Source organism: Planococcus citri, chromosome 2 (assembly GCF_950023065.1).
Source record: "Planococcus citri chromosome 2, ihPlaCitr1.1, whole genome shotgun sequence".
In the NCBI taxonomy this organism is placed as follows: domain Eukaryota; kingdom Metazoa; phylum Arthropoda; class Insecta; order Hemiptera; family Pseudococcidae; genus Planococcus; species Planococcus citri.
This window is the reverse complement of record NC_088678.1, coordinates 68,553,793-68,681,109: the sequence shown is the minus strand read 5'-3', so window position 1 is coordinate 68,681,109 and position 127,317 is coordinate 68,553,793. Positions and strand designations below refer to the sequence as shown.

Below are 127,317 nucleotides of genomic sequence, written 5' to 3'. Positions count from 1 at the left end.
TTTTTCAGTTCAACATTTGAGCATCCGAGGATTTTCCATTTTCCAAAAAAAATCCAATATGAGTAAGGGAATGGAAAAAACTGGTTCTTTAAGAGGATTAAAAAAATAGACGATTGTTTCAGATGTTCAATTGGGTCATCGAGCTTTATTAGTTAGTCAATCAAAATCTCAGTTCAGCGCACGAAACTGATGAGTTTACTAGAATTTTCTATTCAAAAATTAATTCGAATCGAAAAACAATCAAATGCAGGCAGTTGCAGGTGCTTAAGTAAATAATGCCTGCGTATTAAGCACTTGTGTACGTCTTCCAGAAAAAACCTGATAAACATTAAGTAGACGTAGTGCACTCATAAAAACACTCGTAGGACAATTTCTGAGAATTCGACGAAAATAAAGTTAGGTAGCAAAAAATAACGAATATACGCCCTACAAAAAAACATATCTCACATAATCATCGTTTATCGAAATATCGACGATGTTCCAGGATGTACAGCTGTCTAACACACACACAAAAAAAAATGAAAAAACAACGAAAAAAAAAATGAGTGCGAAACCGACTACCGAGCGTTGGTCATGTATCACGTACGCACTACCACAAACACACTTCATCACAGGCGCCTAGAAGTCGCTTCGGAGACATTGATCCCTTCCCTTCCCCTCACTTCATCTGCATTCTAAACATTTTATATATCTACATAATACCTATTTAATTTGTAACGTACATACCTACAAAACAATAACAAACTTGAATTTTCAATTTACCTTTTCTCTTGGACGAATAAAGGGTGCCGTTTGATTTCCAAAATTAGCCATAAGCACTTCTCTACGTATCTTTGACTCAACTCGACGTGGCTGAAGATTACTGGAAATATTTTCAAATAGGTGATTTTCAGTTCTTCATCCATCAGCGAATGTATCCGAATTAAAGGCAACAGCTCGATTAACATCAGAATTGCCGACTCTTTGGTAAAAATCAAATCCTTCAGGAATTCTAAAAATATGAAATATTTATTAAAATTAATTATCGGTTAATGGAGAGCAGAAGGATTAAAATTTACGCAGGTAAAAAACACACTCATCACCTGGGCTATTGGCTTGGAATTTTTTCGATAAATTCACTGAAATAAGAACGAAATACATGTATGTTTTAATTTTTAAAAAAATGAAATAAAATTAGCTTATTTTATTTTCATTTCTAAATTTTAAGAATAAATTACGCTCGGCTGATCGATGGTACCTACGTAAAAATTGAATCAAGTGCAAAATCTCATACCGATGAATTTTAAATCACTATAGTGATTTTTTTCTGGTTCAAATTCGGAATATTCATCCACCTTGTTTAATTTATTTAGAAAATTTAAGCATAAAGCAAAATTCATACTGGTGAAAAGCTCGAAATAATTTTAAATCGCCAGTGATTTTTTTTCCGGCTCAAATTTGAAATATTCATCGTCCTTGTCGAATTTATTGACAAATTTCGGCACAATTAAAATGGACCAACAAATGTATTAGGTCAACTGTATTTTTTATTTAATTTAACAATAAGTTATAGGTTGAAATAATTATCCAAAATTTTCATAAAAATGTCATTTGACGGAAGATAAGCTTACAGACTGGAGAATGGAGGAAACATTTAATCAATTTTTTACGAAACATTAATCCAAAAAATACCAACGAAATTTTCAAAAAAAAAATTGAAAAATAAAAAATGATAAGTATTTACGAATTAATTGTTAATTTAAATTTTACACTCGAAATTTGGCAATTAATTTAATTTAATTTAATCAAACTTACTATTGGAAACCATAGTCTTGGATGTCAGTTGTCACATTTATTGGACGTCTTGAAATTTGGAACACGTAACTACATTAAATCAATTTAAAAATTAAATTTTAAAACCATATTAAAAATTACCAACTTAAAACTCGACACCTTTAGCGGAACTTTAACACCAACTACCAAGTAATCACCAACGAACTGATTTGGCGATGATTGGCATTGGCATACTTCTGCTACTGTTCTCGTTCTCGAGGAACGAAAGGGATATGGAGTGGTTGAGGAAAAGGGGTTGATTGTAGAGGAACTCGAGAACGTCAGCTGTCGAAAACGTACCTAAACTGTGAACATCCAACATCATGCAGAAGAGCTGTTGTAATCAGATAGATGGACAAGGAAAAGGATTGTCTTATTGTCTTCAAATTTTCCGATTGGGCTAAATTTTGCAAATATCATAGCATGCAATAAAAGTACAAATTCAATGGCGCAAACCGTATTCAAATCGGTCCATTAAAACATTTTTAGGGCTCATTAAAATGGTCTATGTTGATTGTTGATTTGTTCACTTCGCGAGCAAAGTGCGATGACATTGTATATGAATGACGTCAGTTTTGTCCATTCTTCCTCTTCGTCTTCGGTTCATCTGCGAAAATTTCTCAACGACACTCGACAGTGAGCGACTATCTTGTTTGAGGCTTTGTCAAGAAAATCTGTAGGTAGTCGGAATTTTTCAAGAGTTAAGGAGATGAAAATTCATTATTTAAAGTGTTCATTTGACATAGCATTGGCATTTTCAGGACCCAACAAACTCAACTGATCTTTTACATGAAGATATGGTACGAGTCTAAAATGCTAGAAAAGACGAATTTTTGATTTTCTCAATAAAAGGACAGAGTAGAGTCTATAATAAGCCTCATCATTTTCCAAAATGGCAAATGGCTCGAGCTCCCAAATTTTTTACAGGTCAGTGCCGAGCACTCTCCTCCTGGAAAAAAACACCACGCACTATTTCTGACCTTGAGAAAGATTTGAGAGCTGGGAAGTTGTAAATTTACAAAAATGTTTACTCAATTTGTCAATTCCAAACTTCCAAAATACTTTTAAAATTTTAGAGTTGGAAAAAATTGATCGTAACAAAATTTGTTCATTTTTAGGCAGGGCCGTACCAAAGGGAGCAAGGGGAGCTTCCCCCCAGCCGTCTGGATAATGGAAAAAGTTGGAAAATTGACGATTCTTTTTCTTTCGTTAGTTAGCAAAAAAGTCCTATTTGAAAAAAGTGAAAATTTTGAAAATTTCGAATTGAATTCCAACATGAATACTTAGTTGCCAACTTGATTTTTAAATACAAACTAAAAACTCTTCAATTCATCACACTAGAAAAATCGTTTTTATACCTTTCAAAATAGGTACTAATTTTCAAGAGCTTTTGCTCTCGCTTTACTCGGTCCCGCTTGCCTTTTTTTTTACTTTTTAATTTTTCAAAAAAAAAAAATCATCCGAATTCTATTGTTTTTATGCTTCTTGGAATACCGATTCGAGAACTCGTTTGTTTTTGTTTTTAATTTTGGATTTTTCAAAAAAAAAAAATCATCATTTGAACTTCAAAATTTTGAATAAAAATTATAAACTTTTTATAAATAGGTAACTCATCACACAAAAAAAAACATCGTAAGTATTTTATATTCTCAAAATAAGCTTTTGCCCTCGCGTCGTTCAAGCCAGTTTGTTTTTCTTTTTCAATTTTGAATTTCTCAAAAAAATTAATCACGATTCGAATTTTGGCCGTTTTATTAAAAAAATTAGTAGGTATATTTTTTCCCAAATGTTCAAATTTTCCATTAAATTTTGGTATATTTTTTATTTTTATTAAACTTGTCATGTTGAAAAATAGAACCTTAAAGGTGAAATTAAAATCAAAAATTGAAATGATAAAATTATTTTTTCGACATCCGCTTGCTTGAAAAAAATCTTGGGATGTTTGGAGACATTACAACAGCGAGTCACTTTTTTGATAACTTTTTGGTTACTTTTCCCAGCTTCTTTTATTACTAAAGCAGCTTGAGTACAATCTCTGTGTACTAATTTTGGGTTGGAAATTTCGAGGTAAAAAAATCACGACTTGGCATTTTTATGTTTCCCTCCCCTTCCCCTGAAAAACAACTTCGATACCGTCCTGTTTAGACGTACTATTTTTTTAAATTAAAATTCATTCATAGCCCCTTCAATTTGCAAATTATGCAAAAGTCATTCAACTTTGATTTTAATTTGTATTTACCTTCAAAGTATACTATTCTCTTGTGTATTTCTTGTCATGTTTAATTACCTAAGAAGATTGTTTTATTTTTTATTATTAATTGTAGATCTCATTTTTATTTGTATTGTATTTTGAAAAAATACAGATTTTTGCATTTTAGGAGGTGTTTAATTTGATTTACTTAGATAAATACATTTTCTTCTGAAAGATGTGAATTGTGATGATTGAAGAATGGAAAAATAAAATACGTAAGCCAAAAATTTTTTTTATCAAATAACAGGTAAGTAAAGAAAAAATGCGAAACAAAAATGTATTTCAGAAACGAATAAATTGAACACAAAAATATTTTGCTACAAAGAAATCAACACTTACATCTTATACGTTATTATTTATACGAGTATAGAAGCTTACAAGCTTCTATACATCTTCAATTTCATCACAATGACAGCAGACTCAATCAATCTGAATGATATTTTTCAAATAAGGTACAACTTCCTTCACAGCGAAAACTTCTTTATGAAATCTGTGCGAATTCATTGAAATAAATAAGATGAATAATGAAAAACTTTACATAGGTACTTCAATTCAATTGAAAAAAATATGCCACAAGAATGTAAAAGTAGATATTTTACCTGCCACCATGTATCTGAGAACACAATGTGACTCTCTCAAGGTTAGATTTTTCCAGAAATAATGCGTAATCTATCTTCATCTTTCTGCAGTATTCCTGAATTTCTTCCAAACTCTGCAACAAAAGTGTTCATTTTCAAAATACCTATGTAAGTACTAAGTAGGTGGTAGGTACAGGTATGAAATATATCTACACTAAAGGAACCTCACTTACGTTATGTGCAGCGTAAGAAATGGTACATCGTATTTTGGCTGCCCATATTTTCTTCGCCAAATCCAATTTTTCTTTTAATAATTCATTCGAGTCTGCGGAGCAAACCAGCACTTCGAATTTTGTCAGTGGTCCTAAGATCTCGACGAATTGATCAAGGTAGATTGTGACACCAACAGCTGACTGTCGAGCTCCACTCTCGATTCCAGAATCACGTCTAATACAGAAGTAAATTTGTAAATAATAAATATTAATTAAATAGATAGGTAGGTACCTATGTACATATTATTATATAGAAAACAAGTCAGCAGATTTTTACCAAATCCAGCAAAAACCTTCATTTTGAGTAAAAATGTTACTCAGAACAAATTTTAGCTTTAAAAACGTGAGCAAGACATTTTTATGCATAAAAAAATCAACGAAAAAAAATATATAAAAAGTTGAACTACATTGAAACTTTTTGATTAAAAAAAAACAAGACTTTTGACAATTTTATGGTATCAGAAGTGAAAATTTTTGCAGTTTCTGACGAAAAAAATCGAATTTTTGGCCAAAAGTGAGACTTTGACAATTTCAATAAATGAAAAGAATTCTTGGCAATTTCTGGGAAAAAATGAGAAAAATCGAAAACATTTTTATAAATTTTTGGATATTTTTTTCGATTTTTTGAAATTGACAATAATGTCCCTAAAAATTGGCACCACTGCGCTCCAAAATATCTCCCCAGTTTCAGTAATGATATTTTTCACTATTTTGGCAAACCCTTTGAGTACCCATATCTCCCCCTCCAGGAAGTCTGGAAGCTAGAAAGTTTTCTTAGTACCTTTCCACTCAAAATGAAAGTCTGAATTTTCTCAAAATCCGATAACTTTTTTCTATCGCAATCTATACCATAATGTAAGATAGGGAAAAATATTCTTACTCGCACAACTCAATTAAACCATCATATCGCCCTCCAGCTGCCACCACTTCGCTCTTTAAACCTCCATAGTTAACACTGTCTTTGAGAACTACTTGGAACATAATCTTTGAATAGCGGTAGTTTTTCATCAAATTGGGCGCAATAACTACAGGACACTGGATTCAAAATACACAGGTGAATGTTTCATGATTCAATGATCAATTCAGATGTAAATACATATGTATGTAAAGAAAAATCAGCTGAAGTAGGTACCTACTTTTATATCAAATGATTTCAAGAGATCCACTAAAACTTTCAAATCGTTGAATGAATCTTTATAAAAATCTTCCGAAATCCAATCGCGACGTTTCAGATGGAAAATATGCGAGAGTAATGGACTGTCTTTTTCAACTCTATCATTCTGAATTTGTTCCCATTCCTCGATATCGATATCATGAATACATGGCAGTGACGAGTATTCTTTCAACGCAAAGTTGATACAAGACTTTTCAGGATTCTGTGAGATTGAACCACCATTATTTGAGATACTTCACCTCATAAGTACGCCGTACGCAAAAAAGAAAAAAAATAACGTACCACCAAACGAGTCATCTGATATCTGACTCGATAAAGATAATCCATAACTGGAGGTACAAGCGAACTATGATTCAGGCGAATTACAAAATCGTCCATTTGTACAAAATCTGAAAATCGTTCCAGAAATTCGCAGACAATCGCTAAGGCCTCCGCTTCCATGGTCAAGGTAGCTAAAATAAGTGTTAATTTTCATATTTAGTAGGTATCTAGGTAATCAAAATTCAGAATGAAAGACTCGATACTAACTTGAACTAGGCTTCACAATATCAAATCTCGCACACTTGAACGATGTTGAAGATTTCATGAACGAAGACTCGTACGATATTTCATTGAAAGTATATCTTTTCACATTGGTCGCATGAGGATCGTCAACCAGGTAACTAGCGAATGACTCTCTGTAATCGAAAGGTGCAGGACTCATCTCAATGGTATCCGATGGTAAAAATGGTGGTGAAAAGATGCCTCCATGCAGATGAAAAATTTCACGTGCTGTATCGATCGTCAACTCCAGCAAATGAGAGATCCGAGATATTCTGAAGTCGATGTCGTCGAAATGAAAATCTTTCTGAAACATCGGTCGAGATCGAAATGAATTGATTGTCATTTAAGAGATGTAATCTGAAAATATGTACATATAGTCAGGGAGCCCACATGAAAAAAATGTACGAGGGGGGTTGAAATTTGGGACCCGGCCCAAAAGTTACTATATGTATCCCACTTTTCAGAAATGTCACTCTGGCAATTCACAGCTGGGGCTTTTAAGCACAGCGAAAGCTCAAAGTTCACAATTTTTATGAACTTTCAACTTGGAAAGTTTTATGGTTAAAACAGGTGGATTCTTATAGGATTTTTCACGCTGAATCCGAATATGCCGGTCTGTCGACCCCTAAGTGCCCCCAAAGGGATGCCAGACTGAGTTAAAGGGGTAAAAATCGCAAAAAATGCTGTATTTTTTCAATAAATGTTCGTAAAAATCGTATAGCTAACAAAAAGTGCTGAATTCTTGAAGCATTTTTTGCGCTGAATCCAAATATGCCAGGCTGCTAGCCCCCAAGTGCCCCAAAAAGGGTGCCAGCCTACTTTGAAGGGGCGAAAATGCAAAATATTTAGGTTTTTCACATCTTATTCGCATAAACATACCTAGCATTATTCTGTAATTATTTTTTTCGAAGGCGGTTTGCAAGCACATTTTTGAAAACAGCATAAAATTCTTTTGATAAAATATGCCGTTGAAACTTTATTCTATTTTGCGAATAATGTACATATTTCAGAAAATACAGCTCAATGATATAGCAATTTTTGTGTAGAGCTGGTCAAGACAAGTAAAATGGTACCCATATTCATTGTTTTATGCCAAAAAATAGCATATCTTGGGTCGACCTATTCATAGCCATCAATTTTCCATCTTTTTCAGGGCGGGAAGGGGGAGGGGTAGGGGTCCTCCATAATCCTGTTATTGTTGTATGATAATATGCTTTTGCAGGATTTTATTGCGAAAAATAGAAAGGCCGACAAGTAATAATCAAAACCGCTAAAAAAAAGACTTCAATTTGCCGAATTTTATCTTATTACTTTTAAGGGTTTCGGGGGGAGGGGTTGGAGAGTGTCTCATGGTAACATAGCAAGAGGGGAAATGGTTGAGCGAGGTGAAGGGAAGATCAAAACGTATAATTGCCAGCCAACTGCGGGGAAAAATCTTTAATTTACCAAATTGTCATTTTGCACTACATACTTCCAGGGTGGGAAGGGGGCAGGGGGTCCCCATGACCCCATTATTATTTTACAAGGTCTTTGACATGCTTTTGCAACATTTTATTGCAAAAAAACTCTCGGAACTATTTTTTAAGCTCATAAGAGGAATTTAAATGCGATTTTCACTTACAAACCTATGTTAAATCCCATTTAAACCTTCTAGGCCAACTCGGCCCGGGTTAATGACCTTCAAATGGGCTAATATTTTGGATTTGAGAACTATGTGATGTAATTAAAAAATTAGGGGGGGGGGTCAGACCAAAAAAATATTCACTTTTGCATTTTAAGGGACACCCAATCTACGTGTACCTTACTGTTTGTCAAAATTTTTCGAAATATGTAGGAACATCATAAACATTCTCAGTGTCTCTAGAACAATGATATTTTTTCCTCTTCAACATATTAAGGCAGTTGGGCAGCATTTAGAGGTAGGTAGTGATACATTTGATTTTAGAATACTTGCAAACCGCCTTCGAAAAAAATAATTACAGAATAATGCTAGGTATGTTTATGCGAATAAGATGTGAAAAACCTAAATATTTTGCATTTTCGCCCCTTCAAAGTAGGCTGGCACCCTTTTTGGGGCACTTGGGGGCTAGCAGCCTGGCATATTTGGATTCAGCGCAAAAAATGCTTCAAGAATTCAGCACTTTTTGTTAGCTATACGATTTTTACGAACATTTATTGAAAAAATACAGCATTTTTTGCGATTTTTACCCCTTTAACTCAGTCTGGCATCCCTTTGGGGGCACTTAGGGGTCGACAGACCGGCATATTCGGATTCAGCGTGAAAAATCCTATAAGAATCCACCTGTTTTAACCATAAAACTTTCCAAGTTGAAAGTTCATAAAAATTGTGAACTTTAAGCTTCCGCTGTGCTTAAAAGCCCCAGCGGTGAATTGCCAGAGTGACATTTCTGAAAAGTGGGATACATATAGTAACTTTTGGGCCGGGTCCCAAATTTCAACCCCCCTCGTACATTTTTTTCATGTGGGCTCCCGGACTAATATAGCATAAACAGGTTTGGGAATGGTGGACTCGGCTGTAGGGTGGAATTTTGAAACTACACATAACAACCTCAAATTTGACAGTGAGCTTTTGTTGAAAGTTGAATGTTCAAAAACTTGCAAAATTTTGAAGCTGTATCTAATTTAAAAATTTGAAAAAATTCAAAAAACATACATTTTAGTTTTGATAATGGTAGGTAATATTTTACCCAAAAGTGGTTATTTTAAAATTGCAAAAATCCGAAAGTGACCATCCAAAAGTACCCAAAAGTGGACACTTAAAAAATAAAAAACAAAATTTTATCAAATTGACCTACAAAGCTTTTGACTCGCCGAATCGATTAGATACGGTTTCGAACCAAGTTTGGAATGTTTAAATTTTGGCAAAATTTTACCCGAGGATGTTGCAAAGCTGAAATTTACTTTACACTCTAATTTCAATATGCCGCGTCAACTGAAAGTTTGAATTTAAAAAATAGCGCTGTAAGTGAGAGTTAAGTTACCATATAAAATTCTGAAAAAATTTCCACAGATGTACCTTTCAATGCTTTTTTGAAATATTTAATTTTCGAGATGAGATCTTTCAATGGAGGGTGAGCACTCCCCCTCCCCAATTTTGAGCAAAACTTTCAAAAAAAATATGGGGAATGTGACATATTGAATTGTATGTTTTTGGTGACGCTGAATACGAATATGACGTCAGATTTTTGATTGGACCCCATCCACGGCCCCCAGCACTTCCCCAAAAAGGGTAAAAGTCAAAAAAATGGGTTCATTCGTGTGACACATGAAATAGTATGTTTTCGATATCGCTGAACACGAATATAGCCTTAGTTTTTCAAATTGATCTCACCCATGGCCCCCAGAACCTCCCCAAACAAGTAAAAGTCCAACTGGGGGCCGTGTATTGGGTCTAATCAAAAATCTGACCTCATATTCGTGTTCAGCATCGCCAAAAACATACTATGTCATGTGTCGCACGAACAGAACATTTTTTTGAACTTTTACCCCCTTTGAGGAGGTGCTGGGGGCCATGGATGGATCCAATCAAAAATCTGACGTCTTATTCGTGTTCAGCGTCACCAAAAACATACAATTCGATATATCACATGCCACATTTTTTTGTTGAACGTTTTGTCAAAAATTGGGGGAAGGGGTGCTCCCCCTCCATTAAAAGATCTCATCTCGAAAATTAAATATTTCGAAAAAGCATCAAAGGTACATCTATGGAAATTTTTTCAAAATTTTAAAAGGTGGCTTCCACTTACGTTGCTATTTTGAAATTTAAACTTTCAATTTGAAAGTTCAACTTTAAACTTTTAAAAATTTCAAAACACTTAAAAAGTTCAAAATGCAATGCTCTTTTGAACTGTGAAGTCAGTTTTGATCAAAGTATCATAGCTTTGGAGACATGCGTTGCTGAAGTTGAGTAGCTCGAGAATAAAATGTGAAAATAATTGACCCCCCCCCCCAAACCCGCGCCTGAGTGGGCCATCGAATTTTATTTAAATATTTCACCGGAATGGGTAAGAAGTATACCAAATGCCTCACCCGATCATCATCGAATCTTGAACCGGAAGGCCTTTCTAATTCAGGAGCACCGATGTCGTCAGTATGAGAAGCTTCGTTAACACTTTGCACAGCACGGTTTGCTGCTGATGACTGCTCTGGGTTTGAACTAGTTGACGGTACCGAATGACATTTCGAAAATCTCGCAAATCTCGCTTTCGCCTTTCTCGCTCTAGACAAATTTATGAACATATCAATAATTGACAATTAACCACGCTGCAGACATTTATAGCAACGCTATAGATAAAAATGCAGGTACTCACTCAACTGCTTTCTTAGTTTGGTTTTTTTTGCTTATTCTGTGTGCGGACAGACGGAGGTGGAAACCAGCAACGTTTTCTCTCGAGTAATAATAATGTTGTCTATACCGTCTTATCGGTGGCATCCGCCTTGAAATCTGCTAAAATGTGGATAAATATGCATTTAACAAGTCGAGTGTAAGCCATAATTTGATTTTTAGCTATAGGTACCCAAATTGATTTCTACACTTTCTGGAAATATTTTATAAGACTCTGGAAGGAATCGAAAATCGCGCTGTTCCGGAATGGTCAAAAATTATGAAATTTTATCCGAGGGTGGACTAATTTTCGTCATTTTTAATCAATAAGTAGGTACTACGCATTTAAAAATATATAAAAAAACGTAAATCGCCAAAAATTGTCAATTTTGAATGTTTAAAAATTCGCCAAAAATCCAAAAATGAACTTTCAACACCTTAGAATTTTGGTTTGGAGGGGAGAGAGGGGGTTGGACATGATCTTTCGATCGGGCTTGTTGACTTGATTCAAATTAGAAAACGTTCCCTTGTAAGGGTGCCTGAGTCTCTGACCTGACTATCTTCAACTACATACACAGATTGTGATCAAAATATTTCACTGGAATAATTCCTCACCTGAGAAGACTTTTGTGATTCAGGAGCATCGATTTCATCCGAATGAGGTGCTTCGCTAATACTGTCATTTTGCACTGTATGGTCTTCTGCTGATGACTGCTCTGGGCTGGGATTTGTTGATGTTACCGAATGACTTTTCGTTCGCCTCGCTCTAGTAAGATTGATAGAGATCAATTGAACATACCTATGTTGCAAACATTATTACTAGATAGCATATAGCGACGTAGATCATATGCAAAGTACTCACTGGACTGCTTTTTTAGTGCGATTCTTAGGGCACATTCTGGGTGCCGACAACCTAAGTGATGCTTACTTTTAATATTTTCTTTCGGATAGTATGTATACAGCTAATGATCAACACATCAAATACTTGGCACAAATGACAAAACAATTCACAGAAATACAGTAATAAGAAGTATGAAAACGCTGTCGAACGCTTGCATCGGCGAGTGAGATCACCATAGGTATACGTGTAACCGACTGATGTAGGCTGAAGAATTTTCATTGACCGATACCTAACCTATGTACATTCGAAACCAGATGTTATCCTTTATCTCTGTGTTTACATTAGATAGGAGAAACGAGTTAGCTGGATACTTCTGTGATATCAGCGATGTTGTTTTGACCGGCCAGAATTTTTGCCTATTTTTGAAATTGTAGAGGCTAGAAATATTTGAAAAGAAAATACCTACTTTAAAAGAAACAAGTATTTCTGGCCCCTTCAATTTCAAATCTAGGCAAAAATTCATAATAACAATATTTGTTTATTTTCCAAAAACACGTTCTTCTCAATTTTTTCTTTTAAAATGTTTCTAGCCGCTTCAATTTTATAGTTGAACAAATATTCATAATGACAAAATTGTTTATTTTCCAAAGTACTAGCCATTCCCAAGGTCAAAAATACTTATTTCGCAATTTTAATCAAAGCTCGGTTGCCCCTTAAGTTTCAAAGATAGGCAACTTCTATATGTAACGTTTTTTTCAAGTCGTAATTCGTAAATGTACCCAGTTATATCCAAATCTGAAGTTTTGACATTCACTCACCAGACACCCTCTAAGAAACCAATTTGAAATCAAAATCACTTCGAAAAATTCTGAGTCGAATGATTATAAAAAATGGAATTCCAAATCACTAGATGAAAATTTATGCTAAAAATCTCTTAGAAAATTTTTTATTAAAAAATGATCACAAAATCAAATTTATTTGAAATTGAAAAAATTCCAAACTAAATAATATGAAAAAATGAGTAGGTATAGGTATAGATTAGGTAGGTAAGTAGGAGTATCCTACGAACCGATAAATTAGTTTTTGTTATCGAGTTCCCTTGAAAATATGTTTTTCTATTTCAAAATCCCAAATTAATAATCCGATTTAGGGGATCGAAATATGTAATAGTACAGATTGGAATAAATACGATTAGGTGGTATTATGATAATTACATCGAGGGAATCATTGCAAGAATTATTCCTTAGAGAAGGGATAACTGCCTCTACCTAACTAGCTCAAAATACGGAGAGTCTCCACCTTTCCCAACCTTACTATTCATTTAATTCAAAAGAATGTAAAAGAAAACACTCAGGTGAACATTTCATGTCCCAAAAGTTGATGTATTCCATGAAATATTACAGATAAATCGATACTTTATAAGATACATTAGAAAATAACTTTAAACAGTGCAACTTATGGATACAAGTTACCTAGACAATACTCCTGCGTCCAAGTAAGCTTGGTTGCATAACCTAAGTTACGAACTACACATTCGTCTACAATAAGCATACTTAAGGAAACAATTAAAATTAATAGGAACGCCTGATAAGGTTGCGCCCTTCGTCGTTCTACCTACGTCCATGGTTCACGCTAAATCCCCATGTCCGCAGGCAGGTACTTTGACCAACATAAAAATACCAAAGTTAGTCTAAAAGAGGTATTTGATCGGGGTAAAATCCCAGTATAAAATGTACGCATTAATCTACTCACCTGTGGGTCCCCTAATACTAGGCCCGAGCGTAGATTCTAGTTTTAGAAACACTTTTGTAGGGTTGCCACCTCTTCCAGTCTGGATTCTGGTGAAGGGTCCAAAAATATAGGGATGAATAAAGGATCCCCATCGGGGGTTACGTTAAGCCTTTGAAATAAATTTGTTTTAACCACCAGAGGTGGATTAAAATAATAAAAGAACTAGCACGACACATTCTATGTTAAATGGGTAAAATCAAAGACAAGACCTTGCCACCGCGAATAGCAGGATTCAAGTAAGGAGGCGAGCTCGACGCTCTCAGAGAGATACCTCGAGTTCGCGAATCGTCTATGACGTCAATAGTTCACACATTGTCATTTACTGTTGGGGTAGAGAGATGCCCAGGGGGATCGTATGATCGAAAGATCTAGAAGAACCAAAATAAGATGACCTTCACGAGGTACATCTTCGAAATATTGCATAGGCAATATGTACGACATGGACTACCTATGGCAGTCAGGGCATATTTCCCCATTACAAATATTTGAAAAATAATGCACAAAATACATTTTCGTTGAACGCTTCGAATTTCTCGCGAAATTGTAACACATTTTGATAGGCCGCATTACACTTTTTTTTGTTGAAAAATTCCAAAAATTATTGTTCGATTTTAAGTTCAAAATTGTTCAAAAATGCTCAAAATACATTTTTGTCGGAGTATTTGAATTTCTCGCGAAATTTCAACCTATTTTGATAGGTCGCACGGTCACTTTAGAATAATTCTATCACGGTTCATTTTTACTCGAAATGGGGGGGGGGGGGAGGAGGAGGGTACGACTTAAAAATTCGACTGCGCTCTACTGTGTATGATTTTTTTCGCGTATTTCGATTCCGTGGATGTGGAACGAACTTCTTTATGCTCTTTTGCGTATCATTTGTAAATTATTAGATTAAAGGTTGTCGATAAAAGGAAGGTAAGTACATACCTCTTACCTACATTATTTTCAAAAAATATTTATTTTCGAATGCATGGTCAATAAACCATTTATGTTCCTGCTTCGATGGCAACCTTTACGATTACATATTATCGTTTTTCACTGCAGCTTGTATAAACAAATTAAGCACATTAGTCAGCTACCTACAGAGAAAGAAATTTTATCAAAAAGGTGACCAAAGTTTATTGCAGATTGGTACATAGACATACGTTGTAGATAGGTACGTTTTATTATTAACATTCGCTTAATTAACCAGTTGAAATTATATCAACTTGATCGTCTTGCTACTCGTTTCAGTATAACGAACGTATTTTTGATATTCAGTTGTTACAATGTAATGGATTCAAAGTTAAAAATATTATTGTGTTAAAAAGTGAACGTTTCATCGAGGTGCCCAGTCGCATGTTCAAATATTTTCAATTTTCAAGTACGTAGTACCTACCTACCTTTCTAGTTTAATTAATATTAAAATTTTTCCAAGCCCTTGGAATTTTTTTTGTCCAATCCGTTGGAAAATATTTTTTTGACAATTCTGCGTGAAAGTACCTAGGTACCTAATTGTAGTAAAAATACCAAAACTATATACACATATGTAGGTAATGCCTATCAGTATCAAGTTTTCATCTTCATTAGCTCCCAATTTCGAAAAATTATGAAAATGTACCATACCTACGTGGTAATATGACACGCCCATTAAATCGACGTCATTTGAGTTTGTTCCGAATATGTGTTTATTTCCTGCATACGAGTTCTTTTCATCGATAGGCCACAGATCTCAACTTTTGAAAAAATGATCGATCATGGGACACGCCGAGGAGTCGAGATGGCACAAAATTTTGGAAAGATTGTGTTAATGATATTATCAGTCTACTTTTTTAATGTGCATGCTTTGTTTATTTTTTACAGATTAATTCTGTTGACCTTGTTTGTGTCCAGCAATTTGGTCAATATACTTACCTATTATATCTACGACGAGTGTTTGTAAAAGTTTCAACTGTGAATCTCCAAACTTACGTACTTTACTTATACAACATGGTCGATACACCGGTAAATCATGATAGGTGGGTACCTGATCTCATATACTCAATTAATTCATATTAGATCACTTATATTTATTTAACAATTTACTGTCTAGTGTCTGTTCACTTTTACGACGCGTTGTAAATTCTGCAAGTCAATAATTATTGATCCCTTTTTATGTTCAAAATTGTACAGTTTTGAATTTTGATAGATGATTGTTCAGTACGTTCAATTATAGCGACGAAAAATTATGAAATTTCAACCAAATTTGGTCAAATTAGGTAGGCAAAAATTGCATTAAAAAAATCTGCCTAGCATCTCAAGGTCATTGACGCTTGTCTGGACTCTCAAAGTCACTAACTTACCTATCTACTCGTAGCATCTCGAAGTCGTCTTTGTATAACTAGCTGTTTGGGTTCTTGAGGTCATTGACCAGTCCACCCAGCCTCTCAAGGTCACTGATCAACCTGTCTAGTCTCTCGAGGTCGTCTGTCTGTCTGTCTATCTGTCTTGTCCTGTCTGGCCTGTATGGCATCTTGAGGTCATTGACCCGGGGTGTCTGTTATGTCAAGGTCGCTTGTGTTCCTGTGTGGTCTCGTAAGGTCATTGACCCATCTATCTGGCTGGCTTCTTAAAGGGTCATTCCATGCCAACTCAACCAAAAAAAGGCGATTTTGAAAGTCATGTCTTTCGATTTCGCTCAAATTTTTTTTACAATATACACCCACCCAGCAAGTAAGAACCCCGCAATTAGTTTGGTCCCAGCCTCTTTAAGGGGCGGGTGGGGGGCTTCTATTATTTTCACATTGTCTCGAGGTACTCAACTTCAGCAGCCTATTTCTTCAAAACTATGATACTTTGATCAAAACTGATTTCACAGTTCAAACGGGCCATGAATTTTGAATTTTTTAAGCATTTTGAAATTTGCAAAAGTTGAAAGTTCAAATTTCAAAATTGCCCTGTAAGTGGGAGGTACCATTTAAAACTTTGAAAAAATTTCCATAGATGTACCTTTTGGTGTTTTTTCGAAATATCTAAGTTTCGAGATGGGATCTCTTAATGGTGGGGGAGTACCCCCACCCCCAATTTTGGGCGAAACTTTCGAAAGATAATCTGGGGCATGTGATATATCGAATTGTATGTTTTTGGTGACGCTGAACACGAATATGACGTCAGATTTTTGATTGGACCCCATCCACGGCCCCCGGCACCTCCCCAAAGGGGGTAAAAATTCAAAAAAGCGTTTTGTTCGTGTGACACATGAAATAGTATGTTTTTGGTGACGCTGAACACGAATATGACGTCAAATTATTGATAGGACCCGTCCATGGCCCCCAGCACCTTCCCAAAGGGGGCAACCCCAAAAAAATGGTTACATTCGTGTGACACATGAAATAGTATGTTTTCGATATCGCTGAACACGATTATAGCAATAGTTTTTTGAATAGACCTCACCCATGCCCCCTAGAACCTTCCCCAATAAGTAAGTGCAAAAAAATTGTAGCTCCCACTTACAGCGCCATTTTGAAATTGAAAATTTAAAAATGCTTAAAAAGTTCTAAATACAATGTCCTTTCGAACTGTGAAATCAGTTTTGATCAAAGTATCATAGTTTTGTAGGAATGGGCTGCTGAAGTTGAATACTTCATGACAATGTGGAAATAATGGAAGCCCCCCACCCGTCCTCTGAGGGGGTTGGGGCCAAACTAATTGCGGGGTTCTTACTTACTGGGTGGGTATATATTGTAAAAAAATTGAGCGAAATCGAAAGACATGACTCTCAAAAACGTTGGTTGATGTTGACATGGAATGACCCAAAGTCATTGACCTGTGTAATCTCAATAGAAAAGTTTTGATTTTTTGAATTTTTTCCTGATAATTTTTTGTTCAAAAAAGCGTATTTGAGGTGTTCACCAGGAAAGCGCCTGAAATGGGCTCCAGAATGATTAGAAATTGCGAAATTTGGATTCGGGGATTGGTTTTGGACAACATACAGTCATTCGAGCAAATTACAAAAAATTTCCCTACAAACAGAAAAATTTTAATTTTTTTCATCATAAATTGAATTTGCCAAAAATAATCAATTTTGAATTTTTAAAAATTCGCCAAAAATCGAAAAATCCATTTAGAGAGCTGCAATTTTAGCTATTGTGGTTTCAAATCATGCTTTTTCCGAAAATCGGGGTCCCGTTTTAATTTCCGAACTGGGTATTTTCTTTGAAACTCCACATGCAAATTTACCACTTTAAAATTGACGCTCAACCAGTTTTCCCAGCACGAAGAAATTTCATAAATATATGGACATTAAATTTGACCACGACAACGTATTATACTTACTTGTACCTATTTTATTTAATTTTTTTCTTTTGTTCTCCAGGCTCCGTCATCAGGATGGTGAGTCCAGAGTCCGCAGAAGCCCTCCTACTCAAAAAGCTCAAACACAAAGTGGGAAGAAAGCCGATGAAAAACCGCAGGAGAAAAAAGGGATTCATTTTACCGACACAAAATTTTCTTTTTTTGAACCGAATGGAAATCCAACTCAACCAAAGGCCGGATCTGCCGAACAAAAGATTCACGAAGCGCAGAGAGCAATTGCAACCACTATTCGAGATTTTCATGGCAGAGTTCACAAATACATAGATGGTTCTAAATCGCAAGCCGACTTGGAAGAAAACGGTTGTAATGAAGACTTTGTTAAATTCATAAAAGGCAAAGCAATCGCCAATAGCAAAGTAACCGTGGTGGTTTCTGGAAATGAAGCTGTTGTTGGCTTTTCAGGAAATAATTCACCTTCCGTCATATCTTACTACAATGGAGGAGTACTCGTGCATGATTTTCAATACCAGAATTTTGATTTAAAACCTTGTTGGCCTAAGAACCCGAAAAATTCCGTTTCCATCGATCTCGATACGTATACAAAGGAAGTACTCGAGCATTATCGAAGTAAATCTTCAGAGATTATAAAATCGATTAATAAGTACTTGGAGAATAACAAACAGGGGCTTGAGAAATACTTCGAAGAGGGCGGTTTTCTCTCGGCCTTTGAAAAAGAATTTGATGAATATATTAAACGTAAAGAGGCAAAATTTACTCCTTCGCCTTCTTTAAAACAGAAATTCGATGATTTACCATTGAAGTATATGCAACAGTCTTGCAAAGTGGTGTATAACTTTTTCAACGTACCTTCAAGCGAGTTCACTAAATTTATTGAGAAATCTCGCGAACTCGAAGAATCAAATCAGAAAGAGAAACCAAGTGATTATTTTTTTTCTGGTAAATTTATTAACGAATATTCATCTCCATCGAGCCTAAACAAGAACAAAATCCAAGTCTCAAATCTCAAAAGTGAATTACAAAAAGAAAAGGATATACAGAAAAAACACTTGAAAGCAATTTCAATATTTCAAGCTGAATTGCAAAATTATATCAAGGAGTTGGAAGAACTCAAGAAGAAAAATACACCCGAATCACCAGTAAATTTTAAAAGCTTCCGCAGGTCTAAGGAATTAAAAAGCAGCATTGAACAATTAGACAGCTCATACAAAGAGGTTCTCGAATATTTATTAGATTTTGTCAATAAAGCACCTTTTGAACCATGGTCTCCCACCAATTGTGCTGAAAATCACGCAGTCAAGGCGTTTGAAAACAGACGAATTTTGTTCTATTTGTTTCAAAAAAGGGTCGGAAAAACAACAGATCCTCTTTTCATGATGACGTATGAATTCAGAAGAAGCGGTATTAATTTTAAACAACCGTTTTCAAACTTGGAAGTTAACTTGGATCCGGTACTTCGATGTGGTCAATGTACATGTGCGCAGTCAGAGATTGAAATTGGTGGCGTGAAAACAAAAATGCAAATTTTGACTGATATTACCCAAAATGTAGCCCAATCAAGTTCTGAACCTGAAATTGTTCAGGCATATCGTAAATTACGATTCAACTCGAATTCAGAACCTCCTGCAAACAGACCCAGACAAAAGAGGTCAGTAGCTCACGCATCTATCGATTCTGATAAAGATTTTGGAATTGATGATGCTAATGAAAAACACTTTGTTTCAACAGTGCAGAAAAATAATGCAGAAAACTCGTCGAACATCGGAGTTCATTCTGGTGATTCGGGGATAAACGCTTGGTATACCTGGTTGCAAAATTCTGTTTATAAATACCTCGGGGATTCCTCCGCTGGACAAAATAAAACTTCATTCGACTCCAGTAAATCTCTACTTGGAGCAGGGTATGATACAAATGGCACGCTCTTACTGGCAGATTTATTGATTAGAAATGCTACCGGGAGAAAATTCGCTAGATCGAAGAATCACGTCGAATTATCGCCTTTGGAAGTGCAAGGCGATGCTATAAGTATTGTATCTCAATTTGAAAACTTATTGAAGAAAGCTGCTGTAGAATCGGGCATACGAGTGAAAGATGTGAACTTCGATCCAATCGAAGTGCAGACTATGGTCATCGATCAATTAAGGAAGGGGCGATTTTCCAAAATATCGCAAGTATTGTATTCGTACGTGAGTGCGAATACAGATTTTAATCACGACGCTGAATTTTTGAACAATTTGAAGCATCGTTTGGAGAAATCCTTCGATGTGAAATCTATACCGAAAAAGATGACCGTGCAGTGAAGATTTTTACGAATAAGTAGGTACAGAAAGTTGATTTAAATTCAAGTGTTGGATCTGACAGCGTAGCATTTTCTAAGATAAATTAACTATGAATAATTGAGCTCATCAGAATGGGTATAATTATGATGTAAGGGCATTAATAATCGTTATTCGTTTAATATTCAATATCAGGAAGGTACTCGTATTTTCTAATAGATTTTATTTCAGTTTATTTATTTATTTATAAAAAATGATCTTAAATATATACCTACTCGTATTATGTATTCTGTATTAAACTACCTAGAGTCTGGCAGATTACATATGGGTTTTACAAAAGAGAACTTGAAATATTATAAACTTATGAAACAATTAAAATTAGGGACTAGGATTCATATACTCCAAATAGTCAAGTACTTATGAAAATTAATTTACAATCAATATAGGTAGTAAAAGATGGGCCACCTGGGTTTAAATTTTTTAATATAATTTTGTAGACTACTGGTAACATTCAATTACACCGTCTATATGAGCAGATAGGTAACATTAACCAGATACAAAAAAATTAAAACAACCCAACATTGAAATGTGTTAATTCAGGTTTCTTAATAAAAATACAAATAAAAACGAGTGTCCCCGAGATCTATATGTGGGTTCGGAGCAAAAAAAAAGAAGGCCCCTGAAAATGTTTACTCCCTCCCCCTTCTCTCTTCTGAAGTAAGTAGGTATTTTTTTCTCAAAAATCGAAGTTGAGAATTTTTCCACTGAATACTTCTGCGATATCAGCGATATTGTTTTGACCGACCACTGAATTTTCAAATCCAAGTGATAGATTTTGAAGCAATTTTTCCGCGGCATAACTTGATTTTTGAAAAAAAAATTATTGATAAATTGAGAGATGAAATTCCAAAGCACCTATCGATTTATCATTTAAAAATTTTAAAATATGAAAATTGCATTCGTTTACGAGAAAATCCGAATCAAAATTCACTTTTTAGCCAAGTGGTCCTTAAGTATACGTCTATTAATACGGTCCTAAGGCTTTATAATGTGTAAAAAAAATTAGGGATTTTTAATAAAAGCTGGGATTTTTTCCTCCGAAACTGGGAATTTTTGGAAATTTGGGTGGTTGGGAACACTGTTGTGGTGATCTCACTCGCCGTCAGTTGGTCGAATTGGAGTTTTTGTAATTCTCTCGTTATTACGAGAAATTACGGTAGATACCTATTTGGGAACCTACTTCCTTCTGATTGGCTGTTCATATGTGAATTGGTTCGCGCCGATTATTGGTGATTGGTCGTTTGACCATAAAATATACCCCTGTACTGATTAGGGTGGATACCTATTTTTCTCATCGCGAGAGACTGTACATCTCACAGGGTGAAAAATATCCGACGATTATTGCCCGAATGCCTGTTGTTTTTGTCATTTGTGTCTTGCAATCGTGCGATTTGTTATACTTTCGAACTTGAATATATCGCTCATTCGTACGTGCTTTGCCGGAAAATTTGTTGATTGGAGAAAATGCCTGATTCACCGCCTGCACATGGAGAAGGAGACGATGAAATCCAAGTCATTTCTGTAAGTCGAATTTTAACCTACCTACTTAGGTTAAAATTTTATTTGATTATAAATATTCGTTTGTGTCTGGTCTGACAAGGGAACCTCTTGAGATGTCACTGAAAAGAGCATAGTCTAAACCCCCCAAAACCAAATTTTCAGCTGCCCAAGTTCATTTTTTGATTTTTGGCGAATTTTTGAAAATTCAAAATTGACTGTTTTTGGCAATATATGCTATTTTTAAAAAAAGTACGTATTTGATCATTAAAAATGGTCAAAATAACTCCCAAAACTAATATTAATTACCCAAATCCAAATTTTACCATTTCCAGCCATTCTGGAGCCTCCAGCGCGTTTTTTCAATTTCTCCAGAATTTTGAATTTGCTCCAGAAGGCATGAATATGAAGTTGGGCAGCTAAAAAACGAGTTGTGTGTTATACTCGACCTTTTTAACGAGTTTATCCACATTTGAACCGATTTTGAGAGTGACACATCAAGAGTTTTCCTCACAAACGGTTATCTTTTGATTTTTTGAATTTTTTAATTTTGAAAAAAGCTGGTCAAAAAACCACTTTTGAGGTGTCACTCCCAAAATCGGCTCAAATATAGATAAACTATAGGACTTTCACGGAATTTTTTAAACCGTACAAAGGTAGATCGAAAGAGCAGGCAAAAATTCATCACTTGTCAAAATTTCAAGTGCTAAAGTGCCTTTTTCGATTTTTGGTGAATTTTCAAAATTTCAAATTTTGGCAAAAATGTGAGAAAAAAATCAAAATTTTACCAAATTGACCTAGAAATCTGAAATTTGGGATATATCCTATTTTCGACCTGCCAAATCGATTGGAAACTGTTTCAAACCGTTCTGAGCAGTTCTGGAGCCTCCAGCAGATTTTTGAAACTCGAAATTCTCACAAAATTTCATCAAATGGAGTTAGCAAGCCGAAATTTACTCTGCAAACTAATTTCAATACAATATGAAGTCAACTGCATGGTGGTTTCAAGTGGTTTTGAAACTTCCAGCTACTTTTTCGAAATTTCAATTCTCCTAAAAACGCGATGAAACTTTTCAAAAAGTCACTGGTGGCTCCAAGATTACTCGAACTCGCCTGAAGTCGTCTTCAGAAGGTGTTAAAATTGAAGTGCAGACTGCAGAGTTAATTTCATCTTGCTAACCCCATTTGATGAAATTTTGGGGAAATTTCAAGTTTCAAAAATCTACTGGAGGCGCCAGTAATTTTCAAAAAATTGCTGGAGGCTCCAAAACGACTTGAAAATCACCTGCAGTCGACTTCATAGCGTATTGAAATTAGTTTGCAAAATGCATTTCGGCTTTCCAACTCCATTTGATAAAATTTTGTGAGAATTTCGAGTTTCAAAAATCTGCTGGAGGCTCCAGAACTGCTCAGAACGGTTTGAAACAGTTTCCAATCGATTTGGCAGGTCGAAAATAGGATATATCCCAAATTTCAGATTTCTTGGTCAATTTGGTAAAATTTTGATTTTTTTCTCACATTTTGGCCAAAATTTGAAATTTTGAAAATTCATCAAAAATCGAAAAAGGCACTTTAGCACTTGAAATTTTGACAGGTGATGAATTTTTGCCTGCTCTTTCGATCGACCTTTGTATGGTTTAAAAAATTCCGTGAAAGTCTTATGTTGGAACGCAAAACCTGCGATTTTAGGCTGACCTGTCAATCAAAATGGTCGCCATTTCGTAAGTAGGGCCACTTTTTTTTGAGGACAAGGGCTAGAAATGTTCCTTAGGACTTCCCCTTTAAGAAAAAAGTTGTCCCGGAGGATCGGCAGGGGGTGCAGGTGATCCTTATGCAGCCCCCCGACTATAATTATGCTCTTTCCAAAAATCGCGGTCCCGTTCAAATCGGAGCGTGACACTTCAATAGGTTCGTTTGTCAGTATGGAATACCTATTTATTTAGACGTTTTCGTTCTGACAATGGTATTTGGATATTGGATATAAGTTTGTGGGTAATTTACAGAACGAGATGGGTTCCTACCTTCGTATTTATTTGGTAGCAGAGCGTGGTTTGTGACGTTCAGAAGTGTCATAAACAGTCAAAACTTGCAAAATAGGTACCTATCTCTAACTGTAGAAGCTTGCAAACTTCAGTATTTCCATACTCAGTCGCTTCTATGGACAATTCTACGTATATTTACGTAATATGTATAACGAAACCTAGGCCTGACCAGGCAGACAGACATGTGTTAATATGGCACTGCACGAATTGCGTCCCGAAATTACGAAAAGGCACGAATTGCGTCCCAAGAAATATTTTGCTAGGCACGAATTGCGTCCCAAAGCAACCCTTTCGAGATCATTAGAATTAGACACGAATTGCGTCCCAAGGTTAGGGTGTTAAATAGGTTGGATGGTCATTTTTAGAGAAATTTGGAAGAATACGTATAAATTAACGTATACGAATATGCGTTGTCCTGACTTCGTTGGGACCTTTTTGCTTTTCTTTTTTGAAGCTGAAATTTCTAAAAAAAAGATCATTCAAATTATGAAAATTTTGAACCGAAAAAATCAACCTCCTCCCATGAAAAATCATTGTTCTTTTACTTATAAAAGTACAAATTTTCAAAAGCTTTTGCCCTTGCTACGCTGTGACAATTTGTTTATTTGTTTTCATTTTTATAAAACAAAAAAAATCTGCTTGAGGCTTCTAAAAATTGAAAAATGAACATGCAAATTTTTTGTAAGCCATAATAGGCTATGAATATAACCTAATGGCTAATACCCATCATATGTGTTGAGTACTTATATCAATTGGCAAAATTGTCTTCTCACTTTTATTTCACTTTAAAAAGCTCAATGTTTTAATCGGCAAAATTGGTATTTTTTTGTCATATCAGTCGGCAAATTTTTGGTCGAACACCCCCCTCCCCCAGAAAATGCCTAGTTTCGTCCCTGGAAAAAATGTTTGTAAATTTTGGCATTGGTGGTTTTTCAAACAAACCCCCCAAGCTCAATTTTTTCAGCATTTTTAATTGTTTTTATTTAAAACATTAAGGACCATAGTGTTGTGTTTTCAATTCTTTTAGAGTTCAAGCGTATGGATGTCAAGTTCATTTGAAATAACATTGGTAATGCAAGACGTAAAGTACACCCTACTTTGTGAATAAATTTTTTTTCCTATTTTGAGCCACTTCTTTTGTCTAAAATATACCTGCCCCAGCGGACGCAATTCGTGCCTACCCATTTGTACCACCCGTGGTGCGGGACGCAATTCGTGTCCCGCCGTTAATATATGTTACGTAGGTATATTTTAACCATATTTACGTTACGTGTATTATATCGACTGCGTGTCAAGAAATTGAGTTAATATCGTCGATTTTCGTAGAGTCTAAACGGCCTGAGAAAGAAGGTTTTAGCCAAGAAACCCTTATTCGAGACTTGACAAAAACTATATAAACGATCCGGATCATTTTTGGCGCCTAGCTAATTTGACTGAGGGTGTCTGTTTCGGCACCCTACGTATGACATCGTCTTGAAGACCAACGCTAAACTCATTTTCGTGTTCTTTTTATGAGCATTTATAAAAAAAAAAAAAAAAAAGGTTCACTCAGCGTCAGGTATGCAAGTATATGCACTTGTAATCCGCAGTACTCGCAGTAGCCATCTGGTCGTCTTGAACTAGATAGAAGGGTCGTTTATCCGCGTATCCGCCTGGTAGTCTGGTCGTTACAGCCGATTGCTGGTAACTTACGTATTCCTGTTGAATATGTTTTATTCAAACGAAATCACTTACCTTTGTTTTTTCACGCAAGAGGAAATTTTCGTCTCGATGAAGTTTCTGCTTATCTGGTGGGTACTTTGTCTTGTTGGAAATTTTTTCTTTCCGTACCTGGAAAAATAAAGGAAGATATTTACCTACCTTGTTTACATCGTTGCTTTTATTTATCACGACGTCGCATCATTGAGGTACACAATGGACAATTCTATTTTCATTTTAGGCGAATTTTTTCTGCAAATTTTTCCTAAATGAAATTTTGAATTTTATCAAGATGAGATTCGATTCATTTTCTTAGTCGCTAACGTCTGGATTGAGTGAAAGGGTTAGAATTTCGATTGCCCAAAGTAACCCTACCCATACCTAGCTAAAGATGATAGGCAATTATCGCGAAACTTTTCAGTATTTCGTTGTATGAAGAATTTCATCACGTGACAACTCGTGTTGTTACCAACGGAAACGATAGATTTTTTATCAATTCAGAATGGGATGAATTGATGAATTTTCCTTGAAGTTTCCGGTCATTTTTTTCTATTATTTCTTATGGTGCTAGGAAATAATACATACACGGGGAAATGAAAAATTTAATTTTCTCTTTCCCAGCGGTTAGAGCAGGCAAATAGCGGTTTTAAAAAAGGAAAAATTGGCACATAAATTTTTTCTTCGGGAATGTGTTTAGATGAACCCCCTGAACTACCAAAAAAAACCGACCCTTCTAACCCTGGAGCTAATTTTTTTAGGGGGCTAAAACTGGTTGCGATTCATGTTTATTTGCGTTTTACTCCGCAAATATTAGGTTTACGATAAAAAGTACCATAAACCATAACAAAAAGTGTTCCCCTTCAAATTCTCGACAATTTGATACTACGCTCGATACCAGTCCCTCAACAGGGGTGTCCAAAAAAAGGGGGTGGAAAGAGTAGGTGTTTCAAAAAAAGTCAGTCGAATAAGTTGATCAAAGTTAAGTACCACTTAATATCATTCGTTTTCGTTCAAATTTTTTTTACAAAGTCTACTCACCCAACTATTAATTACACCACCATTGATTGGTCTTCATCCCTCCTAAGGGGTTGGTGGGGGATGCTTGATTTTTCAAGTATGTAACACACAATTGGAATCATATATTTGAAAAACGAATCTGGACATGCAATATATCGAATAGTATGTTTTCGAGGTCGCTGAATACGAATATGAACTTATTTTTTGTTTCTCACGCCCAATGTCCCTCTGTGCCCCAACAAGGGGGCCAAAATTTCAAAAAATCATCACAAAGTCGAGTGATATATCAAATGGAATGTTTTTGAGGTCGCCAAGCACAAATATGAACTTATTTCTGAGGTCCCACCCCTCAATATCCCTCTATGCCCCAAAAAAGGGGCCAAATTTCGAAAAATCGTGGAAAGTCGAGTGATAAGTATATCGAATGGTATATTTTCGAGGTCGCTGAGTACAAATATGAACTTATTTTTCGGGTCCCACCTCACAATGCCCCTCTTCGCTCCAAAAAAGGGGCCAAATTTTGAAAAATCATGAAAAGTCGCTGAACAATCAAATTGTCGAGAATTTGAAGGGGAATATTTTTTAGTCCTGGTAGTTTTTCTCGTATACCTAATATTTTCGGAGTGAATTGCAAAAAATGTAAATCGGAACCGGTTTTAGCCCCCTAAAAAAATTAGCTACAGGGTTGAGGGTCGGTTTTTAATTCTCTTTACACATACCAGTGGCGTGCACAGAGATGAATGATTACCGGGCATTTTTCATTCGCTACGATACCACCACCACCCACCCCCCCCCTGCAAGCCGATTTTTTTTCAAGTCAAAGACGAAACTAGACGTTTTAGGAAGGGGTATAGGGTCGAGCGGAAATTTTCGAACTGATTTGGAAAAAATAATTATGTATTTTGCCAAGAAAATAGTCAATTTTCAAAGTGAAATAAGAAACAAAAATTATTGACAATTTTACTGATTGAAGTAGTATTCAATTCAGATTTATGGCTGTTGATGAAAGTTATCATTTAGAAGCTTTAGGTAAATATGGAATGTTGTATTTTGGAAAAGAGAAACAATAGACTCGAGCAAAGCGAGGGCAAAAGCATTTGAAAATTTATATTTTGAGATGTGAAAAAACATTGTTTTTTATATGGTGATGAGTTCATTTATTTGGCTTTAGAATATTCTAGAATTTGAATATGTTTTTTTTTCAATTTTAAAAAGGAAAACTAAGTGAAGTAAATTTTTCTATCTTGGGCTCTTCAAAAGGTGAAAAAATATATAAATTATTTAGCCCGAGCGAAGCGAGGGCAAAAGCTTTCAAAAATGTCTTATTAAAGTTCCAAAAAATGAGGTTTCTTTGTTAATTTACCCATGATAAATCTTGCGACTGATTTCGTCCATGCCAGAAGTTGATTATCATTATCAGCTTGTCACTGAAGATGTTATACTTACACTTAGTCACTTCTTTAAAATTTTTCAAGATTTTTAATTTGATTTATTTTTAAAAATTTTCAATTTGTAAACATTCTTTAATTTGAAAAACCTTTCAGTTTCTTGAAGTATTTTTTTTTTTTTTCAAATTAAGTACTTACCTATTCAAAGTGTTTTGAAAATTTTGAGTATAGAATGAAAAATCTGTTTTTTTCTCAATGATTGAATAATTAATGTTGGCGTTGGCAGTACTGGGAGTAATCTCAGCTACGATGCGATACTTACCTGGCTGTTCTTCTTATCCGGGTGCTCTCCTGTTTACTACCTCGTTGATTTAGTTTATAGACGCGACTTCGATGATATTCTTGATTGATGATATTTTTATACTTTTATAACGAATATATTTCCGTTTATTTCTCGATGTGTTTATTATTATTTGAATATACGATTAGTCCTACATGGTAGACAGAAGCGTAGGTTTCGATTCGTTGCTTGTTTTTTAACATTTCGGTAGTGATTGTGTACTTGTGTAAACTTCATTCGGACAAGATGGAGGCTATAATAAATCCTATAGTGGATCGTATCAAAGCTGAGCTGGAAAGTTTTATGCGATCGACAATCAGTGTTCCTGTGAGCAGCTCAGTAAGTAATCAGATTTCTAATCCGATTTCGAATGCGAATCCGATTTCGTTAGTGGGCAATTTGCCAAACTACTTTTTCATGCCGCCACCACCACCACCTCCGGTGACATCTGCTGTTCCGGTGACTTCGGCAGTTCCGATATCAGTATCAATTACATCCAGCGCATCTGATATGCCGCGACTTACGGTGACAACGTTTAGTAAACCTGCTGGTCGTTATGTGACAGCTCATAAATTGGTGAATTTACATACCACTGCTGCAAATGTGGTTTCGAGTAGCACCACATCCGCATCTTTAAGGCAACCTATCATGTCAACGGGTGCCTCCGCAGTACCGATGCCACCACCGGTGGGAAATATTGGATGTGCTCCGCTAACCTTCAATTCTATGTTCCCGAATATCGATTATAAGCTGATGGAGAAAAGTAGCTACCGAAATTGGCGGCAGATGCTGTTTGACGAATTAAGAGTACGCAGACTTAATGATATTGTGGATGCTTCAGTTCCGCGACCGAATACAAGATTCGATGACTCCATTCGGAAAGCGACTACTCGTTTACTGATAGTAGGTCGCCTTGACGAACACCACCAGCGTTTAGTCGAAAACATCAGGGAACTGGCCGAAATCATAAAATGGTTGGATAATGAGAAACTGCCAATATCGGAGAACTTACGAGAAGCTCTCTTTCAGAAAATCACGAACTTACGTTTTGAACCGTTTATTGACGAGCCGTCGAAGTTCACCAGGCAATTGGAGGATTTATTCGAACGAAGTAAAGAAGCAGGCATGGTGTGGACGGACGATTTCAAAAAGAGTATGCTGTTACATAAAATAGAGAAGGCGCGCAGCGACATATCGATGTCCAACCGAACGAGTAAAACCAACTACCAGATGATCAAAAAATGGCTATGTGACGAAGAGGCGACTGAGAAGGAGCTCAAGGCAGTAACCTCAACGGCGGCTTCAACAGGGGTTCATTTTGCCTCTGCCAATTCTTCGAACTCGAATGGAAGAGGAAGAAATTTACGAAACAATCGACGTGGCGATAGACGTGAACAAAACAACGATCGACGTGGCGAGCGACGTGAACAATACGATGATCGAGATCGACGTGGCGATAGACGTGAGCAATTCGACGATCGACGTGGCGAGAGACGTGAACGTGAAGACAATCGACGTGGTTCCTATCAGCGCAATTACGACTCGAGAGATTCCTATCAGAACCGTAACTCATCCGAAGGCAACCATTATGGAAGGTGTCGAAAATGTAACATGAGAGGTCATGCGATGAAAGACTGCAAGACGAATGGGTCTTATTGCTACTGCTGCAGAAAAGTAACCGATCATATTGCGAAGAACTGCCCCGAGCGTAAATCCGATGAAAAGTCTGGTAAATCTGGGTCCGGTCAAGGGAAAGGCGATAGCGGTGGAAAATCTATGATGGTCCGAGGCGATAGAAATTTCGAATTAAATTCGAAGTATTATTATCCTGACGACTGCCTTAACTCGGCGGGTAAGTGTTTCATGACAGCAGTACTGTCAGTCAATTTTATAATCGACTCTGGGGCAAGTTATCATTTGACAAATGAGCGGCGAATTCTCTCCAAGGTAAGAAAGTTGAGTAAACCAGCGGTAATAGATTGCGCTAAGAAAGGACAGGAGTCTGTTCTGAGTATAGAGGAGTTAGGTGAGTTTCATACTTACACTGCTTTAGGTAAGCCAATTACTTTTACAAATGTCTTATATTCTTCAGAAGTTTCTGAAAATCTGCTGAGTTTACGGCAGCTGGTACAACAAGGTGCGACATTTGATGGAAGTTCGCTATATTTTTATATCAGAGATGGAAATTCTGGTGACATAATTATTAGAGCTCAGTTTCAATCTCCGTTCTGGGTCAGTGATCTGCGTGTTCGTAATCCAAATGAGGTGGCTATGTTAGCTAATGCTGATGGAGGAGGTCCAAGTCCAACGCTTCCAACGATTCGTGAAAACTTGGGTCTTCTATGGCATACGAGATTGGCGCACGCTTCGCTAGGTTATCTTGAACTATATAAATCGAAGATGGCGATTTTGAAAAATGTAACTTTTGGTAAGGATATTATGGATTGTCAACCTTGTGCGTTAGCTAAGGTTCACAGGAACCCTTCGAAGAAGAAACGTCAGCGGAGTAAGATAGCTTTACAACGAGTTCATTCTGACGTGATGGGCCCTATAACACCTCTATCATTCCCAGGTAAACGTAGGTATGTGATAACATTTATAGATGATTTCTCGAGGTTCGCAATGGTATTTGTGATGTGTTATAAAAGTGACGCAGCTGACTGCTTTAGAAAGTACTTAGATGAGATGCGTAGAATGTTGGGAAAAGATGTTAAGGTACGGTACTTACGTACGGACGGAGGTACCGAATATTCAGGTGAGATGGGAAGGTTATTGAAACAGGAGAAGATTGAGATAGAGGTAGCGGAACCGGATACCCCAACTCATAATGGTGTTGCAGAAAGAATCAATCGTACTTTGCGTGAAAAGACAACAGCGATGCTGAGCGATTCGGGAATCCCGATGTCCTTGTGGGACCATGCTATATCTCAGGCTGTTTATATCTACAATCGAACTCCTCACAAATCGAACGGTTTTAAGACACCTTATGAAGTATTTTGTGGTGAAACTCCTGATTTATCGTTTATACGCCGGTTTGGTTGTCTGGCCATTCCGAAGAAAACTAGAGAGGATTATGAGAAATTTGATGAAAGAGGTATTAGAGGTGTAGTTTTGAACAATACTAGAAGTGGTTATCGAATTTTGTTACCTTCGAGGAAAATTATAGAACGTAAAGATGTTGAGTTTATTGAAAATATTACGTATAGAGATTTATTGAAAAGTAAAGATGTTGTTTTCGATTTTAGTTCAGACGAAACTGAAACTGATATTAACTGGCACGACACGGTAGAACGAGAAACTACCAACGAAGAGGTAAGTGTAGAAGTACCCAGCAAGACTTCTGGTGAATTGAATGTTGTCCCAAGTACTAGTGGTCAAAACGATGACTCTGATGAATTTGACATTGAGAACGTCGAAGAAACTGTGATTTTTGATGACTCGTCTAACGATACGTTTTTAGCTTTTGATCGTGTTACAGCATTACGTGCATGCTTACTCGAAGATGAAAAGGATCCAATGACTTACGCTGAAGCTTTAGACCGTACTGATCGTGAGTATTGGATAAAAGCCATGGAAGATGAAATGGCGTCTTTAGAAAGAAATGATGCGTGGGATTTAGTTGTACCGCCCAAAGGGGTGAATATTTTAGATTCTAGATGGGTATTTTGTAGGAAAACTAACGAGAATGATTCTTCAATACGATATAAGGCACGTTTGGTTATACGTGGATTCAAAGATAGAGAAGTGTACGATATAGGAGATGTGTACTCTCCAGTGGCTAGTAAACACACTGTTAGGGTAATTCTTGCGCTTGCGAATAAAGAAGGTTGGTCGATTATTCAATTAGATGTTATTACTGCCTTTCTTAATGGCAGATTGAAAACTACGGTATATATGCATCCGCCTGAAGGAATGGAAGTTGATGAAGGCCTGGTTTGTGCTTTAAAATGTGCTTTGTATGGGCTCAAGATTAGTCCGTTAACTTGGTTTCGTAGGTTCGATGAAGCAGCCAAGAAAATGCAGTTTACCAATCATCCAAATGAGCCATGCGTGTATATCTGGCGAAGGAAACATTTGGTGGTAATTTTAGTACTTTATGTAGACGATTTCCTAATCACAGGTAATTGTAAAGATAAGATTGTTGAGACGATTAGACGTTTAAAAGAGGAATTTCAAGTAAAAGAGTTAGGTTCTCCTAAAAAGTTTCTTGGTTTGGAAATTGCTAGATCGGAAGAATATCAAACGTTGACTTTGACTCAAACTAGTTTTATTAATTGTGTGTTGAAACGCTTTAACGCGTTGAATTTGCCAGCTGTTCATACTCCAGCTTTAACTCGAAATTGTGAAAAGAAAAGTAAGTCAGAGAAGAAAACACCAGAATGGAATCCTGGTAAGCCTACGCCTGGCAAGTCTTTGTTTAGGGAAATTACTGGCTCGTTATTACATCTAGCCAACGGTACTAGACCAGATATTATGTTCGCTACAAATGTGCTATGTCAACATCAAAGTAATCCTCAGCCCGAAGACTGGGAACGTGCTCAGAGAATTCTTCAGTATCTGAAAGGAACGGCAGAGCTAGGGCTAACTTATAGAGGGGTGATTAAGAAAGAAGGTGTATTTGTAGATGCGTACACCGATGCGTCGTTAGGGACTGGAGAAGAAGGTTGCTCTATTACAGGCTATTTTGTGCGAGCGTACGGTGATCCGGTTGTTTGGCGTACGAGAAAACAGTCGGTACCAGCGGGTTCCTCAGCTGAAGCGGAATATTTCGCTCTATCGATGTGTTCGAAGGATGCTGTCATTACGGTAGATTTATTAGAACGATTAACGAAGGATAGACATGGACCAGCTCTCATTCATAGTGATTGTCAGCCTGCTCTCGCTATCGCTAAAACAACTGGAGCTCCCAAGCTCAGGCATATAGCTAAACTCAATTATCACATAGTTAGAGATTTTGTCAAGGGTAACAAGATTATTTTGAGATTCGTTAAGTCGGAAGATCAGCCGGCTGATGCCCTCACGAAAGCTCTTGCCTCAGGTCGATTTCAAGAACATTGCAGCTGTCTGCTCAATATGTAACATAATTTTTGTATTTCAGGCCATTATTAATTCGAAGACGATAGTTCCTATGTTTACGATGTACGTTATTGATCTCCGCCTCTCCGCTAAGATTAAAGGGGTGTGTTGGCGTTGGCAGTACTGGGAGTAATCTCAGCTACGATGCGATACTTACCTGGCTGTTCTTCTTATCCGGGTGCTCTCCTGTTTACTACCTCGTTGATTTAGTTTATAGACGCGACTTCGATGATATTCTTGATTGATGATATTTTTATACTTTTATAACGAATATATTTCCGTTTATTTCTCGATGTGTTTATTATTATTTGAATATACGATTAGTCCTACAATTAAAATTTTAACCAGCTTAGCACATTGGTAAGTAATGTACGCATCAAACAATTTTGAAGAACTAGTGGTTCTCTGTGGGAAAAAAATGAAAATTTTGCATTTTTCAAATGTTCAATATGAGTATTTCTGGAATTTTTCTGTTTAATTTTCATTTTGATGTGAAATTCTAGTTTTTCCATCACTCACTCAGTGGCGGACTGAGTCGGTTTGGGGCCCCTAGTGGATGCACCGAATGGGGCCCCCAAAATTTTTCCCTTTCCCTTAAGAATCTTTCTCGTTCTGTTTTTTCCCAGGTTTGGATACTTGCATGTAAGTTGTGCGATTGATTTTTGCTTTTGTCTTCTTATTCAATATTTATTTTGTGGGTAGCAGGTAGGTACCTAATAGCAAAAAGAACCGATTTTTTTGAAGGGGGAGAACGGAGGAGAAATGCCATAAGAAAAAAATATCAAGTATTTTTGTAATTGATATTCGTAATTCATATTTGGCTGATGAAAAATTCTTATTTCTCTCATGAATTTATGAAAGTTTCAAAAATGTATTTTTTTCGATTTAGAGAAGGGATAGAAATTGACCCGAGCAAAGCGAGGGCGAAAGCTTTTAAAAATGTATATTTCGAAAGGTGAAAAGCAATGTTTTTGAAAAATTTGTTCACTTTTTTAGCTCAAAACTTTAAAACTTGAATGACCATTTTTAAAAATTTCAAATTTGAAAATGAAAAGCAAACAGGCCCAGAGCGGAGTGAGAGCAAAACCTAGTTTCCAGAAATAGAAAAACAACATTTTTTTTTTAGGTGAAAAGTGTGTTTTTTTTGTTAAAAAATTCCTTGAAATTTGAATACCTAAGTACTTCATAGATTTTTATAAAAGTTCGATCTCAATTTGAAAAAAAAAACCAGTGAAGTGAGGACAGAAAATTTCAAAAATTTGTATTTTGAGTGGAAACAACAATGTTTTTTGTGGTGACTGATGAGTTTATTTTTTTGATCACACAATTTCAGAATTTGAATGTACTGAAATTGAAAATTTAGATTTTTAAAGAACAGAAAAGAAAACTGGCCCGAGCGAAGCGAGGGCAAAAGCTCACAAAAATGTTTGTTGGAGATAGTCCAAATATCATCTTTTTTTGGTTTGCTTGGTGTTTCAGGGCCCCTCACAATTATGAATAATTTGAGGAACAGAAAATAACAATTCAGCCCGAGCGAAGCGGGGGAAAAAGCGTCTGAAAAAATGAGAATTTTGTGAATAGATCAGTAATTTTGTCCACAAATTAAAGATTTTGCCGACAAATTCCGAATTTTTAAAGTATGAATGAGAGAGATATAATACCTCCTACACCCCCTTAAATCCGCCCCTAAGACTTTCTGATCACTTTTCAAAATTTTTGTGAAATACGACATTTACTTACCAATTTTTTTTACGATTTTATTTTTCATTCAAGTCATAACTTATTTAATATAATATAGAGAGGTACCTAGGTACCTACTATTCTATGGTGAGTGTGTGCAGTAATTATCAACTTGCTGTGTTTAGTGAAGTCAACGATTTATTTCAAGATAAATTTTTCTTCTGTTTCCTACAATTTTTCTTATGAACTCATTAAATATCTGCCCACTACCACCACCACCACCCCCCCAAAACTTTACCGGGCATTTGCCCGGTAAATTATTAGAGTGCACGCCACTGACACATACATAGACAAACCGCGTTGTAATTTCATAATATGATACGAAACAGAAACATTTTTTTGTTACTTTTTTTCACTTGTATTGAAGAGCAAAATATTTATTTGAAAAAAAGTTACTCTTTTTTTTATTTGTTTTTTGTTTTATTTTTGTTTGTTGTCTTTTCTTTTCCTATCATTCGCACGAGGTGTTGTCCATGTCCGGTATTTTCTCAGTCTCACTGTCTCAGATTAAAAATCTAAATCACTTTTTGGCGAAGTTAAAAAATTACAAATTTTGAAAAAATTGTCTTATGCGGCCCAAATTGAGCAAAGAGATAGTGAAGAGAGAAGACTGAAATGACATCCTAATTTATTTCAGCCCCCGACGAAATTTTTTGTGCCTCAAAATCCAAATTTGGGGTACAGCCCCACCTTTTGGTGCCTGAAAGGTCCAAGCACTGTAAAAAAATGAGCGTCTTTTTGGGTGATCTGCGAGGCCGTCTGTTGATATTTAAAATTTTTCTTCAATTTTTCGAGAAAATTGATTTTAGCTGGGCCTAAGTATACTTTGGTTTTGGATATACCTCACTGGCAATAATTTTTTAATTGAACCCCTCCTCCCCTACAGGACACCTATTTGGGTCACAGGATCGTAACCAGCACCACCTACAAAAACGTACATTTTCTGATATGAAGATAGATTTCAAACAAAACACGAGACTTCAAGATTTGAATCCCTCCCCCCCCCCCCGTACAAACACATTATAATACCCAAATTTGGGTAAGGGTAAGGGTCATAGAGAGTTTCATAATACAAAAGAGATATGAGAATACTAACAAGGGAACTATCTGAACCGGCAGAAACGAAAATGAACTATAATCAAAGCTAGATCGAAAGGGGACCACCTCAGGACCCCAAATCCAAAATTTCAAGTGCTGAAGTTGATTTCTCGATTTTTGGTGAATTTTTGAAAATTGAAAAATCCGAAAAATCATCAATAATTGAATGCCGGAACTGCAAAGGGTGCTATGTGCCAAAACCGAAATTTTACAGGAGAGCGAATAACAGGTTTGCAATGTGTATTTTACCAAGTTAGAATTATTGTACTGTTTCATCGAAAGTGGTCTGGGTGATATTTTTGGTAACACTGCAGCACTCACAAAAGGTGCTAAGTGCCAAACGAAGTCTGGAACGCATTTTTTCATGTCATTTTCATCGCGAATCGTCTTATTGTTATTTCCAATACCATTTTCTCCGAACCTACAAATTTTTTTCTGAAAATATACTAAAATAAATCAACAGCAATTGAAATACGAGATTTATTCAGAAATTAAACATTACTCTTGCAATTAAACTTGAAAATAACATTTTCGGACTTCGGCTAGTAATAAAAAAAAAATCAATCACTATCATCACTATCGCTCAGATCAGCTGTTTCATGCAAATTGGCTTGCTCAGTGAAAAGCTCTTCATAAAATTTTCGTTTCTCTTCCGGCATTGCCCATCACTAATACCTACCAAAATGGAACTTTTTCCAATAGTTTGGGCCTTGGGGATCTGAAAGGCTTTTTGGTGTTCAGGTGATATCATAAAATTCAGTGTTGCCACTTTTTTTCATACGCAAAATTAGTTTGAAAAGTTTCAAAACGTAGTTTTCATATCGTTTTGACTCTCAAAAATTCAGAAAAAAATATATGTAGGTACATATTATGGACGACTTTTCATGCTGAACAACATATTAAAAAATGGGGACGGGATTATTTGAAGTTGGCCTATTTGACCCCTATTTTTACGTATCTGCTAAAAAAAAGTTGAAAAAAACCCTTTCACTCGATGAAATGAACTCATCACAAAAAAATCAAAATCCGAAAAAATTCAATTTTCAATTCCAAACATCAAACAAAGTTTTCAAGTTTAAATTCATTTAGTTGTCTTATTTTGACCTCTTTCTGACGTATTTCATGAAAAATTTGATAAAAATTATGTAAATAGAGGTCAAATGGGTCAACTTCACCAACCAATACTTTTTTCATGTTTTGAATCAAAAAATCACATTTTTTCACAAACTTTCAATTTTTTAAAATCGACTTTACGAAATAATGCCATCCCAATTTTTTAATATGTTGTTCAGCATGAAAAGTTGTCCATAATATATTTTTTTCAGAATTTTTGAGAGTCGGAACAATATAAAAACTACGTTCTGACACTTTTCGAGCTAATTTTTCGAATGAAAAAAAGTAGCAACACTTATTTCTATGATATATAGGTATCGTGGTATCTAGTAATCCACTGCTGAAATGAATGATACTTCAAGTTCACTGAAATTTTTGACACCCCCTAGCATGCCTTTGAAAAAGGGCTAGAGAGCTGCAATTTGCGCCATTGGTAATCCGTTCAAAAAGTATTTCCACAGAAAAAATTTCAAAAAAATCGCCGACCTCTCTTACCCTTCTTGGTCGAATTGATGTGGAATGACCCGATTACATTTTCACAAGTATTATCCACTCACTCTGGGTACTGAGAGGTGCAGTCTCAAATCTGACTTCATATACGTCATCGGCATGATCGTTCATACGAAAACGACACCAATATCGACATTTATTTACCCCAACTTCAAAATGGGGGGGCGGGGTGCTCCTGCAGCCCCAATCGAGGCTTGGAAAAACCAAAACTCGCCGGATATGATTTCTTCATGCCTCTCGTATTTTAATGAATTTTTGTTGGAAAGTCAAAATTTTGAAAGGGGGGGTGAGCCCAAATTAAGCGCCTGGGGGGTTGGGGAAATTGCACATTTCTTATCTACGATACCAACACTACCCAAAAATGCAATTTCCCCACACATTCCTCGAATGATTTACGGACCCAAAATTGGCCCCATTTGGGCCCCAATCTCGAAAATAAGCGGGTCCAGCGCTGGGGAAATTGCATTTTTAGCAAGAGCTCGTCCGTAAGCCCATTTTCCGCCCAAAACATTTCACATTCCCGATTTGATTTACAGAATCGCTTTTTTGAGGGTTAGAATGTAGTCTATAGAGCAGCTACCTGTGCTAGGGCACTACCGCTGGTATTACGTCTGCACGATGCAGGATAAATAGAAGTCAAAAGGTCGGCGTCACCACCGGTACCAAAGGATTTTTTGGCTATACAACTGCAGGATTCATGATGGCCGCCAAGACTTACTATTGTACTCGGCATCTTGTACCAGAAGTCAATACAAAGAAAGCGAGAGAGAGAGAGAGAGGCCAGAGAGAGCGAGATTAGAGAGAGACAGAAATATATCTATGTGCTTCGAGTGTTGTATACTGAAGAATTCATTGTTGTACAAGAAGCTAGTACAAAGAATGAAAGAAAGGAAAGTGCCAAGAATCACTTCGTTCTCTTTGAAAGTGATAGCTCTATTTCGTTCCTTTTGGGAAGTGAATTGCACACAGACGATTCACTTCGTGCACCAGCCAAATACACTCTCGCGACAACGCAAATTCTTCACCTGGAATGAGAAATCTACGAACCTTCCCTTGAGAACCGCGATCCGCAAGTAGAATAGCGATGCATAGACGCACTAGAGCGTCGGATTCCAGAGAGAGAGACTGCAACACACAAACTAAACCAGGTAACATGCCGCGGTAGCGGGTATGGTTTGTAACTGCTGCAACTTTTAAACAAGATCGAGGACCCCATTATTTTCTTATGCCATTTTGTAGAGAATTTTCTCCTCTTTCCAATGGTGTAAATTTTTTTGAAATCCTCATAACTTTTAATGGAGAAAATTGCGATTTTTCGAGCTGTAAGAGGTAGCTAGATTGAGGTTACTGGTTTGTCTACGTTATACTTTGAGGCGCCGTAACTTTTGAACCAGATCGGGAACCCTATCATTTTATGGTGTCTTTTTGTAGAAAATTTTACGCCCTTTCCAACGATATAAAATTTTTTGAAATCCCCAAAATTTTTCATCGAGAAAATTGCGATTTTACGAGATGAAAAAGCTTGAAAAAAAGCCATATGGCCTTTCGCAACTCATAAAATTGCAATTTTCTCGATGAAGAATTTTGAGGATTTCAAAAAATTTTATATCGTTGGAAAGGGCGTAAAATTTTCTACAAAAAGACACCATAAAATGATAGGGTTCCCGATCTGGTTCAAAAGATACGGCGCCTCAAAGTATAAAGTAGACAAACCAGTAACCTCAATCTAGCTACCTCTTACAGCTCGAAAAATCGCAATTTTCTCCATTAAAAGTTATGAGGATTTTAAAAAAATTTACACCATTGGAAAGAGGAGAAAATTCTCTACAAAATGGCATAAGAAAATAATGGGGTCCTCGATCTTGTTTAAAAGTTGCAGCAGTTACAAACCATACCCGCTACCGCGGCATGTTACCTGGTTTAGTTTGTGTGTTGCAGTCTCTGGAATCCGACGCTCTAATAGACGCACCACCACTCGCCTCCAGCCATCTCTCAAAGCGGATAGATACTTTCTCTTTCTTTGTACTGGCTTCTTGTACAACAATGAATTCTTCAGTATACAACACTCGAAGCGCATAGATATATTTCTGTCTCTCTCTAATCTCGCTCCCTCTGATCTCTTTTCTCTCTCTCGCTTTCTTTGTATTGACTTCTGGTACAAGATGCCGAGTACAATAGTATGTCTTGGCGGCCATCATGAATCCTATAGTTGTATAGCCAAAAAACTCTTTGGTACCGGTGGTGACGGCGACCTTTTGACTTCTATGTATTTATCCTGCATCCTGCAGACGTAATACCACTGGTGACGGCAGCCCTTGCAACAAAGAGTTAGATCTTACAAGTAACGTTCAGAAGTGTAACACGCCAGTCGGGATGAAACTGCGCCTGTGTGTTGGTGGGTATGCAACTACCAACGCGCTGTATACCTTTTGTCTGAACACGTCTCCTTCTGCTGGCTGGTTTGAAACAAATTATTTGTCGGACTGTGTTCTGGCGGGTCACTTGGATTTTTTCCACGGCGCTGTCCTGGGAAAATTCTTACTGACTCTCTGCTCGGTGGGTGAAATTTGTATATGCAGACGAGTTTTCTTTTTTTTAATATAATCCCTAAATAAACTAGTTTTCAATCAACATCGATCGCTTTTTTCTAATATTTCATCATTTTGCGCTCCAACTTTCTGAAAACAAATTTTAAATGCCTGAATTGAATTTTGCGTTGATTGTTTATTGAAAAATTCACTTTTACGCGTCAAAAAAATTTTGTACTTCAATTCTTGAACCAATTTTATTAAAAATGAAAAAAACTAGCCTGGATAAAAAATTTTCAACCAACGATTGCGCATTAGAAAGAATTTTAAATAGGACAGTGCCATAGAAAAATTCCACTTCATCAGCCGGGGGTTAGTAAGAATTTTCCCACGACAGCGCCGTGGAAAAAATCAAGTGACCCGAGGACCCGACAAAGCACAGTCTGAAAAATAATTTGTTTCAAATCCGCCAGCAGAAGGAAACGTGTTGGTAGTTGCATACCCACCAACACACAGGCGCAGTTTCATCCCGACTGGCGTGTCACAGTACGGCAAAATTAGTCTTGTGGCAAAGCTATGTAGCTCCAACTAGCAACATCGTGTCTGCGCTGTTCAGTTCGAGAACTTTCAAAGTATTATTTTTATAAAGTCTTTTTATTGAATAGTAGGTCGCCCCGCGACCTCAACCCCCGGCTCGCACACTCGCTTCGCTCGTGCTGCTCGCCCTAGCCCTCGCTTGGCTCAGGCCTCTCGCCCCTTCGGGGCTCTCTTTTTTGACGAACTCAATTCGTGCCCCTCGCTTCTCTCGGGCTGTTCCTATATACAAATCAGCTAAAATGTGTCAATTCAAATTTTGTCATTTTTTCCAGTGGCCAAAAATACACATCTGAACCGGCAGACGCCGATTTTCGCGACAACCGCAAAAAATGGTTAAAGACAACCCACATTAGGCCCCAAATAAAGTGATTTGTGCTGAAGTTGATTTTTAGCTGTTCCAGAGCAATTTCAAATTTCTGGAGAAATGATAAAAATCGCTGGAGGCACCAGAATGGTCGAAATGGGGGTTTTACCGATTCGGAACGTCGAAAATAGGTCGGAGCTCGATTTCGGATAGGTAGCATCGCAAAATATGGAATATTCAACATTTTCAAATTTTGGTATGATTTCCAGTGAGCAAAAATACACATCTGAACTGGCAGACGCCGATTTTTGCGACACCCGAAAATAATGGTTAGAGACAACCCACATAGGCCCCAATTAATGTGATTTGTGCTGAAGTTGATTTTTAGCCGTTTCAGAGCAATTTCAAGTACATATCTGGAGAAATGATAAAAAATCGCTGTAAGCTCCAGAATGGTCGAAATGGGGGTTTTACCTATTAGCCCTTTCGGCTACGAGACAAACTGACGGATAAAATTCGAAGTGCTTTAAACTGAGTTAGGCCGATTGCTGCCTAGAACTCAAAATTTGCTGGAAATCGCACATTCAGAAAGTATTCATGTCACAAATGGCAATAAACCTTAAATTGACTATTTTTCGATTTATGACACCGAATAGCATTATAAATCAAAATCAAGCCTTCTGAGGCATCTGATATTTCAAGATGAAAGTATTGGTAACAAGCATTTTTGAAAATAGAAAAAAAGATGAGCTAAAATAAAATTAGTTTGAGTAAAAAAAAGAAATTATTGAAGAAAAACAAGGCATGCGACTTCAGATAGTTATTCAAACTGCAAATGTTTGAAGGTGTTTGCTTGTGGGAAGACTAAAATTGACGGAAAAATCTTTGTGTTATAGAGAGCATTTTTCAAAATTTTGAAAACCCATGTCACAATTCAACGCTAATTTTCAATGAAATTCTGAAAAATATGTATCATTTTCATCTTCTGACACATACATCTCTCTTGAGATAATTTGCTTGGGCGAGTAAGTCGCCTCAGAAGATGACTGGGTAAACTTTTGCAAGCATTTGAATTTTATGATGAATACTGTGTCATAAAGACTGCGCTCAATCAATTCATTATCTGTAAGATGACTTCTAAAAAGTGATTCCAGTAATTCCACAACATGACGTACGTATTTTATTTTTATTATCTCCTTATGACAAACAGATTGAGGGCTGTATTATGACACAGTATCTATCATAAAATTCAAATGCTCGCAAAAATTCATCTAGTCATCTTCTGAGGTAACTTACTCACCCAAGCAAATCACCTCAAGAGAGATGTATGTGTCAGAAAATGAAAATGATGTCATACTTTTCAGGTTGAATTGTGACACGAGTTTTCAAAATTTCAAAAAATGCTCTCTATAACACAAAGATTTTTCCATCAATTTTAATCCTCCCACAAGCAATTACCTTCAAACATTTACAGTTTGAATAACTATGTGAAGTCGCATGCCTTGTTTTTCTTCAATAATTTCTTTTTTTACACAAACTTATTTTATTTTAGCTCATCTTTTTTTCTATTTTCAAAAATGCTTGTCACCAATATTTTCATCTTGAAATATCAGATGCCTCAGAAGGCTTGATTTTGATTTATAATGCTATTCGGTGTCATAAATGGAATAATAGACAATTTAAGGTTTATTGCCATTTGTGACATGAATACTTTCTGAATGTGCGATTTCCAGCAAATTTTGAGTTGTAAGCAGCAACCGACTTCACTCAGTTTAAAGCACTTCGAATTTTATCCGTCAGTTTGTCTCGTAGCCGAAAGGGTTAGTAGAAGAGCTATACCCACTGCGATTGCCCTGAAATAACTGAAAGCTGGGACCAGTCTCAAAAGTTAGTATACATACCCCTATTTTAAAAGCACTTGGTCTGCCAATCCGCAGCTGCTGCTTTAAAGCTCAGCGAAAGCACAAAAGTTCACAATTTTTCTGAACTTTTGCCCGAGAAAACTGATGGCTCAAATTGGTGCCAAATTATAGCATTTTTCGCGCTGAATCCGAATATGTAGGTCTGCCGGCCCTAAAGTGCTGCCAAAGCCCCGCCAGACTGGTTCAAAGGGGGGTCAAATTTCGAAAATTTCATCTTTTTGGGCTAAATCCGCATAAAAAGCTATAAAATCGTTTTAAAAATGATTTTCAAGCAGTATAACTAAATGCTCTAAGGGTAAGATGATTTTTAGGTGCCAAAATTTTTCAAAATTTTCATTTTTTGGGGGGTGGGGCATAAGGGGGGTATCGAAAAATTCATCAAATATGGCCTTGTGATACATCAAAATGTATGTTTTTTGTAGAATTCGATTATGGCAATATTTTTCACATCACTTGGTCCCCCGACCCGCAGCTGCTGCTTTAAAGTTCAGTGAAAGTTCAAAAGTTCACAATTTTTCTGAACTTTTGCCCGAGAAAACTGCTGGCTCAAATTGGTGCCAAATTATAGCATTTTTCGCGCTGAGTACGAATATATAGGTCTGCCGACCCCAAAGTGCTGCCAAAGCCCCGCCAGACTGGTTTAAAGGGGGGGGTCAAATTTAGCTTCATCTTTTTGGGCTAAATTCGCATAAAAAACCATGAAATCGGTTTAAAAATGATTTTCAATCAGTTTAACTAAATGCTTTAAGGGTGAGATGATTTTTAGGCGCCGTAATTTTTCAAAATTTTCATTTTGGGGGTGGAGCATACGGGGGGTGTCGAAAAATTCACCAAATATGGCCTTGTGATACATCAAAATATATGTTTTTTGGGTCGTAGAATTCGATTATGGCAATATTTTTCCCATTGGAAGTTTATGGGGGAGGGGAGGGGGTCTAGTACATACCTATACATCGTGAAATATGCATGCGTAGAATTTGAGTTTATTAGATTACATTCAATAAGTATTCCATTTACCGTATTTTTGTAAACCTAGATTCAATTTGTACATTTTTGCGTTGCCCTGTCCCTGCTACTCATGTTTGCCTGTGGTAGTATAGTCATCAGTAAACTTGAAACTGCCTTTGATCAGCTGGTTAATTGTGCGCCGATAACCAGAGGTATGTCTGGGTATAGTACATTAACCTGCTGGATAGGCTTTAAATTTTCGCATTTTTTCCAGTGTGCAAAAATACACATCTGACCCGGCAGACGCCGATTTTCGCGACAACCGCAAAAATTGGTTATAGGCAACCCACATACGCTCCAAATAAAGTTATTTGTGCTGAAGTTGATTTTTAGCCGTTCCAGAGCAATTTCAAGTTTCTGGAGAAATGATAAAAAATCGCTGGAGGCTCCAGAATGACTGGAATTGAGGTTTTACGAATTTCGATAGTTGTAAATGAGTTAGGGATGCCATCTGAACCACTTCCCGAAAAAATTTTAATTTTCAGCAACATTTTCTATTTTTGGTATTAATTGATAATTTTTTGGATTTTTCAATTTTCAAAAATTCACCAAAAATCGAGAAATCAACTTCAACACTTGAAATTTTGGATTTGGGGTTCTGAGGTGGTCCCCTTTCGATCTAGCTTTGATTCGTTCATTTTCGTTTCTGCCGGTTCAGGTAGTTCCCTTGTAAGTTTGAACTCGTGCATATATGTATTTCTTCAATGAATATTTTCCACCTCATATGCCCTATGGCCTATGATATTAATTAGACGATGTTGATAATTACCTATTTCGTGTTCACAGACGAAGCCGGATTTTTACAATCGTTTTTATCAAGGCTTTATGGAAACGATGCAGGAGGATGCAAGCCTTGAAGAACTGGAAAGGCAGATCACTAGACGTGGTATGGAAGTCCCAAATAATTCTGAAACCCGAATGGATACCACATCGCCGCCCCAAAGCAACAATGACGATCCAGCTGGCAAAAAATCGACAACCTCGCCAAATGAAGATGTAAAAATGCTGAAACGAACGAAGAAGGCGATGGTTCCCTTATCCTGTAAAAGAAAACGCCTAGCTGCAAAGCTTCTAAAACAAGAGGCGAAACATCTAGCTAAAGCAGCTTACTACCGAAATGAATATGAAAAATTGGAAAAATTACCCCTAATCCCGGATATTGAAATTGACGATAGCTGAAAGTGAAGTCATTGCACTCTCCAATGACGAAACTAAAAGTTCTGATGCTGGAAGCGAAGTTGTTACTTTATCTGACGACGAAAGCGCAAAATTTGATGCTTGAAGCAACGTCATTTTAAACTCCGCTTCTTCAAGTGTTCTTGCGAATTTTATTGTCACTTATGTTGTCTTCGCTTCCAGCTTCAATACCCGGGATTAGGGGTAATTTTTTCAATTTTTCATATTCCTTTCGGTATTGCGCTGCTTTAGCTAGTTTTTTTGCCTCTTGTTTTTGAAGCTTTCATATTCCTTTCGGTATTACTCTGCTATATAGCTAGATTTTTTGCCTCTTGTTTTTGAAGCTTTGCAGCTATAGGCGGCCTTCTTCTTTCGTTTCAGCATTTTTCAATTTTTTTTTTTAATATGGTGTGGATGTGGTTTTGGTAATTGGTTTTGTAATAGGTAATACTTTTTTTTGAGGTAGTGGTGGTTTTTGATATGAAAAACCATTTCAGATTTTCAAATGGTTTTCGTGGTTGTGGTGGTTTATTCCACCTCCACTTTTCAAATCAGCTGTCTCATTGTACCCTGCAGGGCTTAAAACCATTTGGATTATATTGGTTGTTGTGGTAGGTGGTTTTTAAAGGACTCAAAAATAATGGTTTTTGGTTATGGTTTCTGAATTGGTTTTTCAATCACAGTTTTTCTGGTTCTGGTTTTGAAATGATTTCAATTTTTTTTTAATATGGTGGGTGTGGATGTGGTTTTGGTTTTGTAATAATACTTTTTTTTGAGGTAGTGGTGGTTTTTGAAATGAAAAACCAATTTCAGATGTACAAATGGTTTTCATGGCTGTAGTGGTTTTGATATTTTCAAATAAATTTACCAAAAAACTAATTAAGGTACGAGTATTGTCTGATTTGAGACCAATAAACAGAAAATTGCCATCACTGGTGTGGAAAAATTGAAGAAAATTGCAGAAACCAAAAAGAATTAACCATTTCATGAATTGGTTGTTATTGGTTATGGTTTCATTTGAACATTGAAATAGTTCTTGTGGTTTTCTCTTTCTCCAAAGAACACAACTATTTGGTGGTTTTGGTTTTTTCAATCCAATTGTTTTTCCAGCATATTGGTTTTTTGTTGTTGTTTTTGAAATGTACAGAAAGAAGTTGAAATGGTTGTGGTAGTGGTTAAAACCAATTGAAAAACAATGGTTGTGGTGGTTTTATTTGGTTTTGGTTTTGGTGGTTTTAAGCCCTGGTACCCTGTTACACCCCTGGTCTGTTAGCTGTGTATTCCAAGTGGGAGTGGCTTGGTGGGGCGTTTATCAAATAAATATGTGCTTTTAATGCCCTAACCCTCCATGTGAATTCACAGCCGAATAGTTAGGGCATCTAGGTAGGAACAGGAATATTGTAGCCTGTAGGGACCCGGGTTCGAATCCCCATGAGGTAGGTAGGTAGGTAGGTAGGTAGGTAGGTAAGTGACAGATTTTTCAAAGGAAATATGGGATAGGTAAATGCTTCGGAGTGGGTATAAATTGAATTATGAATTTTAATTTTAAAAAATTGAGTTATGAAATACATTATGATAATATCATTTTTTTGCTAAATCAATTTTCATTTCATTTATTCAAATACTTTTATAGCCTCTAGCTGTAAGTGTAAGTAAATTAAAAATTACCTTGACATGAGTAATTTATACTTTTTATGATAGAAAAATTACTTTAAGATGAGTCAGTTTTACACAATTATTGGTTTATGTAATTTTTATTATCATGCTTTGGTAAAAATATTGAAACAAAATGATTTTTACTATTGGTATAGCGAAATTTATTAAAATGATAATTTTTACTATAAGATCACAGTAAACATTATTATTGTAACTGAACAGTTGGTTCGAAACAAATTCTATCATAATATGTAGGTACCTATTTTTGAATGGGATCTGGTTATTGTGCTAAAATAGTGAAAAAATTTGTAAAAATTACCCATATTTTTTTCGTGTAATTTAGAGGCAATGCGAATTCTGAACATATTTTAAGATTTAATTAGAATCAAAGTCTGAAAATTTATTGAAAACTTTATGAAATTGTAGCAATGCGGAATTCAGGAAATTGATTTGAAATTTTGTAAGTTTTAAAACAATGCAAACTATGAAAAGCAACTAGAAATTTCTTAATTTAGAGGCAATGCGAGCTTAGAAATGATGAAGATATTTGTCAAAAAATTTTCACCTTCTTAAGACATATCGGAATTTATGACCTTGTTTAAAGAAACTTTATTTATTTATTTATTATTTTCAATGTTATTGATTTGTGAATTGTTCTTCTTTTTACTTTTGTTATCTTTTTCATTTATTATTTGTTTATTCGCCTACTTATTTAATTGGTATCCGATTGTCTATCTGTGGTTTATATGTACATTTTGCTCTTTTGAGTCACTATATTATTATTATATGTAAAAAAATTTTGTAAACAAACTGTGGACGCTAAAAGGCCTAGATTCTAATGCGTCCTTAAATAAAGATTTATATTCATAATTATTCTGAAATTTTGTAATTTGGAAGATATGAAAACACTGAAAATTGAAAAACAATCATTATTTTGAAGCAATGAGTTTCGAAAATATTATTTCTCATCACTGTGACAGTTGTGACATGGTTGAGTCACTTATGCACTACTTTGTTTTTGAAATCGATTAGAGAAATTCAAAGAAATTAACCACTTGAAATGAAAAAAAATCAGCGGAAAAAATAAGTTTAACGAGCGAGAAAAACATTTATTAAAAAACAAACGAAAGTTTCAAAATAAAATTATTCACGAACGTATCACAAAATAATCAACACTTCAATACATGTGTACTTACGAGTACAATAGGTAGGTACATTAATATTCACAGGTACGTAGACGTACTGTCTTCTATTCAATAACACAGAAAAAAATCACAAAAATTAAAATATGGCACGAATTGCTAATTAACCGGCTTCTAGTTGACTTTGATTGTCTTTTTCAAATGAGGTACAACTTCCTTCACGGCGAAACTTTTTTTTTGAAACCTATTTATTAATGGCAAAGTAATCGATTAGCAAGATAAATAAATTAATCAGCTCGAGTGAGTAAACCACGTAGGTATAAGACGAATGTAAACATTTTACCTTCCGCCAGGCATCCGAGAACATAATGTAACTTTATCCAGTTTGGTTTTTTCTAGAAAAAGGATGTAATGTATCTTCATCTCTCGACAATATCCCTGAATTTCTTCCAAACTCTAATCACGAGAAAACATAGGTAATCAATAGATGGATTTAAATAAAAACATCGACTTTAGAAGTAGGTAGGTATATATGTACATACATATAAGAGAATGCCTAACTACTTACTTTATGCTCAACGTAAGAAACAGTACAGCGAATTTTAGCTGCCCATAGCTTCTTGGCCAAATCCAACTTCTCTTTTAGTAACTCATTCGCGTTAGCGGAGCAAACAAGCACTTCGAATTTCGACAAGAATTTATTCTCTGGTCCTAGCATATCGACGAATTGATCAAGGTAGATTGTGAGGCCAACGGCGGATTGTCGAGCTCGACGCTTGATTTCGCAATCTTGCCTGAATAGGTAAGTATAGAAATAATTTAGTTAATACATATTACATATTAATGTTTTCAATAATGTGGATACAGCTAGGTAGATATGATATGCCAAAAATATTCTTACTTGCAAACGGTAATTAAATCATCGTATCGTCCGCCAGCTGCCATCACTTCATTCTTCAATCCTCCATAATTGACACTGTCTTTGCGAACCACTTGAAACATGATTTTCGAATAACGATGATTTTTCATCAGACTAGGTGCAATGACTATTGGGCACTGTAATTCAAAATAATTATTTATTGTTTTTGATGGATCGAGTGAATGATATTTCGTGGTGCTTAAATAATCAAACTTTTTTATTGAATAATACTCGAATAATGATTGGAAAACTCTTCAGAAGAAATTAAAAATGGACAAAGAAAAAAACAAACTTTCCTAATCTGAAAACATAAATTTTTTAAAAAATCATTTCAAAATATTGAGCATTTAAATAACAGAAAATGAACAAAAAATCAGCAAAAAATTACAAAATTTCGCAAAAATTGCATACATTTTTTTTGTAGTCAAAAGATAAAAATTTCAAAAAAAAAAAAAAAAAAAGACAAAAAACGTATCAAGTTTAGAAGTTTTTCCACAGTAAAAATATGCGTTTTTGGCGATTAAAAAATATGCAAATGCAACCGCATCCCTACTTATGAGTGACATGTCCCATTAAGGGACTATTTAATTGAATTTAACGTGGGAGGGGGGGGGGTTGATATTGCAAAAAACATTCGCCAGCACCTACCTTTATCTCCAATGATTTCATGAGATCAACCAAACATTTCAAATCGTTGAATGCAACTCGATGAAAACGTTTTGAACGCCAAACACGACGTTTCAAATGATAAATATGAGACTGTAACGAGCTACCATTTTCAACCTCTTCATTCTGGATTTGCTCCCATTCGTCGATATCGATATCATGAATACAAGGCAGGGACGCGTATTCTTTTAATGCGAAGTTTATACACGACATTTCAGGATTCTGGAACACAATTCACATTTTTGAATTGATACAAAAAATACAAAATCGAATTTGTGCCATGCCACAGACTAATACTACACACTACACAGATTGTCAAAACGAAATGTAACGTACCACCAAACGTCCCATGTAATCGCGTTTTTTGCCACATCTTTCTTGAAGGTAACTCATCACCGGAGGTACCATTAGGCTGTGATTGAGTCGAATTACAAAATCATCCATCTCTATCCAGCCTAAAAATCGTTCCAGGAATTCGCAGACTATCAGTAAAGCCTCAGCTTCCATCGCTAAGTTCACTGAAAAGTGTTACAATTTTCATTAGTAAGTATATCAAGACTGATTTGAAGACAGAAAAATTCTATACTCACTCGAAGTAGGACTGACAATATCAAATCTCGCACACTTGAACGGTAACGATGATTTCATGAACGAAGATTCACATGACACCTCATTGAAAGTATATCGTTTCATATGAGTAATACGAGGATGGTCAACTAGGTAATAAGCGAACGATTGCAGGTGATCGAACGACGCAGGATTTTCGATATTATCAGATGGCAAACAAGGAGACGAGTAAATGCCTCCGTGTAGACGAAAGATTTCACGAGCTTTATCGATCATCATCTCTAGCAAATTGGCTCTTCGTACGTCTGCGTCGTGAAAATCAAAATCTTCCAGATACGTTAATCGAGACGACGATATGTTCTCTAAAGATGTATTCTGAAAGCGTAAATTTTTACTTAGAAAACACTACCTACATTTTTCAAATACACATACTAAAAAAAGTTGCTATAATTGAAAACTGAAAACGAACCGGATCCATACGTTGGGCACTGGAATGTAAGCACATTTTATCAAGAACTAGGTACCCATTCTTCGATACTTCGCTAGAATTTGGACGTTTTTCCGGGTCATGATCTAATAATTCACTGAAAACCATAATTATTCAGTTTATTAGTAAATTAACATAAAAAGTTGACAGAAAAAAAAATGATAATCTTACCGAATTAATTTCGTCTGTCGTTCATTTGGACAGAGTAAATCTTGCGATAGATTCGAACCACGTTTCTTGTTCACAGAACGATCTGTATATCTAGGAATATTTACCGGACTTTCTCTCAACTCGGTCAACATTTTTTTACGTTCCATGCTAGTTTGAAAAGGAGGATAACACATTTCGAAAAATATGATGCCCAAACTGTACATATCGATTTTCTAAAAAAAAACATATCGAAAAATTGTCGTTATAACATGAATCAAACATATTAATACTTATTTTAAATTGAGTACTTCACGTTCTCACCTGATCATAACGAACTTTCAAACCGGAATTTACTTTCAATTCAGGAGCATCGTACATCGGAGTACCAACGTCTCCAGTATGGGATGCCTTCGTATCTCCTTGTAAAGCACTGCGAATAAAAATTTAATTTATTAATAAAATATCACATCGGAATGAATTCAACATTATCTATTTATACTCGTAGGTAAGTACAGTAAAATAAACCCACTTATTTAACGTCGCCAGACCGAAATCGCCTAATTTTACGTGATCATTGCCATCGATGAAAATATTATCCGGTTTCAGATCTCTGTGAATTATTCCATTCTCGTGTATGTAAGCTAATCCCTCAACAGTTTGTTCAATCAACCGCCAAAGTCTGTCTTGATCTTGGTATAATTTGTTGTCAATCGCGTTTCTACGAAATATCAAAATTCATCGCATTAGGTATATTAAAAAAAAATCGTAGATTGAGGTGCCCAATAACTACATTATTTTGATCTTTTGGAAGGATTATTAGAGGAAGAAATTATAGAAGTATCTGCACCCCTTGCCTCGCCCATACTCCGGGCACCTTTTTTAAAAAGTAGAAATCCTAAGGAAACTTTTATAAAGCAAACTTGCACCAAAAATATATCCTATTTTTAACCTATCAAATCGATGGGAAACGGTTTTGAACCATTCAACACGTCGTGAAGTTGACTGCAAGTGGTTTCAAATCATTTTGGAGCCTTCGGGATTTTTTGGAAATTACAGATTTTTAAAAAACATAAAATCTGTCGTTCAAATTTCCTTCAAGTTCATTGAATTTCAGGTTTCCAATTTCATTTAGTAAAATTCTATGGAATTTTCAGATTTTAAAAATCAGCTGAAGGCTCCAGGAATTTCAAAAAAGTCGCTGGAGGCTCCAAAACGACTTGAAACACCTCCAGTTGATTTAATAGCGTTTTGAAATTAGAGAGGAAAATGAATTTCGGCTTTCCAACTTGATAATTATACTTAGTAAAATTTTGAGAAAATTTGCTGGAGACTCCAGGAATTTCCAAAAAGAGCTAGAAGTACCAGAATGGCTTGAAACCTCCTGCAATTGACTTAATAGCAAGCTGAAATAAAAGCGCAGAGTGAATTTCGAATTTTTAATTTCATTTTTGATGAAATTTTGTGGAAATTTCAAGTTTCAAAAATTTTCTGGAGCCTTCAGAAATTTCTATAAAGTCACCGGAGGCTCTAAAACGACTTTTAACAACCTACTTACAGTCGACTTGATAGAGAGTTGAAATCAGACTTCAATTTTGGCTTTCCAACTTCATGGTGACGCTGAACACGAATATGACGTCAGATTGTTGATTGGACCCCATACACGGCCCCCAACACCTCCACAAACGGGGTAAAAGTTCAAAAAAGGGTTTTGTTCGTGCGACACATGAAATAGCATGTTTTTTTGTAACGCTGAATACGAATATGACGTCAGATTTTTGATTGGACCCCATCCACGGTCCCCAGCACCTCCCCAAAGGGGTTCAAAGTGAGGTGAATTCACTGGAGATCTTCAATTATCATAAAATTAATCGCGATCAAAAAAGTACATTAAACGAGAATGAGCGAAGTCGTAAGAAAACGTAAGAATAATCATCGTAGATTTTTAAACTAGGTATCTAAGCTAAAATTCAAAACCACCACTTTTTTCGTAGGCGGGAGAATTGGTCCATTAAGGGATGTATTATGTTGCGAGTGCATCGGCGAATTCCACGAAACACCGAAAATGAACTGGCATTTTGGGGTCAAGTAAAAAATCAGCACAATGAAGTCATCTTAACAGCGCGACAGTAAGACTAGACAATAGGAAATAGGTATAATGGAAGTGATCTTTTAAAAAATGATGCGAGCACAGACTTCGAGACCAATGGTAAAATAATTATGTATAAAGGAAACGGGCAGGTAGACATTTCTATAAGAATTAGGGAGAAAGCAGAATCGTAAATTTTGTGCCGATGCCGACTACATTTACAACAGTCAACTAGAAAAATGCATTTTAAAGATGACCTCTACAACGCTACACAATACCCCTATTTGGACGAGAATTTGAAACGAAGGGAAAAAAATCACGTCAAAACTCAAATCAATTAAGTAGAGCAAGAGGGAGGACACATCCGAGAACATCGAGAACTTCAGTTTTTCAAGACCTATTATGAAAAGTGGTGATTTAACTCAAAATCGAGTATTATAATACTAGAATTAATGCATACATAGTAGAATCATGATCGAGAGAATTTAGGATATTTTCAATTTCAGGGATTTTTTTAAACCAGGTGGTATGTTTGTAATAACAAGCAATTCTCAAATGCTTGCCAAGTTCAAGATTAACTCGTTCAATTGGATTACCATGTGGCGAATAAACACTAGGGTGGGTCGAAAAAAAACGTAGATCTCAGAATTTTCTGAAATTCACATATGTGGTTCCTTTTGAGTTGAAACCACCCCAAAAAGATTTTTAGCCCCCCGCGACATCATGGGGCTGAGCCACGTGGCCTCAAAGTAGGGTCATTTTGGCTAAAAATGCACGTTTTTCAGGTTAAAAGCTCCAAAATAGATTTTTAAAATTTAGCCTTAGCACTCAATCGGTAGAGTTTGAGATGCTGAATCTCCCTGTGGAGTTCATTTTTTTCTTTGGGGCTCGCTTACGACTCCGACAAGTCCTAGACGTGAAAACGTTTTTGCAATTTAACGCGCGGATGATGTTTTTAGGGGGACATGTCGATGTACAGAGTTGTACATGTACGTACTTGGAGAATTAAATTTAGAATCATCTATATGCTCTTAGATCGCTGATAGGGTAAATGATTCGAGTTTTATACATGATTTTAGGATTTTTCAATTTCAAAATTTCAGCAGATTGCTTTTATTTTTTTCATTTTTTCAAAATTCAATTCAGAATGACAGAACTATCTTGAAACAATGAAAAATCATACCCATAGGTGACCTAAAAAAAAACTGAGCAAAAAATACATTTTTCATTTTCGAAATTTAACATTCAAGTACATTTTTTTTTTCAATTGAGACGACGAGAAAGTATAAAAGAGATGCCAAAAGCAGAGTCAGAAAATGATTTTTGTAAGCTTTAGAGTTTTTAGGCACTTGTTAATTAATAGAAATAAAACATTTGAAATCGTAGTTTCAATTTTAAAAACAATTATTCTTGAATGATGAAGAACTCTCCACAGGTGTAATAATCTGGCAATTATGAACACCCTAAATTGAAAGAAGTAATAAAAAATAAATGAAAATAAAGAAGACGCTTTTTTGCTCAATTTCGTTCAAAAAATTTGTGTATGTACGTAACTACGTACCATTGTACCAACTTGACTGTTATTCAGATTTTAAATAAATTATGTTGGATTTTTTGCTCAGTTTTATTCAGGTGTAGGTATGATTTTTGAAACAGGGTTTTGTGCATTCAAGGTATGCCATGAATTTTAAAAAGATGAATTTGAAAAAAATAGAAAAAAGAATAGAAGCACTCTGATGAAATTTTGAAATTATTGAAAAAATCCTAAAATCATGTATAAAACTCGAAACATGCACCCTATCAGCGATCTGAGGGCATATAAATGATTCTAAATTTAATCCGCCGAGTACATGTACAACTCTGAACATCGACATGTCCCCCTAAAAACATCATCCGCGCGTAAAATTTCGAAAACATTTTCGCGACCCCTGAAAATTGGCAATTTTCATACTTTCTAGGACTTGTCGGAGACGTAAGCGAGCCCCAAAGAAAAAAATGAACTCCACAGGGAGATTCAGCATCTCAAACTCCACCGATTGAGTGCTAAGGCTAAATTTTAAAAATCGATTTTGGAGCTTTTAACCTGAAAAACGTGCATTTTAGCCAAAATGACCCTACTTTGAGGCCACGTGGCTCAGCCCCATGGTGTCGCGGGGGGCTAAAAATTTTTTTGAGGTGGTTTCAACTCAAAAGGAACCACATATGTGAATTTCAGAAAATTCTGAGACCTATCGAGAAACACGAATCTGAAGTTCTTTTTTTCATTCAGCCCCTAGAGAAGGTGCTACCGAAATCAAATTTTGAAACAAATCACAAAAATTTGAGTAGTATATCAAAATTTAGGTTTTTTAGGTTCAGGAGTTTTATTAGTCAGTTTTTCAATCATTCGACCCGATATCGTCGGTTATTTTATATCGTAACCTTGAAAAATCGCACCTAATCGCTAAGTAACTAACCACGCTCAAAATCTACACACTTCAACACACATTTGCACGCAATCGCGGTTTTGAAGAGAGTTGAATGACAAAACTTATGCCTTATTCACTTACAATTATTTCGCGTTAATTTAGTTAACATGTTGTCGTGTTTGAGATGAGATATCTCAAGAATGGTAGCACCTCTCCAAGGACCCGCGAGGGGTCTGAGGTAAAGAAGGACCTCAGATTCGTGTTCCTGGACCCAAAAAACCTATATTTTAACATATCGCTCAATTTTTTTCATTTTTACAAAATTTGATTTTCGAAGCACCTCCCCATGGGGTATGAGGGAAAAAAGGACCTCAGATTCGTGTTTCTCGATCCAAAAAACCTACATTTTGACATATCACTCGATTTTTTTTTCATTTTTACAAAATTTAATTTTGGTGCCACCCACCCCAAGACGTCTGGCGAAAAAAAGAGCATCGGATTCGAATTCCTCGTTGAAAATTACTACGAAATCACTCCTTTCAACTCTTGATATGGTCATAGTTTTGTTGTAAAACGCCATGCGCGCCTTTTTTCGCCATGGGTGCGCCATTGATTAGTCTTCCAACCTTGCCCGGGGGTTGGGGGGAGGGTGCTTGATTTTTCAAGTAACACAGAACTGAATCACATATTTTAAAAACGAATCTGGACGTGCGATACATCGAATAGTATGTTTTCGAGATCGCTAAGTACGAATATGAACCATTGTTTTGGGTCCAACCACTCAAAGTCCCTCTGGGGCCGAATAAAGGGGACAGAATTTTGAAAAATCGTGTGAAGTTAAGTGATATCTATATGGAATGGTACGTTTACGAGATTGCTGAAGACAAGACTAGGTATATTTCTACAGCATCTCGTTTATATATGTACCTACATTTTAGCAGGTTTCGACCAAATTCAGGAGAGACCTTCATTTTTATCACTATTAAAGAAAAAAATAGAAAAAATTCCGTAATTTTTTTGTATTTTTTCTCAACTGTTTGAAATTGGCTTCTATTGGTCATATAGAAAACATTGTCGAATACAAGTTATTTCTTGAAGGCTTCTCTACATTTCTGGTTATTACACAAATTTCATTTGAAGTAACCCTTGCCCCACAAATTTGAAAAATTCACTTTGAAAACACTAAAAATCACATTCTCGCATCCTCAGTTTTTATTGTTTTCATCGTTTCAAGAATCGACTTATTACTCCTACCTACTTCTCCTTTTGTTTAAGAATATCTGAGGCCTGCTAATAACTATAAAAATGTAAATACGAAATTTCAAAGTGATGTTCTGATGTAATGATTAATTTTTTTGAAAAGAGTAGAACCTGCGGGCCGAGGAGGGAGAAGTGATGAAGATTGAAGATCCTATCTGGATAGGAAATTTCACTCTCAATACTTGAAGTAATCATCACTTTTGCGCTATATCTTCAATAATTCCCGCTATGAATACAAATAATTTGATTTTGATTTTTTTTTTAATTTTTCCAAATTTGGAGGGAACATCCGGTAACAGCGGATCTCGCAAATGAAATATTTTCTCTAAAACTGTATTTTAACCTGTAAGGAACAATAATTTTTACTTGAATTTTTTTCGTGTGGCTATTAGGGAGGGAAATGTGTACGTGTAAGGGGGCTGGGGAGTACCTAGAGTGGGAGGGGTTGGGGGAATTTATGAAACTCTTTCTGGATAGGAAATTCCATTCTGATTTATTTATGTAATTAACACTTTTACACTACTGTCAAAACCCCTAATTTCGGACAGGGTACGTAATTTCGGACACTCAGTGTTTTTGCTCTTTTATTGATAAGAACCAAGGGTACAAGTAAAAGTGAACACTTCTTCTATTAGTTTAGATCACGGACAATCTCCCTGATGTAAGAATTTTCATTTTACACTATTTATTTAGCCATTAAAATGGACTTTACAAAGTGCTTCATGTAAAGTGTGGGGAAAAAGTTATTCACAGAGTCTATCCAAATACTTTCATAACCACGAAAATCGCTCTAAAATATCAAGAAGTCACTGGTAATTAGAAATAAAATTCATTTATCAAATTTCACGTTTTGTTTCTATTATTTAAATCCTAAAAACTGAAAAAGTCGCGAAACGGATCATTATTTCGGACACTTTGGTTAACGCTTTACCGAGTTTGGAAGGGTAACACTGATGCACTTGCAAATGTGTATTTTTCGAGTTCGACGGTATTTTTTCAAGTGTTTTCAGTTTTGATGAAGATATTGTACTATTATTTCACTCATTTTCCTAAAAACCATACTGAAAAGTAAAAGTCGGAGTCGTAAAATCATCAACAAGGAGTTTGATAAGAAATTGTTCAATGTTACCAACTTATTTTTCTAATGAGAAAGTGGATAATGAGAGTGCTGAACATTTCCTTGAAAAATCGTTTTTCTCTACATTTCACATCATGATTCGAGCTGATTTTGATTGGAGTTGTTTTTCAGAGGTAAATCATTTCTTTTTCAACTAAAATTTTTGAGTTCCCACGTTAAAGAAAAAGTGTCCGAAATTAGGGTACTTTAGACCTAATTTCGGACACTTTTCGGATTCAAATTAAATAAACAAAATCACGTAAAATTTATAAATTGATGCTCAAAAACGATTCATACGATGACATTCTATGAGAATGTGAAGACAAACACCAAGTTGAATCGCTCGTTTTAAAGCTTTTTTCGAAAAACGTGAAAAAAGTGTCCGAAATTAGGGGGTTTGACAGTATCTTCAATAATTTCTGCGTTAAATGCAAATAATGTAATTTTGAGTACTTTTAAAGGTGGATTTTCCAAATTTTTGGGGAAAGGGTTGATCCAAATGAAATTTTTGTAATGACCAAAAATGTAGGGAAACCTTCAAGAAATAACTTTTATTCGACAATTTTTTCTACATGACCAATAGAAGGAGAGATATGTGCATTTTTAAGAAGTGAAGGTGAACCCTCGGAAGGGGAAGGTTTTAAAAAAATGGCACCTACGGTTATTTTTTTCTGAATATCTAATAATGTAGGAATCAGTCATCACATCGCTTTTTACATTCTGAGCGAACGGACGAGGTAATTCGACTAGACGCAAAATATGTACGATTGTTCGCAACGTAACTAACCTGTAAACACAATTTCACATCATTTTGCCAAGGTTTGAAGAATCTGGTTTTCAAATTTAAATGGTACCATAACAACAGACTGCCATCTGTTCTCGATAAATTGCTTTTGTTATTAGAATGATACCTACTTCAAACCGTGGCATGAGCAAAATCTGGAATTTTCCCCTCCCATGCTCCACACCCACCCCTACCAAAATATGACTCCAGATTCGAATTCTACGAACTGGAAAACATATTAATCGACATATCATACGATGATATAAGCAAAATTTGAAATCTTCCCCCTCTCCATGCATTATCCCCCACCACAACCAAAAAAATGACTCCACATTCGAATTCTACGAACTCGAAAACATAATAATCGGCATATCGCACGATAAGCCCAATTAGAAATCTTCCCCCTCCAGTCCCCGTGCATCATCCCTTACCCCTACCAAAAAAATAACTCCAAATTCGGATTCTACAAACTTGAAAACATATACATCGACATGTCACACGATAATATTAGCAAAGTTTGGAATTTTTGAAAAAAAAACCAAAACATTAGTAGAATCGATAGCTTGCCTCCAATCTTTTCTGTTTTTATTATTGCCTCTCTTTGATGAATACAACGATTCTTCTAATGTTATTCACTATGTACCACGTTAGTAGATGGTTAGTTCAGGTATAAATAGATCAAATTATCCTGCATGGTGCGTGATGACTGAGACCAGCTTGCCGAATCATTTGTGGTGGTTTCCGCGAAATACACACTTGACATTCCCTTTACAGTACAATGTAAAAATAAACCGCACGTCCATTTATCTATTTCTCCTGACTGCTCATTCAAAGAAAAGCAGTCCACACAATGCTACTTTTTTGTTGATTTTTGAATGCAAACAGACTCTTGTCTGCCCAAAGGAAAACAATAATATGTACCTACCTATACTGCACCTTTGTTTGAATAAGGTAATAATAAAGCGGTATGTATTGTATGTAAATTCTAGGAAAACTAATCACTAGCTCGCATACACTGCATGGCTAGTGTGATTGAATTTTAATTAATTAATATTTTTTATTAATTAAGTGCACTTCGATGTAAACAACCACCTAACTAATTGTAAGCAAAAAAGGGATCATACTCATTACTTTAACCAAGAACTGGCGTAATACATAGTTAGATTATTGAACTAGGATGGTACCTACTACCTAACGTGATTTTCAACAAAGGGTAGGAATTCCCAAGTGAGATATGCGAAGTGGCCTGTTACTAGATTTGGAAAATTACGATGGATTATTGTTGGATTCGTCTAAAAAAATTTTCGAGCGGAATTTTCACCCCCTCGGACAGTATAGCCAAAAAACGCGTTGTTTGCGATAAAAATTGGTGTGATATCAAATGCGATTATTTAAAATAGGTAATCGCAAAACAATTAATCGACAAAAAAATAATCAATCAATCGATTATAATCGAATTTGAAATAAATCAGGCAAAAATAAACGTTTTTTCGTATTTTGGACCCATTTTTCCAAAAAAATTTTGATTTTAAATGTACTTTCATTTTCATAAAATCATTAAGTACACATTACGAAAACTTTTCTAAAAATTACCCCTAATTTTGATTTTTCATGCCTAAGAAACCAACTTTTTGCGGAAAACTTATTCAAATTATTGAAAAATTATGCCAACAAAACCACAACATGCGATTATTCGCTAATTTCAGTAAATGAGCGTTTCTGCAACATTTCGGACTCGTTATCTAGGGTGAAATTTTACGCTCAACATTTTTTGTTAATACATATACTTGTACTTTATTCGAATATTTCGCATTAATTTTCAAAAAAACGCGAAAACGTGTATTTTTTATGGTTTTGCAAATATGAGTCTTTTGCAGACAAATTTTCAATATCAATTTTTGAAAGAAATGGGTTGAAAGATCCCATGCTTCCCCAGCATATGCCGCGTGGTAAGAGAATTTTCTCCCCTTCAACTACTCACGGGATACAGCGTTTTTATTATAGTGTTGCATCCGATTATAATCGATTATGAAAATGATCGATTAATCGAGGTGAAATGTAATGTAAATGCGATTATTTTTCAGACAAATTATCGCACATCGAGGATTGTAATCATGAGCTTCGTGAATAAAATAATAACAAACAAATTCAAAAAAGGGTCACAGCAATTCACTTACAATTCTAACATTTTTTCAATTTAAAAACCTTACAAAATATTACAAAGCATGTCCAAATCACCCGAAAATTGTTCAGAAGTACACATTACTCAAACTCTTTAATTGCAGAAAATAAATAATTTCGATTTCAATTTCAATTTTGAAAAAATGCCTTATAATGCTAAATGCTGCAACACAAACGACATTTACTGTGGCCAATTTCTATGTTGCACACTACTGCCATCTAACACTCGCGTAAGGTACCTAAAAAAATCAAATACCTACGAGCTAATTTGCATAATTTTGTCATTAGCCTGACTCAGGCGAGAAAACGGCCTGAAATCGCAAATATAGGGGAAAAAAAGATGCCTGGGCCAGGTAAAATGTTAGCTCGGGATATTGTGTGTGTAAAATTTAAAGGGGATTTCAAGTTTCAAAAATCTGCTGGAGGCTTCAGAATTGCTTGAAATTGTTCAAATCCGTTTCCAATCGATTTTGTAGGTCAAAAATAAGGCATTTCCCGAATTTCAGCTTTCTAGTTCAATTTGGTGAAATTTTGATTTTTTTCTCTCATTTTTGGCCAAGATTTGATTTTCAAAAATTCATGAAAAATCGACAAATTTCACATCAGCTGAAATTTTGGCTGATGATGTAGTTTTGTGTGTCCTTTCAATCTATTTCTGTCTAGTTCAAAAATTTTTGCGCGAGTCCTATTTTAGAAAGCAAAATCTGAAATTTCGAGTGACCTGTCATCAAAATGGTCACCATTTTGTTGGTAAAGCCAACTTTTTTTGGGCAAGTTTGCTTTAAAACGTTTCTTAGGATCATTACTTTAAGAAAAAAATGTGTTTCAGAGGATTGGATGAGGTGGCAACCGGCAAGGTACAGATACCCATATTGTCATATGCCAGACTATAGTAAATAAAATGCTTTAATCACAAAAATTACCGCAGAGTACTCTTCTCGCAGAACTCCATTTGAATGTACATATACGTATAACGATAATTTGAATCAGTTGTCACGGAACTAATATTTTCGTCAATAACTTCTTCATCTGAAAGTCTGAAATAATAACGGAACAAGTGTAAAGAACGAACGAAATAAATCAAAGCTAAGTATAAGGTATTCCAAAAATGGCGGGAAAAAACTTACCCACGTTCAAACACTATCGATGAATCGTTTTCGCTTTCACGATCCTGTTGGTAATAAATAAAAACAAAAAGTTAATTTAATTTAGCACCGAACTAAATATATGTAATTTAATTTATATGCACGTTATCTAATCAATATTATTATGTACATGTATCTAATAAATGAATGATAACCAAAACACTTTCAAGTATATACCTAATTATACTCACCACTATTTGATCGATTGAGGAACTTTCCGAATGAGACTCTAAATCTTCTATCCAAGAGTTATAGTAACGAACTACATTTTGATGATTGAGTCTCGATAGCAGTTCAACCTCCTTCCTGATCTTTCCATCATCCAAATGTTCACTTTTGCTCAGATTCAATTTGATTCTTTTAATGGCGTACAAACTGCTGTCCAATTTATTACGCACCTGTAACGAAATCGAAATATGCATATCATGACAGAATCAAGGCAACGTGACCAGGCGAATTTCAATTTAGTGAGTAGATATCTTCAGCTACACCGAAGTTATATGAACTTACTTGATAAACATTAGCGAAAGCACCACTTCCGATATGGCCCAAGATGTCAAATTCCTTGATGAGTCGAGAACTGGGATCGAATTGAGACAGCGTACTGCTGGAGCTTTCATCAGTTTGATCGGTGTCCGCAGAAGAATACATTTCACGCTGGAAAAAGAAGAACGACATCATGATAGATGATCAAGGACTGTAAGACAAAATACCGCGAAAATCATATGGGTTTCATTTACTTACCATGGATTCGTCTTCCATCATTCTGAGGCATTTGAAGAATAAAGAAATTGATTATGATACGAAACGCCAACTAAACCGTACACAATCCGAAACTGGCATAACCTAAATAATTAGAAAATACGTTCAAGAAAATACAAAAGGATTACAGAGAGTTGATACGCGTTCACATTGAATAAAGACTCGATACTGCAACAGCGAAATAGCAAAAGTGTAGTGAAGATAACTTACCACGTGTTTTTCATGCACCTTGCAGACGAAACCAGAATCCTCCTCGGCTCCTCCTCCTCTGGCTTGGCTACCTGACCAGATTAGGGTGAATATTGTATTGTAGTATTTCTAAGAAAACTTATTGCGCTTGTTGTTTACGTTTGCGATGGGATAAATAGAAACCGGTTTTCGGTGACGTAATGCGCGATACATTCCGATCTTACTTACCCCGTTATTGCCAAATGCCAATAATGGCTTTTCTAATTTCTCCGGTAGGTACTAGGTAGTTGTTAGTTGTCCTTACTAGTCTACTGCAACCTGCAACCAGGGGCAACCGAACTGCAACCGTATCAACTCATATGAACCTTTTTCTGAAATTATGTCCATTTTATAAATTGAAGGAGCAACATTTTCCACACTTCCAAAAATTTTCAACATGGGTTCACTCTGACATATCAACTTCTAGAGACTAAAAATATGAAGAATAGTCAGTCAAAACTTCTGTGCTTTATTTTGGGTGAGTGATAGTTGCAATTTGCTTCTTGCTTGCTTCAAATTTCAGCAGCCTTGCAAAAAACTTGATTTTTTTTTTTTGAAAATTTGAATGAAAATTGTATTGAACGTTGATCTTGACAAAATTATAGCAGTATAACTACCTAGTTTCAAACAATCCGAAAAAAAACTCACTAGGGGACCTCTCAGTTCTCGAAGGCCCTTCAATTTTGAATTTTCAGAAAGGCTTATAGTCTGATAATCCCACAATCCAAAATCCCAAATCAAATCAAATCATTTATTTTTGCAATGGGCAGCTATGCTGCATTTACAAAGTCAGCTTATAATTAAGTGAATGTACAGCATTTCAACTAATTACTCTAACATTTAAATTTAAATAAAATAAAAAAATTAAATAAAATAAAATAAATATAAGTGGGTACGGTACGTATGTAAAAGGTAATGATACATGTTGGAGTCATTTACCATAACTTACTCCAGTTGTACCATCTCATCAATGCTGTAGAACGCATATCCCTGCAACCATTTTTTAAGTTTATTTTTGAACAGTTTACCAGATGTCAGAGATTTAAATTCCTGGGGGATTTCATTTTTGAATTTTTTTGAAACTCAAAATTGTCAATTTTTAGTGATTTGTAGTCTATTTTTAAACCCCGATTCACTTAAGAATTCAGTACAAATTGTTGAATAAATTAGCCTTGAAATTTGCGTAAGAAAAACAGGACTTTTAGACAACTACGGCAAAAATTGAAACTTTTCGGATGTTAAGGCAAAAAAAACCACGAAATTTCTCAGTAATTTTAGCGAAAATTGGTTCCGCAGCCTCTTCAAACCTCAGGGTAGGCGAACATGCATGCTTGTACTCAGGGTGAGTTACCTACCTATGTTACACCCTGTATAACGTTTCTTTTGTTTTCATTAATATCTCGTCTCAAATTCGGAATAATAAACAGCAGGTACTTAAATGATGAAAAACTCATTTAAAAAAAAAAAAAAAACTTTATTTCGTAATATAAAACAAACGTTTGACGTATACGTATAAAAATACAAACATAATTTAAAAAATTGACTATGTAAACTCGCCGAAACACGTATCCATTTTTATTTCGTCGATATTACAAAAATCGGAAAAATTAAGATGATAAGAATTGCATCATATTTGATTGTTCGATGCTCTTTCTCAAATGAGGTACGATATTCTCCAAAGGGATGTCTTCCTCCTGATAACTACACATGTAAATATTTTTATTAGTAACCAATGACAAAATTTCAATAAGATATATAGGTAATGGGAAAAGTACGAATATTTATTACCAGTTTCCACTAATCCTAGAATATAACGCAACTTGGCGGTTTCTTTCGAGTTTATTTTTTTCTAATATCACAGCATAATGTATCTTCGTCTTCTCGACGTATTTTTTAATTGCTCGTATGTTCTAATCGCGAGTGTAAAATACAAAAAGTTAGATTTCGTTATTCAACAACATCAAATAGGTAGGGTACATTCTAGGAATACAACTTACTCTATAATTAGTGTAAGAAGGAGTACAACGTATTCCAACATCTCTTAGCTTCTTTGCCAAATCCAGCTTCTCTTCTATTAACTGATTGCAGTAGACGGAGCCAATAAAAACGTCAAATTTTGACAAGAATATATTCTTTGATTCTAAGATATCGATGAAACGAGTCACATAGATGGTAACTCCAATCACTGATTGTTGCTTAATAAATTGGTTTGCAGAATCAGATCTACAGAAATGAATTTATTTGTTATAATATAACGATTGACTTATGTATCTCTGGGGATCTGGACTAAATTCAGTAGAGATCTTCATTCTGAGTTGAAAGTTAGTCAGAAAAACGTTTAGCTCCGGAGGTGCGTACCCCTTGAGCAGAGATATGAGCTCCAGTCCAACCTATTTTTTAAGGAAAATGGGATGTTGAAAACGGTCCAGTTCCAGGGGCTGGAGCTGAAATGCTTCTTCTTTGAGGGCCAATATCTTCTTTCCAAGGACACCCCAAGGGATGAAATATTTTCCGAGTAACTTTCAACTCAAAACGAACGTCTCCGCTGAATTTGATCAATAATTTGTACAGATAGGTGAAAGCTGAAAACATTCTTACCCGCATTTTACAGGTAAACGATACCGATCACCAGATGCCAGCACTTTGTCAATACTGACTATTTGGAACACAGTTTCTGACAAATGGTAGACCTCATGTAATTTCGGAGCTACAAGAATTGGACACTATAATTCAAAAACACGTATTGGTTAGTCCTGATTTAAGAAGGAAGTATGCGCAAGCCGCAACCTCTACTTTCACACGAACAACATGTGGATAAAAAATATGTAGTTAATACGTACTTTTATCTTCCTTGATTTAAAGATATTTATTAAACGCTTCACATTCCGAAATACGCTCCACACTTTTAAGTTTTCATAATCTTTTTGTAGAGTCGCAAGAGCAGATATAATCTTACTGTCAGTTAGGCGGATCACAAAATCTGATGTGTTCACCCAGCCTGAAAACGAATCTAAGAATTCATAGGCTATCTCCAATGCCTCCACTGTCATGGCGAAGTTTGCATAAGCTAAAAAATAATTTTCATAGTAGGTAGATGAATGTGAACAACAATCATTTGGATAAATCAAGAATCTCGACTCAAAATTTAAATTCTATATGCTTACTGGAGTCAGGAGAGACCATATCAAATCTCGCACGAGTATACATCGTATTTGAAGCACCAGTGAGATTCTCGAAGAAACAATATGTTTTCGAATGTATTGCACTATTCTCAACCGAATACTGGTAGCATGATGGCATCGGCAATCCATGAGGAAATGAGTACCCTCCATGAAGCTCGAAAATTTTCCTAGCTTTGCCCTTCATTGCCTCCACCAAATTGATTTTACTCGCCACTGGACTTGGCAGTATTTTCGCAACAGAAAATGTATTCTGAAAACATAAATTTAAAATATTATCCATTTCAACTTTACCTGTAGAGATACTCAATGCGCTAAAATTACGAACGAACCGGATTCATATCAATTTCATCGAAAACCAAGCACCCGTTCTTTAATATTTCAGCGGCGCTCGGCCTTCCCTTGGAGTCATGATCTAACAATTCGCTGAAAACAATAATGATTCAGATGATCATATAAAATAACTACCTAAGTACACAAATTTGATTCTGATTTGTAATCTCACCGAATCAATTTTGACAGTCCTTTCGGTAGCTCAAATTGTGGAATATGTATAGGATTGTTTCTTAAATCGCTTAAAACTTCTTTACGTTCCATGGCAGTTTCAAAACGAGGGCAACACATTTCGTAGATGATTATTCCAAGGCTGTACATGTCAACTTTCTAAAAAAATAACAAAATTGAAATATTCTCGCGATTGCTTCAATATGAGCGAAATAATCTCTAACGACTGAATTTGAACGCTTTCTGTGCAGCTTATTTTTGAAAAAAGAGAAGAGACCGATTTAAAAAAAGTCTCTCAAGATATGTACCTATAGCGCGCATCGCTCGTAATTTGTCCTTTAACAAGTACAGGAGAGCACTAAACCTGGTTATGTATTACAAATATTGAGTCAAATGTCTCACCTCATTATAATGCGCATTTGATGAACCAGAACATACTGTGCCTAATTCAGGAGCATCATACAATGGAGTGGCAACCTTTCCAGTATGGGATGCTTTTCCATCAGTCAATGCGCTGCACATATAAATTAAATTTAATTAAGCTATCACATCACATATACCTATAGGTACCTAATCAAAAGTAAAGTGTTTCCAAACTAACTGATTCCACGTTGCTAATCCAAAATCTCCTATTTTCGCGAAGTCGTCGCCATCAATCAAAATATTCTCCGGTTTCAGATCACGATGAATTATACCTTTATCGTGTATATAAGCCAATCCTTTGACGATGTGCGTTATCAGCCGTAAAATTCTGTCTAGATTCTTATGAAGCTCTTTGTCCCCATCTGGAGACAAAGGTCCATCAATAGTGCCCTTTATCACGTTTCTACAAACAAAATATAGGTACAAATTCACAGTAGGTACATATTTGAAATAAAACTATTCGCAGACCAAAGTATCTGTTCATATGGGAAGTAAATACTTGAAATGTGAAACTTACGCCAAAGTAGTTTTGCAAAACTCCATTTGTATGAACATACAGATACAATGATTATTCGAGTCCGTCGAAGTTGGACTGATATCTTTAGCAGTAACATCGGATTTTTCAGATCTGAAATAATAATTAATGTGGAACGAGTTTCAGACAAGATTGAATGAAAATGTGACTATTTGTAATTCGACACAGCGAGCATCAAAATCAAAGCAGACTTTCCAGGAATAGACCAAGTTTTTAAAAATTAATATCAAATAAGTACATACTTACTCTCGTTCAAATTTGACAAAATCATCGCTACTCTCACTGTCTTTATCATAGTATTCCTGTAATTAAAGAAAAAAAAAATAGATTTTACTCAGTTCAGATTAATTAATTATACTTGGCACATGAGGGAAAAAAATTTAGATTTTACTCAATCTAGTGATTATGATTAATTAATAATAAATTTTGCACTTGAGAAAAAAATTAGATTTTACTCAGTCCATGGTGATCAATTAATAATAAATTACGCACATAACAATTGCATCTTCATCCCCAAAAAATAAGTTAATAGGCGTGCTGATTTAAATACAGATTACTTCCACTATGTATTTGAATACTAAGTTGAACCTTTATTATACTTACACTTAGGTAGTACTACGGAACAACTGAATATGAAATTTTCTCAACACACAGGAGTTAAATTTCATAGAGAAGGCCTAGCAGTTGCATTTTATTGATTGAATCCCCTTGTAGAAGAACAGAGTTCTTCCCAGTCTCCTACAAAAAAACACTGCTCATCCCAAGAAAGCTAACTGAGAAACCCTCAGGTTTAAACTCGGAGGCCTCCACAGCGATGTCAGAATTCCGAATGCACTTATACTGACACCACTGAGGAATTCCCCGGATCTACCTCAGCCTTTGATTATTTAAAATCAAAGATGTCAACATAGGCGCAGGTCAGCTTTCTGGGGTTATTATACATAAATACCTACCTGATATTTCAAGCATACCTTTTTCTTAGCGCCATCGGTCCACGCAGTACAATAACGTACTACATTAGGATGATTCAATACCGATAAAAATTCTACCTCTTTCGGCATTTCTTCGTTTAATTCCTCACAAGGAATGACTTTAATGGCATATAATTTGACGTCCAACTTGTTTCGCACCTATTATGAAATCCATAATGATAAAATTAACATGTACTTAGAACTTTATTCTGGAGTGCAGATGAATTCACGTACTTTATAGACAGCAGCAGCGTAAGCTCCTTTTCCCATGTTCTTTAAAATATCGAAATCTTTGCGAAGTATTGAAGCTTCGTTGATCTGAAATGATACTGTACTACTGCTGCCGGTTTCATCGGTTTCAGTTTCTTGGAAATTCATTACGTTCTGAAAAAATTACGATGAAAAATATTACAATCTGCATCCATAGGTAAGGTAACACTCGTATAAAACTGTGTTTTGTCAGCTCTTCCGAAACACTGGACAAAAAGTGCATAATTTCTATTCAAGGGGCAGAAATGTATTGAGTTGAGATCAAGATAGAACGTATACCATTAATTTCAACTGTCAAATAAAATTTACTAATATGCCTTACGTGATTAATGCAAATTGTTGGACACCTGTTGATTTACTTACAGTGGATTCGGAGTTATTCATTATGAAGAAGAAATGAACTAAATTACGGTTGTAACAATGAAACTTCACCACTTGTTTCACTAAATTTTAGTATTTTGCTTTACAGAAAGTAATCCTAATCACTGGGACAAATCTTAAATTAAATTTCTGATTAAAATTCAGTTGACGAGGATGAAATGATGAGATGATGCAATCGCAACCTGCATCTGCATAAAAAATAAAAATCAGCTGATCATTCGATAACTGGTTGTGGTTGGTCCAGGCACATCATGAGATCAGAATCCAGCATCACGTCATCACGTGGACCAATTCACTCAATTTTTCCATTTAAAAAAAATATATTTTTTGACTGCTTTAAAAAATTTAGTGATCAGTAGTTAACATTTTAAATAAAGAAGCTGCTTCTGAGCTTCCCAATTTTCTTTCAACCCTTCGTAGAGATGAATTTTTTAATCTTTATTTTTACTGAAATCTTTTCTTCAAAATTGGGACTAACAATAAACCATGAAAATACAAATGCATTCATTCATTTTTTTCATAATTAAGAGAGCAAAATAGCTACCACTCAGCTGTAGTTTCCTTTTGTTTTCATTAAAATCGCACCTCAAATTCGGGATAATAATAACAGCAGGTAAATGATGAAAAACTCATTTTTAAAATAAAATTTATTTCGTAATATAAAACAAACGTTTGACGTATAAAAATACAAATTTAATTTAAAAAATTGATTTGACTATGTAAACTCGCAGATACACCGGAAACACGTATTCATTTTCATTTCGTCGATATTCCAAAAACCGCAAAAATTAAAAAGATAAGAATTGCGCCATATTTGACTGTTCGATGCTCTTTCTCAAATGAGTTACGATATTCTCCATAGCGATATCTTCCTCCTGATAACTGCACATATTTAAATACTTATTAGTAAGTAACTGAAAAAATTTCAATAAAATACATAATGGGAAAAGTACAATTATTTATTACCTGTTTCCACTAATCCTGGAATATAATGTAACTTGGTGGTCTCTTTCGAGTTTGTTTTTATCTAATATCACAGTATAATGCATCTTCGTCTTCTCGACGTATTTTTTAATTGCTCGTACATTCTAATCGCAAGTGTAAAATGCAAAAAGTTGAATTTCGTGATTCGACAACATCAAATAGGTACATGCGAGGAATAGGTGCCACTTACTCTATAATTGACGCAAGAAGGAGTGCAACGTATTCCAACATCTCTTAGCTTCTTTGCCAACTCTAACTTCTCTTCTATCAACTTATTGCAGTATACGGTGACAATAAAAACTTCAGATTTTGATAAGAATATATTCTTCGGTTCTAAGATATCGATGAAATGAGTAAAGATGATGGTAACTTCGATGATTGATTGTTTAATAGAATGGTTTTCAGTATTAGGCCTACAGAAATGAAGTTATATCTATTAACGATTGAATTATGTATCTTGATGGTGGATTTCGAAAAAAAAAAAAATGACCTGAGCATCTGAACTAAATTTAGTAGAGATCTTTATTCGGAGTTGAAAGTTACTCAGAAAAAGTTTTGGCTCCGGAGGTGCGTGCTCGTTGAGCAGAGATATGAATTCTCAAAGAGATAGTATTTTCGAAAAAAATCATCGCTCTAGCTTCAGCCTGACTCGTTTTTAAAGAAAATTGGGTGTTGGAAATGGTCCAGTTCCAAAAGATAGAAGGAATTTGAACTTTTGCATTAATTATGCAAAAATATCGAAAGATAGCATTTCCGAAACTAGAATGCAATGCTAAGTGAACTTTTTAGTCGTTACTGCAAATTTTTAAAAAATGAAAAAAATTGATGTTTTCAGGGCATTTTTTCAGATTTTTAAAATAGGTAATTTTCTCCAAAACAGATTGGACAGGGGCTAGAGGTAGAATGCATATTCTTTGAGGGCCAATATCTTCTCTCCGAGGACATCTCAAAGGCTGAAATATTTTCTGACTAACTTTCAACTCAAAACAAACGTCTCCACTGAATTTGATCAATAATTTGTGTAGATAAGTGAAAACTGAAAACATTTCTTACGCGAGGTCTGCAGGTAAACGATACCAATCACCAGATGCAAGCACTTCGTTTCCATAGACTATTTGGAACACTAATGCTGGAAAATCGATGTTTTCTTCGAACTTCGAAGGCACAAGAAGTTGACACTATAATTCAAAAACACGTAGTTGGTTAGTCCTGATTTAAGAGATTTTCACACGAAAAACACGTGGATAAAAAATATGTAGGTAATACATACTTTCATCTGCCTTGATTTCAAGATATTTATTAAACGCTTCAAGTTTTTATAAGCTTTCTGGATAGTCGCATCAGCAGATATAATCTCACAGTCAAATAGGCGGATCACGAAATGCGATGTGTTCACCAAGCCTGAAAACGAATCCAAGAATTCATAGGCTATCTCCAATGCCTCCACTAGCATGGCGAAGTTTGCTGGAGCTAAAAAATTATTTCCATTAGTAGGAAGGCATAGTAAATACAAAGATGAGTGAGAACAATAATTCGAATAAATCAAGAATTTCGAATCAAAATTTAAATTCCATGCTTACTGGAGTCAGGAAAGACCATATCAAATTTCGCATAATTTTGACGATCTATCATATTTGAAGTCCTGCTGGGAATCTCGTTGAAAGAATATGTTTTCGGATGTATCGCACTATTCTCAATTAGATACTCGTAGTATGTAGATGGCAGCATTGCATAAGGAGATGAGTACCCTCCATGAAGCTCGAAAATTTTCCTAGCTTTACCCTTCATTGCCTCCAGCAAATTGATTTTACTAGCCACTGGACTTGGCAGTATTTTCTCAATAGAAAATTTACTCTGAAAACATAAATTTATGAAACAAAATATTATCTATTCGTATTTCAACTTTCCCTATACTCAATATGTTAAAATTACGAACGAACCGGATTCATAATATTAATTTCATCGAAAACTAAGCATCCATTTTTCAATATTTCAGCGGCGCTCGGCCGTCTCTTGGTGTCGTGATGTAATAACTTGCTGAAAACAATAACGAATGAGATGATCAATAAAATAATTACAAAAATTTAAATAAACAAACGATATTCTGATTTGTGATCTTACAAAATCAATTTCGACAGTCCTTTCGGTAGCTCAAATTGTGGAATATGTAGAGGATTGTTTCTTAAATCGCTTAAAACTTCTTTACGTTCCATGGCAGTTTCAAAACTAGGGCAACACATTTCATAGATGATTATTCCAAGGCTGTACATGTCAACTTTCTGAAAAATAACAAACAATTGAAAAACTCTCGCGATTCAATATGAACGAACCAGTCCAGTCATTTTGGCAAAATTCCTAGTCGAACCTCGAAAAAATTGGGGGAAAGCTGAATTTCACATTATTTGTTCAAATTGGTCTCTAAAACAACCCATCAAAAGTTGCACTCCCCAACTTGCCAGCTACCCCCCGCCAGAGGTCATTAACCTTTGCCGATACAAGTTTTTCGGCTGTATCGCCTAAATGAAGGGTCCGAGAGGAAAAATGTTCGAACAAAAATTATTCTACGCTAATTTTCCTATCAGCGTGACCAGTCCAGCTTTTCCCAAAATGGCGATTTCACCCTTACTGAGGAGGGGGTAAAGTTGTCAATTTTATGAAAATTGTTTTAAAAAATAAAAATCAACAATTTAAAACGTGAACTTGATTCACGGTAGACTCAAAAATATTTTGACCAAAGTTGTACACTGCAACTTGTCTGCTACCCCCGCAAAAGGTCATTAACCTGTGTCAATCTACCTTTTTCGGCTATATCCCCGAAATGAAGGGTCGGAGGGAAAAAATTGATCGGACTAAAATTATTCTACATCAAATTTCCTATAAGGATGGCCAGTTCAGTTAAAATATATTTTCCGATTTTTGGTGAATTTTTGAAAATGAAATTCAGGTCAAAAATGAGAAAAAAATCAAAATTTTACCAAATTGAGCTATAAAGCTGAAATTTGGGACATACCCTATTTTCAACCTGCCAAATCGATTGGAAACAATTTCAAGCCGTTTTGAGCAGTTCTGGAGCCTCCAGCACATTTTTGAAACTTCAGCAAGTTTTTAGAAATTATAGGAGGCTTCAGTAAATTTTTGAAACAAATAATTTTTGCAAAATTTCATCAAATGAAGTTTGAAAGCCGAAAATTGATTCGGATAGATTTTGTGGCATTTTTTGAAAAAAAAACAGAAGTTTCTAAAAATCTGCTGTAGACTCCAAAACGGATTGAAACTGCCAGCGATACACATCAGAATAATGTCAAAAGTGAGGTATCTCTATTTGGTGAAATTTTATGGAAATTGCGAGCACTGAAAAATCTGCTGGAGGCTCCTGTAATTTCCAAAAAGTCGCTGGAGGCTCCAAAACGTCTTGAAATCTACCGGTAGTTAACTTCATAGCATACTGAAATTAGTTTATGGAGTAAATTTTTGCTTTCCAACGGCTTTTAATGAAATTTTAAGTTTCTAAAATCTGTTGGAGGCTCTAGTAATTTTCAAAAGGTCGCTTGAGGCTCCAAAATGGCTTGAACCAACCTGCAGTCGACTCGATAGCGTATTGAAATTGGAGTACACAGTCGATTTTGGATTTCCAACTCAGTGTGGTAAATTTTTATGGAAATTTCGAGCATCGAAATATCTGCTGGAGGCTCCAGTAATTTCCAAAAAGTCACTGAAGTCTCCGAAACGACTTGAAATGTACTTGCAGTCGACTCCCTAGCGCATTGAAATTAGTTTGAAGTATAAATTTTAGCTTTCTAACTGCTTTTGATGAAATTTTATGGAAATTTCAAGTTTCAAAAATCTACTGGAAGCTCCATGAATTTTTTAAGATTCGCTGGAGGCTCCAAGAACTTTCAAAAATTTTCTGGAGGCTCCCAAACTACTTGAAATTCATCGGCAGTCGACTTCAAAAAGTACTGAAATTAGCTCACAGAATAAATTTCGGCTTTGTAATTGCATTTGATGAAATTTCAATTTTCAAAAATTTACTGGAGGCTCCAAGAATTTTCAAAAAGTCGCTGGTGGCCACAAAATGACTCAAACCCACCAGCAGTTGACTTAATAGCGTGTTTAAATTGGATTGCAGCATGAATTTCCGCTTTCCAACTTCATTAGATGAAATTTTGCGGAAATTTCAAGTTTCAAAAATGTGCTGGAGGCTCCAGAACTGCTCAAAACGGTTTGAAATTGTTTCCAATCGATTTGGCAGGTCGAAAATAGGGAATGTCCCAAATTTCAGCTTTATAGCTCAATTTGGTAAAATTTTGACTTTTTCTCTCTTTTTTGGCCTGAATTTGATTTTCAAAAATTCACCAAAGATCGAAAAATATAATATTTTAACTAAACTGGCCATCCTAATGGAAAATTTGACGTAGAATAATTTTAGTTCAATCACTTTTTTCCCTCCGACCCGCGACCCTTCATTTCGGGGATATAGCCGAAAAACGTAGATTGACACAGGTTAATGACCTCTTGCGGGGGTAGCAGACAAATTGCAGAGTGCAACTTTGGTCAAAATATTTTTGAGTCTACCGTGAATCGAGTTCACGTTTTAAATTGTCGATTTTTATTTTTTAAACAATTTTCATAAAATTGACAACTTTACCCCCTCCTCAGTAAGGGTGAAATCGCCATTTTGGGAAAAGCTGGACTGGTCATGCTGACAGGAAAATTAGCGTAGAACAATTTTTGCTCGAACATTTTCCCCCTCGGACCCTTCATTTCGGCGATACAGCCGAAAAACCTGTATCGGCAAAGGTTAATGACCTCTGGCGGGGGGTAGCTGGCAAGTTGGGGGGGTGCAACTTTTGATGGGTTGTTTTAGAGACCAATCTGAATAAATAATGTGAAATACAGCTTTCCCCCAATTTTTTCGAAGTTCGACTAAAAGTTTTGCTAAAATGACTGGACTAAACAGTAAACACTGCATGGCCAATAATCTCTAACGACTGATTTTGAAGGCTTTCTGTGTAGCTTATTTATGAAATAGGACAAGAAACCGATTTTTAAAAAATCTCTCAAAATACTCATCGCCCGTAATTGATCCTTCACTCAGTACAGGAGAGCACTGAACTTGGTTACATATTACAAATATTACGAATAAAATATCTCACCTCATTATAATGTGCTTTTGAACTATTTGAACCAGAACATAATACACCTAATTCAGGAGCATCGTACAATGGAGTGCCAACCTTTCCAGTGTGGGATGCTTTTCCATCAGTCAATGCGCTGCACATATGAATTAAATTTAATTAAGGTATCACATAAATTGAAATTCAAAGTCACATAATCAAAAGTAAGGTGTTTTTAAACTAACTGATTCCACGTTGCTAAACCAAAATCTCCTATTTTCGCGACGTCGTTATGATCAATCAAAATATTTTCCGGTTTCAGATCACGATGAATTATACCTTTATCGTGTATATGAGCTAATCCTTTGACGATGTGCGTTATCAGCCGTAAAATTCTGTCCGGATTCTTATGAAGCTGTAAAGGTCTATCAAAAGTGCCCTTAATCGCGTTTCTACAAAATATAAAAATTCACAGTAGGTATATTTTGGAATAAAACTATTCGCATACCAAATTATCTGTCCACATAGGAAGTAAGTACTTGAAATGTAAAACTTACGCCAAAGTAGTCTCGCAAAACTCCATTTGAATGAACATACAGATACGATGATTATTCGAGTCCGTCGAAGTTGGACTGATATCTTTACCATTTGCATCGGATTTTTCATTAGATCTGAAATAAAAATTAATGTGGAACGAGTTTCAAACAAAATTGAATGAAAATTTTTGGCTATTTGTAATTCGACACAGCAGGCATCAAAATCAAAGCAGACTTTCGAGTCCGGAATAAATGAACCAAGTTTTTAAAAATTAATAGGTATTAAATACTTACTCTCGTACAAATGTGACAAAATCGTCGCTACTTGCATCACTGTCTTTATCGGAGTATTCCTGTAATTAGAGAAAAGAAATTAGATTTTAGGTACTCGGTCCAGTGATAGTGATTAATTAATAAAAAATTTGGCACATGAGAAAAAAAATTAAATTCTACTCAGTCCAGTGATCAATTAATAATACATTTGGCATAATGACACTAGCATTTTCATCCCCAAAAGATTAGTTAGTTAGGCGTGCTGATGTAAATACAGATTACTTGAACTACGTACGTGAATACTAAGTTGTATCTTTATTATACTTACACTAACTACGGTACAACTGAATATGAAATTCTCAACCCACAGGAGTTAAATTTCATAGAGAAGGCTTAGCAGTTGCATTTTATTGATTGAATCCCCTTGTAGAAGAACATGAAGTTCTTCCCAGTCTCCTACAAAAAAACACCGCTCATCCCAAGAAAGCTAACTGAGAAACCCTTAGGTTTAAACTCGGAGGCCTCCACAACGATGTCAGAATTCCGAATGCACTTATTACTGACACCACTGAGGAATTCCCCGGATCTACCTCAGTCTTTGATTATTTATAAATCAAAGATGTCAACATAGGCGCAGGTCAGCTTTCTGGGGTTATTATACAAATAAATAAATACCTAGGTCCCCGATATTTCAAGCATACCTTTTTCTTAGCGCCATCGGTCCATGAAGTACAATAACGTACTACATTGGGATGATTCAATTCAGTTAAAAATTCTATTTCTTTCGGAATTCCTTCGTTTAATTTCTCGCAGGGAATGACTTTAATGGCATAGAATTTGGCATCCAACTTGTTTCGCACCTGTTATGGAATTCATATGATAAAATTAACATATAGAGAACTTTATTCTGGAGTGGAGATGAGTTCACATACTTTGTAGACAGCAGCAGCGTAAGCTCCTTTACCTATGTTATCCAAAATATCGAAATCTTTGCGAAGTATTGAAGCTTCGTTGACTTGAAATGATACGGTACTACTGCTGCCGGTTTCATCGGTTTCAGTTTCTTTTTCGGAATTCATTTCGTTCTGAAACAATTACGATGAAAAATATTACATACAATCTGCATCCATAACATTCGAATGAAACTGTGTTTTGTCGTCAGCTTTTGTACCAAAACACTGAACAAAAAGTGCATGATTTCAAGGTAAAGTGGCAGAAATGAAGGGAGTGAGATCAAGATAGACTATCAAGTAAAATTTACTAATATGCCTTACAATGATCGATTGATCGATACAAATGGACCTGTTGATTTACTTACTGTGGATTCGATGTTCTTTTATTACGACGAAGTATAGACAGTGTAGAGACACTGTCTATAAGACGAAGAAATGAAGTACCTAAATTACTATCAACAATTAACTTCAACACTTGTTTCACGAAATTACACACTACAGAAAGTAATAAATTTACTGAGATAAATCTCTATACTTTATCTCTAGCTTCTGATTTTATTCAATTGACAGAGGATGAATGAATGAGAATTAGATAGAGAGAGATGGAAGGGTCAAGGCCGACTCGGATGGATGCACTCAGTGGCAAAATCACAAACCGACGTCTGACATTACTGGAAGTGGAAACTGCATGATAATGCAAAAAATAAAAATCTGATTCCATAACTGGTTGTGGTTGGTCCAGGAACATCATGAGATCAGAATCCAGCATCATACACGATAAACGTGGTCCAGTTCACTCAATTTTATTTTTTCATTTTTTTAAAAAATATTTTTTGACTGTTTTGAGAAATTTTAATTTAGTGATCGGTCCTAGATGTGTAGTATTTTAATTAAAGAGGCAGCTTTTGAGCTTCCAAGTTTTCTTTCAAACATTCGTAGATAAATTTTTATACCTTCATTTACTGAAATATTTTCTTCAAAACTGGGACAACATTGACAACAATGAATGAAAATACAAATGCATTCATTCATTTTATTCATAATTGACAGAGCAAAATACCACTCAGCTGTAGTTTCCTTTTGTTTTATTGCTAATTATTTTACATTGCTCATTAGTGTTGGAGTTACGAGCACAACCTCAGCTGACTCAAATTAGAAAAAATACCGGACTCGTGGATAAACGATTCTCGACTCATGCTAGCACAAGTTAAGAATTAAGAATTTATCATTTCTTTGGTAAAATAATAATAACGTAGATACGAAAGTAACGATTGGGTGCAATTTTTCCTATCTTGTTTACCAAGGGAAAAACGAGAAGACCTCCGAGTTCGAGTTTCGTCTCAAGTGTTCGTGAAAATTGCCCTCAATTCGAACGCGAATTTAATCATTCCCTTATCACAAAGAAACGAAAGTGATTCTCAATTTCGCACGTTCAATTTATGCGAGTTAATTTCTCAACAATTCAACAACAAAGTTCATTAACCCTAGTATTGAATGGAAATACAAATATGATTAAACAAAATTCAAAAATTTTATTCAAAATATTAACAACGATAAAAAACTTAATTAGAAACAGCTTGATGCTTTATAAGGTTCTTGAATGGGCCTTCTTTAGAAATCAATTCTTGATACGTTCCGATATCTGAAATTTGCCCTTTGTCTAACACAGCGATTACATCTGGAAAGAAATCAAATTCAATTACAAAATATTTTATAGGTAAGTCACGAATTTCCAAGTCTTTGCTTCGAATTTTTTCCCAATAGTTCAGCAAAATTGACAATAAGCTATCTGCACTCCTTCCCCCATTTTTTCCTAAAAGTGGACATCCTAAGGGACATTTTAAAAAAGTAGCTGAAATCGAAAATTTTGCTCATTGTTTTATTCCCTCATTTTGGACCTTAATTTGATTTTCAAAAATTCACAAAAAATCATAAAATGCATTATTTAGCTTCTGAAAGTTTGAATTTTGATGATACCCCTATGGTCATTTGCTGGACTATAATACAAAAATTTTAATTTATTAAATTACTAATATAATTTTAGAATTCTCCACTCGGAATTAAGAACAAACATTCAATCAATTAAATAATCACCTGCACTTTTAATAGTTGAAAGACGATGAGCAATAGTAAGCACAGTTCTTCCTTTTAGAATGCGTTGCAACGCTTCCTGCACTAAGTATTCACTTTCTGCATCCAAAGCGCTGGTAGCTTCGTCAAGTAACAGTATTTTGGGTTTCTGAATAATAACAAAATACAGATAAGAGTAATGTCAGAATAAATCGAAGCCATAAATAGAATCCAATTACTTTAATTAACGCTCTTGCTATCGCTATTCTCTGTTTCTGTCCACCTGATAACATAATTCCTTTTTCGCCAACTTTAGTATCGAATTTATCTGGAAACGTTTCGATAAAATTCAAAGAATTTGATTCTTTAGCAACGGCGATTATTTCATCCAGTGTGACTGAATCTGGACTATGATGACCGTAAATTATGTTTTCACGAATTGTACCGGAAAATAGAACCGGCTCCTGCAACGATATCAAATTTCAAATTAATCTACATTCTGAACTGAAATAAGCAGAGAATATCAACTTGAGAATATAATTATTTACCTGACTAACCGTACCGATATTGCCTCGAAGCCATACTGGATCATATTCCTGTACTGATTTCCCATCTAACATAACTTGCCCTCCTTGAGGATCGTATAATCTCAGCAGTAACGCTGCTAAAGTACTTTTACCACTACCACTAGACCCAACAACCGCAGTAACTTTACCACTATTCAGTACTAAGTTTAGACCATTTAAAATACGATGCTGATCTCGCGATGGATACGAAAATATCACATCTTTGAATGTTATTTCACCCTTGACTTCAGTCGAAGGAATTAGACCTCCGGTGACAGGAATCTGAGGGACTCGATCCATCAATTCCCATAATCTCGAAGACGCTCCGAGTCCACGATTCATTTCGGAGTAAAAATTAGATAAACCTCCTAACGATACACCGATGTAAGCCGCATATAACAAAAATGACGATAAATTGCCAACGGTTATGTTGCTTTCGGACACCATGATGCCTCCGTAATATAAAACACTGAGGATTATTGCGTTACCACTGAAACCTGTCTAATAAATTAATAATTCAGTTATTAAATGAAAATGATCGAAGAGTAGAAAAAAGAAAAATTAAGTTTACCATTCCATAGAATATTCCTTTGGCTAACGCTTCTCGTTTGGCGAGCTGAAATACGGTTTCCATTTTATCTCGGTAACGAGCGATTTCGGCCGTTTCTCGACTGAATGATTTGACCGTACGAATATTACTAATACGTTCTTCGGCGACGTTATTAGCGTCAGCTAGAGTATCCTGAATGAAATATGTAATTATTCAGGTGAAAACTGAAATCATGAAGCGATAATGTTGTAATGAAGGTGATACTAACTTGTACTGATTTTGTTATGTTACGAACGAATTTTCCATACACCACAGCAAGTCCAGCAACAGGAGGCACTACTGTTAGGCCGACTATGGCTAGTTGAGGTGACATGTAAAACTGTAAAAACAATTTCATTTCAAAACGGAGTTCATCAAAACTATTAAAATGTTTTTTTTTTAGTAGGGAACATACCATCATCGACACGCCAGCAACGACCATTATAGTAGATCGAAGACCGTCAGAAATATTCATGGTAACTGATTGACTAACTAGAGACGTATCTGCAGATAGTCTATTGATTAATTCACCCGTTCGATGACGATCGAAGAACGCAGTCTCTTGAGAAATAATCGACTTGAAAACTTTTTCTCGTAAATTTTTAGTAATACGTTGACCTAAGAATGAGAATTCATCAAATTATGACTGAAACTAATAAATTTGCATCAACATTACCAATTTACCTGATAAATTCATCAAGTAAACTCTGCCAAAATTACACGCAGCTCCTAATAAGAATACGCCGGTTAATGTTAGACACAATTTGTTCAAGTTTTCTCGCATTTTAGCCGAATCTTTGGTGTAAATCACATCGATAACTTTACCCAAAGCGAACGGAACTGCCATCGTTACCGTACTCGAAATAAATAATAGACCAATTGCTCCTAAACAACACAAAATTCAATCAATAATTCAAGTTTGCACACAAATCAAAGGGAATTCGGTGAAATATACCTGTCAATTTCCATTTTTCTGGCTTCATCAACGAAATCAATCGTTTGACTTCAGATTTATCGAATTTCTTCCCACCTTTAGGCAAAGCACTTTTTGCAGCTGAGGTAGCCGCATCTCTTTTAATGATGTAAAAATAAGCATCTGTTCGAAGTTTTTGTTTGTACAAAAAATAGAATTTATTGTTATTATTCTGACGGAATATATTTCGCGAACATTGCTTGCATAAGTAATTTACCGGTTTTTTATAGGCAATTAAAGGTCGACGTAAAAGATACCACATTTTTGAATTTTTTTACATCATCTTTAAACGAACAAATTGCACAGGAAAGGTTACGATTGGAAAATTTCAACGTCTATGTGAAAATTTAAAGATTTTAAAACATATTTCATGGTCAATTTATTAATTACAAGTTGAAATACTGAAGTCAAAGTTTGATCAAAAATTCATAATTAATTTGGTGAAAATTTTTTTATCAGAACTTTCACAGTTTGTGATAAGATTCAAAAGCTTCGAAGTAGTATCGTGATTTTGAAATGCCTCGTTTGTTTCAATGCCATCAAATGAGTGAAAAAAGGGAAAAATAAATTCACTTTTCAATAAATTGATAATTTACAGCTTTTTCAGCTTTTCGTGAAAATTTATTCATTATTAAATGTAGAATAGTTGTTTTCCTAAAGAAAATTTCTTCAAATGTTGGGAAATTTTGCCGGAAAATGCAAATAATTGCATTTAGAAAAACTCACAACATTCTTCACGAATTCATCAAAACGACAATCGATCAAAATTTCTTCAAAACAAGTCCTGCGCAAATTCAATTTATGCCATGGAGGAAAGGAAAATTCTGGCGATTTGCTTTGTGCTTCTTCCTTGACCGCGTTGATACTCTTCTGAAACGTGGGATATTTTTTCGCGAGTAGTTAATTTAAATGTATTATTTTACATTTTCTTAACGCTGTAAAATTAAATACCGAAATAAGAAACAATCATGGTGAGTACATACTTTCGGTTCACTCAATATAATCTCAATAAGTTCGCGTGTTTTCGAGTTCTCCAGCTCCGACTTCAACGTTTACCCAAACACATCCTCCGGTGTGCCGGATTGATACTTTCTCACTTCGCAGTAAGTTTCTAAAATGTATTTCTTTTTCAGGCCCGTGGTCCCAAGAAGCATTTGAAGCGTCTTAATGCTCCGAAATCATGGATGTTGGACAAATTGGGAGGTGTGTTCGCACCTCGCCCCAGCACCGGTCCCCACAAACTTCGTGAATCCTTACCTTTGGTTATCTTTTTGAGAAATCGTTTGAAATTCGCCCTCAATGGACAAGAAGTTAAGAAAATCTTGATGCAGCGTTTGGTCAAAGTTGACGGAAAAGTTCGTACTGATAACAACTTCCCTACTGGATTTATGGGTGAGTGATTACTCCTACGCTGAGAGAGCTTTTCGGTGTGATTTTCGACTAATCGTTGTGATGTGTTTAGATGTCGTGTCCATCTCTCGTATCGGTTCACATTTCAGAATGATTTACGATGTTAAAGGACGTTTCACTGTTCATCGTATTTCTGCCGAAGAAGCTAAAGTAATTATCAATCGAGTTTATTTATTCGGTGATTGGGTTATTATGATGATATTAGTGGTGTGAAGCGAATGCTTGTGATTTTTATTCCTTACTCATCTGATGTTTGTTTTATTAGTGTTTAATTCATTCGAATTACTCGATTTGTTGTTCTAATGTTGATTGTTGTGTTGACAGTATAAATTGTGCAAAGTCAAGAAAGTGCAAACTGGACCTAAGAACGTTCCATTCTTGACCACTCACGACGGCCGTACTATTCGCTACCCGGATCCCGCTGTCAAAGTCAACGACACGGTTCAATTTGAAATCGCTACGTCTAAAATTTTAGATCATATTAAATTCGAACCAGGTAACCATTTCTCCTACATGAGCCCATGCTATATTAAATGAAACCTTTTCCTAAATTCAATATTTTGTTCGCAGGTAATTTATGTATGATCACTGGAGGTCGTAATTTAGGGCGTGTTGGAACAGTCGTAAACCGTGAAAGACATCCCGGATCTTTCGATATTGTCCACATCAAGGATGCTACCGGACACGTTTTCGCTACTAGGTTCGTAACATTGATTTTTTTCTTACGTATTGCATCCTTTTTCCATTTCTCTAATCGTGGTTTTTTTCCCTCCAGGTTACACAATGTATTCATCATCGGAAAAGGAACCAAAACCTACGTTTCGCTTCCCAAAGGCAAAGGTGTTAAATTATCCATCGCTGAAGAAAGAGATCAACGATTGGCCAACAAAGCTAAATCTATCGCTAAACGTTAATGGGAAATCCATGATTTTAATTGTATACTTTTTATAAATAAATCTGTTGACCCATGGATGTACCTTAATTAACGTTTCGTTGATTTTCTTTCGTACGAATAATATTTTATTAGAAATAATAACACCAGTAACATGAAAATTAAGCTTAAAATAATTAATGTCTCGACTTCATATGCCGTTCTAAATCCCGTTTTCTGACTAGAATTTTTCCGCATAGTTCGCATCTAGATGGAAACATACGTTTAATTATTTCTCATTCGGTTTTGATTTTGAAAATGTAACTCGTGAAAATGCTTACTTGTACGGTGTGTTTCCTTCCGAATGTAGACGAACGTGTTTATTCAAATTACTAGGATCGCCGAAAGGTCTCAAACAAAATTTACATTTCAAAGGCCTAAATCCTGTATGAGTTCTGTAAAAAAAAATACACCCAAACTTGAATTTTTCGAAAGAAAAAAATTACGATTAACGTGAAATTTTCTATACTAACCTCGTATGTATTTTCAATCCATACTTTCGACTGTAAACTTTTCCACAAAATACGCACAAATGACCCTGCTTGAATCTACCCAAATTGCTAACTATGGTTTCCATCTCGACTGCTTGTTGGTACAAAATATCAGCTTCGTTGAGCTCTACTATGGTTTCATTTTTCTTAGGGCTATCGACTACCGGACTGATTTTCTTTTCATCGAGAATACTTTCGTTGACTTGTTTCGGTTCCTCTTTTACAGCTTTCTTGTACGGTTTGAACGCTGAATTTGGTTTACTGATTTCTAATTTTTGGTCGAAGTATAAAGACATGGAGTTGGGAGAAATTGGTTTCTCGTTAGAGTTGATCGGAAGGTCTCTGAGTCGATTCCATAGGATTGTTTTTGATAACTTGCCACATTCCAGGGATAGGTGGATTTTTACAGGGTTTGGCATCTCGCACTGGAAACGACATTTGTGGCAGATGTATTGTTTTTCACCTGTAATCAAAGTTGGGTTTGCATTAGTGATGGGAATGTTGAACTTACGCGTATTTTTTCATCGTAAGATTGCCAAAAAAAAGTATAAGCCTGTGCTATAATGCACAATATGTGATGTAACGTTTGGTGACGGGCGATCGGTTTACAAAGACTCAAGATCAGAAATTGATTCAATTATTACAATTATTTGAGAACTGTCATTGAAGATTTGATTTGAAGGTTGTAGAAATGAGAAAGTACAAGTAGATGAGTTGAAAAAGTTTGACGTTTGACTGATGTTGAAAATTATTTAAATTAATAAAATTTGAATCGAATCTGATAATCATGATTCAAGTTCAAGATTTTGAAAAAAGTCTTGAAAATTCAGAAAATTTAAACTTTTAAAATTTTCAAATTTCATTCATTATAAATTTTTTATTTTTTTTGAAAATTTGAAAATTGAATAATCAGTGTTGATATTTGATAAGATTCAAATTCTTTTAAAAATCAAAACTGAGAATTTTTCAAATTTTCAATTTTTTTGTTCTCAAAATATTTTGATCAAGTTTAGTTTAATTTAAAATTTTGTATCATAATTGAAAAAAAAAATCAGAAAATGCTGACAATTTTTAATTGATATTTAATTATTTCGATCTGATAATTTTTTTTTCGAAACTCAGTATTTTTTCGTTCTCAACAACTATCAACACTGAATTCAAATTTTTGTAAACAGAAATCTGGCAACGTCGCAATTAAAATTCTCCCTCGAAAAAACATGAAAAATGTGTAGAAAAAATTGTCGTATCGTGAATTTATTTCGATTTACAACGTGAAATTTCGCTTAAAAATTCGTGAAATCGGATCGTTAACAACTATTAATGCAGTTAAAGTACTCACTTAAGATATTATTCGGTAACAAATGCGGAATTTGAAGAATCGACAGCAGCTCGCCGGAAAACCATACCACTAGTTCTTCACCGGGTAAGATTTTTCTCACAGTTTTTATTTTAATTATTGGACATGCGGATTCTTGGTATAAAATCACATTACAACTATGGCAGTCTTCAGCTAAAGGCACTTGTTTGAGCCACGACCAGGTTTTGGTATCAGTCTTCAATACGTTGTCTTCGGAGTACACTCGAATCTGCCGGAAAACCGTGTGATTTAGATGAAGAACTCACAAATGAATTGAAATAAGCTCTGAATCGGTTAATGAATTGATGAATAGTGTAATTGAAGTATTAATCGAGAGATCGATTGAATTCCGGTGGATTCATTAAGCTAGAATCTGCATGTTCAGCAAGTGCTGGAATCAGGCACCGGTCTACGAGTCCGGTGCAATAGTTGGTTCGAATTTCTAAGCAGAGCTTTTCAAAAGGGAATAATTATTATTTATATTTGTTCGGTTTATTTTAATCATCGTCGAAAGATGTTATTTCGTACGTGAAGTTGTTTATTTTTCAATTTTGAATCACGTAGGTATTCGGTACCTTATTGTGTTTTTTATTATCAGTATTTTGATTTGAAATTCAGATAGGTAGCTCAGAGTGAAAGTAAAAGTTTATGATTTGATATAGGAACAAGTTGTAATCATTTTGTAACAATTTTTTGAGAATTGTGTGGTCATGTGATGAATATGTTTTTGTTGTTTTTTTGTTTTCGAACAAGAGAGCAGATAAAAATCTTGTTTTATTTTTATTTTCAAACGTGAATGTGAATTTTGATTTTAATTATCATTCAAGTTTTATGTTGCAGTTTTCATTGAAAAAAAAAGAAGCCAAGTAAGTTAAAAATAACACCAATTCATCATTCCTTCGATAAAATAAAAAATTAATTAAATTCTATAATTATTTTAAAATTCAACTCACTTCTTCCAGCTTTTCGTCAGCATTCCTGAGCAGTTCGTCGACCGGAATACTCGCAGACTCGACATCAACATCGACAACACTCGCGACAATAATCTTAAATTTTTTTCTAACCCTTACAGGATTTTTAGCAATATCACAAATTTTATCGGCCACACCGGAACTGAAACCAGCACCACATTCGGATGGTTTAGCGAAAAAATACTGCGGTATCATCGGGAACATCATTTGGAAAGCGACGTCCGATCGTGTTAAAATTACGAGATCAATTACATCGGAGAGTTAAAAACATATTTCAGCGAGCTATAAAAGTTGTATGATAGCAATTCACAAGTGATTATATATTACTTAGTGGTATTCTTTGGGGGAGGGATGTGTCAGGTTGACCCAACTTATTGTCTGACAGAGTCAGCATCCACCTTGCTAACCCTCGAATAAAACTTCAAGCTTCCCTATTGTTCGGCGACCGTATTGTCTCCACCCTAAAAATTATTATCCAATGGAAGTTTTATTAATTTTCGTCTTCGTCGGTGTTCGTGGCAAGTTTGATCGAATGAAGTTGTACAGAGATTTGGTGGTTTTGATGAAGAGTAAATTTGGTGACAATTTTTTGAAAAAAATTCCTACAGAATAAAATAAGTAATTATTTTAATTAAAAAAAAAAAAAAAAAAAATGAACAAGAATGGAAACGTTATTTGAATGAATTATTTAGGAACTTGTTCATTTTATTTATTCAATATTTTTCTACATTTTTTTCCTATTATTTTGATACTACATATAAATGTTTAGGTGCAGATAACCAAGAGTATAGATTTAATATCCCAAACAATAAGTAAGGTTAGGTATAGTCTACAGTCCAAGTGCGAAAAAGTATCATTTGAGTGAGCCGTTTTTGAGAACAAAAAAAAGAGTAGGTTTTTTGTTAGTATCTCATTAGCATTCAAGAAAATGGACATTTCGGATTTTCTGGTCAGCACAATAGGGAGCTGGAGCCTCAAAACCCCCATTTTTCGAAGTTTGCCGGGGACAAATTTTTTTTTAATTTGGTAGAGGACACTCTCCCAAGTATAGATATATATTTTTTTTGAGTGGGCTCCAGCACAGTTGCCTTCCAGAGCTTTATAAAGGCAATTTTTTTGCCAATTTTGGCTCTTTTTCACACAAAAACGACTTTGTGAAGTAATAAGACCTTCGGGACAAAAAATACGCACCAACATGATTACATCCATTCATCCCACGCTGATAGAGACCGCCATTGTCCAAAACGGCCGGCACAATGACCCACAGTGAAATTTCAAGGTTACATATCCGGGCCATTTCATGAAAAAATTGACTGTATGACTTTTCGACAATGTGACCTATCAAAGTGGGTTAAAACTTAGCGAGAAAAGCGAAAATCACAATAAAAATTTTTTTTGAGCATTTCGTGAAAATTTTGAGCGGAAAAAATTGTATGAATATGTATGACATTTCAACAACGTGACCGTGCGACCTATCGAAGTAGGTTGAAATTTCACGAGAAAAACTGAAATCTCAATGAAATTTTTTTTGAGCATTTCATGAAAATTTTGACTTGAAAAATTCATGAATGAATGTATGACATTTCGACAACGTCATTCGGTTTCTAGAGCACTTTTTGGTGTTTGGACTGTAGACTAGTAAGTACGAGTAGATCTAGCAATGAATTAATTCGTTCACAAATTAACAATTTTTCATTTTTTCCAGATCAATAATCAATGGCCAATTGGCCACCGATCACACTTCGAACGCATTAATCATCCGACCACCATCACCACCACCAAGAAACCACACAACACACTCCGCGCATTCTCTACCTAGCGTAATTTGAAAAATTAAAACAAAACTCGACACACAGTCAGCTGTTGAAACACATCGTACCGCGTACGCCGAAAAGAAAACCAAAAGGGTATAAATGGATTTAGCACGCTTGTCTACCCTGTTCCAGTCAAAATGACACCACCTTGCGTTACCCACAAAACCCCCGGATTTATGAACCTGTATTAATAATATCCCCTTTAAATATAGTACAATCAAAAGCATCTTGAACGTCGAACTGGCAAAGGGGGAAGATACAAGTGTACGTTGTCCCAGATTTGATGCAATTAAAAGGATTCTTCTATTCAACGCGAATACTTATCTGCGCCCAAAGCTCGTTTTCAGCTACGAGATCGTCGTTTTAATAATGAAAAAATCACTCGTCCGGTATTTAAACGATATCATTCGAAACTAATTGTTTGATTGTAGTGTCGTTTAATGCATAATGCGATCGTCGGAGCTCATCAAAGGTGCAGTGCAAATTCTCTACCTATGTTTTTTATATGTATGTAGTTGGAGAGACGTAAAGGTAATCGTGTACGCTTGTTGATTATTAAAGATGATTATTATTCGAGGGGTGTAATTCGATTTCAGTGGAGGGAGAAAGAATTGAGTGAGGTGTTGAGGTGGTTTAGGATTTTTATCGAGTTTTTTTTTTCGTATTTCAAATTTTGAATTTCATGTACAATTTTTCTGAGCTATGTTATTTCATTTTACTTTTTTGTAATTTTTTAATTTCATTTTTATAGTTTTTGAAAAAAAAAATGAAAATTTTGTGAAACGTAAACAAATTGTACGATAACTTTTTTCAAAGAAGTTTGACCCCTACTTTTTCCTTGGATTTTCAGTTTCGTTCAAATCAAATGTTTTTTTCTTCCTCATACCATCGTAAAACCTAGAAAACCAGTCCTCATCTTAACCCCCCCCCCCTCTTCTCCCAAAAAACCTAAGTTTTTTCAACTTTTTGAAAACATGGTCAATTTGTGTGGTATAATCTTATTGTTTGGGATTTTTTTCAATAGTGTTCAGTTCAATATTTCAATTATTTTCATGACTATCCCCTCCCTTCCAAACCACCCGAATCGTCAATTTTGAAATTGATTGAAAATGACGTATGAATGACGTATCGTTTTTCATATTTTCGTGTGTGTCAAGTTGGAAATTGAAGTTATTTTAAATATTTTTTGGTCCTGGAATCCTTGAACTCCCGATGGGGAGGGGAAGGGTTAAGGAGTAGCCCAATTTCGACTGAAATCCGAAATAATGAAGCATAAGTATTTTTTTTTTTTTTTTTTTAGGTTTTTTGAAGTGCTAAATCTGGGATTTGCCATCCTTCTCTCAACTCCTTCACAAATGAGTGCTTCAGTTAAATCAAATGTTTGAATGAAATCATGGTTTTGTGTGGTACACAATTTTTATAATTTCAGTGACGCTAAAATTCAGTTTTCAAGCTTAGTTCCTCTCCTCTTCCTTCACTACCCACCATTTTTGAATAAATTTGAAATGGCTTGTGACGTATTCTTTTCCATACTTTTTGGGTGTGTTGAATTGGAAATCGAAATTATTTTCAACGCATTCCATTCTGGAACCTCAAACTTTAGATGGGGGGGAGGGACTAGGGAGGGGGACCCCCCTTCCATAACTTTGAAATGAGATTGAAAATATGTACAGATTTTCAACTTTGAAGTTATTTTTGACGCTCGACTATTTTTTTTGAATTAATTTGCAATTGCATTAAAATCCCCTCCCTAAACTTATTTGAAAAATGATTTGTAAATTCTTGTTCAAGTTGAAATTTTGGGTCTTTAGCGTTCCAATTTTGCTAATAACATTTGTTGGTCTCTTCCTATTGAATAGGTTAGAGAACCATTATCATTTTTTCCGCTAATTTTTTAAGAGAAGAGGGGGGGGGTTGAAGGAAGGGATCTCATTTTTTTTTGTACAGATACTCAAGTTGAAAATCTTCTGAAATGCATGAAGTGGATTTGTTTTTGCAATTTTGAAATAATTGAAAGTTGATGTAATCTTTGAAAGTTTCAAAATTCGAAGTTGAATTTTTTTTTTCTAAAATCTCAGTATTCAAATGTGTACTGTAGACATGAAAACTTACATGTTTTTACGTTGAACAAATATTTTTGAAAAATCTTATTTCTAAAGGAAAGATGATGAAAAAAAATTCCAACTATTCAAAAAAAGTGATAGTGGTCGGATTTCAGTTTTTTTCCCCTGAAAATTCCAAGAAGTGCTACCTACTTTCCACCAGAAATTTCCAAAAAGCCCTCCCTTTTGTAAAAGCTGCCGAAGTTTCGCTTTTTTGCCAAAAATTGTCAAACAGTCTCGCTTTTCACCAAAAAGTTGCATTTTTTTCAATTGAAATTCACGTTGAAATATGTTTTGCCAATAATTAATTATCAAAAAGTCAAACTCTATTAAAATTTTTGTTTAGTTTTTACCAAAAAATAACAAAAGTTCTTCTTTTTATTCAAAATTGTTGAAAAGATTCGTTTTTTTTTACACAAAATCACCAGAAATTTTACTTAATCACTTTTACACAATAAATTCCCAAAGATTTCATTTTTTTCATTATTTTTTTTTTGCTAAAAAGCTTTACCTATTTTAAAAATATTATTGCCTTTGGTAAAAATTGCCTTCGTTTTTTATCAAAAAATTCTAAAAATTGTCGCTTCGCTTTTGTACGTAAAATTGTCAAAAAAAAATTTCTAAAAATTGTTCAAAAGTGTTACGTTTTTTCAAAAATTGACAAAAAGTTCTACTTTGTGTCAAAAGTGACGAAAAATTTTTCATTTTACTTAAATTGTCAAAGGCTTGCTTTTTTACTTAAAGTTGCTAAAATCATCACTTTTTCGCCTAAATTGCTGTTAAATCTCATTTTTTTTTGCTGAAAGTACGTCTTAATCTACTTAGTTTCATTTTTGGATTTTTTTTTGGATGTTTTGTTCGTTAATTTTTTCTTGAGACATAAATACAGGGGTCGGCGTAAGTTAGTATTCGCATTCGAAAACTGATGAGTTTTCTTTAACACCCTGTTGTGTGTAATTAGTAGATAGAGGGTCATGTAAGTAGTGCGTTGTGTTCGTAGAAGTCCCACCAACACCTTGGTAGTAATAGTTTCGTTCCCCACTATGTCACTACAGAAAAAAATTACTTTTTGTTTTAAAAAATTTTTGTTTGTGCAAATCGGAATACTAACTTACGCCGACCCCTGTAGATTAAATTTGACTAAAATGTTGTATTTTTTTGTTTTTTCAACTTTTTTGATTACCAAAGTTACTTTTTTTTTTTTTTTTTTTTGCAAAAAATTGAGTACGTGCCCTGTAACTTCTACTTATTTTTTTAGTAGGATTCCTTTAAGCCCCAAAATAAGCCCCAAATTTCGAGAAATTCGTGTGAATATGACCTATGATTTGTTGGATTTTTAGTGTTACTGATTTTGAATTTTGACTTGTTTTTTCAACAGACGCCCCTTAAGCTGATAAGACTCAAATTATAATTGAAAAATTGAAAAATTCGTTTGACTCATGGTTTGTTGAGTTTTCAGATATGCTGATTCCGAATTTCAGCACACTTCTGAACTCCACAATAAGCTCCAAAACTTCCAAAAAATTGAAAAATTCGTAGTCTTTGGGATTTTTTTCAACTACATAATTCAATTTTAGAATCTTCATTTTCTTTCTTATTGAGCTTCTGAATCTAGATTCAGATCTATGGCCAAAAATCTAAAATCCTCATTCCTGCTGAAACGAAGAGAAATGGCAAGGTGTGGTCGAAAATTCGACACAAGTTGATTCTACACTAACCAATAAACCCTCATCCAGGATGACTTTGTTAAACCGAGTTAGTCCATTAAAAGGCGATAATACCATTCTAAGCACTTGACTCGTTGTAATCACTTGTAAACATCCGAACCGTAGAGTGCGGACACGTGACCAACTAAACTGAAACGTGTCTGAGCGACGTCTGCCTCCAGCCTCGATGGGCAAACTTCACCATTGACTTCTTAACCCAAAATGACTCCTATTTTATCCCTTTTGGGATGGTCTAAAAACTCAACGTTCGATGGTATGTCGTCTATATGCAGTGGATTGTTGAAATATGTAGGTACTTCTCCCTTTCCCTTCTCCTCGTCTTCCAAATAGGAGGAAAAAATTAAAAATAGTAATAATAGAGATGGATAGTACGTATGGTATTAAAAATGCACCTTCAGGAAGTATGAGCAGATATGAGATTTAAATAACACACTCTTATAAAGATGAGATGTGCAAGTGGCACGACGAGCGAGGGTAGAAAGGGATGAAGCGAAGCGGGGTGCGGTGTTGTATTTTTATTTTTTTAAATGCCACTCAACCCGATCATTCTTTGAATACGTAGTACATACGAGATAGTCTCCCTTCTGCCTGCCTGTTTCTTTTACTCCTTTCCGCGTATATACATTTGTTAACGAACGTCACAACTCGCAAAACCTTTATAGTACTGTACGCGTATTCTTTATTGAATGTGTTACGCTAAATTGAGATCAAATTATTGCACAATGATATTAGCGCGCTGTGGCCTTTACGTATGGACCGTACAGATACCGAGGGGTTGGTAAACATATCGTGTAGCAGCTGTCTGTAGGGGGTGCATTTCCCAAAGTCAAAAATCTTTTTCACCGTCTGCGTATGATGGTCGCGGCGTATCATTCTGCTTGTACACGGTGTTCGTAAAGGTTTTTACAAAGGTTTTAAAAGGACCAAGATGCGAATGAAATGATCGAGTCCGAGATCAAGGCGATAAGATTTAATCTGTATGGAAAATTTTGATGGAGAAATAAGAACTTATGATATGTTTTGAGAACGAGGACCTCGTAGGCTTTTGACTGGTCATTTTGTACGAATTTTCGGAACATGCTGTTGGCAAACCACCGCTTTTAATGTGATGCGGTTATGGTATTATGTCATAATACCGGGACGAGAAGAGACATATACAGCTGCTAGTTCTCGTTCTATCTGTCTCTCTGTTTCTCTATACGTAGTACTTTACCATCATAAGTGCTACATAGGATCGCGTTGTACGTACTATTGTAGTAATATTGTACTCGTGCTGTATGAATGAGAGGAACATTACGCCAGAGTGGAGTGCGGACCGCGCGCGAGGAGATCGTGTTATCTATTTTTTTCGAATTACGAAGGCGTATCATTGTACGATTCATTTACATTTAATTATTAAAACCAGACACCCCGAATTTAGTGGTGGTGATTTTATCGACGCAGGTTGATTTGATTCTTCGTCGTGGTTTACTATCGGCAGGGTGCGGGATTGTGATGGCTGGGTTGTTGGAAGGGTTTATTCTTCCGCGTTTGCGGAAAGATTGAGAATTCAAGGAAATGTGGTTGTAGTGATTTTTTTCCAATTTTTGTCATTTTTCAAAATATTTTATCTATATAGTTTGGCATATGACAATAGGAATAATTGCACCTCCTCCTCCTCCTCCTCCTACAGATCCTCTGTAACAACTTTTTCCTTAAACGGGACGTCCTAAGAAAGATTTTAAAGCTAACTTGCCAAGAAAAAAAATTGGCTTTACTAACAAAATGGTGACCATTTTGATTGACAGGTCAGCCGAAAACGCAGATTTGGCTTTCTGAAACAGGATTCGCGCGAAAATTTTTGAACCAGACAGAACTAAATTGAAAGATTATTCAAAAATATATCATCAGCCGAAATTTCAGATAATAAAGAGCAATTTTTCAGTTTTTACTGAATTTTTTAAGATCGAATTTGGTCCAGAAATGGGAGAAAAATCAAAATTTTACCAAATTGACCTACAAAGCTGAAATTTGGGATATGCCCCGTTTTTGACCTACCAAACCGATTATAAACAGTTTCAAACCATTTCAAGCAATTCTGGAGTCTCCAGCAGATTTTTGAGACTTGAAATTCGCTTAAAATTTCGCCCCCACGAAGTTGATGGAAAGTCAAAATTGCATTCTGATTTCAACTCGCTATCAAGTCGACTGTAGGTAGGTTGTTGAAAGTTGTTTTAGAGCCTCCAGCGATTTTTTGGAAATTCCTGGAGGCTCCAGCAGATTTTTAAAACTTGAAATTTCCACAAAATGTTACTAAATCACGTTGGAAATCGGAAATTCATTTCCCTCTTTAATTTCAAAACGCCATTAAAGTGACTGGAGGCCATTTCAAGTCGTTTTGGATCCTCCAGCGACTGTATAAAAATTCCTGGAGCCTTCAGCAGATTTTTAAAATGTTGAAATTCCAAAGAATTTAACCAAATGAAGTTGAAAACTTGGAACTCACTAACTGCTTAAAGGAAATTTGAACAGATTTTATGGTGTTTTTTTGAAAAACTGAATCTCCAAAAAGTTGCTGGAGGCTCCAAAACGACTTGAAACCACCTCCAGTCGATTCAATGGTGTATTGAAATTGAAGAGGAAAATGAATTTCGGCTTACCAACTTGATTAGGCAAAATTTTGAGGAAATTTCAAGCTTCAAAAATTTGCTGGAGGATCCAGGAATAGCGTGTTGAAGTCGAAATGCAGAATGAATTTCAGCTTTACTTCATCTGGGTAAAATTTACTTTATGGAAATTTCAAGTTTCAAAAATTTTCTGGAGGCTCCCGTACATTCACTCTGCAAACTTATTCCAATACGCCATGATGTCGACTGCATGTGGATTTCAAGTCGTTTTGAAACCTCCAGTAAATTTTTAAAACTTGAAACTTCTACAAAATTTCATCAAATGGAGTTTAAATGAAAATGACTTGTTAGACGTCATTTAAGATCTTCGAAGATACTGATTTCGAATCATCGCATATTTTATGGATACAACCCCTTGGCCCTCAGTACCTCTCGGGTCTCCCAATTTTGGGACAAATGGGTGGCTGAAGAGACACAAAGAGGCCCGAAGGGTTCAATAAGTAAAAGTATTTGTCTAGTGACTTGAACTCAGCGACCTCGAATTAGTGTAGTGATCAGCAGGTCACCACATTTTCACAATTTTTTGACCCCCCCCCCCCCCAAGTAGGAGGCTGAAGAGACACTGATGAGCCGATTTATGTACCTACAAAAATTTGTGAATATTTTCAGATTCGTGTTCTTAAAAAGTGAAAACTTGGCATTCTTTTTTTTTAGAAAATGGGTTTGTCAAAAGAGGATGAAAAAGTCTTCACCATAAAGATTTCCTCCAATTTCAAGGGGTTTTAATTTTTTATTCAATTTCTTATAGAATATCTAGACTAACGAAAAAATGAAAAAAAATTCTAGAGCATTCAATTTCTTATCAACAGAATGTAATTTTTATAATTTTTTGTTAGGCTTTCGTTTGGAAATCTTTCAATATGAAGTTAGAAAGTTCAACTTGGAACTATTAATCTTAAGTACCTAACTACACCTATGATAGAATTTGTTTTAAAAATCCAACATAAAAATGAAGGGAAACTTTAACTAAAAAACTCTTCGTTGTTTAATTTTTTTGAACGTTAATTTTCGAAAAAAAAATAACTATGATGTCTCTAAAATTGCCAAAGTTGCAAAAAAGTCTGAATTTTTATCATTAATCGCCAAAAATTCGCTGAAAATAGCGAGAAAAGGTTGCAAAGTTTTACCATGCACCACGAATCAAGGTTCGAAATTTTATTCGAAATCATCCAAAAACACCAAAATTTTGCGTTGAAACTTCTTATGTTGAAAATCATTATTTTGGTGACTTCTCAAATTAAAATTGGATCCAAAAATTTTGCCCCTTCGATTCACTTGGCAATATAATGTTCTCTTCTGTTTTTGAATTTGAATTTCCAAAGATCAAAAATTAAAAAGGAACTCGAAAAACACGAAAAAAATATGCGAATTTCTGATTTTGGATCATCAATTTTGGATTAAGGATGTTTTTTTTTATTGAATTAAACTATCGAAGTTTTCAATTTTTTTCATATTTCTTGACAGTAAATGCTGTCAATTCATACATTTTTTATGTCAAGTGTGAACTGTTGAAATTGAAAAAAAAAATGCAAATAAATGTAAACGTCATCGGATAACCTGATTTTCTTCATTAAAAAATTAGTAGGGGGGGGGGGGGTGCTAAAAAAAGTCGTGAAAAAAGTTCGCTTTGATACCCTTAGAATAGGTATCCAAAGACATTCAAAAGAACGAATACCATAATTGACAACTTTTCCTCTCCCCTCCCCCCAGTCGTAAAGTGTTTGAAAAATGTCTTGCCAGAAGTCCTGCTTTTTCATTTTGGAATTTTGTAGGACATCTTGTGGTTAGAAATAGGAAAATTTTAGTCCAATTTGATGTAAGGAAGGGGAGGGGTATTTCGTGAAAATCTGTATACTTGTGGAAGAATTTTGAGCTCATTTTAGATCGTTTTCTTGGAAATGTTCCTAGCTGGTCTCTGCAGTGCAAAAGGATAAATTTATTTCACCATTTGTGGAGAATCTTTTTTGCGACGATGTACGAAGATTCTTACTGAAAAAATAGGCTCTCCGATAGTGCTAAAAACGTTTTTGGGCGGGAATTTTTTTTCATTTCACTGAATTGCCCTCACTTAGCTGTTTTTTGTAATCTAATTTTAATCAGAATCTGTACTTTATTCTTCTCACCTACAATAATTTCCATGTGTAAATTAACTATGTACAGTATTTATTATTTATTATTATCATTAGATAGGTACTAATTTTGTTTTTTTGTTTTTTTTGTTTTTTGTTTTTTGTTACAGATTTGTGAAAAGTTCTGGTTTGTGTCGCGAGAGTAAATTTTGGTGTTTCGATGATTTCGTTATTATAGATAAGTCGCGATCTGCAGCTCCTTATAGAGTGATGTGAAGTAAGTAATGTAATGTGAAGTGAAGTGAAGTGAAGTGAAGTGAAGTGAAGTGAAGTGAAGTGGTCATGTGTGTGATGATTATATTTTACCTTTAATTAGGAAAATATCCATTCTCAGCAATTTACATCAATACGAGTCACCTAAGTAGGTTTGGCGTATCATGAACAAAATTTCAGTTTACCGATAGTGCACGATCGGTTCCACAAAATTTTGTTCATAAATACGCAAAACCTACTTAGGTGACTCGTCGTACATTGTAAATTTCCAAGAATGGATATATCCTAATTAAAGGTAAAATATCGTATGAACGTCACAAATGCGCTTCTTTTAGGTGCCTTAACCCCTAAAAGAAGACGTGCATTTTTAGTGTTGTATCGCGAAATATATCAATCTCATTCGTTTTCTGTGGTGTCGCACGTGCTTCAATGGGAGCTCTAGTTCCTCATGTATAAATTTTCGCCTGTGATGAACCTGTCGTATTTTTTGACCGCCTACTTGGATCGTCCAGTAAAATCCAATTCGTGGAGAATCCAGTTCATGGAGCTGTCTTTTTGTGATCCAGTAAATTGGGATGAATCCAGTTCATCTGTGCTTTCCAGATATTGGAAAAAGGTGAGTTGAAGTTTTTTCTCAAGGAGGAGGGGAGATACCTGTACATTTGAATTCTAATCTGGCAAATAGTATTTGATGCGAAACGTACAATTTCTTATACTTATGTGGGCTACTGTATATTTTCGTTTCCAATTTAGAAGATTATTTTCAACATTTTTCTTTTGACACCCCCCCCCCCCTCCACTTCACGTTAGAAATATCCAAAAGCCATTCCATATTTATTCGAACAGCGGATCAAAGTCTGGTCTTTCAGTTTAGCTGTTTTTTCTTCTTTTTTTTTTTACAAAATCCCCTCGCATTTTTCTAGCAACTGAAAAAGGACTATTGGTTTGCTCATTGAAGGAGATGCTTATAGAAGAGTAGATGAGGAGAGGGCATTTACAAGAGATTTAGTCGAACTTGTAAAATTATTTCACGCTTCAATTTTTTTAAAAAAAACCATCATTTAGCTTTTGTCAAAAAATTCGAACTATTTTGCAACTTTTTGATTTTAAAAAAATGAGATTTTTTTGTCATTTTGGGTAACAAAAAGATAGATTTAGCAATTTCAAGCAAAAAGTGAGACTTGGGGTGATGAATGGCATCCAATAAAAAACTAAGATCATATTCGAGTTCAACAACTTCGGAAACACGTCAATAGGTAATTCATAAATCACACTTTGGTTTTTGAATTTTGACCCAATTTTTTTAGGGTGGGAGGGGGGGGGGGTTATTCCTCTCATTTTCTGGATCGAATTTTTAGTTTTAATAGTTTTGGTATTTTTTTCATGGGTAACTTTAATGAATGTCCAAACACTTGGAAAATGCAATTTTCTGAGACGTGTATTACTCTCTCCTCTTTTCTTAAAAATATCAAATTGATCAACGAATTTTCAGTTAAATAATTCTCTGGGTCAAATTACTCGAAGGTAGAAAAATGATTTTGAGAGAAAAACTCGAAAAAATTATGGCTTTAGGAAATATCTTTGTACTTACCATTTAAAATTTAAAACACAGAAATTTTGCAAAATCTTCTTTCTCTGCATGTTGCGTATATAGGTTTTACAATGGAACACTATAAAATAGAACGCTGAAATAATATCCTTCAACATACTGTTCCCTCCCCTGAAAACTTTTGTACGCACCACTAACCTAATTAAAACTACACTAGGAAAATTTTTAAACCTGATTATATACGTACTAGGAAAAAACCACCCATCACCCTTTTTTTTTACCCCCAATCTAATCCTCGTTCGCTTATGAAAACCATGGTTTAAAAAACTGTACGATTGTCAATCGTACGTTGTATTTATATCGTCGTTCCAAGACGTAATCTGCAATCCTCCGATATGTCGTCACCCTGCGATGATTATAACTCGACGTACAACTTGTGTATTAAAAAGGTGTAATGAAAAGTTTCGCCTAGCCAATACTATGTACCACTACCCGTATTATATAGACTCGAAAAGTTGGATAAAAAAAGCGCCGCTACGCAAAGGGTTACTAATCCGGATTAAATTTCAAAACGCAGCTGAAACATCGAATCGTGCTCTAAGTATATAAGAGAAAAATCAAACGCGGAAATTGTCTGCGTGTGTGCCCCATCATCATCATCGAGATGGTCAAATATATACCAGTACGGGTGTTCTGCTGTAGGATATGTGTGTATTATGGACTTGCACGTCGAGGTTTTAATCTCTAATGTAAACGAGAGTTCGAATGTATTTGGAAAATAAACGAGAGGAGAGGTCTACCGCGAGCTAGACTCTTGGACCCTTCGCAAATCTGCAGAGTGTTTTACTAGAGGAGGCGAGTTGTTGGAAGTGTAATTTGTTTTTAATGTTTTGATGCATTTTTTTTTCAAAAAAATGTGATCGTAGGAAATTGATTTCTTGCAAGGGAACCTCCTGAGGTGTTCGCCTCCGATTTGAACGGGACCGCGATTTTTGGAAAGAGCATGTTCTAAAACCCCCAAATCCAAATTTTCAGTTGCCCAAGTTCATTTTTCGATTTTTGGCGAATTTTTGAAAATCCAAAATTGACTATTTTGGTGATTTATGCTTTTTTAAAAAAAGTATGTATACTTGATCAGTAAAAATGTTCAAAATAAGTCCTAAAACTGATATTAACCCCCCAAATCCAAATTTTGCAATTTCCAGCCATTCTGGAGCCTCCAGCGCGATTTTTCAATTTCTCCAGAATTTTAAATTTGCTCCAGAAGACGTGAGTATGAAGTTGGGCAGCTGAAAATCGAGTTGTGTGTCATACTTGACCTGTTTAACGAATGTATCCACATTTCAGCCGATTCTGTAGGAGACACCTCAAGAGTGGTTTTTTGACCAGCTTTTTTTCAAAATGAAAATATACAAAAACCAAAAATTTCCCGTTTACGAGAAAATTTTCAAAATTGGCGCTAATCGCAGTATTTTGTCATGAACTAAGCCCACGAGGGCGAATGTCGCCATTTCCAGCAATTCTGGAGCCTCCAGCGCGATTTTTCAATTTCTCCAGGGGCTCCAGAATCAAATTTGGTTATGGACAAATAAAAGTCGAAGTTGAAGTAATTTTTTGATAGATATTAAATAATTACTCCAAGTTTTTTGAGTTGAGGCCAAAATTGTTGGAGAATATTTGTCAAGAATCCAGGTCTCATTTTTTTCTCTTCACATTTGACATCTCCTCAAAATCTTTAATTCCCAATTAAATTGATCATCTGAACTGACACTATGCCCATCTATTGCAAAATCTGCCAAAAAAAAAAAAAAAAAAGGAAGGAAGGATTCATCCGCACGAATTTCCTACTCTGTGTATCCTTCGAATGATGATGTCCCAAAAGCAGATATATTTGTACAAGTGACAACAATGATAATGAAAAGGAATCGTATATCGAGTGAAAAGAATGGATCGGCGGTGAGGGGTAGGAACTCGATAAAGTAATGTAAGGTGAAAAGTACGCCTGAATAAACACGCAAGTGCACAACCCTGCTGGATGAACATTTTGGTACCGATTTATGTTTTCTCTTTTAGTTCGCCGACATTCTAATGATAAACAAGGAACAATTACATTCGTTTAATACGCGACTCTCTTTAAAAACACTTGTCTACATTCCCAAAACTCGCGTGGCTCGTCGTCGGTGTCTCCCTTCGTTGCCTTTTTTTTCTCTCTCTGTGTATACGCTTTTAGATCCGTCATCAGTATTAACAATCTATCAATGCGTGGTCCCTGTCCCTCGCTTGGAGCGTAACTTTTCTTAATGCTCCCCCTGGTCGAGTCACAGAATACACGTTAATTTGACGCCAAACCGTATCTAACCGCATCTAAATGAGTATTTTATTTAAATTTCAGATTCGCAACTCGGCTTTTTTCATAAAAACATGATAAATGAAAAATCAATTTATTTATAGTTTACAATATGGTTTCCCGGGAACGAAAAAAAAAAGGAGCAAAATAAATTACACTTGTTTTAGGGTGCAGTTATACGTATAACGATGCATTGAAATCTCCTGAGTAACAGTTCGAAGTTGAACAGGAAACTGCACCAGTCTTTACCTAATTTACACGTTCTTTTTGATTTGAAAAAAAAAGACTTCGAGAAAGTCTGACTGATCTTATTCTGATGGCCAGTCAGAATGCTTAGCTTGCCAAAGATACACTCATCTTGTACTCTGCTTCATAAAAATATCGCAGTGAGACTTCCAAGTCTGGTAAAATATTAAACCCTTATGAATAAGGTGATGGTGTTGATATTTACTAGGATGTTACCTCATTTAACTTAAAATTAATCGTATAATTTAGTAGAAGTGTCTCGGTGTACATCTTACATCATCTATTCGTTATGATGCTGCCATTTTGTACAATCGTGGTAGGATTTTTCGACTGGATGGTCGAGTCGTTGTTATTGGTTTCGATAAGTTTATCATTTCCTTGAGTTTCAGGTTCGTTATTGTTCCTCACATCGTTGTCAATTTGATTTGAAGAGTCATTGTCTGGTGATTTTGAACTGTCTCTGTCCAAAGATGTTGCATCAGCTGTAGCAGTTTCTGATACATTGAGGGAATCTGCAGCTGAATTTACAGATTCATTTTCAGAATCTTGTTTCGGTTCATCAGCTTCACCTGCAGAAGCACCATCATTGGATTGGTCTGGATTGTCATTTGCAGAGGTATTATTTCCCGTGTTTAAAGGTTTCTCAGAGTCTTGTGAAGATCCATCATCATCGGATTGATTTTGTTGACGTTCTGTCGAGGTTGTAGAATCTGCAGAAGTAGTGGTATTGCTTTGTAATTCGTTGTTTTCAACGCTTTCTGTATCTGCTTTAGTGGTTGCTGAAGAACTTTGTTCTGAAATATTGTCTTTGTCAGTCGTGTTTTGATTGGGATCATCTTGAGAAGCCGTGTTGTCAGATGTAGTATCTGGTTCTGTAGATGCAGGTATTGATGAGTCAGCAGGTTGATCATCGAGATTCCTTGATGAATCAACTTGATTCTCTGAAGGTGATTCAGCAGAAGGTGGCAGAACAGCAACTACATCCTTGTCATCTTCATTTGTAGATGCAGGGTCTTTTTCAATGGGTGTTTCTGATGATTGATTATTTGTGGTATCGGGATCACTTGATGGCTGTGTGGAAACCTGATCATTTTGATTGGTTTGTCCTTCATTGGAATCAGAAATTTGGTTATTGTTGTTTGCACCATCATCAGGATTGTTCCCTGCATTCTGATTTTCATCAGGAGAATTGGTAGCACCATTGTTCTCATTCTGGTTATCGTCATTTGCAGAATTTTCAGTAGTAGGTTCTTGTTCAGAAGCTTGATCATTTGAATCATTGACTGGTGGATCAAGAACAGACATGTTCATAGTTGGAATTACCAATGTATCTTGATTACTCTCAGAAGTAGTTGGAGGGATATTTTCTGATGATGTCTCAGCATCTGCATTTCTATCTGATGTTGAACTATCATCTGCTGGATTTGAGTCATTGACCGGTGGATCAAGAACAGATGCGTTCAAAGTTGGAATTGTTACAGTTGGTTGGTCATTTGCAGATGCAGTTGCAGATTCAGTTCCATCACTGTTCAGTTCAGTTACTGCAATGTCGTGTTCAGGATTTGAGTCATTGACTGGTGGATCAAGAACAGATGAGTTCAAAGTTGCAATTGTCGTGGTTCCAGAAGCGGCTGATGAGGCATCTTCTGATGATTGAACTGTTTCATTATTAGTTTCAGGTGATTGATCATCATTATTCTGATTAGAATCAGCACTTGCATTGTCTAATGGTGTACCATTGGTGTTTGTTGACTCTGCAGAATCTCTATTGGTAGGTTCTGTAGGTTCTTCAGCAGTTGATTTTGGTGGTTCTGCTGATTCATCATTATTTGTTGGATTTGAATCTTCGTCATTATGCTCAGAAATAATCACAGATGGTTGATCTCGCTTGGTATCAGTTTGTTCATCATTTGTGTCAGCAGACTGCGAGTCATTAGGAACTTCTTGATTGGTCTGGGCAGTTTCAGAATCGGTGGCTTGGTTTTCCTCTATACTTCTTCTAACTCTGACGGATTCATTTTGTTCATCAGGTTCATTTTTGTCAGCATCATTTGTATCACCTTGTTCCATGATGACTTCAGTGGCAGTAACTGTAGGTTCATCTGCATCATCAGCAGGTTGTGTTGTAGAATTACCTTCTTCATTTGCAGAACCAGGTCTATCATCTGATCCTTCATTGGCTCTAGTTGTATCTGATTCGGCAATATTATCGGTATCACGAATTGAATCAGTGTCGAGGTCATTTCGCCTATCACTAGCCTCATTTTCATCGTTATTGGGTTCATTCAAGTCTTTACTCTCGTCTTCAAAATCATCATCATCAGTCTTGTAAGCGTCAATCTCGGCATCCATTTGTTGCAGGACTTCATCGGCAGTTTGATTTTCTTGCTCGTCTGCTGCTGATAAGGTTTCTCTTCTTAGATCAATTGTTCCAGACTCTGAGACGTTATCGTTTTCATCGTCAGCTTGATCGTTCTCCGCTTGTTCCGATTCGGCTGTGGTTTGATCCGAGGTTTCGGGCCAGTTTTCTAATTGGGTTTTGATGATTCCTGGGAAAGAAAAAATTGAAATTGTGGAATCAGTGATGGCATAATGATGTGAGAAGAGAAGGAGACCTGCTGAGTGTTCAGTTAGTTGGAATTATTGCAGCTCAAAAAATTCAGTTTGTTTTTTGAGCATTTTTGAAGAATTTTGAGATCAAGATTGGGTCATGGTTTTTGGAATTTTTGAAGAAATGTGGTGCAATTTATCAAAATGAGTTGAAATTTTACAAAAAAATCGATTATTTCCAATGAAAATGCTTTTTGAGCACTTTCAGCTCAAAATTGAGTCATAAGTTTCTGTGATTTTGAAAAAGTGTGATACTAACAACCTATCAAAATTTTTGAAAAATTTCAATAATTTTAACAAAAATGTTTTCGAGTACTTTTGAAGAATTTTGAACTCGTGATTATGTTGATGGTTTTCGTGATTTTTGAAAAAGTGTCATGTAACCTATCAAAATGGGTTAAAATTTTGCCAAAAAATCAAGAATTTCTTCAAAAATGTTTTTAAAGAATTTTTTAAAAAATTTTTAAAAATGTTGAGCCCAAAATTGGGTTTGGTTTTTGGTTTTTTTAAAAAAGTATGCAACCTGTCAAAATGTGTTGAAATTTTGGTGAAAAATTTCATTTTTTTATTTGAGCCTAAAATTGAGTTATGGTTTGAGCCTAAGATTGGGTCATGGTTTTTAGAATTTTCGAAGAAGTACCTATCATGCAACCTATCAAAATGAGTTAAAATCTTGTAAAAAATTCAATTATTTCCAATGAAAATGTTTTTTTGAGAATTTTTGAATAATTTCGAGCTCAAAATTGGGTCATAGTTTCTGTGATTTTTTATGAAGTGTCACATTATTTATATGAAAATCGGTTAAATTTTTTAGAAAATTTTCAGTATTTTAACGAAAATGTTTTTGAGCACTTTTGAAAAATTTTGAGCTCGTGATTAGTTAATGGTTTTCGTGATTTTTGAAAAAGTGTCATGTGATGTATCAAATGAGTTAGAATTTTGCGATAAATTCGAATATTTAGACGAAAATGTGTTTTGAGCATTTTTGAAGAATTTTAAGCTCAAAAATTAGTTTATGGTTTTCGTGATGTTTGCAAAAGTGTCGAATGACCTATTAAAATACTTGAGTCAAAATTTTGACAGAAAATCAAATATTTTTCTTCAAAAATGGTTTTTAAGAATTTTTGAGTCTAAAATTGGGCCAGTCATGGTTTTTGGGTTTTTTGAAAATGTGTCATGCAACCTGTCAAAATAGATCAGAATTTTGACAGAAAATCATTTGTTTCTTTATAAATGTTTTTTGAGCATTTTTGAAAAATTTTGAACATTAAAGTGAACCAGGGTTTTTGTTTTTGTTTTTATTTTTGAAAAAGTGTCATGTGGCTTATCGAAACATGCAAAAATTTAGAAAAAAAATCAAATATGCATTTCTTCAAAAATGTTTTTTGAGAATTTTCGAAGAATTTTTGAGTGTGAAATTGGGTCATGGTTTTTGAGTTTTTTGAAAAGGTGTCATGCAACCTGTCAAAATGGATTAAAATTTTGACAGAAAATCAATTATTTCTTCATAATGTTTTTTGAGCATTTTTGAAAAATTTTGAGTCTAAAATTGAGCTATGGTTTTTGTTTTTTTTTTTGAAAAAGTGTCACGCAACTTATCAAAATGGGTTAAAATTCTGTGATAAACCTAAATATTTTGACAAAAAAGTTTTTGAGCATTTTTGGGAAGTTTTAATTCGAAAATTAGGTCATTAGTTTTTAGGATTTTCGAGAAAGCTGTCTTGCGACCCATCAAAATGGATTGAAATTTCGGTAGGGAAATCAAAGCCCACTATTTTGAAACTTTTTTGAACATTTTCGAAATTTGTCGTTTTAAATTTGGCCAATTTTTGGAAACTATTTAAGGAGGAATGTACTTACAGTGCATGAAAAATAGATGAAAACTCACCACTTAAAAACTTCACATCCGTAACGATATTTTTAATTTCATGGAATATTTTCTCGAGCAAACTATTGCTATCAATATCATCGTAATCTGAAAAAAACCACAAATATTTCGCATGTTATTAAGTCATTAACAACTGTAGTAAGAAGTTACATAGGGAGGCGTGTCCCGGCTTTCTTTTTCGAGCAAGAAAATGATAATCGAAAACGAGAGCGTATGGTGCAGTCGACGAACCAACGCGACAGACCTTTTCGGGGTTGTATTAACACGTTCTTCACAAAAGGGATGAATAAGTATTAGATGGAGGGAAGCGAAGAAGCATCTTGCATAAATGGCGGACGCTGCGTGAAAGAATTCCTGTCATACAAACTCTCGAGTGGCTGTTTTATTCATTCGTTTGAACAGCGAACACAGACAAAATAACTCCCGAATAATTTCAGAACATCGATGTCTAGAATTTTTTTTACCTATACTTGAAAGTAGGTATACGTAACAATGGAATCATTTAATGGGTTTTATTGCGAAGTAATTCCCCCTTAATTATTTAAAGTGGAAAAAAATCGATCCAATGTTATTTGTTGGTTTTCTATGTTGCATGTGAAATTAGATCAAGTTTTTTTTTTTTTTTGGTAGCGAATTTTTTGAGTAGATTACACCTTTTGTTTCTCTTTTCCTTGTGCTTATTTCTTATTTAGGTATGCTTATAGATAATGGAAATTTTCATTTTTGGTTCATCAAACTTTGAAATACAGCACGATGCACTTACTTTTGTCGTTTGATTCAGTTTGCTCGGAATTCTTCAACTCGTCGATGGCTTGCTGAATCAGCATGTGTAATTGAGCTTTGGTAATTACCCCATTTTCATCGTTATTAGATGGATTGGCAGCTGCACGTTTTTGCTGTAAAATAACGTAAATGGAATTACTTTCGAGATAGGTAATACGAGTGTGAGAAAAATACGCAAAATTATCAATTGATTATGGCAAAATCTAGATAAAATTTATAATATAAATAGGCAGTCTAATCTTTAAAGGCCATGCTGTTATTCCCGAAGCATTTTACCTACGTACGTATTTAAAGTTACTAAAAAATTTACGATTGTGTATGAAATCGGGCTACTATGCTGAGAAGCGATTTCAAATACTCACTTCGCTAGCTAAAGTTCGTAATCTAAGAACTTCGATTTCGTCATTAATTTCTAAAATAGCTTCTTGTAAAATTTTGTTTACGATAGAGCTTACAACAGAAGGTAATTCGTCATCGATATCTGGTAACTGTAACGGAAGAATTCGCTTTGAAAATACCGCCTATGGTGCTTGCGCTGATTGGAGCGTTTCGCCAGTGATAAGGGGAAGCGTGGAGGCGACCAGGTTACATTACTTACATCTCCGGGGTAAATTTGAGTTTCAGCTTCGACTCCTGTCGTGGTATTGGAATTTGAGTCTAAGGAATATACTGGAGAATGATGTTCTACTGGTAAATCAGCTTGACAGGCTATGGATTTATCTGGAGGACGTTCGGTTAACTGTAAATGGTTCGGTTTACAGTCAGCGATAATTTTTTTTCAAATTTCAAATTGATTGAACAGAATAGCAGGTGACGAAATATCTGGTTTTCAAAAGTTGACATAAGAAAGGAAAAAAATACGTATAATATTCCATGTACGATGTCATGTCGACCTGCTAGGACCTCAAGAAGGTAATTAACAAAACGTAAACGAGTCTATTTTTATATAAGATTGACTCGAAAAGGAACACCCTTATACATAAAAAAAGAAGTTAACAGGGAGAATATTTTACGACCGCAACTGCGGGTTATTTTTTCGTCGATAACCTCGAGGTGAAATGTTTGTGGAAAGTTTAAAATGCAGGGTCATCGAATTTACAGTTGGTATTAGTAGGTATTTTACTCGCTCATTCGTTGGGTTTTGATTTACCATTTGAATTTTTTATTCGCCTAATGAAGTAAATCTCGAGATTGATTCGATTGACAGGGTATGCGATACTGATTTCGAGTAGTGTTCGCGTGTTAGGTACCTACCTGAGCTAATTTATTATTCTGGCTATGATTGATTGCTACGTAAATGGGTCTATTTTGGTATAGACTTTAATTTGAGTGCTGCTAGTTCTTTCGTATAGGATAGGAGTTGACCCGTAGGTTAGAAAAATTTTGATGCTTCCTTCCGTAAAATGAATTGTTGAACGGAAGTTACTCGGTGAAAATGAAAATACTTAAGTACACATAGTGTTTCCCAAAAGCTGTCTCAGGTCTCAGGTCTCAGTAAATTAATGAATTCTTATCGCTAGAAGTGGACTAATTTAAAAAAGGAAATCATGTATCTAATCTCTCGATCAGAGATTTAGAATTTAAAGTGTCGAAAGTAAAGGGACTCAAAATTTAAAAAAAAACAAGTGGTGAGGTTAAGGGTGTAGTTTAGCTTCCAAAAATCCGAGAAAATAGGTAATGGGAAATTTTTATTGAAAAATATTTGGCTGCCAAATCGAGAGTTTAAAATTTTACTTTTCAATTTTATCAGTTGAAAAATAACTGATTTGTTCACGAACGAAAAATTGAATAATTTATGAGAATTTATTTTGAACGAATTATTAAAAATTGTGCATGCGCATTTTTGCATTAAATGTTGCCATTTGTTGCACTCACACTCGTACACATTGTTATTTATTACGTATGAAGCGTTGCCAAATCGAATTTTTCGTTTCATTTCGAAAAATTTCCAATATAATTCCGACTTCCGAAGTTCCGATTGTCACGAATAAACGAATTTTCCCTGGTCAAGCGCGTCGCCACTTTTTCTCCACGACGTTGTCGTGGAAAATTGCATCCAACGCGCTCAGCCGGAGAATTAATTTTCATTTTCATTTAATGTCAGTTCAATGTACCATAATATTGGATGGATGCATTCCCAAAGTATTTTTGATAAATGGGGGATTTTTTTGATTTTCCGAATCATTTTTTTCAATTTTTTAAAATTTAATTTGTTCTGACAAATTTCTTATAAAATTTTTTCTCATGGCGGCACGCAATGCCTCCAAAGTGGGGGAGGGAGGGGAAATGCAATTTTACAAAATGAGCTTTCACGCAATTTTGTAAATAACAGGACTTGTTAATTATGTATTTGGAAAATTTTAAAACAAAAAGAGGAATTTTTAGGCTGACAAGACAAAAATTATTGCTTTTTGAATGTTTTGGCAAACAAACCACAAGTCTCTTTGCAATTTTGGCAAAAATTACGAATTACAACCATTTGATTACTTTATCAAAAAACTACTTCCTGAGAATTTTGACCGAAGAACATTTCAAATCATCGATTCGCCAAAAATTGACACTCTCTTACAATTTTGTGAAAAAACGAGAATTTTTTGACAATTTTGGCAAAAACAGAATTTTTTGGCCCACCTCGACAATAACAGGAATATTTGACAATTTTGACTAAAATTGACCCTGAGTTTTGCTAAAATAATCACTTTTTGACAATTTTGACTAAAATGGATACTTTTTGACTGTTTAGCCAAAAATAGACGCTTTTTGACAACTTTTCAAAAAAATTACACTTTTTAACTTCGACATTACAAATTTGGCAACAAAGCAAAAGAACCTTGAACTATGTATTAGAGCGATTCTGTTTTCAATCATCCATCCTAATCAAGCAAGCTTAAAATTTTTGGGGGAATTTGAAAAAAACCACTTATGAAAAAATCCAGACGATCTGATACAAAATTTTTAGAACTGATCTGAGAATGTTTCGTAAAAAATTCAAATTTTAACTTTTCATGCTGTTTTCACCCCCCCTCCCGTCTTCTCTGCAATTTCAATGGAGAAATTGGTAGTCTTTTTTTCCAATTTTGGCAAAAAATATCAGGTAAGACTTTTAGAAAAATTATGACGAGAAAAAAAGTTTTTTTTGAGGATTTTGTTTATAAACAAAATAGACATTTGCAAATTTTTTCTTGCAATTTTGGCAAAAGATGGGCCTATTTTACAGTTTTTACAAAAAAGTTGAATTTTTCGCAAAAAAATAAAATTTTTGGTTGTTTTGAAAAGTGGGTGTAAAGTCTCTTTTCCAGGGAAATTTTGAAATCATGGATACATTTTTCGCTTATCAACTCAATGTTTAGAATTATTCCAAATTTTAAAAAAAGCTGACAAAATATCAGAAAGTCAACAATTTTTTTTTGACAAGTTCTTAAAAGTCTGACAGAATGTAAGAAAGTTGAGGTGTTTTTTCCCAAGTTTTCAAAAGTCAACCTCTCAACATTTGGTCAATTTTCTTCAGTTTTGAAAAGTCTGACATACTTGTAATCTCAGAATGTCAGCAATATTTTTTTTCAAGTTCTCAAATCTCTGACGCAATATTAATATCAGGACTACAATAGAATTTCTTCAAAACTTTCAATAATCAGAATCGCTTAAAGTTTATTGATTTTGGATAGCCCCCCCCCCACCTGAAAAAAATACCCATGTTCACAAAAAAATTTTGTTTTACAATTTAAATAGGTTTGACAAGACTTTTGATTGGTAATTTTGAAATAAAACGAGGAATTAAAAAAAAAGGTGGGGAGTTAAAACCTATTTTGATAGATCGCATATCACTTTTTTCAAACCCTTCAAAACTCATGATCTAGTTTTTGGCTCAAAATTCTTCTGAAATGCTCGAGAAAAGTTTTTATAGTAATTTTTTGCCTACACTTTGTTTCTACAGGTCGCATGATGCCTTTTTCAGAAATTTTGGAAATCAAGACTCAATTTTGAGCTCAGATAGGATAGTCTTCCAAAAATGCTCAAAAAAAATATTTTCGTTGGAATATTTGAATTTCCCGCAAACGTTTTCAGAAATCCCAAAAATCAAAACCCAATTTCAGGCTCGATTCTTCGAAAATGCTCAAAAAAATAGTTTTGTAGTTATCAAAATTGAGCAAGAATAGCAAAAAAAAAAACATCGTTGAAACTTCTTCAAACACAAGTAAAAGCTCTAAAAACACTGTATACTACCAAAAAATGAAGTAATAGTAATTCTATCACAGTTCCTAAAAATATATGAAAAGTGTTGAAAAATGAAAACGTGTCAAAATTAAACAAAAAGACTCAAAAGCAATAAAATTGCTATTGCTGAAGATCGTTGAAGAAAGGATAACAATATAATCACTAACAAAATTCTGAAAATTCAACGACATTTGCCTAAAATTCATGAAGAAGTGTTTTTGAAGATGTGTGTGAAAACACTCAAAAAAGCATTAAAATTATTCAATCATCAAATGTGGATGAAATTTCAGTAAAATTACAAAAAATGCAAACAAAATCAAATAAAACTTCGCTTATTGAGAAAAGACGTTCAACTGAAACTGAAAACCAAACCTGTATTCAATTGTGTTTTTTCACCCATTATTACCATCTTGGTTTAGAGAGATCAAACTTTGAACTTTGAGAAATAAAGTACACTCACGAGATATGGACATTTTGGGAAGTCCACAAGGAAGTAAATTTTCGAAATGAAATAATGAGAGGTATAATTTTGAAATTTTCAGTTCGTTCAAAATTTGTAAATTTTTTCACTTACTTTGAATCTGATTAAATGAAAGTTGATAAGCACCCCACATATACTTAAACTTGAGTGAATAAAATGTAAGCAGGTAGTATGTAGGTAAGGTAGGTATACCTACATGGTTTATTGGTTGTTGAAACAACGTGAAATTTATTTTGGAATACATTAATGAAAATTATTAATTATATCAAGAATAAATGCAATTTTTTTTTACTTCGAAGTGATAATTGATAACATTACAAAATTGTTTTTGATTTTGAGTTGAAATTAATGTGGCCAGAAGGGTTTGTGATGAAAAGAACGAAAAATACCGTTCTCAAAATGCAAAAATTGCAAAAACCACACATACGCTCTCTTTATTGAAAATGCTTCAACTAAAATATGTAAACAAACGAAAATTTGTTGACTGTCATGGCGACGTTAATCCATAAAAAGTCGGCAAAATAGTGTTCGTATTTTCCATTTTTCACGCTCAAAAATGATCCAATAATGTTCATTTTTGAATATGTTGTTTAGAAAGGTTATATCTCGGCGAGTACGAGCTCGGTTTTTTGAAATATTGTCTCATAAATGAATAATGCTGTCATGAAAATGACCCTAAATTACGTAACTTTGAATCCAAAATATTTTTATTCTAAAGCAAATTTCATAAAAACAGCTCCGTACTCGCCGAGATATAACCTTTCTAAACAACATATCCAAAAATGAAGCAGATCCATTCGCCCGTTTTTGTTTAATTTGGAAAATAGAAATCGTCAAATTTTACCTACTCATTTACCTACTAAACTACACCCTTAAGGATTTTGAATCAAAAAATTTATTATTGCATATACTTAGTTGTTGAAAACTGTAGAAATTAATAGAAAAAATTATTTTTATTGTTTGTAATGATGAAAATGATCATTTTCAAATTTTTGCGATACATTCTTTGAAATTTTTTTCTGTCAAGTCAATCATACTTTTGAAATTGGTTTTCTACAATTTTTGCTGAATTTTATGATTTTCTACATTTTTATGTTCAACATTCCAGTGATTTTTGAAGACGTTACATTTGATTGCATTTTTTTTAAACATAAAGCAATTTTTGATTGAGTTCAGTGGCCACCTTTTGTGCCTTCTTTTGAAAAATTGTTCAAAAATTGAACAGAATTAGGTAATATTCTCACATTAGCAAAAGCAGTTTGATGAAGATTACTTGGGAGATTTGTGATTTTCCATAATCTACTCGTAAGATGAAATCTAACAGAGCTCAGCAACAAAAAACATATCCATGATTCAAACCTTTCCTTGTAGAGGAAACCTTAACCGCATTTCCCCCTCCCCCAAACCACTATGAAAATTTTTGAATCCGAAAATATTCTACTAGACAAAATTACATAGTATTTCAGTTCATCTGTCAAACTCTTGAGAATTTTCGAAAATTATAACAAAATCAAAATTCTACCCAGTTGAGCTTATAAGCTGAACTTAAGTATTTACCTCAATTTTTGACCACCTCCTCTTCCCCCGAATAGATTTAAAGCTGTTTTAAGTAGTTCTGCAGTTTTCAGAAAATTATGGAAATTATAATATTCTCGAAATTTAACTCAATCCAGTAAGAAAGCTGAAATGAGGATGGATTAAAGTCGTTTTAAAGCTTCTAGTAACATTTTGTCGATTCTAGTTAGCCGAAGTCGTTTCAAAATCCTCCCAAAATAAATTTTTTAATTGGTTAATTGCATTAGCTGCATGCTGATCCAGCATAAACTGATTTTGGAAAAATCATTTATGTGGGTCATTTCAAAAACCTAAATTTTTTTCATGGACTGAATAATTTAATTTATAAGTGCTTTAGTTCATTTGAACAAATGTCAGGTTATTTTTCAAGAAACTGATATTCCAAAAATGTTGCTGGAGACACCAGAACAATTAGAAACCGTCTCCAATTTATGTGTGAGGTTGAAAGTTTGCTATGAAGCAATTTTCAGCTTTCAAAACTCGGTTGGGTAAAATTTCGTGGAAATCACAATTTCTATAAGTTCACTGAAGGCTCTAAAAGTACTGAAAATGGCTCTGAACTGCTTTCCGAGATTCAACAATGAAATTCCTACCAAATTTCAGCTTCCTTGTTAAATTAGATAGGTAAAATTTTGATTTTTAATTTTCACTTTTGGCCCTAAAATTTTTGAAAAATCTCCAAAACTCGAAGAATGACTTTAGGCTCTGAAATTTAGAAAGATGATGTATTTCTTCATGCATTTTCGATCTAACTTTGTTTCATACCAAAAGTTTTGTTCTAATTGCGACATTTGCCTCGCAGGTGTAAATTTACGGCGAACCGGTTATGCAATTTAATCAACATGTAGAAATGTATGTCAATTAAATTGCATAACCAGTTTGCCGTGAATAATTGTAATTGAGGTTCATTCCTATACTGGAATTAAAAATGAAGACTGTGGGGCATTGTTCTCCGGTTTCGTTGAAATTTTTTTGGGAGTGGAGGGGAGGGGGGGGGGGGACTAGAACGTGAGAGTAGTCCTCGTAATTTTCACGCAGCGTTTGTAATAATTTTTTGTGAAACTTCTCAACTTTGAAAATTCATATTACAAAACTGGTTGAACTTGATCTGAATCTGTTTGCGACGTATTGATGAGATTAAATTAGAGATTGAGAATTATCAGTCATAATTTTTCAAAGAGCTCGAATTTGAACTTTCAAAATGAAATGCTCAAGTTTTTATGAAATACATAAGTTCAAAATTTACCCTCAAAATTTCAAAAAAAATACATTGATGCCCAATTTGTATTTCTTTATGGAAAAAAATTCCTATTTCAGATTTCAATACCCCCCCCCCCCCCGAGGGTACAAAAGCTCCCAAATTTGGTCAAAATTCCAAAAAAATTTAATAATTGAGTGGCATATCAATTGTTATTAATTTCAAGGTGCTGAGTTCAAATATTGGCTCGTTTTTTCGATATGATATCTTTGAGCCCCCCTCCCCCAAAAATGTCCTTGAATATGCATAATATGGTCAAAATACAGAGGAAAAAATGAAAATAATGTTTAAGATGTGTTTTTTGAGGTTTTGAGAGCACATTAAGTCCAAACATTTATGTAGTTTTTATAATATATCGACCTATATCCTAATGACCCTCTACACTCCCAATTTAGAAATAAACAATCTTTGAAAGGTTTTTAGAATGTTCTGTGACGTCGATTCGCATAAATTTTATGGAACTTGAAAGTTTCCGAAAATTTAACTGAAGGCTCCAGAAGTCCAGAACTACTCGAGACAACTCAAAACCACTTTGAATCCATTTGGTGAGAGAAGGTTAAAAATAGAAGGTCAAAAAATTTCAGATTTTTAGTTTAACTGGATAAAAATTTATTTTTTTGCCTTTGCTCCAAATTTGGTTTTTAAAAATTTCCAAGCACTCAAAAAATTAAATCAAGTACTCGAATTTTTAACTGGTTGACTGTTTTTGCATGCTCTTCCAACCTAGCTTTTCTCAAATTAGAATTTGTTTTGCCAATTGTGCCTTAATTGGTCAATTTGTATTATTTTTATGGAATATTAGGTTGGAAAGCTAAATATGTAAGTTGCAGAAATTTTACCGACTTATCTTTGGGTCTTGCGGAAAAAAAGTTGTTTCTTGATGTATTTTTAAAATTTACTTCTCCTAAAAATTTTATTTGAGGGAACCCTTGAGTCTCAAATTAAAATCATCTCTCATCGTTTCTTTTTTCAAAATTTGTTCCTACAAACAGTGTTTATGTGTTCAAAAATGACATTTACTTTTACATCTTTCTCCCTCCCCCTTGAAGGACGTCCACCTGGACCCTCGCATTTCAAAGACTGGCCACACAAAAAAATGTTCAAGCGATGAGAATTTCATTTTTTTCGGTTTTTTGCATCAAACTTGGTCAACATACCCTGAAGTCATACTAATTTTTTTTTCAAGGTCATTGACCTCGAAAAAATACATAAAAAAATTGAGAAAACTCATCTGAATTTTTTCAAACAGAACTCAAAGACAATTTTCTCTTTGATGATCATTGCATTTCAGTTTCAATTTTTAATCTACTTTACTCCATAATTTCTGTAGAATTTCTTGGACAGATGAACTTGATAACATTCCAAAACATTCTCATCTTCTCAACTCATAATTGTATACGTAAAATCCCTCGCCACCAAGTAGGGTGTATATTGCATAACCTTCAAAATTCATTTCATCCAAACTCAAAACCTCTAACTCATTTTTTCCAGTTTTTTCATCAACCTGGTACTGAAAAGGATTGTCAAAACCACCAAACGTACCTCTTCTAAATATTTATCAGTCTGAATTTGTCCATGTCTTCTGCCATCTATCGGAGGTGGTGTTCCTAGCCTTAATTTTCTGGCTCGTATCTGGGCTCGTTGTCGAACTGCTGCTCTCCTTCGAGCTTCTGCCTGTCGACTGAGCACATGTTCAGTCTGGAATAAAAAAATATGACGTGAAAGTGGTTTGCCTAATTTGACTCGAAAATTGCATCCTTTCAATTTATTTTTTTAAAATGCCAACTTAGTTGTAGAATTTGTGTCAGTTATAAGGAAACGTTACGCCGAAAATGTCCATTTTTTTCAACAACCTACAAGTCTAAAAATAATGAAAAAATGTCAAGTACGCGTTTATTTAATTTTTCATCATAGCGGAATATAATAATTGAAACTTTCAGTTACTAAGGAAAACACGACGTACACGTACACGCAACGAAGCCGGCGATTTTTGACTACGGTGTGTGTTCTAAGTGGGTTAGTAAGATTGAAATTAATGTTTCAAAGTAAAGTGGTGACGTTTTTAATGGGTCAATATTAAACTCATACCGCACTGGTATCGATATTATTAACACATCATCGTCTATATGTACCTATACACGATTTCCTTGTATTCATTCCTACACTAGACATAGAGTTAAAGGTCTGGAGGTCTTCGTGATTTGTTCATCAGCCTATATGTATAGTGTAAGCGATGAAGGGTTGAAAGCGCGGTATTCATTATCGAACCATCGCATATAGACAGAGATGACCTTATAGAATGAATCGCAAGGAGGTGGATTTGTTTATAAATTTATCAATGTTTATTTACCGATATCACATTGGGACGCTGAGCTGCAAAATTACTACCTCTTGCCACTCTTCTGTCGAACATGGTGTTGCCATAAGAAGGCCCTCCTCCTTCGGACGTATCATTCCTGAAATGCATTAAAAAATAATCGTAATTAGTGGTCGTCTGTGTCGCACGATATTGACCTTGATATGTACATAAGAAACAACCCCATCATACAAACAAATGACGTCACGACGTCGCAATATTGTTATTATACTCTCTTTTTCTCTCTCTCTTTATGGTTGTAGTTGGTCTGAAAATGAACCGAGAAAATGTGGAAAGTACACGTTCCACGGGGGTATTAAGACTTTACTACCTAAAAGAAAGCTTTTTTGGGCATAGTGGAGGGTATAATATAATATGGGTTTCGGAGTAATGAATTGCGAAAAAGATTGTTACGATAAGTCACCTGTGCTGTACTCGGGTACATCGAATGATGGTTAAGTTCACGCGATATTAGCATTTAATTTGAATTTCTTTCGGGTGAATGTAGTTTTTCACGATTTTCTTTATGGCTTGTACGAAAATCTCATGGTCGTGTGCTTGAAGGTGAAATACCGCAACTCGAGTCTGCTCGATCGATGGGTAATTACAGACTCGAATTTATTATGCGATCGGTCCGAACGAGTGTCGATAGATGACAAGACCCGAAATGTCTTCATTGTCAACTTACAATATTGACCATTTATGAAGGAGAGGGGGCAGGTTGTGGGAGGTGCGAAAGTATCGAATGAATCGTGATAGGGAGAAAAAGAGAAATATTTTGGAAAAAATGCTGAAAATAATCAATTTCTATCTAATAATAAAGTAGCGTAGATAATTTTAGTGGTAAGTAACTTTTTTTTTTTTTGAAAAATGGATTCTCGAAGTGAAACTTTTTATACCTCTTACTAAACGTTCAAAAGTCTGAAAAGTTTTAAAAATTGACCGAGTTTTTGATTTTTGTGTTTCGACACCTTTTTTACTTTTAGTATTCGAATAACAGAAAAAAAAGGAATACACAAATTGATGTAAAAAATAGGACATTCCTTTCACTAATCGCCCAAATGCTACGAGCTACATTGCGTCGAAATGTTTTTAAAAATTCATTTCATTACTCCTTTATGTATGTGCACGCCAGCTCGCATACATTTAGGTAAAGGTAGAGGTACTACCTATACCTTTTATTCGGTAATCATTTTTGTAGCCTAAATCAGTGATTCTCAGATGTGCGAGGCAATTTAGCATATTATAATGCTAGTTTATGGTACCTACTGAAGTTGACCAAATATGTATTTAAGATGTAATAATTGGTAAATAGAGAGTTTTTTTTTCAAATTTTTCGACGCATTGTTGGGTGGATTTCAACATAAATAATAGTTTTCACGTGATATTTTCTAGCCAAATATTGTGTCGTATCAATTTATGAATTTGAAATTCTATTTCAAGGATCAAATTGTTTATTGTGTGAATATTAGATTTTTATCAACAAATTTTAGTCTCTGAAAATGACATTTTTTATGGTATTATGTATTTTCGAACGATAATTTGGTTGCGGTGTAAGAGTCTCGTTTGGTATTTTGGGCAAGAAGGGGTCGTTTTTTTGGAACTTGATGTGGGTGTTTGGTCTTTCCCTCAAATCAAGTACAATCAGTGATCAGGGTGTCTGGCATTTAATCGAATGAAAAATGCGTCGATTATTTTGACGAAACTGAGAAATTTTTTGAATAATTTGCTCAGCTGCACAAAAATGAATGTGTCAAAGCTGAAAAAAATATTTGTGTGACTAAATAATCAACATCTACCTATACGAAAAAATTAATTTATTGATATATTTTATGCCTTTGAAAATTCATCTTTCTGTCTGTTTCTTTTATTGGAAATTTCTTTTTTTTTTCAAAATTTGAAAGTAGATTTTTTACAAGTGCATTGTTTTAATTGTAGAAATGAGAAGGAAAGGACAGATTTTCACACGAATAAATTTTCTAAAATATACAAAAATACGATTTTCAAGTTTTGTTAACTCTTGTCGTGGATATCTTGCTAATCAATGTATGTGTTCAGAAGGTGGATATCATTTTTGACTTTTTTTTTGGGAGTGGAGGGGGGAGGATGATGTGTCAATTTTGAATGATGCATAAAGGTGTTTTTTCTGTTCCCCCCTTTTTTTAATTGATGGTCTTGCTCTGACTCAAATTAGGGTAATGATGATGATTTATTATTGAAATATTATAATCAACTAATTCCCATTGTATTTTTTTCTGTTTCAGGTGAGTACGAATTTCATCCTAAAGAGCATTAAAATATGTACAATACGTAAGTAGATTTGCGAGTCATTTGCAAATTATTTAATACCTAGAAGCACAAAAATAATAAACTCGAGTGTACAAAAAAGCACAAAAAATATCTTAAAATAATGCTTTTTGGATTTTAGTAATACACCGAGAAAATCATTGATCATCCCTTCCAACGGTGATTTTTGAAAATTAAGAGATTAGGAACTCGTCGTAATACTTAGAAGTGATTGCAGGAGTTGCTACGAGTAAAATGGTGGGAAAATGGGAGTAAAAAATGTTTAAAATTTTTGAAACTGAAATTTCTTTTTTTGGATACAATCAAGTGCCTTTGTTGAGTATTTCAAAGTGGAATTTTATGAAATGATTTTTCAAAGTACTTTTTCTCCTGAAAAGCGAGAGATTTTAGTTCAAAAATAAATGTCGGGGTGTCTAACAGTCCTGCTTATCGTGTTTTTCCTGCTTTTACCCTGTTTTCTGTAAGAATTGAAATTTTTTTTTTAAATTTCACCCTAAAAATGAAAAAAAAAATTTCACATCAAAAATAGAAAAATTTTCCCATTGAAAACTTTTGACTTCAATAAATTTGACAAAGCCCCTCTTCCCTGAACTGAAACACGTAATGTAAGTAGAGAAAATTCCTTGCAAAAATCTCTGCGTTTTCCATTTTTTTTTCATTCAAACTTTGACTTTTCATTTTTTTTAGAATTTTGAGTTTTTTTTTCATTTTTTCTGGTTATTTTTGAAAATAGAAAAGCTTTAATCAGAAAATTTTCGACATGAATCAGGTTTTTTTTTACATCTTTTCCTGGTGTTGGAACTTGGAACATTTGAAAAAATTTCGTCTTACAAATCCTGCTTTTTTGCCGAAACTAGGTAGTAGGTTGGATACAAGAAAGTTTTACAGTTTTCGTTTTTTTTCAACAAACTTCAGAATTTTCTCATTTTTCTTCCTTTTATGTTTTTTTTTGTTGCTACTTTTACAATAATTTTTCATTCAAACTACGAAAAAGGATTCAATCTTACAATTTTTTGACTTGAATTAATTAGTATCAACCCTCCTTTCCCTCCTGCTTTAAAACAGAAAAAGTTTTTTGTTTAAAATGCTGCTGTTTTTTTGCCAAAATTGCGATTTCGATTTTTTTTTTGAATCATTCAAGTTTCAAAATTTTCCATTTTTTCTATCATTTTACGATTTAGTCGATGTGAGGTTGATTTTTGAAAACATAGATAAAAACCTGTTAACTTTGTAACATTTCATCAGATTTTTAAAAAATTGTTCGAAAATCTTATCGATTTTTCAACTTTATGTCAGACTTGGGCAGAAAATCAATGACAAATTTCCTTGGAGAGGAGACTTTACAAGCACATTTGTTTTGGTCATTTTTGCTATTTCAATTTTGACCTTTAATTCTCTTCTTCTTTTAGAATTGTGAGGGTTTTTTCTTATTTTTTTCAGTTTGCTCTGAAAACAAAAAAGCTAAATCTGAAATTTTTGAACTTTATTCAGTTTTTACCCATCCTTTTCTTTGGAACATTTGAAAAAAATCGTGTTAAAGGTCTAACTTTTTCTCGGAATTTGCGAAAAAGGTTCTACTAATTTCCAACTTTTCAATCAAAAAATGTTAACATTTTATTTTTATTTTTTTTTGTATTTTGAATGTCAAATGAAATCGTTTTTCGTTCATTTCACGATTTTTCGCCCATTTTTTCATTTTTTTTTTTACTATGAGAAACTGTGATTGGAATTAGTTTTTACATAACTCCTTTCTTTTCAAAATATATTTGTTGGAAATTTTATTTTTTATTTTTTGTAAATTTTTTTTTCTCTGTAAGTTTAACCTTTTCCTTTTTCAGAAATTTCAAATGTTTTTTTTTTTCATTTTTCTATGTATAGGTCTCTTTAAAAGTTGAAACCCCTCAATCTGGAAATTGTTAGATTTTATTCAATTTTGAAACCCCTTCCCCTTTTAAAATGCTTGAGAAAATGCTATTTTCTATGATAACTATTAAGAAGTTATTTCTAATTTTTCCCATTTTTTTTTAAATTGAAAATTTTGTCTGGAAAAATTTTGTTTTTAAATAAATTTTAATTCGACCTTTTTTCTTAAAAAATTTGAACATATTCAAAAAAATTGTTTGGGAGTTTTATGACTTTTAATCAGAAAAATCTTGATATTTTTCAACGATAAAATTGTTCGAAAATTGAAAAATTTTCATTCGAATAGAATATTTTTTTGAATATTGAAAACATTAGATTGGAAAATCCAACGATATTTCAGAAGGTCTCAAAGCATAAAAATTTTTATCTGATAGTGAATTTTTTGATGGGTTCATTTCGGTTGAAATAATAAGAATTATCGTATTTTCATTTCGCATTTCGAGCAACGGTGTTTTTATTATTGCTTCTGAAACACATCCTTGTGTGCACCTTATCATCGTTTTCATTTACGACACATTCGACTCGCACGTGATTTAGGTTGCATATCGGTGTAATCACAGGCATAAATTGTATTCTCGACTGATGGCTTATAAAATTACGGTCACGAAACGAAACGTACCGAAACAAACGTTCGATATACCTCTGGTTGAAAAAAACAAAACAACCTAGCTCATTTCTCTTTTTTTTTACGTCTCAAATTTAATAAACCTTCAAAACGTCAAATTAATAAACTAGGTTTAGGTATTCGCAATTTTCCAAATACGAGTATAATCTATACCTACTTACGTTATTTTAGGCAGAGGTTCGTTCAAAGTCTCGCGTTTTTCGCGTCTATTTTCAACTCTGAATAAACTTCTGGAAGCGAAATTAGTGTGCAGGTTTGATTTGAGTATTCTAGGTTTACTGGCGAACGAATACATTCGATCATTATTTTGAGCTTTGCCCGTAGACGAATTAGATGAGTTCGTGTTGTTGCCATTGAAGCTATTTTTCCTCAAACCGAGCAAAGCTGCTACTTCGGGAGGTGGCTCCAGAAATGTACCCGATTTCACGGTCGTTATAAACATGGGTCTCTCCATTTTGAATATATCTTTCGGCGGTTCCTCCTCCCTTGGTGTAACTTTGGGCCGAAGATCGCGTAACTTCGAGCTTACTTTGTTAAAGAACTCCTTCGAAGGAGAGTACAAGTTTTTATTCGGATTCAAAAGCGTTATATGCTGAGAAGGAGGCTGTAACTTGCTGGCAATCGAGTTATAAAGTATGCTGAAGTCTTCGTTAGGTATTACACAGTTCTGATGATAGACGCTTTTGATCTTATTCGAAATAAACGGCAAGTGGTTGCTGGTATCTTGCGAGTCGAAACGATCGTTCATTGAGTCATCATCGTCGGCGAGAATTGTAAACGATTTACGCGTATGATCGGTATTGATGAGTAAACTTGTGCACATAGTAATCTAAAACTTCACCCCCGCCCTAAACACCCGTCATCATTTTCGAGAAAAGTTACACGAGAAGCATTTCCAAGTCCGAATAACTAGATTCACATTTTACAACCACGTTAATTAATCGCGTGCTCGATGGCGAAAACTGACCACTTGATTTTATACCTTTTGTACTTTTTAACCCTATATCGTCGTGTACAGGTTTTGTGCGCGCAAGTCCACCCCGAACGACCTCTTTCCTCTGACCAACGCATACCTTCGAAGTCGTGGACATGACTCGGACGTCAGAGAGCCAATTCCCTACTCGACTATTAACCGTTTTAACTTTATGAATGGTTGGCACGATACGAGTAGATGTGATTTTGGCCCTATCTGCGGTCCTGTAACCTCTACATAATTGGCGCCTGCATAATTTTACTTATGTGAATTGAATTACTCGCACCTTTATAGCTCCATGAAGGCAGCTCGAACCTCAAAAGCACGTTTGGTTATTATTATTTTCATTATTGATATGTTTATTTTTGCAATCGATAATCATCGCGTATTGAATAAGTCGAGTTTTTCGGGCCCAAACAACTACAAGGAGAAAGTCAGGTGTATCGCATGACTTTCGATATAAAACCTTACATAAATAGAAGGCCTTTAAATGAAAATCTGATACCACATGTGTACTGTACGTAGCCGTATTAATAACGAAGAAAATTCAACCAGGTGTGATTATAGGGTTTGAAAGTTGGGCTGGCCCGTGCCCGGTCGCCGGTGTTTATGAAATTAGACAACTGGATAATTTTTTCCATGTGGAATTTCTCACAAAGTTATTCATTTTTTAGTGTTCAGGAAAATTAGTTGTTTTCGTTGACTATTTGGAGGAAAGTTTAAAATTGAAGGATTTTTCGCTTTCAAAATTTCCTCTGTCCATGACCCGTCGTTATATCGAATGGTTGGTTGTAAAAAATTCATTTCGAAGTGTCTCGTAACGTTAATTTTTTGTCGTCTGGGTTTGAAAATCATGATATTTTTTGGTTAAATTGTCATGTGAACTTGGCAACGTAGCGTTGCTGAGAAATTTTCCCAAAAATTATCAATTCGAATGAAATCTTGGAACGTATTCTGGTTCATTCGTAAATATTTCTGGCCTTGAGTGTTCAATTTTTTGCTTATTTTCATTTTTTTGGAGGGGGGTCCTTTTTCCGAGTAGATTGTGGTCATTTTACACTTGATCCGCAGGGATTGAGGGAGAGAGTTTCATTGTTTTTTGTGTGGTTCAAATTTTTTTCTATTTTCAATTTCGGAGGCTTGTGAAATGAAATCGCTTAAAAAGTAGGCACTGGAAAGAGATTAAAATCATTTCATCTTTCAAAAATTTTGTTAGTTCGAAATGGATTTGTTCGGGTTTTTTAAAAATCGTTTAAGCTATTTTTCAATTTCATTTATTTTAACTTCAATTCAATGTACGTTTCATGTACAGTTGATGAATTAATTTTTCATTTTGATGATAATTTTTACGATTTTTTTCAAATATTCAAATTTTATGTCAAACCTGAGGCTACTGCCAAGGAGAAGAAACGGGAGTAAAATTTTGGAACCATCGTACGAAGTGATGTAGGCGACAAATTATTGGTTTTTCAGCTCGCTGATTCCTATTTTGAGATACCGTTTATCCCAAACTCAGAACTGAGGTACATTGAGGATTTAGATTTTCACATCCATGTTCTATTTTCAAAATTCTGAGTTTTAGCCACTGATTTGTTAGCTCAATTTGAGTTTTGGGAAAAAAGGTCATCAAAACGAGAATCAACGCCTCTGGTCTCTAAAAACGTATACCTATTTTCAACACCCACATTGCAGTTTTTAAAATTTTGGGCTCCATCTCCTCCTTTCTAGTGAGCTTACTTCTAAGTTGAGAGTCAAACTGGTTTCAGAATCAAATTAGCGCCTTCGAAAATCTTTAATTTGATGACACCCTCGCCACTATTTTTGTGAATTGGAACATTCACTCCCCCTCCCCCTTTCTTTTGTGGACTAGTTTTTTTGAAAATTCTCAAAAGAATACTATGAGTTGTGAAAACTTGAAAAGATTGAAAAGAAAAACTGTATGTGCTTGAGAGGTCCAATCAATATTTTTGGTAAAAGGTTTATTCTGGTAAATTTTTGATAATTTTTAGCTAATTACAGATGATTTCTGGTAATTTTTTGCAGATTACTGATCATTTTTGGTGAATTACTGGTAATTTTCAGTAAATTACTGGTAATTCTTGGTAAATTACTGGTAATTTTCGGTAAATTACTGGTAATTTTTGGTAAATTACTGGTAATTTTTGGTAAATTACTGGTAATTTCTGGTAAATTACTGGTAATTTTTGGTAAATTACTAGTAGTTTCTGGTAAATTACTGGTAATTTTTCATTGGTTAATTACTGGTAATTTCTGGTAAATTCTGGTAATTTTTTATTGATAAAGTACTGATCATTTTTCATTGGTAAATTACTGGTAATATTTTCATTGGTAAATTACTGGTAAATCACCGGTAATTTCTGGTAAATTACTGATAATTTCTGGTAAATTAGTAACAATTACTGCTTAAAGCTAATTTCTGGTAAACAACTGGTAATTTTTGGTAAAATACTGATATTTTCTGGGAAATTAGTGGTAATTACGGGTAATTTCTGGTGAATTACTGGAATTTTAGGTAAATTACTGGTAATTTTGCCTTGATTACGTTTTTTGCGGTGGGAGAGGGGGGGGAGTCTTTCCAAAATTTGCGTCTCGCTGGCTTAAAAAAACTTGAAAAAAATTTTGGCTGTCTTTCTGACTTTTAAACATTTGAGTTGATTTGAGCAAAAAACATGTCCATGATTCAAGACATTCCTTGGAGAAGATACTTCATTTTTGTATATCACTGGTAATTTTTGGTGAATAACCGGTAATTTTTTGGTAAATTGCTGGTAATATCCAGAAATTACGGCCAACTTTTGGTATCTTGCAGATAATTTCTGGTGATTTTTGGTAAAATACTGATGAATGTTGGTAAATTTGTGGTAATTTTAGGTAAATTACTCGTAAATCCTGGTTAATTATCGGTAATTTTTGGTATTTTTGAGGAAAAGGATTAATTATTTTACATTTCTGCTGAATTTTTATCAATTTTTAATGAATTTCTGGTAATGAGTAATTTACAGGTAACTTAGGGTGATTGAAATTTCTAAAATTTTGGCCGGGATTTGGAAAAAGTATTGAAAATCTTGTTGAATTTTGTTCGCAATGTTTTTGATATCGCGAAGTTCGAATTTGCGCCTACTTTTTTGATAAGTAGTCTTCGAAGTCCCCCAACAAGCTCTCCAAGTTTCGAAAAAATTGAAAATTTCATGTGACCTATCGTTTGTTTGGTATTCAAGGCACTGAATTCGAATTTCAAATTATTTTGTTGATGTCAGTTTCCTGGGTCCCACAATAATGTAGATTCATCGAACCAATAAGTTTGCAATTTAATGAAATTTGGAGAACAAGTTAAAAATGAATGAATTTGAACAATATTTCATTCATTTCTACATTATTTACAAATTTTGAGAAATATTCCCGTTTTCTCTTCCATTTTTCAGATAAGCAGATAAGTCCCCCCCCCATTTTAACGATTTTTGTCATCTGCAGGTAAACTGATTTTTTTTGGACTTTTTCACATTTTCTTCTTGTTTTGCACAATTTTTTCAAGTACATATTTGTAAAGCTTAAAGAATTTCTTTAGGAATTTTCGTAATAATTCAGCTGAATTATATCGCTCATATTTTGAATTTCTTTCATCGAACGAGAATCAGAGAATGGCTGATTAATAAGATAGTCCTTGAATATAGAAATTGGTCATATTTTTTTAACATTAGGTCAACTACTTTTCTCAGTTTCGAAATCGAAACAGTCTTGCAAGCTAATGTTCATATCATGTAAATTTACAATGTAGTTGATTGAACTTTGTACGATACTATTCTGTGCATAATTAAAACTCTAAATATGTTAAGAAGTTGTTCTAAAAAGGTTCATGATTCAAGAGAAGTGAAAAAGGGGCATTCGAGCCATTTCTTTTCTACCTACACACATTTGTACCTATCTCGATGAACGAATACAACAATTAATTTCTTTTACATTATACATACATAAACGACCTGCGAAGGAAAAGTAACCAATTCTTTTTTTTTTTTTTTTATTTCAAACGTTGTTTACGCAGCGGGCTCGAAAGTCGAAATTAGCCACGCGATCGTGTTCGATTATCGCCCGGGATCAGTAAACTTTGGATGAACGAACTTACCTACTCGTATGACGAGACGAACGAGGGAATACGATAATTTTATTCGCATTTTCAACTTTTGTACATCGCCGGTCACGTCAAGTTCTAATGACATAATTACCGGAATTTTTCCTCGTCGGTTCGCCATCATTGTCGCACCTTTGGAGAAAATGTGTAAATATAGAGAGAAAAAAAAAGGTGATACGATCGTCGGCTCTAGTTTTCCCTGCGGTCGTGTACTCTATCAATATTGTCCCATAAACATACTAAAATTCGTTCGCAATTTGTATAAATGTGTTATTTTTATGCCAGAATGTAACACTTTTTTTGTTGTTGGTCAAATCAACTTATGGATTTAGACTAGAATTGTACATAGTATAATGGGGAATAGTACTCGTACCTATATACCTATGCCTAGCCTACGAATGTTTATGTTACCTATCGATTACGGTGTGTTATTGTTTCTGTATACATAGCCTTGTAAAAATACGCATAGCTTTGACCTTTATTATTAAATATATAAATAATAAATACTCACTCGTCGGTCACCTGTTTGAATCGATTCGGATTCGAGTACAAAATCTTGGGTGTACTTCGGAATACGTAAGCGGTCTTGTTGAACGTTGTAAAATAAGGGGTCATATTATTAATGCACATATTCTTCCAACTGGATCGCGTGATCTTTTTCTCTCGTCATTACTTTATTGCGTCGTATGTTTGTTTGGATTCTACTTTACGATACATAGGTACTTACTTTACCAAAATTTCGTCCAAAAACGTTTTTTAATTATTTATTTCCTCGGTAAACTGTTACCGTTGTCATGGGTTACTTCATAACACGTTTCTAGGCATTTGATAGATTTTGAAAAAGGGTCGAGTAGTGCTATCTGAAGTTGACGAGCGGAATGAAACGATGCCAGGAGCGCTTTCTACACGATTAAGTGGGAAGAATGTGAAGCAAAGATGGGGTAGAGAGCGATGGCGATGGATTAAGGTGTTTGGAAAGAGGCACAGAGCGCACTACTAGGATATGTTTTGGTGTTAGAAACATGAAGATGAGTTGGAGCCGTTTTCATGGGTT

General features: G+C 34.8%; 9 protein-coding genes and 1 long non-coding RNA gene across 12 annotated transcripts; 3 read left to right on the top strand and 7 right to left on the bottom strand.

Annotated features, from left to right (window-relative positions):
- Positions 1-4,673: 4,673 nt before the first annotated feature.
- Positions 4,674-5,929, bottom strand: LOC135837364 (uncharacterized). Its single transcript, XR_010557175.1, has 3 exons — positions 5,794-5,929; positions 4,875-5,088; positions 4,674-4,775 (listed from the first exon to the last, which is right to left on the bottom strand). It is a non-coding gene; the product is annotated as an uncharacterized LOC135837364 (long non-coding RNA).
- Positions 5,930-14,783: 8,854 nt separating this feature from the next.
- Positions 14,784-20,456, top strand: LOC135837361 (uncharacterized). The gene is made up of 3 exons (XM_065352603.1): positions 14,784-14,970; positions 15,450-15,604; positions 17,941-20,456. The coding sequence occupies exons 2-3, from the start codon at positions 15,576-15,578 to the stop codon at positions 20,195-20,197; spliced, it is 2,286 nt and encodes a 761-aa protein (XP_065208675.1). The 5' UTR covers positions 14,784-14,970; positions 15,450-15,575; the 3' UTR covers positions 20,198-20,456.
- A 1,116-nt stretch (positions 20,457-21,572) lies between these two features.
- LOC135834268 (uncharacterized) lies at positions 21,573-47,793 on the top strand. The gene is made up of 2 exons (XM_065348110.1): positions 21,573-21,754; positions 44,898-47,793. The coding sequence occupies exons 1-2, from the start codon at positions 21,698-21,700 to the stop codon at positions 45,288-45,290; spliced, it is 450 nt and encodes a 149-aa protein (XP_065204182.1). The 5' UTR covers positions 21,573-21,697; the 3' UTR covers positions 45,291-47,793.
- Positions 47,794-48,039: 246 nt separating this feature from the next.
- On the bottom strand, positions 48,040-62,794 carry LOC135837362 (eIF-2-alpha kinase GCN2-like). Its single transcript, XM_065352604.1, has 16 exons — positions 62,600-62,794; positions 62,366-62,512; positions 62,047-62,253; positions 61,838-61,881; positions 61,634-61,747; positions 51,404-51,592; positions 51,196-51,304; positions 50,896-51,107; positions 50,707-50,821; positions 50,261-50,612; positions 50,007-50,188; positions 49,653-49,892; positions 48,987-49,141; positions 48,654-48,879; positions 48,429-48,541; positions 48,040-48,329 (listed from the first exon to the last, which is right to left on the bottom strand). The coding sequence occupies exons 1-16, from the start codon at positions 62,618-62,620 to the stop codon at positions 48,260-48,262; spliced, it is 2,496 nt and encodes an 831-aa protein (XP_065208676.1). The 5' UTR covers positions 62,621-62,794; the 3' UTR covers positions 48,040-48,259.
- A 1,504-nt stretch (positions 62,795-64,298) lies between these two features.
- LOC135837363 (uncharacterized) lies at positions 64,299-69,276 on the bottom strand. The gene is made up of 15 exons (XM_065352605.1): positions 69,091-69,276; positions 68,692-68,841; positions 68,458-68,616; positions 67,733-67,788; positions 67,469-67,579; positions 67,130-67,354; positions 66,931-67,042; positions 66,530-66,687; positions 66,357-66,450; positions 66,010-66,277; positions 65,686-65,912; positions 65,444-65,568; positions 64,843-65,068; positions 64,634-64,755; positions 64,299-64,546 (listed from the first exon to the last, which is right to left on the bottom strand). Exons 1-15 carry the CDS (start codon positions 69,109-69,111, stop codon positions 64,453-64,455), a joined length of 2,148 nt encoding a protein of 715 aa, XP_065208677.1. The 5' UTR covers positions 69,112-69,276; the 3' UTR covers positions 64,299-64,452.
- A 461-nt stretch (positions 69,277-69,737) lies between these two features.
- LOC135837360 (uncharacterized) lies at positions 69,738-77,583 on the bottom strand. Its single transcript, XM_065352601.1, has 15 exons — positions 77,337-77,583; positions 76,951-77,103; positions 76,720-76,878; positions 76,040-76,098; positions 75,767-75,880; positions 75,455-75,661; positions 75,249-75,366; positions 72,214-72,371; positions 72,033-72,129; positions 71,673-71,946; positions 71,363-71,562; positions 71,146-71,270; positions 70,283-70,505; positions 70,075-70,196; positions 69,738-69,990 (listed from the first exon to the last, which is right to left on the bottom strand). Exons 2-15 carry the CDS (start codon positions 77,095-77,097, stop codon positions 69,897-69,899), a joined length of 2,097 nt encoding a protein of 698 aa, XP_065208673.1. The 5' UTR covers positions 77,098-77,103; positions 77,337-77,583; the 3' UTR covers positions 69,738-69,896.
- An 899-nt stretch (positions 77,584-78,482) lies between these two features.
- Positions 78,483-81,616, bottom strand: LOC135837359 (ATP-binding cassette sub-family B member 10, mitochondrial-like). Its single transcript, XM_065352600.1, has 9 exons — positions 81,152-81,616; positions 80,881-81,081; positions 80,612-80,814; positions 80,426-80,536; positions 80,179-80,349; positions 79,590-80,108; positions 79,281-79,505; positions 79,066-79,210; positions 78,483-78,649 (listed from the first exon to the last, which is right to left on the bottom strand). The coding sequence occupies exons 1-9, from the start codon at positions 81,429-81,431 to the stop codon at positions 78,534-78,536; spliced, it is 1,971 nt and encodes a 656-aa protein (XP_065208672.1). The 5' UTR covers positions 81,432-81,616; the 3' UTR covers positions 78,483-78,533.
- Positions 81,617-81,980: 364 nt separating this feature from the next.
- RpS4 (ribosomal protein S4) lies at positions 81,981-83,561 on the top strand. The gene is made up of 6 exons (XM_065352599.1): positions 81,981-82,140; positions 82,303-82,561; positions 82,632-82,729; positions 82,904-83,075; positions 83,150-83,279; positions 83,355-83,561. Exons 1-6 carry the CDS (start codon positions 82,138-82,140, stop codon positions 83,491-83,493), a joined length of 801 nt encoding a protein of 266 aa, XP_065208671.1. The 5' UTR covers positions 81,981-82,137; the 3' UTR covers positions 83,494-83,561.
- A 15-nt stretch (positions 83,562-83,576) lies between these two features.
- Positions 83,577-88,193, bottom strand: LOC135837355 (zinc finger protein 600-like). Its single transcript, XM_065352598.1, has 5 exons — positions 86,312-88,193; positions 85,341-85,587; positions 83,984-84,464; positions 83,792-83,905; positions 83,577-83,717 (listed from the first exon to the last, which is right to left on the bottom strand). The coding sequence occupies exons 1-5, from the start codon at positions 86,534-86,536 to the stop codon at positions 83,648-83,650; spliced, it is 1,137 nt and encodes a 378-aa protein (XP_065208670.1). The 5' UTR covers positions 86,537-88,193; the 3' UTR covers positions 83,577-83,647.
- Positions 88,194-100,954: 12,761 nt separating this feature from the next.
- Positions 100,955-126,948, bottom strand: Rsph3 (Radial spoke head protein 3). 3 transcript variants are annotated; one of them, XM_065352587.1, is made up of 8 exons: positions 126,775-126,948; positions 116,283-116,388; positions 115,475-115,630; positions 107,002-107,142; positions 106,766-106,891; positions 106,384-106,516; positions 105,621-105,707; positions 100,955-103,671 (listed from the first exon to the last, which is right to left on the bottom strand). In XM_065352587.1, exons 1-8 carry the CDS (start codon positions 126,891-126,893, stop codon positions 101,399-101,401), a joined length of 3,141 nt encoding a protein of 1,046 aa, XP_065208659.1. In that variant the 5' UTR covers positions 126,894-126,948; the 3' UTR covers positions 100,955-101,398. The 3 variants fall into 3 exon arrangements, with proteins under 3 accessions (XP_065208659.1, XP_065208657.1, XP_065208658.1); XM_065352585.1 differs by lacking the exon at positions 126,775-126,948 and adding an exon at positions 121,305-122,221; XM_065352586.1 differs by lacking the exons at positions 106,766-106,891; positions 107,002-107,142; positions 126,775-126,948 and adding an exon at positions 121,305-122,219.
- Between the last annotated feature and the right edge of the window lie 369 nt (positions 126,949-127,317).

Coding starts and splice junctions, on each gene's coding strand:
- LOC135837361 (XM_065352603.1), top strand. CDS start 15,576: ATGGTCGATACACCGGTAAATCATGATAG. Junction 15,605..17,940: donor ACACCGGTAAATCATGATAG/GTGGGTACCTGA, acceptor TTTGTTCTCCAG/GCTCCGTCATCAGGATGGTG.
- LOC135834268 (XM_065348110.1), top strand. CDS start 21,698: ATGCCTGATTCACCGCCTGCACATGGAGAAGGAGACGATGAAATCCAA. Junction 21,755..44,897: donor ATGAAATCCAAGTCATTTCT/GTAAGTCGAATT, acceptor TCGTGTTCACAG/ACGAAGCCGGATTTTTACAA.
- LOC135837362 (XM_065352604.1), bottom strand. CDS start 62,620: ATGATGGAAGACGAATCCATG. Junction 51,108..51,195: donor TGAAAGTTCGTTATGATCAG/GTGAGAACGTGA, acceptor GTTTTTTTTTAG/AAAATCGATATGTACAGTTT. Junction 48,330..48,428: donor TCTCGGATGCCTGGCGGAAG/GTAAAATGTTTA, acceptor ATTAATAAATAG/GTTTCAAAAAAAAAGTTTCG.
- LOC135837363 (XM_065352605.1), bottom strand. CDS start 69,111: ATGAATAACTCCGAATCCACT. Junction 67,355..67,468: donor TTTTGCAAAACTACTTTGGC/GTAAGTTTCACA, acceptor TTTTGTTTGTAG/AAACGTGATAAAGGGCACTA. Junction 64,547..64,633: donor TCTAGGATTAGTGGAAACTG/GTAATAAATATT, acceptor TTACATGTGTAG/TTATCAGGAGGAAGACATCC.
- LOC135837360 (XM_065352601.1), bottom strand. CDS start 77,097: ATGAATTCCGAAAAAGAAACTGAAACCGATGAAACCGGCAGCAGTAGT. Junction 76,099..76,719: donor CCGATGGCGCTAAGAAAAAG/GTATGCTTGAAA, acceptor CTCTAATTACAG/GAATACTCCGATAAAGACAG. Junction 70,506..71,145: donor CGTTTACCTGCAGACCTCGC/GTAAGAAATGTT, acceptor TCATTTCTGTAG/GCCTAATACTGAAAACCATT.
- LOC135837359 (XM_065352600.1), bottom strand. CDS start 81,431: ATGTGGTATCTTTTACGTCGACCTTTAATTGCCTATAAAAAACCGGTA. Junction 80,350..80,425: donor ACATAACAAAATCAGTACAA/GTTAGTATCACC, acceptor TATTTCATTCAG/GATACTCTAGCTGACGCTAA. Junction 80,109..80,178: donor AAGGAATATTCTATGGAATG/GTAAACTTAATT, acceptor TTAATTTATTAG/ACAGGTTTCAGTGGTAACGC.
- RpS4 (XM_065352599.1), top strand. Junction 82,562..82,631: donor CTTCCCTACTGGATTTATGG/GTGAGTGATTAC, acceptor TGATGTGTTTAG/ATGTCGTGTCCATCTCTCGT. Junction 83,076..83,149: donor TCATATTAAATTCGAACCAG/GTAACCATTTCT, acceptor TTTTGTTCGCAG/GTAATTTATGTATGATCACT.
- LOC135837355 (XM_065352598.1), bottom strand. CDS start 86,536: ATGATGTTCCCGATGATACCGCAGTATTTTTTCGCTAAACCATCCGAA. Junction 83,906..83,983: donor GGATTGAAAATACATACGAG/GTTAGTATAGAA, acceptor TTTTTTTTACAG/AACTCATACAGGATTTAGGC. Junction 83,718..83,791: donor GAAGGAAACACACCGTACAA/GTAAGCATTTTC, acceptor GTTTCCATCTAG/ATGCGAACTATGCGGAAAAA.
- Rsph3 (XM_065352585.1), bottom strand. CDS start 121,966: ATGTGCACAAGTTTACTCATCAATACCGATCATACGCGTAAATCGTTT. Junction 116,389..121,304: donor GAACCTCTGCCTAAAATAAC/GTAAGTAGGTAT, acceptor AATGCATTTCAG/GAATGATACGTCCGAAGGAG. Junction 105,708..106,383: donor AACTGAATCAAACGACAAAA/GTAAGTGCATCG, acceptor GGTTTTTTTCAG/ATTACGATGATATTGATAGC.